Here is a 144,179-nt window from a genome sequence, read left to right on the forward strand (position 1 = left end):
CCAAGGCAAACTTTCCAGAACCTTCTTAGATTCTGAATCAGCTACCCATGTATGTGAACCAAGCTGCTCTCGAACAACTATTATAATGCTGATGCTAGAACATTCGTGTTCATATGAGCTATATGGACTTCTTACTCCCTTGCAGGCGCTGAAAACTTGTCTTCCAGTACCTCAGCCCAATGTACCTGCAGCACCTGGTATTTCAAGGTGGTCTCCCCTCCACAAACTAACCAGGCCCAACACTGCTTAGCTTCCAAAATCTAGTGAAATTGGGCCTATTCAGTGTGGTGTAGCCGTAGATTGCAAGGTGAAGTCATGGCTGGCCTTATGACTGCCCCACACAAAGACAATATGGTCTTATTCTTTTGACGGCAGAGGCCCTATAGATTTTTGCATTATCAATGACATGCATATCTATTTTGGGAGGCACTTCCCTATATTAAACAGTCCCTAGCTGGAAAAAGATATTGAATCCCATTTACTGGGCATTCCATTTTATTGGGTGTAACCCAAACCTTTTTCCTGAATTCTGCCCTCGTGAAGAGGCCCATTTGGGATGTTTAAACACAAGTGCCTTATTTTTTACCCCAGGCTCTGCTGCCTCTATTGACAGACTAGCCTTTTTTGCTCTCATTTATTCAGCTTATTTATTAAGCCAATATCTTTTACCTGTTCTTCGTATGCTGAAGTAGAGTATTTAGAGCTTTCATCATATGATGATTATGTGTAGCCTGTGAAGTCATGATTTATTTACATTCGGTTCATCAGCTTGTCTTATTGGAGACGCTGTTGGGGATATACCACAAGCAGTGAGCAGCATGTGTTAATAATGTAAGAATTAACATTTCAGCTAAACTGTACAAGGTCTTTGCAAACATCACCTCAATGGGTCTATCTATACCTGATGTAGATCAGGAATGTATTATGCTAAACCACAAATAATTTTTACACATAACCATCCTGTACCAGATCATAGAGGATAATACAGTTTTTGCCAAACAACACCATATGAGTGTTTGTCAGTGTATGCTGCTCTTATACATGATAAATACTCAGCACTTTCACAGTGTACTACACAATTTGTGACTGTAACCACTTTTTTCTAAAGTGATATGTGTGACCCTTCCCATGCACCTGCATTGAGGATCAGAAGATCAACCGACAATCATTTATATTAAGTCAGCAACACACTAGCAGTCAGTCACATATTATAGACATATATAACATATGAGCATATTATCAACTACAAACACATCTCAAGCATGTAGGAGTACATATTACTGAATTCTGTTCTATACAGATCTTTAACGTATTCAGACGCATTGCGAAGAAAACCACAGTAATGTACACAAAACTCCTATGCAATAGGCACTAAAGTTAACTATTCATACTAACAAAAGTAGATAGAATTTTAGTGCTGTATAACCCGTACTCCGTAGAGTGGGATACAGGGAGACTCACCTCACTTCCAAGATCGATCAATACGTTAGCAAACGCTGAGTGGATCCAGACGCTACTAGTGTACACTGCCGCCTCTGGGAATTTTTAGTGAACACAGACGCTCAGAGAACACACTGTGTATGCAGACGCACTGGTCTGCGACCCGGTCTCCTCGCGGTAAAGCTTAGTGTACACCGACGCAGAGGCCTATGCTGCGACAGAGACCCCTCGCGGTAGTGTCTGAGATGGAAGTGAGGCAACAGTTCATGGCGGGAGACGAACGGAAACTGGTAATGAACTGGGGGGGAGGGGCGACTAGAAGAGCGTCTGACTCCCCACTGCTGACATCAACCCCAGGGATCGCAGCCTCATACTAATCCTGGTGCCTTATGATCCCTAAGGTCTAGTGCTAGAGCACCCGTGGTGACAGCGCGGCAGCTACTGTTTGGTAGTCTCCTCCCAATACAGTGCAGCTGTGTCCGTATACCCCTTCTAAGTGGAACCAATGCCTTACCTTCTCCCCGTGCTCCGGCCACAGCCTGGTAACGTCTGCTGGACCTGCTAGTATATCCGACACAGACGCCCGTTGAGACAGCACTTGTACCGTGGGTAAGCGTTGTTGCGACCCGGCGGAGAGTTGTTGGAGCGACTCTTTCCAATATGCGTGTAAGACGATGTTAGGAAATATCACTCAGAAAACACAGTAAGACAATAAAAATAAATTAACAAAGCTTAGGGCTGCCAAGAACAGCAGCCCTGTGACCATGGTCCGGCTCCTGCTGCACCAAACAAAAAACTGATTTGCCCGAGTCAGTGGGCAGGAATATATGGACGAGCCCGTTGCATCCTGGGAGGACTGAAAGCTTGTGATCGTTTGGTGCCAATCCACTGTCGCTCCATCATATCCCCCCCAATGTTATCCTGTGGATAACCTGTGGACCCTGCCGGAGAAAGTGGGTGTAATCCATTTTGCAAAAAGCACTGATTGGGCACCTCAGATGATGTCATCACATGACATCAATAATGGAGATGTTTTCTCCAGACAGGGACTCCTCACTTAATGAACATGGCAGTTGAGCTGCTCACAGATACTTCTTCTGTTTGAAGCCTTCCGGAAACATGATTTTCCATACTGGTAATAGTTCTATAATTAGGCACCTACACCAATATTACTTAGTAGTCATTTGAGGAAAATGAAATCCACATGATAAAAGGCTTTATTTATTGATAAAAGTACGTTTGGTCTTAATGGTAGAAATATAAATGTTTCCAGCAGTTTTTTTTGTCATGCACTGCCAATTAGAACTAGCGATGCATATTAATCTCATTGAGCCATTTTAAAACCCACACAGTCTTTGTACGTATACCCCTTTATTTCTGATTTCCTTTCTCTCAAGTGAGCTATTGTTTAGACTGGAATAGCTCCCGTTACATCTAATAGGATACGTTCAGAGTCCGTGCTGGAATCCTACTCAGATATCCCCTGCCAATTTGGAGTTAAAAATACAGGAGAACCAAATTACCCCTTAATTACGCTGCAGGTTTATTTGAGAAAAAAAAAGGAACACACTGTTGCAAGATAAGTATAGAGTGAAACCTGGCAAAGACTGCACATCTCTGCAGGTTTCATCTGTGAATGTTGGAATAGAAATTATATTAATTATAATAAAAATTGAAAAAAATAAATAAAATCTTAAAAATATATAAAACAAGTCAATACAGAGGAGGTCACTGTGTGTATGGCATTCCAACAGTAATAGTGTAGCACAGAATATTTTAATGTATTAATACATCCAGGTCCTGCTATGATGTTAGAAAATATAGGATGATTCTCATGCAATTACTGCGCTAGTTATTGGTAAGGAAATTTGACAAATCTCAAAATGTTTAACTGTATATTATCATACATGATCATTTATTCTAGGAAACCACTAGCAGAAGAACGACACATAAAAGCAATGTATTAAAATAATACATTTATTAACTAATGAAACATTTTAGCAGGTTTTCAGTTTTATTCTGTATCTAATACCATATTTTAAGGCAGTGATGGCTAACCTTGACACTCCAGCTGTTGTTGAACTACACATCCCAGCATACCCTGCTACAGTTTTGTTATTTGGCCATGCTAAAACTGATGCAGGGCATGCTGGGATGTGTAGTTCAACAACAGCTGGAGTGTCAAGGTTAGCCATCACTGTTCTAAGGCATCTCTTGGTGATTCACAGGACAGATATAACTAAGCCCACACTGCCCAGAATCCAGTCTGCCCTCAAGTTCACCCACAGAAGGACTGTGTGATGTCATCAAGGGTCAGAAGTATAAGGGCCTGATTCAGAGATGGCCACTAGTTGCATCGCTGCTGCATATTTGTGCACTGCAGATCTGAGAAGATATGCAAATGTCGCAGGCACTGCTGTTTGTAGAGACACCCATCACCGACTCCTCAGATCCACCATTTGCATACAAAGGCACAGCATCAGAGGAACATCGTTTGTACCATATTATTGCTCAGAACGTCCCACAAGTAAGACACCAGAACCACTGCGCAAAGCGATGCCCCTGAAACGGCTGCGACACACACATTGCCTCCCACAAACGGTCGCTATCTGTTAATCACTCTGCGTCCTAATCCACATTGCGAGCGGTTGCAAGACCATTGCGTCACATGCGTAGTACAACTCTCACACACGCACAGTAATAAAAACGTCGGCTCCATAAGGGCTGCTATGACATCTCAATGGGGAATCACAGCCCATCAGGGACTTTTACTCAAACTCTGGCTTAGATTTCATTCTTTTATACATGTCTGCTGAGCAATGCTCTGATGCAGCAATTTCATTATTTTGATTTCTCAATTTACTTACCTGTAAAGTTACTTTACCCAAAACGATTTCTTTTGCAGTCTCAATATTATAGAAGCAATTTATCTATTTCCACATAAAGCCTTTATCAGCGGTCGCCAAACTTGGTCCACAAGACCCCTAACTAAGTAAGTTTTACTGAGCATCTGTGGCACAGGTGTATTCAATACAAACGTGAAGAGGTAACATGGACTGATTTTGGCCATCTGTGTCTCACTTTGTTTAAAATGTTATTTCAGTTAGCTGTGCTCTGTTAAATTATACACTATACAAGACAAGTATGGTTAAATGCTTTAATTACCATAACTACCCAGTATCTGCCAAATCTGAAAAAAATCATCTTGAATGGCAAAACACCCAGTGACATTTGTTAGACATTTTGTCAGTGACGGCATTCCACCTACAGCCATGTTTGTTGTTTTTTTACTAAAAAGTTCATGAGATTACTTATACATTGGCCCTCATTCCGAGTTGTTCGCTCGCTAGCTGCTTTTAGCAGCATTGCACCCGCTAGGCGCCGCCCTCTGGGAGTGTATCTTAGCTTAGCAGAATAGCGAACGAAAGATTTGCAGAACTGCTACTAAATATTTTCTTGTAGTTTCTGAGTAGCTCCAGACCTACTCCTAGATTGCGATCAGCTCAGTCCGTTTAGTTCCTGGTTTGGCGTCACAAACACGCCCTGCGTTTGGCCAGCCACTCCTCCGTTTCTCCAGCCACTCCCACGTTTTTCCCTGACACGCCTGCGTTTTTTAGCACACTCCCGGAAAACGCTCAGTTACCACCCAGAAAGGCCCCTTTCCTGTCAATCATTCACTGATCAGCAGTGCAACTGAAAAGCGCCGCACGAACACCAGCAAATCAACTAAGTTTTGTGTTAAATAACTTAGCGCATGCGCTCTGCGTACCATGCGCATGCAGCAACAAATCGCAGCATAGCGAAAATCGGCAACGAGCGAACTCTGAATGACCACCATTGTGCCTTGATGTATTTTCACCAACTGCTTTATTCCAGGGGTGAAATCAGAATGAATGGACGGAGAAATGAGCGATCTCACTAGATTTGGCATGCATCCATGCCAAATCTAGAGCCGGCGCTAGCGCCGCGCATCGCTGTCGCCAGCACCCTACACACAGAGAGATCCGTGCTCAATTTCTAAGCAATCCCGTCAGATTGCTTAGAATTTAAGCACTGATCTCTCCGTGTGTACCCCCCTTAAGTCAGTGATACAATAAATGGTGCAGAATCTTTAGATGAACACCAGGATCTAATGCATTCTTTGATAAAGCTCCCAGCTAGGAGTGAAACACATTAGAGAAAGGAATCCCCCTGCTGACTATCCCTCGGCTGTGCCAAACGGGTCTCTTGCACGGAGCCATATCTCAGCCAGGACAACGGAGGCTCTTGCAGTGATTACACAGCTCACATCCTCCCACAGTGGAGATGTCAGCCCATTGGCCGGGCAGGAAATACTACAATCTCCCACAGTCGAGAATAGGTAATATTTGCTTGATGTTGTGTCCTCCTACTTACTCGCATTTGAGTGTAATCATTGGGACAGCGCTAGATTTGTCTAGAGGATCTGTTATTACAAACACTTTTGAATCCTACCTGGAGTAAAGGGAAATAGGAGCATATTCACTCCATTTAACTCGGATATACAGTAGATGTGGACCAGCGAGACTGGTCATTACATGCACTTTACTTCTCAGGCTGCTTGAAGTTCCGAAAATGTATAGTTAATTATATAGCCACCTTTTCTAGAATTTCAGTCATTTGATACGCTAGGTGCACTATTGGTATATAAAGTTTAAAACAGGATCTTTTAATTTCATATGTTATATAGCAACCGCTTGCCAATGTGTAGTAAACTGTATATTGATTTATGTGTTGTCAATACTCTATTCCTTGCCAGAATTACTGCAGAATCTTAAAAGGTTATTAGGATCTAAAGCATGTCAGTAACAGAGCTGATTACACACCGTGATTTTAGATCAAAGACTAAGTGCAGGGTGTGTAGCGTACACCGACCCGAGTCATGGGGCATCCGTGTACCCGCTCAAATTTTGGCCGCCTTGTGCACATGCACCGTATTTTCAGGATGGAAGGCCAAAGCATATGCACACATGTTCAGGCCTTAAATGACCCTGATTGGCTGGTGTTAGTGAGGCATGATGCAGCACATCTCATCTTTGTGAGACTCTGGATTGCACTAGCTAAGCAAAAGGGTGTGATACAGGAGGCTGGCGGCCGGGACCAACACCGGCATCCCGACAATTAGAATGCTGACAGGGTCATTATATTACACCTCCCCCGCCCCCTACCCTAACCCGCCTGTGGTGGCGGCTAGGGCTAAGATAGTGGGGGAGGAGGCTACAGCTAACCCCCCCCTCTAGTGCCTAACCCAAATCCCCCCGGGCCCTAACCACCCCCATACTTCGGGATGTTGGCAGGCGTTGTTCTGGGATTTTGAGGTCGGTCAGACTGCCGGGATGCTCACTGCTTCCCAAGCAAAATGTGATAAAACCTGCAGAATCTGACAGGATCTTAGAACAACAGAACAGGAAAAGTAGAGACTACGCTCTGCTACATATCAATACTGCATACAAGTGATGTCATGAAAAACTTTTTCAGGTATATTTCAGAATGCTAGAAAAGGTCTTCAACTATTTGATGTACATGCATTTGGCAGCAAGGAGCCCTTTAAAAATGACCCAACTTACCATTAACTAATAATTATGTATAATAAAATAGCTTTCGTAACTAAATGTCCAGTGCATATTAATATTTTGAAACAAAATATAAAATTACAAGATGCCAACTGGAGGAGTTTCCTCACATTGTGATGTAGTCAATTAAAATGTAAAGTAAATCCATAGTAGGTAGACTTCTATGTTAAGGGATATATTTGTGAAATCACCCAGTGAAAAAGATCCATGCTGAAAGCGCAATGGAGAGCAGTGCTGCTGGGTTTACGTTTTCTTGAAGCCATGTAGAGTGGATGCCTACTGAGAGCCGTTACATCACACAGCCAATAGGAAGCAAGCAGGACCTGACTTCAGTGCCTCCGGATATTGTTCTATTTAATAGTGGAGAAGTTAGAGTGAAAGGCAGGTCACACTTCTGCTCAGGGGCATTATGTGTCCCATTCACCACTTACATATTCACTCTTCTCTTCATCTTCAGAGTCCGAGGATACCTTTTTCATTCTCTGCATGGCTGCCTTAATGCTCTGCTCCAGCTCACTTTCTTGCTCTTTCTTCACATGGTCTTTGCTGACTTTCCTCAGTTTTACTCCTTGTTTAATAGCAGTTAGGATGTTGTCTCTTATGTTGCCAACAGGCACCTGTGTTTGTACCACCTTATGTAGAAGATTTTCCCCTCGCTTCAATGAAGCCAACACTTCTTCCATGGAACCTAGAACAAAATACGACAAAGTAATTGTTATATATATCTTCCCATATATAAATTTTACCTAGAGGTGATATGTATTTACTATTACTATGGCTCCGGATCCACTCCTGTCCTGGTTGAACCGGTCTGAGAAGAAGTGTGGCTGTGCATCAGTGAGGATGGACAGAGAAGAAGCCACAGACAGTATAACGAGGTGCAGGGGGAGGGTTGGGCCCCACAACAACTGCACATACTGTAGCTACACCCTTACTCTGAAGTATATTAGTTCGACATACAAAATGGCTGTTGACTCGGTGTTTGGGTGATGGATGCTATTGTATGGTAAATCTAGTAAATCATACTATTACAGTTCCAAACAGAAGAAAAACATGTAATATACAGATATGGACAAATCTGTTGGTATACTTTCAGCTCACTGAAAACATGCTTCATTCCTCCTGAAAAGTTGATGGAATCTCATTTATACCTGCATGTCTATGCTACCATGTCACAGAAAAGCAAAGAAACTGCGAAGAGAGACAACATTTTGCTTATTCTCCAAATATATTCTAAAATAGCCTGGATAGTTGTGTTGGTACTCCTTAGAAAACATAATAAATAACAGGATTATACTGCTATTTTATACTAATTGCTTTCTTGAATTAGCTTCACATATCTTCTAATCAGTCATTCAGCCTATTTACATGGAGAGAAGGGCCGGATGTAATGACGATTTAGTTTGGCGGCTGTGCGGGATGCCAGAAGAACTCGGAAGTTTTTCTTAAAAGGGGCAATGCCCCTTTAAAAAAAAAACGCACAAATTCGTCCGGCATCCCGCACAGCCGCCAAACTCAGACGTCATTACATCCGGCTCGTGTAGTCAATCTGCTGTTTGGTATTACTGTGTGCACCACAATGAACATGGACCAGAAAAAGCAAAGGTGGAACTGCAATCATCCAGGAAGCAAATGGACAAGAGAAGCAGCATCTGATTAGATGCAACTGTGACTACTGAATGGAAAGTGCAGTTTCAGGGATAATAATGGGAAGGAGCAGGTAATGGTATTCAGTAGTAGCAGCTTGGTGTGGAGACATCCCATTTGATACAGTATTTTTTAGGACACACACTAAGACAGGTGGGGGTAGAGTTATTAACTTTAATAAAAAAGAGGATTTTGGTACTTACCAATAAATCAATTTCTCTGAATCCATTCGGTGACACTGGAGATCTTAAACAGCTGGGGGCGTGAATGATGCAGACCGGAGGTAGCACAATGTAAAAAATGTATGCACAGCTGGCTCCCCCTCCCCCTCATATCCCTCAAGTTTGAAAAATTGACGTTGAGAAGAGGGAATACGAAAGATAAAAGCCATACGGGAAGGAACCAACTGTACCAACACGTCAAACAGCAACCAAGAGCTAATAACACATTAACCAAACTGTTTGAACTAAATTTATAAGAACATGCAGGCTGATAGCACAGAGGCGGGCGTCCAGTATCCACGAGTGGATTCAGAGAAATGGATTTATCGGTAAGTACCAAAATCCTCTTTTCTCTTTCATCCACTAGGGAACACTGGAGATCTTAGACAACTGGAGACGTCCCAAAGATACTCCCACGGGCGGGAGTGCTGTCCGAAGCCTGAAGAACCAAATGTCCAAAATTTGCAAATGTATCAAAGTTGTAGAAGCGAGTGAACGTGTGTGCTGATGACCACGTTGCAGCTCTGCACAGTTGAGTAGTGGAAGCTCCTTTAGCCTCAGCCCATGAAGCCCCCACTGATCTGGTGGTATGAAAAAGGAACTCTTTTACCATGCGCAATATATGCCTATTTGATGGTTAACCGTATCCATCTGGCCAAGGTTTGCTTTGAAGCCGGCCAACCCGTCCTGGGGCCATTATACAATACAAACAAAGCGTCTGACTTCTTAATAGAAACAGTAGCCTGAACATACACCCGTAAGGCTCTGACCACATCCAAGGACATGTCCCCCTCAGGCAAACCTTGGAAAGAGACGACCACAATCGGCTGGTTTATGTGGAAACTTGAAACCACCTTAGGTAAAAACTCCACTTTTGTACGGAGCTCCGCTCTATCTTCATGAAAAACTAAGAAATGAATTTTACATGACAGGGCACCTAACTCGGAGACCCTTCTTGCTGATGCGAAGGCAAGTAACAGGACCGCCTTCCAACTCATATTTTAGATCCGCCTTTTCCATAGGCTCGAAAACGGACGATTTAAAAAATTCTAGGACCAAATTTAGATCCCATGGGGCCGTGGGTGGATGAAAAGGTGGTTGTATTCTCAACACACCCTGTAAAAATGTCTGGACTTCCTGCAAAGACGCCAAACATTTCTGGAAAAGGATAGAGGGGGTCGAGACCTGTACCTTCCACGATTCCAATCTAAAACTGCCATCCAAACCATGTTTGGAGAAACCTCAACAGTCTAGGAAGGCAGAATTCTCTGGGATTCCAACCCTTAGGTTGGCACCAGTCAATGTACTTCTTCCAGACTCTATAGTAATGTGCCGGAGTGACTGGCTTCCTTGCAGCTAACATGGTAGGAATAGCTGATCTCGGGATACCTCTGTCTCTTAATATCCTGGTCTCAATAACCACGCCGTCAAACGTAGACGGTTCAGATCCGGGTGAAGGAACGGGCCTTGTGACAACAGGTCCTCCCTCTGCGGCAGCCTCCAAGGATCTTCCGCCAGGAGGCCCCTCAGGTCAGAATACCAACTTCTGCGAGGCCAGTCTGGTACTATTAAAATCACCTATGCTCTTTCCCTTTACCTTTTTCAACACTCTTGGTAACAGGGTAAACGGCAGGAAGATGTACACCAGATCGTATGCCCAGGGAAACACTAGTCTGTCCACCTCTTCTGCCGCTGGATCCCGCGTCCTGACCACATATCTTGGCAGCTGATGGTTGTTCCGAGAGGCCAATAGGTCTATCTGCAGTATACCCCACAGTCGTACAACTGCCTTGAATACCTGAGGATGCAGACACCACTTCCCTGGATGCATATCCTGACGAGTGAGGTAGTTTGCTTCCCAATTTTCCACTCCTGGAATGAAGACCGATTATGTTGCGCTTCTCTGTCCAAGACAGAATCTTTGTGGCCTCTTTTAAAGCCAAGCGGCTTCTTGTTTCTCCCTGATGTATGCAGTCGCCGTCACATTGTCCGACTGCACTCTCACTTGCTGAGCCCATACCAAATCTTCAGCTAGAAGGAGTGCATTGTAAATGGCTCTTAATTCCAGTATATTTATTGGGAGACTGCTCTCCTGCGGTGACCATCTTCCCTGAAACTGATGGCTGCCCAGTACTGCTCCCTATCCTCTAGAGACTGGCATCTGTTGTCAGAATCTTCCAATCTCATATTCCAAACCTCTTTCCCGCCGCCAAGTTCCTGTGGACCGACCACCAAATCCACAAGGTCCTGGCCTGGGGCGACAAGCGAATCCTTCGGTGAAAAAGTAAATGCATGCCTGCCCCCAGAGCAATCAGATTCAGCTGAAAAGGTCTGGAATGTAGTCTGCCGTATTGGATTGCTTCGCAGGATGCTTTCATCTTTCCTAGAAGCCGGACACAAAGATGCAGGGAGACAGTCTGGTTCTGAAGAACCCAACGTAGCATTCCCTTGATGTCTCGAATCTTGTCGTCTGAGAGAAACACCTTCATTTGTGCCATATCTAAAATGAGACCCAGGAATTGAATCCTCTGCGTCGGTTGCAGAATGGATTTTTTGAAATTCACTATCCATCCATGTCAAATCAAACGGATGAGTGATCTGAGCAACCGCATCAACTGGTCCTGAGAGGGGGCCTTGATAAGAAGGTCGTCCGGATGCGGTATTGTTGTTACCCCTAATGATCTCAATTTTGCTCCCATGACTGCCATGATCTTTGTGAAGATTCTCGGGGCTGATGATAGGCCGAACGGAAAAGGGCTCTGAATTGGTAATGTGATTTGCCCACTGCAAACCTTACATAGGCTTGGTGTGGGGTCCGAATTGGGACATGGAGGTACGCATCCTTTATGTCCACTGACACCATGAACTCTCGTTGCTCCAGGCCCGCAATAATTGACTGATTGAATCTGTAAATCGTCAGGAATTGATTTAACACCTTTAAATTGAGGATTGGCCTGACAGACCCATCTGGTATTGGTACTACAAAAAGATTTGAGAAGTCGGGACAGGCATAATTACTTCCACCTGAAGTAACTTTTGAATAGCCGCGTGTAATGACCTCGTTTTCTGAGGGCACAGAGGATGGCCCGTCGTAAAGAACTGACTGTGCGGTTGGTTCAGAAATATTCTGCTAGCATCCTTTGTAGCTTGGCAAATGTATGTAGCCGACTCACGGATATGCTCCGCTAGCCTAACTATTTCTTCCTGGCTGTTATCCACCATTACTGCCTGAACAATTTGACAAGCCCATGCTACAATACCCTTGCTTACCCAAGCACCAATAATCGGAGGCCTTTGTGATGCTCCGGCAGCTACAAATATACGTTATGGTAAGAACTTACCGTTGATAACGGTATTTCTCCTATGTCCACAGGATAACATTGGGATATGATGGAGCGACAGCGGATTGGCACCAAACGATCACAAGCTTCCTGTCCTCCCAGGATGCAACGGGTTCGTCCATATAATCCCGCCCACCGACTCAGTTAAATCAGTTGTTTCCAAAGCATTTAGGCAGGGGCATTATGTAGAACCCTATTCAGGCTAGAAGAACACACATGCACACCCTTCCATGCAAGAGGGAATAGGTTAGTGAGTATAAAGATTCTCAAATCAGGTGTGTCAGGGTGGGATCCCTGTGGAAATAGGAGAAATACCGTTATCGAGGTTAAGGTCTTACCATAACATATATTTCTCTGGCAGGGTCCACAGGATAACATTGGGACTTCCCAAAGCAATTTTTAGTGGTGGGTACGCTCCTGATTAGACAGAACCTTTCGCCCGAATTCAGCGTAATGAGGCAAAGGTATCCAAGGCATAATGTCTAATGAAAGGGTTAATAGAAGACCATGTGGCTGCATTACATATCTGTTCTGCTGAAGCACCATGTTGTGCTGCCCATGAAGGACCTACCTTACGTATAGAGTGAGCAGAGACATTAGCCGGAACGGGGATATCAGCTTGAGAGTATGCTTCTGAAATAGTCATTCGAAGCCATCGTGCTAGCGTCTGTTTAGTAGCAGGACATCCTCTCTTGTGAAATCCGTAGAGAATGAAGAGAGAATCTGTCTTTCTGATGGCACTGGTACGATCTACGTAGATTCTTAATGCACGGACTACGTCCAGCGACGCTTCTCCCGCAGAAAGTCCCAATACCTGAAAAGCCGGGACTACAATTTCTTTGTTAAGGTGAAACTTAGATACCACCTTAGGAAGATAACCAGACCTAGTTCTGAGAACTGCTTTTTCTGGATAAAAAAAAAAATCAGAAAAGAAGATTTACATGACAGGGCTCCTAAATCGGACACTCTTCTAGCTGATGTCATAGTCAGTAGAAAGAATACTTTAGCTGTCAACCATTTAAGATCCACTTTCTTAAGTGGTTCAAACGAAGACCCTTAAAGGGCTTTGAGGACCAGACTTACATCCCAAAGGTGCTGCAGGAGGAACAAAAGGTGGTTGAATGCGCAGCATTCCCTGGACAAAAGTACGCACATCTTGTAAAGTAGCAATTTTCTTTTGAAACCTGTCAAAGTCGAAAAATATTGCAGTACATACATTACGTACAAACTACGCACAGATGGCCTCCGTGCGCGTACTTGCTCTGCCGTGCGTGCGCATATTCGCAATTTGCGTATGGTCGCTCCCGCGGACCTGCGTATTAGCACGTGGTATGAGTATTTACGGTAGAGTTTGTGAACGCATGGAAAAGCCATCAAAACACATTACATATTTAATCCAAAGAGTGCACATTTTACACATAGCCTCCCTGCACTACAGCAGCAAGTTACAGCAGTTTAAATGGTTTCAGAACAAAGGAATTCACCTTTACAGGATAGGAGGGGACAGAACAAGGTTATAAGGTGGTGTTTGGTATCCAGCTGTAGGGTATTTTAAGGGTAACATTCCGGTATTGGTTTGAGGAAGATCGCATGTTCCTGCGGATAGTTATGTGCAGGAGCAGAATATAGATATAAACTGTATTTACTGTACATTATGTATGCAGCAGGAATCCAGAGGAGACCACCCACAAGAGCAGTTTGAACAGACATCGCCCAACTATTCAAACCGACCTATGACCTCTCCTGTACTGTAAATGACCATCCCTGTGTCCAATGGACAAAGAGATTACAGTATCCATTGTGTTAAGTTTTGGATGAATTGTATAAAGAGAGCCTGCTGCAGGCCTGGTCAGACACAAAACTCACAAAGTTATCTATTAGATGACCGAGGACCGGACCGGGTAGCGCGGCGAATCCAATCACGTATGTACCATTGAATGTAGCCATTATTCTGTTGTATTGTATTGTTTGTATTGTAACCCCCTTTCAGCAATGGTATAGTATTGCATTGCTGTATAAGGTTTAAAGTGTATTCATTGGGTGTGTACGCGCTGTGTGTACTTTGTACCGTCAGCGCGGCGTTTGTACGCATAGTCCGTACGCAGTACGGGACTCTTTACACCAATAGCGTAAAAAGTACGTAGAGTGTGTATTAAGTATAGGCCGCAGCGGCTCCATGGTAAAGTGTATTTAAGGTGTGTTTAAGGTATAGCTTTCATTCCTGTATATAAATCAGCATTCTCAATTGGGGGCTCCGTCCGGTTTTCCACATACTCACAGCCTAAGAGGTCACAGCAGACTTAATCTGTCAGCAGGACAGAAAGTATCCTACGTATCCTTTTCCTGGTCGATGGATGCACTGAAAACCCTATTTATTTGCTGATTAGATGGCGTCTGCTCTGTATGGTTTGTAGAGATGCTGGGAGAACCCGTAAAGTAAACAGAAAATAAAGCTATTTAAAAAAATCTGTGAATTTTTTATTGGCGCCAAAAGCGTACACAGCACCCATACCCTCACATTGTTTCCATAACTTTCAGATTGCTAGATTCATTTAGATCTGTGTGAAACCGGTTACATTTGTTGCTATATAGTTAAAACTAAAATAAATATTTAAGGAAGTAAGCGTAAAACACAAACGCAGTCTGGCCTGGTTTTAAAGGTTTATACAGAAATAAACTGTGTTGTGTTTAGTGGGCAATAGTAGTTTTATTGCTCACATTTATAGAGTTGTATGATTTGTGCTATTGCGGACGTACGGTTTTGTACACGTGTCTCGGACAAAGTACGGAACTGCACACGCGGCGTAAGAGACACGCAAGGTCGCGTGTTTACGCAAATTGCGTAAGAGTACGGGCGCTAAGTACAAATTACACAATAGTTCGTTTAGTTTAAAGGTGGGACAGTAGCCATGCTACAATAGCACAAAACTGGAATACAATAGGGTGTGTCCGTGCGCTTCAGTGACTCCAATTACAGTGATAATATGTGAGTAATTGCCTTTACTAAAAAAACCAAGAGACTTGTCATATTCTATTCTTTTACTAGAAACAAATCACATTACACTTAGATGAATACATTTGTTAAAACATACAATAAAATGTATCCGCTCAATTGCTAGTATAATTCAACCGGAATGCATTCCTTAATTTAATAGAAATATAAGGCTGCTTTAGCTTAATTGATTGAACCTGTAAATCATCATCACCCGTTTTCAACCGCTGCATATGTGATTTGTCTCTGGCCGCTCCTACCGCTCCTGCCGTTCATGCTGTGCCGATTCCTGCCGCTCACCTTTGCCGCATCCTGTGTGCCATTTGGCGGCCGCTCAGTGTGCTGGTACATTGAGGACACCTGCCGCTCACAGTGTGCTGATACATTGAGGACACTTACACCTACGGCTCAATACCACTGTGGTTCCCTGAACGCTGCCGAGTGCAGCGCTGACAACTTGTTAAAATCTCCACCACCGCTGACTGTGTGCTTGTAAACGCTGCCCTACAGCCGGGAACTCCCAAAGGTATTTACCTAAAATAATCCTTGCACTTGTGCTATAGTGCTTAAACGGAGGACATTCCCAGGAAAGGGTAAATATAACCCCATCTAATTGGGCAAAACACATCAGGAAGGACTAATCCTGCACTGGGACGCCAGTGACAGGACAAGTGGAGACCTTTATACTATAATTTATTTATATATAAGCTGTCATATAGTGATGAGAAATAATGTGGCACTAACGGCAAATTCATACTAATTGGTTACCTTTGTAAGATTTACAGGTTCAATCAATTAAGCTAAAGCAGCCTTATATTTCTATTAAATTAAGGAATGCATTCCGGTTGAATTATACTAGCAATTGAGCTGATACATTTTATTGTATGTTTTAACAAATGTATTCATCTAAGTGTAATGTGATTTGTTTCTAGTAAAAGAATAGAATATGACAAGTCTCTTGGTTTTTTAGTAAAGGCAATTACTCACATATTATCACTGTAATTGGAGTCACTGAAGCGCACGGACACACCCTATTGTATTCCAGTGTGATTTCCAGGCTCTTGCAAAGCCTTAGTTTGTGCAGCTAGTGTGTACCCAATACAAGTGAATTAATTTAATTTAGTATTTTGCGCCTGGGATTTGGGTGTCCAGTACATCCACCTGTTGTTAATAGCACAAAACTGCCCGGTTTCTAAAGCAGATTAGTATAAAAAATTTTTTTTTTTTAAATTGCCTCTGGGGTAAAGCTGCCAACCTGAATGAATCCAAATTTTCTGTACAGAAAAACAAAGTATATTTGAGTGAGCGAATGTAAGAGTGAACGTATTGAACTCCGGAAATCGGGTCCCGTGGTACACCAAGTAAGTAGAGGCTTGGTGGCGTGAGGCGGATGACTCACGTTAATATAGATTGAAATACGCAAATCGTGAGGTGATATGCAAAGGAGCGTGATAGTGCATAAGTATTGCGAAGTATTGAAGTAAAAAGGTTTTTGTATTACGCTCCGGGCTGAGGGTCGCCGTTTGTACATCGACCCGTGGTTGTACGGCAGATAGGTAACAAGTACCTATACGCTGTACGATTGGACCGCGCGTTTGTGGGTGCGATATATACAGCGCAACTTGATACCCCTTTACGAGCTTTTGCGTAAAACCGCGGTATCAGTAGTGCTGTATAGAGCATACGCAAGTGTGATTTGTGTATAAGGTTATAGGGAGTTTTCGCTGGTCTCTCTCAGGAAAATCTCCAGCGGTGTATATTTACTAGAATAGGTAAGTCACTCCTAAACACTTCCAGTAAATAGAAACCAGATAGGGCCTCGCTGGGTTCGCGGTGTTCACTATTGCAGTGAGTCGTGGTACTCAGTGGAGAAGGAGCGAGTGAAAGCGCTAGGTGTCTTTCACCGTCTGTCTGCGATGTGCATTGGGGATTGCGTTTATTGGCAAAAAGTCCGCGATGGGATCCAATTGCACAAGCAGTGGGCGTTTAGTAGCTAGGGTTCAGGCTGAAGAAGTGGGACCGAAAAGGTCAGATTTGCGACCGAGAGGGTCAGCAAGGTTTATTATGTGTGAAAAGTATGGTTCACACACGGAGGCTTTTTGCAATGAATGGGTATGTATGACTAACAAAGATAGGGTACCATACCCTAGGGTGGGCAGCTTTGAACCAGAGGTACTGCAGAATGTAAGCAGTAAAATATGTCTTCTTAAATCCAGAAAACAAAGGATTAGACATAATGATTGTTTAATTTTATGGCAGCAAGAGGGGGATATGCAAAGGGAACAAATTCGCAAAACAGGTTCAAAACCTAGCGGGAATGAGAACACAAACACACCATTGCCGACACAGGTCGAAGGTGAAGAGATGGCTACAGTCAATGGTATATCGGTAAATGATAATAGTATGCAAAAACAATGTATTAACCCTAATTTTTGCAAGATGTATCCTGTTTTGAAGTCTTTTCAAGGTTATAGGTCACAAGAAGATGAAGGATCCAGCCAAAATGCAGCTCTCCTCCAAGCAGTCACCTTGCAGGGAACTCAGGTGGGGCCTGTCCAACCAGGTAGAGCAGTAACAATATTCCCCAATGAAAGAATTGGTGAGGTCACAGCTACCGGTAAGTGTGAGACAGTTCATTGCACAGAGACAACAACACCTCACAGTAAACAGATTAGGAACGGAATGGTAGAATTACACCCTGTCTTGGAAATAATAACTCCCAATGGGGGAACCGATAGTCAGGGAGTAGTCCTCACCAGGAATAATGCAATGTATTGCCTGTGGCCCAGAGATGAGCTGCGATCAATCATTTCAGAATTCCCCGACCCTCGGAAGCATTTAGCCAGATGTCAGAAATTTATCAGAGATCTGGGTAATGCATGTGAACCGACAAACAAACACTGGCGGATATTTTAGAAAGCGTGCCTACCCCCTAATATTGACACCCAAAAATTTCTCACTGATTGTAGGTTAGAGTCTGATAGTCTTATGACTGACAAACACAATCAGGAGAACTTAGAGCAAATTAACATGCAACTAGAGTTGTATTTCCCCACAACTGTTAAGTGGAGAAAAATTTTCTCCATAAAACAGAGGGGAAATGAAATGACATCTGAATATTTCCATCGGGCCCTGCAAATAATGGATAGATACATTGGGGTATCAGATACAGGGAACGATGCGAATTATAGGGAAGTGGCTGTCTCTGTGCTAATGGACGGACTCAATAAGACAGTAAGGGACAGGGTACAAACATTTTTTCCTGATTGGAGAGGGGCCACAGTAGCTTGTCTTAGAGAGTGCGCGATTGAACACCATAAGAATATTGCTAGGCGTAGAGAACTGCAGGAGGAGAGGCTAGGATTGAAAGAATACAGGCTCTTACACCAAAGTCTCATCAGCCTAAACCCCAAAACCCTGATAGTAAGAAAATACCTAGGATATGTTACACTTGTAGGAAGGAAGGGCATTTTGCCAGAGATTGTAGGTATAGTAGAGCACATAGTCAATATAGACCCCTAGACAGAGAAAACAAGCCATGTTATTAAACACATAGACGGGATCAAGGGACATATAGTAAGGAATCACGAGCCATATAGAAGACAGAGATTTGGTTAATGGGAAGAACAGAATAAATGCAACTTTACCCTTTTGACAGAACTTGCTGGGGTTAGGAGGAGGCCTCTAAACTTTTGCTTCTCTCTCTAGCAGAAGTGACCTCTAATTAACTCAACAGAAGTTTTGTTAGAGATGGTATACATATAGAATGCTCCCGCCCAGGAAGCACAAAGTATGTTGGATACCCACGAAGACAAATGTTGCATTTCACTGTTTTAAATGCATGTCCATCACAGGTAGAGGAAATTATCTCAAAGATACCGGGTTCCCTATGAACTTAGAATGGACAGGACACTGGATTGATGGCTAGGATAGTCCCAGTAGAGATATAACCACACATAATTTTTTCTTTAGGGGAACAGACCGAGTAGAGAATCATTCCCCCGTAGTGACCAATCCAGATGTCAAATTTTACTTATCTGTTACTAAATTCTATGAGATTTGTCTTCAAAGTTTCCTCTTCATCTCTTACGTTCACAGACAGGATTACAGTTCGAACGCCACATGCCTACTCGGTCTTTCAGAGCTCTGCCCAAAACCAGTATATCTCACCAGCATAAGGACACCAGTATTTATGCAGTGTGCCTGGTTATGCACAAAGGGTGGAGAATGAGAATATTGGTGAAGGGAGACTGTGCATAGACACCGATATGCATGATGGTGTGACAGCCTGATGGTGAACGCAAATCTGACAAATTTTCTTTTTATTATTTCCCCTCTCTTTTCGCTTTCCACAGACGGTTTACTTCACACAACTGATATTACACAACAGTTAAACGAATTGAAATGAAAGATTTGTGTTCTTTACAGGAAAAGGCAGTCTGGAGGTCAAAGGGGTATGGCCAGGAGTCCTCAGGACTTTGGACAGGTGGACACGGTAAGCCAGTAGCCCCCAGAGCATATCTTCCAAGCTTAGCTGAGGCGGCACACGGTCGACTCATCTGGGTAAAGAGGGTATGTGTAAGCTGGTGAGAGCCTACTGGTGTGCGCCAGGATTCTCTTCTCATGCAGGTAAGAGAGCAAAGACATGTTTTACTTGCTTGAGGAAGAATATTGGAAAGTCAATACCAACAGAGCCATCCATATCCCTCCAACAGACAGACCTTTTCAGGTACTACAAATCGATTTCATACAGTTACCACCCTGAAGGAATTTGAAATATGTGTTAGTTTGTATTGACGTATTTTCCAACTGGGTAGAAGCGTTCCCTGCTGCCACAAATACTGCTACGTTCACTGCAAAGAAATTGTGCAGGAATTTGTGTGTAGATATGGTATCCCTAGAATAATTGAAAGTGATAGGGGTACCCATTTTACAGGTGAAGGCTTTCAGGTCATGTGCAAGCTGATGGGAATTAATAGCAAGCTGCATACGCCGTACCGTCCACAGGCGAGTGCAAAGGTGGAGAGAGTGAATAGCACTATTAAGAACAAGCTGAGAAAATGAATGGCTGAAACTGGATTGTCGTAGCCAGAAGCTTTGCCACTAGTATTGTACAGCATCAGAACCACTCCCAGGTCTCCCCTTAACCTATCACCCTTTGAAATCCTTTTTGGTCGACAATCTCATGTAATGATAGACTCCCAGGATGATTTGAAATGTAATAATGAAGTGACTGTGAAATATTTGGTTGGGATGAGCCAGCAGCTGAGAAATCAACAAAGAAATTTAAAGCTGGTGATTCCTGACCTACCGAACAGTAATTGTCATGACATTGAACCTGGGGATTATGTGATGATTCTAAATTTCTTACGCTCAGGTTGCCTCATAGACAGATGGGAACAGCATTGAAGGTCGCCGAAAGAGAGACTTGGATCCACTCATCCCACTGCAAGAAGGTCGCTGACCCGGAGAGAACTCGTGACAAAGAGCAGAGTGTAGAGAATCTCGTATCACTGGAGTGTCTGTTCCGGGAAAGTTGAGAGGCAGGACTGTTGAAGGGCATCTGAGCACAGAGAGTAACAAGATATAGAACGGTTGTCGTACCACTTTCTTTTTTCACCTCCCCCTGCATTTTTCCTTTCTTTTCTCCTTCTTATTTTCCTCCTTTCCCCTAACAAAACGGATCCATCACAAGAGACTGCGTTTCGGGTTCTGTTAGTAATTCTGGTTTTGATAAGGACAGTGTGTTCTGGTGAGGGTCCCAGAGAGGTCGAGCAGGGATCTGGAATGGGTTCTGATGGCAAGTATAAATTTGTAGGATCTCAGGATCAGCGCATCACTTTAGTAAAGGCTGGCATCAGTAAGCGCTCTGGTAGTCAGGGAGCTCGGAGGCACTGTGAGGGGTTATTGTCTGATGAATATTGTATTTGTAGGAATTGTGAGAATATAGTTGAGGATGGGTGCATCCAGAGATGTCAGTCCAACCTTAATATCGACATGGACCGTCATCCATTGAGTGATTACCACTCACTAGTGGGTAAGGTCTTAAACCAGACAGAATGTGTTATGATTCCAGTACTCCTGACCGGAGGAGATCTAATGACAATGGCCAGAGTACTGGAAGGGGAATGCTGGTTACGGGAGCTAGAAAGACTAGTTGCCCCTGGCGCCCTAACTCTATTGTCTCACCCGTGCTATCGAAAATCCCTTGCGAGACTATGGTTTCTTGAGCCCCTGGCAGCCACGTTTGAAAGGCGGATTATGTCTGCCCAACTCCGGTGCCCCCCGGTCTTAGTGAGAGACAAAGGGAAATCCGAGGCAGGATGATGACAAGAGGACCTCTGACTGACAACAGGCCAGGGGCAACAAGCTAACTAACCAAACCAGAAGTATGCGCGGAAAAACCGCCAGATAAAAGGACAACCAAAATCCACTAGTCCGTTACTCCTACCCAGCACCGCTGGATACCAGAGTGGATCTGTGGGAGCGGAATCCTCCGCAAAAGCTCCGAAACACAAATAATAAATAATAAGTAATAAGGCGGCCAAGCCGCAACACACGGCTACGCCGTGACTCACGAACACCACTGGATGTTTAAAGGTGCTCAGTCAGGACTCCAGGAACAGATGACGACTTCCGAGTACAGGACAACTGAGGACAGGAACGACCGGGTACAGCAGGACTGGAAACACTCTCAGCAAACAGATACAGCATGCAGGAAGCTATTACCGGCGTCTGTGAGAAGCCCTGGAAGTGTACTTAACAGGGAGTCCTCCAATCAGCTGTTCAGAGGCTGATTGGATTAAATGCCGTGCAGCTGCCTTGCTGCACGGCCAGGAAACAGGTGCCCTATTAATTTAAATGGACCCAGCAACGGGGAACGCGGTCCGCCAGTGGCGTCCCCGTTGCTAGGGTCCGTGCGGCTCCGTGCGCCCGGCGTCTAGCGTTGCCAGGGAGCCGGCGGCTGTACGCGCACGGCGTCCCTGGTTGCTAGGCGCCGGGCCGCACCGACGAGCGGACCCCGGCGCCTAACAGTACCCCCCCTTGAGGAGGGGTCAAGGAACCCCTAAAGCCAGGTTTCCGAGGAAATTCCCGAAAAAATGCCCTCTTGAGCCTCGGGGCATGGAGATCCTTATCCAGGACCCAAGACCTTTCCTCTGGACCATAGCCCTTCCAGTGCACCAGAAAATAAAGCCAACCCCGGGACAATTTGGAATCGAGAACCTTCTCCACCAAGAACTCCTGATGTCCCTGTACATCTACTGGTGATTTCCCCTGAGAGATCTTCCGAGGAAATCTACTGGAAGAAACGTATGGTTTCAACAGGGAGCAATGGAACGTATTTCCGATTCGGAGAGCTCTTGGTAAACGTAACCGGAAAGCAACTGGATTGATTTTTTTAATAATATGAAATGGTCCAATAAATTTGGGGCCCAATCTAGCTGAGGTTTGTCGAAGTCTAATGTTACGAGTCGACAACCATACCCTGTCTCCCACCTTAAAAGTGCAAGGACGCCGGAGCCTGTCAGAAAACTTTTTCTCTCGAAATGCCGCTTTTCTGAGAGCAAGGTGCACTTTTTTCCAAATGACTCTGAGATGAGAGGTTAAGGTTAGCGAGGAAACAGAGGAATGTTGAAAAAAAGAATTAGCTCTGGGGTGAAAACCAAAAACTGAAAAGAATGGAGACACATTAGTGGAGGAATGACAAGAATTGTTGTAAGCAAACTCCGCCAAAGGAAGAAACTCGGACCAATCATTCTGGAGTTTGGCTGAGTACAAACGCAAATACTGTTTTAATGATTGATTAACTCGCTCGGTCTGCCCGTTGGATTGGGGATGATAGCCGGATGTTAAAGACAATTTCATCTTTAATGAGGCACAAAAAGACTTCCAGAATTGTGCAATGAATTGTGGACCCCGATCAGAAACGATATCAGTGGGCAACCCATGAAGTCTGAATACATGGCGGAGAAACAAAACAACCAATCCCTGGGCAGAAGGCAGTCGGGGAAGAGCAATGAAATGGGCCATCTTGCTAAAACGGTCCACTACCACCCATATGACTCGGAATCCGGCTGACAGAGGGAGGTCTACCACAAAATCCATGGAAATATGAGACCATGGCCTGAGAGGAACATTTAAGGGCATAAGTTGCCCGATAGGCAAGGAACGGGGAACCTTATGCTGTGCACAGACCTGACAAGAAAAAACAAACTCCTTAATGTCTTTAGAAAGACCAGGCCACCATACTGAGCGGGAGACTAATTCCAAAGTCTTAGAGATCCCCGGATGCCCGGCAACTTTGCTATCATGAAACTCAGTCAAAACAGTAGCTCTCAAAAACTCAGGGACGTAAAGACGACCAGCAGGAGTATTTCCAGGAGCTTGATGTTGAAGCTGCTTTAACTGGGTAAACAAATCTTGTGTGAGGCCTGCCCAAATGACTGAAGACGGAAGTATGGGAGTAACAGGACTGTTATTATGAACTGGAAGAAAACTGCGTGACAGGGCATCCGCCTTGGTATTCTTGGAACCTGGCCTAAAAGTGATAATAAACTTGAAACGAGTAAAAAATAAAGCCCAACGAGCCTGCCGGGCATTCAGCCGCTTAGCTGATTCGATGTACTGAAGATTTTTGTGGTCAGTCAATACTGAAATGGTATGTGTTGCTCCCTCAAGCCAATGCCTCCACTCCTCGAAAGCCCATTTAATAGCCAGTAACTCCCGGTTACCAACATCGTAGTTGGATTCAGCAGATGAGAATTTCCTGGACATAAAGGCACAAGGATGTAGTTCCAGAGAGTCCGGATCCTTCTGAGATAGGATAGCCCCCACTCCAACCTCCGAGGCATCAACCTCAACAATGAAGGGCAATTCTGGGTTGGGATGTCTGAGGACTGGAGCTGAGACAAAAGCTTGTTTCAAGGCCTGAAAGGATAACTCAGCTTCACGTGACCAGTTGGTAGGATCCGCTCCCTTCTTAGTCAGTGCCACAATGGGAGCAACCAGGTCGGAAAAAGAATGAATAAATCTTCTATAATTATTCGCAAACCCTAAAAAGCGCTGAATTGCTTTTAAGTTGGTGGGTTGCGCCCAACTAAGGATGGCTTGGAGCTTCTTAGGTTCCATATAGAATCCCCGAGGGGAAATAATGTACCCTAAAAAGGATACCTCCGTGACATGAAACTCACACTTCTCCAGCTTGGCAAATAGGTGATTTTCACGTAATTTTTGAAGAACCTGACGCACCTGGGTAACATGTTGTTCAATTGAGTCAGAATAGATCAGGATGTCGTCTAAGTAAACGACCACGAATCTTCCTAGAAAATCACGGAGCACATCGTTAATGAGATCCTGGAAAACTGCCGGAGCGTTAGACAAGCCAAACGGCATCACCAGATACTCGTAGTGACCCGACTGAGTACTGAAAGCCGTCTTCCACTCATCTCCCGACTTGATTCGGATGAGGTTATACGCTCCCCTCAGGTCAATTTTAGAAAAAAATCACAGCCGAACGCAGCTGATCAAAGAGGACAGAAATCAGCGGCAGAGGGTAAGTATTTTTAACTGAGATCTTATTCAGGGCTCTAAAGTCAATGCAAGGTCTGAGTGATACATCTTTTTTCTCCACAAAGAAGAAGCCTGCACTTAAAGGGGATTTAGATGGCCTGATAAATCCTTTCCCTAGGCTCTCCTTAACATACTCATTCATGGCCGCAGTTTCTGGCCCGGATAATGCATATAACCTTCCCTTTGGCAATGTGGCACCAGGAATTAGCTCAATAGCACAATCATAGGGCCGATGGGGAGGCAGAATGTCCGCATTGCGATTGGAAAACACATCAACAAGGTCCTGGTATTCCACGGGAATGAGTTCGGGAATGGCAGCAGCTATTCTGACGGGAAACGTAATACATTCCTTATTACAGATGGTACCCCATTGTGAAATCTCCCCCGACTGCCAATCAATGATGGGATTATGAAAGGCCAGCCAAGGGTGACCCAGAACCACTGGAACTGCTGGGCAATGGGTAAGGAAAAACTCGATCTTTTCGGAATGAAGAGCTCCTACCGTAAGTAGTATAGGGGGTGTACGGAGGGAAATAACCCCATTGGACAAGGGACTCCCATCTAAACCATGCATGGTGATACACCTACCCAAGGCTAACTGAGGAATACCTAAGGCTTTGGCCCACGTTAAGTCCATAAAGTTCCCTGCAGCTCCACTGTCAACAAAAGCCGACACCGAAGAACTGAGGCTGCCAAAGGAAACTTTAGCTGGGACTAAAAGGGAGTTATTCGAGGAGATAAGCTGCAGACCAAAGTGAACCCCCTCACAATTCACTTGGTCGAGGCGTTTCCCGACTTGTTCGGACAATTACGGGCAAAATGTCCCTTACCCCCACAGTACAAACAAAGACCAGAGTTTTGCCTTCTGGCTCTTTCTTCTGGAGACAGCCGGGAGAGACCCATCTGCATGGGCTCCTCTATGTCCTCAGGAATGGAAAATACACATGGAGTAGACCTGACAGGTGCTCCTTTTTCAGCCCTCCGCTCTCTGAGACGACGATCAATCTTAATAGAAAGCTCCATGAGTTTATCGAGAGTCTCAGGAGCGGGATACTGAAGGAGACTGTCTTTTATAGACTCAGACAAGCCGAGGCGAAACTGACTGCGCAGGGCTGGGTCATTCCAGCCACAGTCGTTCGACCAACGGCGAAACTCTGTACAATAAACCTCTGCAGGATTTCTACCCTGTCTGAGAGCGCGTAACTGACTCTCAGCGGATGCCTCTCTATCAGGGTCATCATACAAAAGCCCTAAAGACCCCAAAAAGGCGTCTACCGACAACAATGCCGGATCCTCTGCTTTTAAACCAAAAGCCCAGGTCTGAGGATCCCCCTGGAGCAAAGAAATAATTCCGACCCGCTGAGATTCAGTACCTGAGATCATCGGTCTTAAACGAAAATAAAGTTTACAGGATTCTTTAAAATTAAAAAACTCCTTCCTATCACCAGAAAAAAGGTCAGGCAAGTGCATTTTTGGTTCAGGGACTACCCTCGGGGAAGTTCGTAAAAGATCTTCCTGCGACTTCACCCGAAGGGAAAGATCCTGAACCATCTGAGTAAGTTCTTGAATCTGGCTGACTAGGAGCTGGCCAGGATTTGGCCCGAAACCTGTGGGATTCATGAGGCCGATAACTCTTACAAAACTGAATAAGGAAAAAATCAAACCCTGTTTAATTTTAAGTTTTGGTATGGCCGGTAATAATGTTATGATTCCAGTACTCCTGACCGGAGGAGATCTAATGACAATGGCCAGAGTACTGGAAGGGGAATGCTGGTTACGGGAGCTAGAAAGACTAGTTGCCCCTGGCGCCCTAACTCTATTGTCTCACCCGTGCTATCGAAAATCCCTTGCGAGACTATGGTTTCTTGAGCCCCTGGCAGCCACGTTTGAAAGGCGGATTATGTCTGCCCAACTCCGGTGCCCCCCGGTCTTAGTGAGAGACAAAGGGAAATCCGAGGCAGGATGATGACAAGAGGACCTCTGACTGACAACAGGCCAGGGGCAACAAGCTAACTAACCAAACCAGAAGTATGCGCGGAAAAACCGCCAGATAAAAGGACAACCAAAATCCACTAGTCCGTTACTCCTACCCAGCACCGCTGGATACCAGAGTGGATCTGTGGGAGCGGAATCCTCCGCAAAAGCTCCGAAACACAAATAATAAATAATAAGGCGGCCAAGCCGCAACACACGGCTACGCCGTGACTCACGAACACCACTGGATGTTTAAAGGTGCTCAGTCAGGACTCCAGGAACAGATGACGACTTCCGAGTACAGGACAACTGAGGACAGGAACGACCGGGTACAGCAGGACTGGAAACACTCTCAGCAAACAGATACAGCATGCAGGAAGCTATTACCGGCGTCTGTGAGAAGCCCTGGAAGTGTACTTAACAGGGAGTCCTCCAATCAGCTGTTCAGAGGCTGATTGGATTAAATGCCGTGCAGCTGCCTTGCTGCACGGCCAGGAAACAGGTGCCCTATTAATTTAAATGGACCCAGCAATGGGGAACGCGGTCCGCCAGTGGCGTCCCCGTTGCTAGGGTCCGTGCGGCTCCGTGCGCCCGGCGTCTAGCGTTGCCAGGGAGCCGGCGGCTGTACGCGCACGGCGTCCCTGGTTGCTAGGCGCCGGGCCGCACCGACGAGCGGACCCCGGCGCCTAACAGAATGCTGGGTGTGCTCACAGGTACCTCAAGGTCAGAGCAAGTCAGGATTAGTACCGTACCCTTTAGCAATAGATGAGGTACTCGAATTACGGGGTGGGAGACCGGTGGACAAGAAATTCAATATCTCTAGGCCCCCTAGTTTGAAGCTCCACCAGTTTCATGTAGACAGGTCCTTATTGTGTTTTAATCTTTCCAATTACCGAAAACAGGGAAATTGGGAAGTGACGTGGAATAACCAGACAATGACCTTTTCACACAGAGCTGATAGGATACCCATTGACTCTGAACTTGTACGCCAAATAGCCGACAGTGGGAGGTATTTTCGGTATAGGTATACTCGTGGAAGCAAGACCATGTGGGTTGGAGAAGTATCGCCAGGGTATTGTGCTCATATCATCCAGCCCGATACTTGTACTGAGCAGATGGGAGAACTAGGGATTGGTTTCTTTACTTGGAAAATTTGTAATATGGTGATGTTATATTTTGTCCCCTATGTTCTCCCAGATGATGCCTATTTCATATGTGGGAGGAAGGCGTACAAGTCGCTTGCCCCGAGCTCAGAGGGATTGTGTTATATTGGGAGAGTACTGCCAGAGGTCATGACCACAACCCATGATAAGATGCAAGACGTTCACCACAGTGTTCAGGCTCCTTATACTTATACTCACTATGAACACATCATCAAGAGACACCTCAAAGATAGGACAGAGCACGCAGCCTCTGATTTGATCCACGAATCCACCGGGATTCAATTCCTTCTCGCATTAGACATCACCCATACTGCCAGAAGCATGATAAATTATAGGTATATCCATGCGCTAGCGAACTTGATAGATAATGTCACTGAGATGTATGACGACACCTTCAGGTATACGGGAAGGGAGTTACAAGCAGGAACTGATTCAGCACAGGATGGTCCTTAATTATATCACAGCCGTGACAGGTGGGTACTGTGTTACACTGGCAACTCAATATGGTGTGAAGTGCTGTACGTATATTACGAACAGTACTGACGACCCCACGGAGATCATTGATCAAAAGATGGACGATATCTTGCAGTTGAAGTGGGAGTTCAGGAGGAAGCACAACCTTACCTTAGCAACTGTGAGTAATGAACTGACCAACTGGGTCTCATGGTTGAACCCACGAAATTGGTTCTCAGGTTTAGGAGAGTCAGCTCAAAATGTTATTATGAGTGTAGGGAAGTTTCTCCTTTGTATCCTGGGGGTCGTCATAATTATTGGTTCGATATTTAGGTGTTCGAATTCTGACGCGGCGCAAGCACGGCACAAAGTTGATGAGTCTAAGGAGCGAGGGTGCTGTTATAGCAGCAGATTTAATTTATGACCCATCCATAGAGACAGTGTTATGATAAGGATTGCAAATGAATTTCATGGCCTGTTTCTTTCACCCGTTTTTCTTTTGTTTCCCCCTCTGCCCAGATACATCCATCCGGAAAAGACATCAGCCCTACCCAAAATGTTTATGTGAATGTATTTTAGATATGTGTCTTATCTTCATCTCTGCAACCTCCAGTTAACAGCTCGACAGGCGATATCCACATATACTGGCACTCACATATGTTCCCCCTCCATGTATCATCAACTAAATGTGCACCCCATTTGTTGGAACAAGAAGCCGAAAAGAGCTCAGTAGTGTTTGTTGGCCCATTTACAGACCCATAGTACGGGATGAGAAGGATTTAATGTATACTTCGCAGTACCACAAAGCTTATTTAGAACATATACGGCACGATGATACATGCCCCTCAGACATGGATTCATACATACATGCTTTTTACTATCCCACTAGGTCATACATTTCCCACCTACAACTCTCCCCGATCATGAAAGCTTCTGTAGATATTGTATAGATATTTTCTGTTTAGTGATTAGATAGTGGCAGTTATTGGTGACTGCCAAAGGGTGGACTGTCAAAGTCAAAAAATATTGCAGTACATACATTACGTACAAACTACGCACAGATGGCCTCCGTGCGCGTACTTGCTCTGCCGTGCGTGCGCATATTCCCAATTTGCGTATGGTCGCTCCTGCGGACCTGCGTATTAGCGCATGGTATGAGTATTTACGGTAGAGTTTGTGAACGCATGGAAAAGCCATCAAAACACATTATACATTTAATCAAAATAGTGCACATTTTACACATAGCCTCCCTGCACTACAGCAGCAAGTTACAGCAGTTTAAATGGTTTCAGAACAAAGGGATTCACCTTTACAGGATAGGAGGGGACAGAACAAGGTTATAAGGTGGTGTTTGGTATCCAGCTGTAGGGTATTTTAAGGGTAACATTTCAGTGTTGGTTTGAGGAAGATCGTCTGTTCCTGCGGATAGTTATGTGCAGGAGCAGAATATAGATATAAACTGTATTTACTGTACATTATGTATGCAGGGGGAATCCAGAGGAGACCACCCAAAAGAGCAGTTGGAACAGACATTGCCCACCTATTCAAACCGACCTATGACCTCTCCTGTACTGTAAATGACCATCCCTGTGTCCAATGGACAAAGAGATTACAGTATCCATTGTGTTAAGTTTTGGATGAATTGTATAAAGAGAGCCTGCTGCAGGCCTGGTCAGACACAAGACTCACAAAGTTATCTATTAGATGACCGAGGACCGGACCGGGTAGCGTGGCGAATCCAATCACGTATGTACCATTGAATGTAGCCATTATTCTGTTGTATTGTATTGTTTGTATTGTAACCCCCTTTCAGAAATTATACGCTGTGGTGTCGGAACCCAGTGGTTTAACTACAGACTGGTGTCGTGTTTTTCTTTCCCTGCTAAGGTTTAAAGTGTTTTAGTATCGCATTGCATTGCTGAATAAGGTTTAAAGTGTATTCATTGGGTGTGTACGCGCTGTGTGTACTTTGTACTGTCAGCGCGGCGTTTGTACGCAGTCCGTACGCAGTACGGGACTCTTTACGCTAATAGCGTAAAAAGTACGTAGAGTGTGTATTAAGTATAGCGGCCGCAGCGGCTCCATGGTAAAGTGTATTTAAGGTGTGTTTAAGGTATAGCTTTCATTCCTGTATATAAATCAGCATTCTCAATTGGGGGCTCCGTCCGGTTTTCCACATACTCACAGCCTAACAGGTCACAGCAGACTTAATCTATCAGCAAAAGGGCGGACAGAAAGTATCCTACGTATCCTTTTCCTGGTCGATGGATGCACTGAAAACCCTATTTATTTGCTGATTAGATGGCGTCTGCTCTGTATGGTTTGTAGAGATGCTGGGAGAACCCGTAAAGTAAACAGAAAAAAAAAGCTATTTAAAAAAATCTGTGAATTTTTTATTGGCACCAAAAGCGTACACAGCACCCATACTCTTTGTATACCCTCACATTGTTGCCATAACACTCAGATTGCTAGATTCATTTAGATCTGTGTGAAACCGGTTACATTTGTTGCTATATAGTTAAAACTAAAATAAATATTTAAGAAAGTAAGCGTAAAACCCAAACACAGTCTGGCCTGGTTGTAAAGGTTTATACAGAAAGAAACTGTGTTGTGTTTAGTGGGCAATAGTAGTTTTATTGCTCACATTTATAGAGTTGTATGATTTGTGCTATTGCGGACGTACGGTTTTGTACACGTGTCTCGGACAAAGTACGGAACTGCACACGCGGCGTAAGAGACACGCAAGGTCGCGTGTTTACGCAAATTGCGTAAGAGTACGGGCGCTAAGTACAAATTACACAATAGTTCGTTTAGTTTAAAGGTGGGACAGTAGCCATGCTACAATAGCACAAATCTGCCCGGTTTCTAAAGCAGATTAGTATAAAAAAATTTTTTTTTTAAATTGCCTCTGGGGTAAAGCTGCCAACCTGAATGAATCCAAATTTTCTGTACAGAAAAACAAAGTATATTTGAGTGAGCGAATGTAAGAGTGAACGTATTGAACTCCGGAAATCGGGTCCCGTGGTACACCAAGTAAGTAGAGGCTTGGTGGCGTGAGGCGGCTGACTCACGTTAATATAGATTGAAATACGCAAATCGTGAGGTGATTTGCAAAGGAGCGTGATAGTGAATAAGTATTGCGAAGTATTGAAGTAAAAAGGTTTTTGTATTACGCTCCGGGCTGAGGGTCGCAGTTTGTACATCGACCCGTGGTTGTACGGCAGATAGGTAACAAGTACCTATACGCTGTACGATTGGACCGCGCGTTTGTGGGTGCGATATATACAGCGCAACTTGATACCGCGGTTTTACGTAAAATCTCGTAAAGGGGCATCAGTAGTGCTGTATAGAGCATACGCAAGTGTGATTTGTATATAAGGTTATAGGGAGTTTTCGCTGGTCTCTCTCAGGAAAATCTCCAGCGGTGTATATTTACTAGAATAGGTAAGTCACTCCTAAACACTTCCAGTAAATAGAAACCAGATAGGGCCTCGCTGGGTTCGCGGTGTTCACTATTGCAGTGAGTCGTGGTACTCAGTGGAGAAGGAACGAGTGAAAGCGCTAGGTGTCTTTCACCGTCTATCTGCGGTGTGCATTGGGGATTGCGTTTATTGGCAAAAAGTCCGCGATGGGATCCAATTGCACAAGCAGTGGGCGTTTAGTAGCTAGGGTTCAGGCTGAAGAAGTGGGACCGAAAAGGTCAGATTTGCAACCGAGAGGGCCAGCAAGGTTTATTATGTGTGAGAAGTATGGTTCACACACGGAGGCTTTTTGCAATGAATTTAAGAGTAAGAATGACTGGGTATGTATGACTAACAAAGACAGGGTACCATACCCTAGGGTGGGCAGCTTTGAACCAGAGGTACTGCAGAATGTAAGCAGTAAAATATGTCTTCTTAAATCCAGAAAACAAAGGATTAGACATAATGATTGTTTAATTTTATGGCAGCAAGAGGGGGATATGCAAAGGGAACAAATTCGCAAAACAGGTTCAAAACCTAGCGGGAATGAGAACACAAACACACCATTGCAGACACAGGTCGAAGGGGAAGAGATGGCTACAGTCAATGGTATATCGGTAAATGATAGTAGTATGCAAAAACAATGTATTAACCCTAATTTTTGCAAGATGTATCATGTTTTGAAGTCTTTTCAAGGTTATAGGTCACAAGAAGATGAAGGATGCAGCCAAATTGCAGCTCTCCTCCAAGCAATCACCTCGCAGGGAACTCAGGTGGGGCCTGTCCAACCAGGTAGAGCAGTAACAATATTCCCCAATGAAAGAATTGGCGAGGTCACAGCTACCGGTAAGTGTGAGACAGTTCATTGCACAGAGACAACAACACCTCACAGTAAACAGATTAGGAACGGAATGGTAGAATTACACCCTGTCTTGGAAATAGTGACTCCCAATGGGGGAACCGATAGTCATGGAGTAGTCCTCACCAGGAATAATGCAATGTATTGCCCGTGGCCCAGAGATGAGCTGCGATCAATCATTTCAGAATTCCCTGACTCTCGGAAGCATTTAGCCAGATGTCAGAAATTTATCAGAGATCTGGGTAATGCGTATGAACCGACAAACAAACACTGGCGGATATTTTTGAAAGCGTGCCTACCCCCTAATATTGACACCCAAAAATTTCTCACTGATTGTAGGTTAGAGTCGGATAGTCTTATGACTGACAAACACAATCAGGAGAACTTAGAGCAAATTAACATGCAACTAGAGTTGTATTTCCCCACAACTGTTAAGTGGAGAAAAATTTTCTCCATAAAACAGAGGGAAAATGAAATGACATCTGAATATTTCCATCGGGCCCTGCAAATAATGGATAGATACATTGGGGTATCAGATACAGGGAACGATGCGAATTATAGGGAAGTGGTTTAACTACAGACTGGTGTCGTGTCTTTCTTTCCCTGCTAAGGTTTAAAGTGCATTAGTATCGCATTGCATTGCTGTATAAGGTTTAAAGTGTATTCATTGGGTGTGTACGCGCTGTGTGTACTTTGTACCATCAGCGCGGCGTTTGTACGCAAAGTCCGTACGCAGTACGGGACTCTTTACGCTAATAGCGTAAAAAAATATGTAGAGTGTGTATTAAGTATAGCGGCCGCAGCGGCTCCATGGTAAAGTGTATTTAAGGTGTGTTTAAGGTATAGCTTTCATTCCTGTATATAAATCAGCATTCTCAAACCATACAGTCAATGCTGAAACTTGAACTCTCAAGGAAGCCACTTTCAAACCCTTATCCATTCCTGCCTGAAGGAAATCTGAGATTCTGGATACTCTAAAAGATTTTGGATCCATATTTCTTTCACTGCACCAATGACTATAGGCTTGCCATATTCGGTGATAAATGCGAGCAGAGGAGGCTTTCCTTGCTCTGAGCATTGTTTGAATTACCTGTTGTGAAAAACTTCTTGACTTCAGGATAGAGGTTTCAACAGCCACGCCGTCAAAGACAGCCGATCCAGATGACTGTGATAACAAGGACCCTGCATCAGTAGATCTGGACGTTGAGTGAGCAGCATCGGAGCATCCATCGACATCCTCTGCAGATCTATGTACCAATGCCTTCTGGGCCAAGCCGGAGCTATTAGAATCACGGCACCTTTTGATTGCTTTATTTTCCTCACTACCCTGGGTATCAGGAAGATTGGAGGAAACAGATATGCCAGATGAAATTCCCATTTCACTGACAGTGCGTCCACAAGGATCGCTCCGGGGTCTTTTGTTCTTGACCTGTATGCCGGAACTTTATTGTTCAGACGGGACGCCATGAGATCTCTCTCTGGCAACCCCCACTAGTCTACTAGAGTCTGAAATACTTCGGGGTGCAGAGCCCATTTGGTTGCTCGAATGGTGTGTCGACTGAGAAAGTCTGCTTCCCAGTTTAGGACTCCTGGAACGAACACTGCTGGAAGATGGAGTTCTGCCCACTTTAGTATGTGACTTACTTCCTTCATTGCTTTTTGGCTGCGAGTTCCTCCCTGATGGTTGAGGTACGCTACTGCTGTTGCATTGTCCGAGCGGATCTGGACTGGTTTTCCTTGCAGAATGTCCTATGCCTGAATAAGTGCCATGTATATGGCCGAATTTCTAACAGGTTTATTGGCAGGCAACTTTCTTCTATGGTCCATTGTCCCTGGAACCATATTTTTCCGGCCACTGCTCCCAAGCCCTGAAGACTAGCATCCGTTGTCAGGATCTCCCAATCTGATATCCAAAAGGGTCTTCCCTTGTCTAGATGGGATGTCTGTAGCCACCAGGCTAATGACCTTTTTACCTTTACTGGAAGTACCATAATTTGTTTCTTTATTGTCTGATGTACTCCATTCCATCTGTCCAGAATCAGATGTTGCAACGGTCTTGAGTGGAATTGTGCATATTCCACCACGTCGAAAGTTGACACCATCAACCCCATCACTCGCATTGCCGTGTGAACTGATATTGTTTGACTGTGCAACAATTCCTGAATCATCAACTGCACCTTGGATATCTTTTCCACAGGTAAAAATATTTTCTGCAGACTTGAATCCAATACAGCCCCTAAGTGAATCATCCGTTGTGACGGAATCAGAGACGACTTTGCCCAATTTATGAGCCATCCGTGTTTCTGTAGACAAGTTATTGTCTGTTGGAGATGGCTCAAGAGCAATTCCTGGGATTGTGCCAGGATTAAAAGATCGTCGAGGTATGGGAAAATCCTTATCCCCTGCTTGCGGAGATAAGCTGCCATAATAACCACCATGATCTTGGTAAATACTCTGGGGGCTGTGGCTAACGCAAAGGGTAATGCCTAGAATTGAAAATGTTGCTGGAGGATAGCGAACCTGAGGTAACACTGATGGGACAATGCTATAGGCACATGCAGGTAAGCAACCTGTATATCCAGATATACCATGTAATCCCCTGGTTCCGTGGCCAAAACTATGGAGCATAACATCTCCATGTGGAACCTTGGGACCCAAATGTATTTGTGTAACATTTTGAGATTGAGGATGGGCCGAAATGACCTATTTGGCTTCTGGACCAAATATAGGTTGGAGTAAAAACCCTGCCCCCGTTGTGCCGGGGGTACTGGAATAATTACCCCGGACTGAAGCAATTTCTGAACTGCTTCTTGCAGGCCTCTGGCTTTCGGCTCTATATGAGACGGGCTGGTGCAAAAAAACCTTCGAGGAGGCTGCTTCTTGAAAGGGAAAACATAACCCAGAGATACCACTTCTTGCACCCAAGCGTCTTGCCGACTGCTGCCATATGTGTGCAAACTGAAGAAGACGGCCCCCTACCTTGGAGTCCCCCAGGTGGAGGCCCGCACCATCAGGCTGATGGTTTCTGTTCTGGTTTGGAAGCTGGCCCTCTAGTGGCCCACTGCTTCTTTGCTTTACCAGACTTATTGTACTGGGTTTCCTTTGATTCATTTTTACCTTTTGTTTTACCTTGCCACCGAAATCCCGAGCCCTTAGGTTTAGGATTATAACTGCCAGGAAACCTGACCTTCTTGGATTCAGCTTCTGACTCCAGAATATCTGTCAGTTCCTTACCAAAAAGAATGTTCCCAACAAAAGGCAAAGCTTCCAGAACCTTTTTGGATTCTGAATCAGCTTTCCATGTATGTAGCCAAATTGCTCTGCGAGCAGCTACCGTTAAGGCTGATGCTCTAGAAGCAATCGTACCCATATCCATTGCTGCTTCTTCTAGGAATAGTGCAGCCTGTTTCATATGGGCTATATGGGACTCCTGCTCCCTAGTAGGTGCTGAGAGCCCATTTTCCAATTCTTCAGCCCATTCAACTACAGCTTTTGCCATCCAGGCTGAGGCCATAGCAGGCATTATGACTGCCCCTGACAGAGAAAATATGTTTTTCAAAAAACCATCAACTCTTCTGTCTGTGACATCATTTAATGACGTAGATGGCAAAGGTAAAATAGATTTTCACACTAGTCGAATGACGTGCGTATCTACCTTAGGAGGCACTTCTCTTTTTAAACAGTCCCCAGTTGGAAAAGGGTAGTGAGAATCCCATTTTTTTTGGAATTCTATATTTCCTATTGGGCGTAGCCCACGGTTCCCCCATAATTTCCATCAGTTCCTCTGACCCTGGAAACTAGACCCTAACTGTTTTGGGACGTTTAAACACAGGTGCTTTAGTTTTAATTATTGGCTCAGCTGAATCCTCTAGAGACAGAATAGCCTTCATTGCTCCAATTAACTCAGCTATATCTTCTGAGCTGAAACCCTCCATTTGTTCTTCATATGGTGAAGTAGAGTATATGGAGTCATCATCTGTTGTATCATCCGGTGTAGCATGTGAATTTGAGGATATATTTACCCTTGGTTTATCAGCTTGTTGACTTGTAGAAGCTGTAGGGGCTATACCATAAGATGGGAGCTGCATGTATGGGTTAATAGTGTACCCTATTCCTAAGGTTGAAGCTACAGGGACCAACCTGTCAGCTATACTGGATAAGGTTTGTGCAAACACGGCCCAAGGTGGATCTACTTGTCGTTGAACAGGGATCTGCCTTGCAATCTGCTGAAACGCAAAACAATTTGCACATAACCCATCGTGTGCCAGAGTTTGAGTTGATAACCCCACCTTGCAGGATAAACATGTTTTGAGTGTTGGTGTTACTGTTAATGTAACCTCGTCACCTTTGCCGCTCTTAAGGGAGGTACACACGGAGAGATCCGTGCTTAAAATCTAAGCAATCTTGCTAGATTGCTTAGATTTTAAGCACGGATCTGCCGTGTGTATGCCCTCCAGCGATAGCGAAGCGCGGCCCCGTGCATCGCTATCGCCGGTGCTAGATTGAGCCTGCATGCAGGCTCAATCTAGCGGGTCGCTCACTTCACCATTGTGTGAAGTGAGCGGCCCCCCGTCGGCTTTCCCCCTCGCTCAGCACATCGCGCTGTGCTGAGCGGGGTGAGAGATGTGTGCTGAGCGGTCTGTGTTAAGATCGCTCAGCACACATCTCTCCCGTGAGTACCCCCCTTTAGACATGATAAACAATCAGCTTTTCCACAGTATACTACACAGTTTGTGACTGAAAACACTTTATATGCATAAAAGTGATATCAATCTGACCCCAACCCAAGCACCAGCATTGAGGTTCAGAAGAAAACACTGACAAACATATATAAAGTCAGCAATCACACTAGCAGTCAGTCACGTTATATATTAGTCATATGAACATATTATCAACTACGAAGTATGTAGGAGTACATTTACTGTATTCCGTTCTATACAGTTATTTTAATGTATTCAGACGCAATTGCGGAGAAAACCACAGTATTGTACAAAACTCCTATGCAATAGGCACTAAACTTAACTATTCATACTAACAAAAGTAGATAGAAATTTAGTGCTGTATAACCCTTACTCCGTAGAGTGGGATACAGGGAGACTCACCCCACTTCTAGGATCGATCAATACGTTAGCAACCGATGAGTGGATCCAGACGCTACTAGAGTACACTGCCGCTCCGGTAATTTTTAGTGGACACAGATGCTCAGTGAACGCTAGTGCATGCAGACGCTCATGTCTGCGACCCAGTCTCTTAGCGGTAAACCTTAGTGTATACAGACGCAGCGGCCTATGCTGCGACCAAGTCCCCTCGTGGTAGTGTCTGAGACAGAAGTGAGGCAATCCGTTCATGGCGGGAGACGCAAGGTAACTGGTCATGAACTGGGGGGAGGGGCGACCAGGAGAGCATCTGACTCCCCACTGCTGACATCAACCCTAGGGATCGCAGCCTCAAACTAATCCTGGCGCCTTATGATCCCTAAAGCCTAGCGCTGGAGCACCCGTAGTGGCGGCGCGCCAGCTACTGTTTGGTAGTCTCCTCCCAAAACAGTGCGGCTGTGTCCGTATTCCCCTTCTAAGCGGAACCGATGCCTTACCTTCTCCCCATGCTCCGGCCACAGCCTGGTAACGTCTGCTGGACCTGCTAGTTACATCCGACACAGACGCCTGTCGAGACAGCACTTGTACAGTGGGTAAGCGTTGTTGCGACCCGGCGGAGAGTTGTTGGAGCGACTCTTTTCAATATGCGTGTAAGACGCGGTTAGGAAAGATCACTCAGAAAACATAGTAAGACTATAAAAATAAATCAAATAAAGCTTAGGGCTGCCAAACACAGCAGCCCTGTGACCATGGTCAGGCTCCTGCCGCACCAAACAAAAAACTGATTTGACTGAGTCGGTGGGCGGGATTATATGGACGAGCCCGTTGCATCCTGGGAGGCCAGAAAGCTTATGATCGTTTGGTGCCAATCCGCTGTCATTCCATCATATCCCAATGTTATCCTGTGGATAACCTGTGGACCCTGCCGAAGAAAGATAGATTTTAGTGCCGTATCCAACTTACGATCTGACACATCCTTTGGTGTAGGTACGTTTGGTATCGACAAGATTGTCTTTTTTGACAATCTAGCCAGGGAGGCATCCACAATTGGCGGAACCTCCCATTTAGACATGACACCCTTGGGCACCAAACGATCACAGGCTTTCTGGCCTCCCAGGATGCAACGGGCTCGTCCATGTAAAACAGCAGTTTTCCTGATTCCTCAGACTTTCCAGGGGTCAGATATGAGAGACTTGGAAGCAGCCAGATAGATGCTTCCAGATTCCCAAAAAGTTCACGGCTACTTACCCAATCCGCTGTCACGCCATCATATCCCAATGTTATCCTGTGGATAACCTGTGGACCCTGCCGGAGAAAGATAGATTTTAGTGCCGTATCCAACTTACGATCTGACACATCCTTTGGTCTAGGTACGTTTGGTATCGACAAGATTGTCTTTTTTGACAATCTAGCCAGGGAGGCATCCACAATTGGCGGAACCTCCCTGCTGTTTGAGGTTTTTGAGGCTCAAATAAATCAAAGACTTCCGGTACCTTAACCTCTTCTTCTTTGAAGTTGAGGACCAAGTTTTACTGCTTCAATAAGTGAATCTAACCCCCTGACTTCAGTATCTTCCTCCTGAGGGCTGACGTCAATTATCGCCTCGACAGACTCTCCCTCCTCCTCATCCTCCGATTCCTTGTGCAGGAGAGGGAGGGTTCTCTTTACCACTTTACGCAGTCTTTTCTACCTGTGTGGACGGAGTAACTCTAATCATGAATTCCTCCACAGTTTTGGAAAAACCCGCAGCCCATTCTAAATGTTGCTTGCGGGATTCCGCCATTTCCTTAAAAATATCTGCAGGGCACTTTCACATGACCCGGACGGACCACTGCTCCCACGTTGAGTGTCCATTCCCAAACATGTGTCGCACACCCCCGAGCTGCCAATGTTAGTGCTCCTTTTTCCACATTTTTAACATACATAACAGGTCTTTGTGGTTTTGGTTGGTGCTTTGGACATGTTAAACACACACACACACACACACACACACACACACACACACACACACACACACCAAACAGCAGTGCTTTCACCCTATTAGAATAGGAGGAGAAAGACTGTAGGGATGCAGGAGTAATGGAATATTGGGAGTCACACAGCTGGAAATATATATATATATATATATATATATATATATATATATATATATATATATATATAGTTACCAATTAGCAGTTTTTACACAGCCTGACGTTTACAACCCACACGCCACCAACTGTTGATACAGCTTGATTTGACCTGGTTGAGATTTATGGTGCTCCTCCTCTGCAGGACCTGTCAGCAGTGTCCTTTGGAACACAAAATATTTTAGATAAATTATAATCAGACAGATCTCAGCAGCAGAGTTCCCTAATATCCTTTTGCAAGCCAGCGCCAGTAATAATACAATGCTAACAGTACATATTAGTTCCATACATAAGAAGGTCTCTATTTTCCTTCTGAGATTGGACTCTGAAATGTCCGGCCCCCTCCATTAGCCAAAACCTGCTCTAACTGCGCGCCTACAAGATAAAAGCAAAATGACTGCAACTAATTTTTTTAGTCACCCCGCAGCCAGAGAACTGTACTCTCACATTTTAGCATGGAGACCAAGTCTCCTATCTAGAATTTAGCGCGCCCACCGGGAGCTCCCGTTTCCGCCCCCCCCCCTCAGCGGCTCTCTTAACCCTCGCGTACACCATTTCTCTCACTGTGCGCTCGGTGTGACCACCACTCCCGCCTGTCAGATCCCGCCGTGAACAGGCCCTCCCCCTGTACTAACTACCTGCGCCTCTGCCGCTGGGTCTCCGCTGCTTCAGCGGTTACCTCATTGGTTTCCATTACACTGCTGCCGGGGAGAAGACCTTCCTCCTGCGGTAGCTCAGGGGAAATGGCTGCGTAGCTGTGCCTGCTTAACTACTCACTGTTCTGCTCTGCCGATCTGAGAGATGCAGATCCCTTCCACCGGGATCTTTGTTTCTCTTCATCTGAAGTACAGTTGATGGAGCAGTCATCCTCCTTTAAGACAGGCTGGATCAGCTCACTTTTAAAATACAAATCTTCTTAAGGAGCAAGAGCTCCTTTCCTCTGCTGCTACCTCCAGCACAATTTTTCAAACTAGAGGAATGAGGGAGCGTGAAGGGGGAGGAGCCAGCTGTGCATACATTTTGTACATTGTGCTACCTCCAGTCTGCTTCCTTCACGCCCCCAGCTGTCTAAGATCTCCAGTACCCCCTAGTGGATGAAAGAGAAACACAAAAATGGGAAAAAGTCGTAGTATCTCCAATGTTAAACAGCTGGTATAGGTTATCCTAATTTGGTGAAATACGATCACAACAAAAAATAAAATGTTTTTTTGCCAAACCCAGTTTTACTCGTACTGATTAGTATAAAATGGGATGACTTACAAAAACACTCCATTGATTTATTTTTGAATTTGTAGCCTACAATTTATACTAAGACAGCAAACTATTGTTATACAGTATCAAGTAAAATGTCTCACAAGTAGTCAGCCAGAGAGTTACAATCTTTTTATCATTGAAACAATGTTGCAATTCCCTTACAACAGTGACCCCTTAGCAGGGTTGGCAACAGAAATCTTGGGGCCTGATACACTGATGTCTCTGGTATCCCCCTACCTAGACAGCACAAATTCCTTACCAGAATAATGTCCAGTACAGCCAGGAGGCAAGTTTAATATGATAATCTGTATGTATTATGGACAGTATTAATCTTAAAGAATAACAGTTTTCAAACAGCTGGCACCGCAGGCAACAATAAACAATGGATTATGTCATAACCCTATCATTATTTTCTACATTACCATGTTTGTAGTATAGGATTTGACTGAATTACTGTTACTAGTGAAGCAAGGGGTTGGTGATGGAAATGTAATAAACATACACTCGCATAGTAGCTCTGTTGGGAGCTCCTGCTGATGTGCTGTGCCAGCTACGAATCATCTAGTGGTGTAGCGGGACTTGCTAAGCTATTTCGAGGCAGCGGAATCCATTTTCAGAGAGGCAGGGACAGAAAAGAACGCCATCATGCCTTCGCCATGTAATTACGGATTATGCGCTCTTGTGATTCCTCCTGGGGGGGGGGGGGGTGTCTAACCAGGCGGCTTACTTTTAAGTTTAAGTCTTATTTACACGATTAGAAATTTAATTTGTCTACTAAATTTGTTAGCTAGAGAACCTTAATCATTTTGTGCCCATCCGAGACTCAGAACCCCTTGGTACCTCAGGGCCCAGTACAGGGGTCCCTTTTGTACCCCCTGTCACCAGGCTTTTCCTTGGAGCTGCAAAGTGGAGAATGCTAAATCCTGTTTTCAATAAGAAAGGGCAGATTCAATTAGGCTGATTCTACTTGTAGCCTATGGATGTGCAAACAATCAGCCTACAGAAGTGGGCACATAAATGTTCAATTCGCACTGCTGTAAGCAGTAAAATAATATAAAATGTTGCTTGTTCATAGATCAGGGATCACTGTGTAACACCCACAAAGATTCCACATTTTTGGGCAGCATTGCTGATATGCCGCAGTGAATGTCCTGTAGAAAGTATCTTGGTGCACTTCACTTCTGCAGTGCTATAGGCTGGATCTACATGGAATAAGGTAAAGATATTGCCAAAAGCAACAGCTCAAACTGCACAAAACAGAAGAGGCAGTCTTCTACTGCATACTCTAGGGTCTAAGCCATTCTGTATTGGTGTGCACACAGTATTGCTATCCCCTCAATCAAACACTTCAAGGAAGAGGCAGTCAGTTTAAATATTTTCTAATTCAGTTTAGAATTGGTGCTTTTATCAACCACCTGCTTTTGTTATTGCCAACATGTAATAATGCGAGTTTGGAAAATGATTCCTGTATTATTCAGAGCAGCCGTGCCCAATCTGTGGCTCGCCAGCTGTTGTGAAACTACACATCCCAGCATGCATGCCACAGTTTTAGCATTCCTTTAAGAGACTGTGGCAGCGCAAGCTTGAACTTGTAGTTTCACAATAGCTGGAAAACCACAAGATGGCCACACCTGATTTAGAGGATAAGAAAATTGACCTTTGTCCAAGGAGATATGAGAGAAGGATGAAAATCATTGTGTGAGGTCTTATAGACACACCTGTGGGTTTAAGTCCACTTTCAGTAGAACATTGATAGTTGAATAAATAATAAAAAAAAATGTACAATGTCAAACTAAATCTTAGTTGACATTCGATTATAATTGCATAGCATTTCTTACCTGAATGTTGGTTCAAGTGTGTTTTTGATATGGCTGGTTTGGTTTTATCTACCAACATTAGAGGTTCATTAGGTTTTAGAGTCTCTACTGCACGAGGTAGTGGAACAGAGCCTGCCAAAAGAGGAGTGAAGGGTGGTAAAGGTGGTGGTGGTGGTGGAGGAGGAAGAGGCGGAGCTGGTGGAGGAGGTGGTGGTGGTGGCACAGTAGGTGGTTGTGGAAAGTGACTGGCTGATGTGGAATCATCAGGAATTCCATGATCAAAATTTCCCTTCTGAACAAAGATCTGCACGGGGATATCTACTGGGTGACTTCTGTGCCCCTTTGCTATACAGGAGGGTTTTAAGTTCTCGTGAGAATTACTGGAAAAACGAGACTGTATTCGAGAGGTTTTCAATACGACATTCGATTCTTTTTTCTAGGAAAAAATAAAATAAAGAATTAATGCTCCATTAACTAATTCTCCCATTGCTTCAGTTCACATTTTTTCATTCTATTTCCACCAAACATGACTGTGCACAATGTGAACACTGCAATTTAACACTCACATCTTTAAAGCTTTTTAATCGCTGTAGTGTTTTTTGACGTTCCTGATCGACCCATTCTTTTTTCTTTCTCTCTTCTTCCTTTTTTTTGTCCTTTTTCTGTCATAACACAAGAAGCGCTGTTAAAACGTCTCCCACACACTGTTCTAAATGGTACAGAAGCCTCCACTAGAACTAAGGGTTGGCATGAAATCAGACAAGTGAAAGCAGACCATTCTTAGGCTCAGAACTCACCATCTGCGCGCAGTGATGCTGCTGGATCTGCTTCTGGGATTCTTGGTACTGTTTTTGTTTTAGCTCCTGTGCCTCTATGCACTGATCCTAAAGGCAGCAAAATGCACACAAGAATTAAACCATATTCCTTGTTCTACAGGATCACTGGATCTTCTAGTGTTTGCTCTAATTTACAAGGCCTGATTCAAAGGTGGATGCTGCGGTGTCTGCATTTGTGTTTATTTGTAGAGTTGCACCAGAGATAATATGCAAATGCTAGTTTCAGCTTCCTGCTGGTGCAGATGCCTGTGAGACCCGAGACACCCACTTTCTGCGCCCGTGTACAGTAACACAGTCGTTGGTTCCATATAGTCCTCCATAGGCGCACCATTGCATCTGGCAGACTCAAGCGTTTCCATCTTAACAAGGCCTCTGTGGAAGTGGCTCTGTGTCTGAGAACACAGGCCGATTGCACTGACAAGCCTGCAACACTTTCATTGCACGCACACAAGACCTTTTTTTGCGTTATCTTCGGGCCAAATCCCTGACTCAAAACAGGCACTTGTGCGTACAGTCAGGGTAACGCATGCACCACAGGAGTTTTCAGAATAATTTGCGCATGCAAGGTATCAAATAATCAGTCAACTGCGCAAACATGGGGCGACCACCTCTGAATCACACCTATAGTGCATAAAGTATTATGAAGTATAGCAAAAATAAGAATTTACTCACCGGTAATTCTATTTCTCGTAGTCCGTAGTGGATGCTGGGGACTCCGTAAGGATCATGGGGAATAGCGGCTCCGCAGGAGACTGGGCACAGCTAAGAAAGATTTAGGACTACCTGGTGTGCACTGGCTCCTCCCTCTATGCCCCTCCTCCAGACCTCAGTTAGGAAACTGTGCCCGGAAGAGCTGACACAATAAGGAAAGGATTTTAGAATCCCGGGTAAGACTCATACCAGCCACACCAATCACACCGTACAACTCGTGATACTATACCCAGTGAACAGTATGAATAACAACTGAGCCTCTCAAACAGATGGCTCCAAACAATAACCCTTTAGTTAGGCAATAACTATATACAAGTATTGCAGACAATCCGCACTTGGGATGGGCGCCCAGCATCCACTACGGACTACGAGAAATAGAATTATCGATGAGTAAATTCTTATTTTCTCTGACGTCCTAGTGGATGCTGGGGACTCCGTAAGGACCATGGGGATTATACCAAAGCCCCCAAACGGGCGGGAGAGTGCGGATGACTCTGCAGCACCGAATGAGCAAATTCAAGGTCCTCCTCAGCCAGGGTATCAAACTTGTAGAATTTAGCAAATGTGTTTGAACCCGACCAAGTAGCAGCTCGGCAAAGTTGTAAAGCCGAGACCCCTCGGGCAGCCGCCCAAGAAGAGCCCACTTTCCTCGTGGAATGGGCTTTTACAGATTTAGGATGCGGCAGTCCAGCCGCAGAATGTGCAAGTTGAATCGTACTACAGATCCAGCGAGCAATAGACTGCTTTGAAGCAGGAGCACCCAGCTTGTTGGGCGCATACAGGATAAATAGCGAGTCAGTTTTCCTGACTCCAGCCGTCCTGGAAACAAAGATTTTCAGGGCCCTGACTACGTCCAGTAACTTGGAATCCTCCAAGTCCTTAGTAGCCGCAGGCACCACAATAGGTTGGTTCAAATGAAAAGCTGATACCACCTTAGGAAGAAATTGGGGACGAGTCCTCAATTCCGCCCTATCCATATGGAAAATCAGATAAGGGCTTTTACATGACAAAGCCGCCAATTCTGACACACGCCTGGCCGAAGCCAAGGCCAACAGCATGACCACTTTCCACGTGAGATATTTTAGTTCCACGGTTTTAAGTGGCTCAAACCAATGTGACTTAAGGAAATTCAACACCACGTTGAGATCCCAAGGTGCCACTGGAGGCACAAAAGGGGGCTGAATATGCAGCACTTCTTTAACAAACGTCTGAACTTCAGGCAGTGAAGCCAGTTCTTTTTGGAAGAAAATCGACAGAGCCGAAATCTGGACCTTAATGGAACCCAATTTTAGGCCCAAAAACACCCTTGACTGTAGGAAGTGCAGAAATCAACCCAGCTGAAATTCCTCCATTGGGGCCCTTCTGGTCTCACACCACGCAACATATTTTCGCCATATGCGGTGATAATGGTTTGCGGTCACCTCCTTCCTAGCTTTAATCAGCGTAGGGATGACTTCCTCCGGAATGCCCTTTTCCTTCAGGATCCGGCGTTCAACCGCCATGCCGTCAAACGCAGCCGCGGTAAGTCTTGGAACAGACAGGGTCCCTGCAGCAGCAGGTCCTGTCTGAGCGGCAGAGGCCATGGGTCCTCTGAGATCATTTCTTGAAGTTCTGGGTACCAAGCTCTTCTTGGCCAATCCGGAACCACAAGTATAGTTCTTACTCCTCTCCTTCTTATTATTCTCAGTACCTTGGGTATGAGAGGCAGAGGAGGGAACACATAAACCGACTGGTACACCCACGGTGTCATTAGAGCGTCCACAGCTATCGCCTGACGGTCCCTTGACCTGGCGCAATATTTTTTTAGCTTTTTGTTGAGGCGGGACGCCATCATGTCCACCTGTGGCCGTTCCCAGCGATTTACAATCAGCTTGAAGACTTCTGGATGAAGTCCCCACTCTCCCGGGTGGAGGTCGTGCCTGCTGAGGAAGTCTGCTTCCCAGTTGTCCACTCCGGGAATGAACACTGCCGACAGTGCTATCACATGATTTTCCGCCCAGCGAAGAATCCTTGCAGCTTCTGCCATTGCCCTCCTGCTTCTTGTGCCACCCTGTCTGTTTACGTGGGTGACTGCCGTGATGTTGTCCGACTGGATCAACACCGGCTGACCTTGAAGCAGAGGTCTTGCTAAGCTTAGAGCTTTGTAAATGGCCATTAGCTTCAGGATATTTATGTGAAGTGATGTCTCCAGGCTTGACCATAAGCCCTGGATATTCCTTCCCTGTGTGACTGCTCCCCAGCCTCGCAGGCTGGCATCCGTGGTCACCAGGACCCAGTCCTGAATGCCGAATCTGCGGCCCTCTAGAAGATGAGCACTCTGCAACCACCACAGGAGGGACACCCTTGTCCTTGGTGACAGGGTTATCCGCTGATGCATCTGAAGATGCGACCCGGACCATTTGTCCAGCAGGTCCCACTGGAAAGTTCTTGCGTGGAATCTGCCGAATGGGATTGCTTCGTAGGAAGCCACCATTTTACCCAGAACCCTTGTGCATTGATGCACTGAGACTTGGCTCGGTTTTAGGAGGTTCCTGACTAGCTCGGATAACTCCCTGTCTTTCCCCTCCGGGAGAAACACCTTTTTCTGGACTGTGTCCAGGATCATCCCTAGGAACCGAAGACAAGTCGTCGGAACCAGCTGCGATTTTGGAATATTGAGAATCCAATCGTGCTGCCGCAACACTACCTGAGATAGTGCTACACCGACCTCCAACTGTTCCCTGGATCTTACCCTTATCAGGGAATCGTCCAAGTAAGGGATAACTAAAATTCCCTTCCTTCGAAGGAATATCATCATTTCGGCCATTACCTTGGTAAAGACCCGGGGTGCCGTGGACCATCCATACGGCAGCGTCTGAACTGATAGTGACAGTTCTGTACCATAAACCTGAGGTACCCTTGGTGAGAAGGGTAAATTTTGACATGAAGGTAAGCATCCTTGATGTCCCGAGACATCATGTAGTCCCCTTCTTCCAGGTTCGCAATCACTGCTCTGAGTGACTCAATCTTGAATTTGAACCTCTGTATGTAAGTGTTCAAAGATTTTAGATTTAGAATCGGTCTCACCGAGCCGTCCGGCTTCGGTACCACAACAGTGTGGAATAATACCCCGTTCCCTGTTGCAGGAGGGGTACCTTGATTATCACCTGCTGGGAATACAGCTTGTGAATGGCTTCCAAAACTGTCTCCCTGTCAGAAGGAGACATCGGTAAAGCCGACTTTAGGAAAACGGCGAGGGGGAGACGTCTCGAATTCTAATTTGTACCCCTGAGATATCACCTGAAGGATCCAGGGGTCTACTTGCGAGTGAGCCCACTGCGCGCTGAAATTCATTGAGACGGGCCCCCCACCGTGCCTGATTCTGCTTGTAAAGCCCCAGCGTCATACTGAGGGCTTGGCAGAGGCGGGAGAGGGTTTCTGTTCCTGGGAACTGGCTGATTTCTGCAGCCTTTTTCCTCTCCCTCTGTCACGGGGCAGAAATGAGGAACATTTTGCCCGCTTGTCCACGAAAAGACTGCGCCTGATAATACGGCGTCTTCTCATGTTGAGAGGCGACCTGGGGTACAAACGTGGATTTCCCAGCTGTTGCCGTGGCCACCAGGTCTGAAAGACCGACCCCAAATAACTCCTCCCCTTATTAAGGCAATACTTCCAAATGCCGTTTGGAATACGCATCACCTGACCACTGACGTGTCCATAACCCTCTACTGGTAGAAATGGACAACGCACTTAGACTTGATGCCAGTCGGCAAATATTCCGCTGTGCATCACGCATATATAGAAATGCATCTTTTAAATGCTCTATAGGCAAAAATATACTGTCCCTATCTAGGGTATCAATATTTTCAGTCAGGGAATCCGACCACGCCAACCCAGCACTGCACATCCAGGCTGAGGCGATTGCTGGTCGCAGTATAACACCAGTATGTGTGTAAATACATTTTAGGATACCCTCCTGCTTTCTATCAGCAGGATCCTTAAGGGCGGCCATCTCAGGAGAGGGTAGAGCCCTTACAAGCGTGTGAGCGCTTTATCCACCCTAGGGGGTGTTTCCCAACGCACCCTAACCTCTGGCGGGAAAGGATATAATGCCAATAACATTTTAGAAATTATCAGTTGTTATCGGGGGAAAACCACGCATCATCACACACCTCATTTAATTTCTCAGATTCAGGAAAACTACAGGTAGTTTTTCCTCACCGAACATAATACCCCTTTTTGGTGGTACTCGTATTATCAGAAATGTGTAAAACATTTTTCATTGCCTCAATCATGTAACGTGTGGCCCTACTGGAAGTCACATTTGTCTCTTCACCGTCGACACTGGAGTCAGTATCCGTGTCGGCGTCTATATCTGCCATCTGAGGTAACGGGCGCTTTAGAGCCCCTGACGGCCTATGAGACGTCTGGACAGGCACAAGCTGAGTAGCCGGCTGTCTCATGTCAACCACTGTCTTTTATACAGAGCTGACACTGTCACGTAATTCCTTCCAACATTTCATCCACTCAGGTGTCGACCCCCTAGGGGGTGACATCACTATTACAGGCAATCTGCTCCGTCTCCACATCATTTTTCTCCTCATACATGTCGACACAAACGTACCGACATACAGCACACACACAGGGAATGCTCTGATAGAGGACAGGACCCCACCAGCCCTTTGGGGAGACAGAGGGGGAGTTTGCCAGCACACACCAAAGCGCTATATATATATATATACAGGGATAACCTTATATAAGTGTTTTTCCCCTTATAGCTGCTGTATTGTTAATACTGCGCCTAATTAGTGCCCCCCTCTCTTTTTTAACCCTTTCTGTAGTGTAGTGACTGCAGGGGAGAGCCAGGGGAGCTTCCCTCCAACTGAGCTGTGAGGGAAAATGGCGCCAGTGTGCTGAGGAGATAGGCTCCGCCCCTTTTTCGCGGACTTTTCTCCTGCTTTTTTATGGATTCTGGCAGGGGTTAAAATTCATCCATATAGCCCTGGGGGCTATATGTGATGTATTTTCGCCAGCCAAGGTGTTTTTATTGCTGCTCAGGGCGCCCCCCCCTAGCGCCCTGCACCCTCAGTGACCGAAGTGTGCTGAGGAGCAATGGCGCACAGCTGCAGTGCTGTGCGCTACCTTGGTGAAGACAGGATGTCTTCTGCCGCCGATTTTCCGGACCTCTTCTGTCTTCTGGCTCTGTAAGGGGGCCGGCGGCGCGGCTCTGGGACCCATCCATGGCTGGGCCTGTGATCGTCCCTCTGGAGCTAATGTCCAGTAGCCTAAGAAGCCCAATCCACTCTGCACGCAGGTGAGTTCGCTTCTTCTCCCCTTAGTCCCTCGATGCAGTGAGCCTGTTGCCAGCAGGACTCACTGAAAATAAAAAACCTAAACTAAAACTTTCACTAAGAAGCTCAGGAGAGCCCCTAGTGTGCACCCTTCTCGTTCGGGCACAGAGATCTAACTGAGGCTTGGAGGAGGGTCATAGGGGGAGGAGCCAGTGCACACCAGATAGTCCTAAAGCTTTCTTTAGATGTGCCCAGTCTCCTGCGGAGCCGCTATTCCCCATGGTCCTTACGGAGTCCCCAGCATCCACTTAGGACGTTAGAGAAATTCAGGATCCAGCCGTGCTGTTGTAGCACTTCCCGAGCAAGTGCTACTCCGATCAACAACTGTTCCCTGGACCTCGCCTTTATAAAGGAGATCGTCCAAGTACGGGATAATTAAAACTCCCTTTTTTCGAAGGAGTATCATCATTTCGGCCATTACCTTGGTAAATACCCTCGGTGCCGTGGACAGACCAAACGGCAACGTCTGGAATTGGTAAGGACAGTCCTGTACCACAAATCTGAGGTACTCCTGGTGAGGAGGGTAAATGGGGACATGCAGGTAAGCATCCTTGATGTCCAGTGATACCATGTAATCCCCCTTGTCCAGGCTTGCAATCACCGCCCTGAGTGATTCCATCTTGAACTTGAACCTTCTTATATAAGTGTTCAAGGATTTTAAATTTAAAATGGGTCTCACCGAACCGTCCGGTTTCGGTACCACAAACATTGTGGAATAGTAACCCCGTCCTTGTTGAAGGAGGGGTACCTTGATTATCACCTGCTGAGAAAACAGCTTGTGAATCGCCTCCAGCACTGCCTCACTGTCCGGGGGAGCTGTCGGCAAGGCAGACTTGAGGAAACGGCGAGGGGGAGACGTCTCGAATTCCATCTTGTACCCCTGAGATACTACTTGTAGAATCCAGGGATCCACCCGTGAGCGAGCCCACTAGTCGCTGAATTTCTTGAGACGGGCCCCCACCGTACCTGGCTCCGCCTGTGGAGCCCCAGCGTCATGCGGTGGACTTAGAGGAAGCGGGGGAGGACTTTTGTTCCTGGGAACTGGCTGTATGTTGCAGCTTTTTCCCTCTACCTCTGCCTCTGGGCAGAAAGGACGCGCCTCTAACCCGCTTGCCTTTCTGGGGCCGAAAGGACTGTACCTGATAATACGGTGCTTTCTTTGGCTGTGAGGGAACATGGGGTAAAAATGCTGACTTCCCAGCCGTCGCTGTGGAAACGAGGTCCGAGAGACCATCCCCAAATAACTCCTCACCCTTGTAAGGCAAAACTTCCATGTGCCTTTTAGAATCTGCATCTCCTGTCCACTGCCGAGTCCACAATCCTCTCCTGGCAGAAATGGACATTGCGTTTATTTTAGATGCCAGCCGGCAAATATCCCTCTGTGCATCTCTCATGTATAAGACAGCGTCTTTAATATGCTCTACGGTTAGCAATATAGTGTCCCTATCTAGGGTATCAATGTTTTCCGACAGGGAATCTGACCACGCAGCTGCAGCACTGCACATCCATGCTGAAGCAATAGCCGGTCTCAGTATAATTCCTGAGTGTGTATATACAGACTTCAGGATAGCCTCCTGCTTTCTATCTGCAGGTTCCTTTAGGGCGGCCGTGTCAGGAGACGGTAGTGCCACCTTTTTAGACAGACGTGTGAGCGCTTTATCCACCCTAGGGGATGTCTCCCAACGTGACCTGTCCTCTGGCGGGAAAGGGTACGCCATTAGTAACTTTTTTAAAATGACCAGTTTCTTATCGGGGGAAGCCCACGCTTCTTCACATACTTCATTTAATTCATCAGATGGGGAAAACACCACTGGTAGCTTTTTCTCCCCAAACATAATACCCTTTTTTGTGGTACCTGGGGTTATATCAGAAATGTGCAACACATTTTTTATTGCCGTAATCATATAACGAATGGCTCTATTGGAATGTACACTAGTCTCATCGTCGTCGACACTGGAGTCAGTATCCGTGTCGACATCTGTGTCTGCCATCTGAGGTAGTGGGCGTTTTAGAGCCCCTGTTGGCTTTTGAGACGCCTGAGCAGGCACGGGCTGAGCAGCCGGCTGTCCCACATCTGCTATGTCGTCAAACCTTTTATGTAAGGAGTTGACACTGTCGCGTAATTCCTTCCACATGTCCATCCATTCAGGCGTCGACCCCGCAGGGGGTGACATCACATTTATCGGCACCTGCTCCGCCTCCACATAAGCCTCCTCATCAAACATGTCGACACAGCCGTACCGACACACCGCACACACACAGGGAATGCTCTGACTGAGGACAGGACCCCACAAAGTCCTTTGGGGAGACAGAGAGAGAGTATGCCAGCACACACCAGAGCGCTATATAATACAGCGATACACACTACACACAGTGATTTTTCCCCTATAGCTGCTATAATACACAAGTTTGCGCCTAAATTTAGTGCCCCCCCCTCTCTTTTTTACCCTATGGAGTCTGGAAACTGCAGGGGAGAGCCTGGGGAGCGTCCTTCCAGCGGAGCTGTGAGAGGAAATGGCGCCAGTGTGCTGAGGGAGATAGCCCCGCCCCCTTCACGGCGGACTTCTCCCGCTTTTTTCTGGATATTTTTGGCAGGGGATTTTACACATATATAGTCTTCCTGACTATATTATGTGTTTATTTGCCAAGCTAAGGTATTTATATTGCAGCCCAGGGCGCCCCCCCCCCCCAGCGCCCTGCACCCATCAGTGACCGGAGTGTGAGGTGTGCATGGGGAGCAATGGCGCACAGCTGCAGTGCTGTGCGCTACCTTAATGAAGACCGGAGTCTTCAGCCGCCGATTTTCTGGACGTTCTTCTTGCTTCTGGCTCTGCAAGGGGGACGGCGGCGCGGCTCCGGGACCGGACGACCGAGGCTGGGCCTGTGTTCGATCCCTCTGGAGCTAATGGTGTCCAGTAGCCTAAGAAGCCCAAGCTAGCTGCAAGCAGGTAGGTTCGCTTCTTCTCCCCTCAGTCCCTCGAAGCAGTGAGTCTGTTGCCAGCAGATCTCACTGAAAATAAAAAACCTAAATATACTTTCTTTCTAAGAGCTCAGGAGAGCCCCTAGTGTGCAACCAGCTCGGCCGGGCACAAAATTCTAACTGAGGTCTGGAGGAGGGGCATAGAGGGAGGAGCCAGTGCACACCAGGTAGTCCTAAATCTTTCTTAGTTGTGCCCAGTCTCCTGCGGAGCCGCTATTCCCCATGGTCCTTACGGAGTCCCCAGCATCCACTAGGATGTCAGAGAAAAATTACATATATAATATATAAACATTTTATAGTTTAACATCAGTTTTCTCATACTGAATTAACCTGAGCAACAAAACTGAAAAAAATAAAAAATAAAATAAAATATATTATATAAATCCAAATAAGGTCGCACTCGCACGTCAGCAGTTAAGCAACAACTGGGGTGACTCCCAAGAAATCCAGAGTACAAGTCCGGACATCCACATATAGAAAACCAAAAAGGGGGCACTCACCAGAAAAAAAGTTTTTTGCACTTAAGTATGAATTAAAATCAATGCTTTTTTATCAGAACTGGAAAAGATAATTCAATCATGATAGGCGTGTGGTGCATGCTCTGTAATGCGCTCCACATATGCTCTGTGGAGCTCATACGGGCGCCTGGTCTACCCGCGACCGGAAGTGACGCGGAGGTGACACGCGAGCTAGGAAGCCCATTGCGTTCCACCTGTATTGTGTGGAGTGCACGCCGACTGTGTATATGCTCGTGCACGTGGGCGCTGCTTGTCTGTGGTAGGTACCATCACGACAGGGCTGTTTTACCATCCTAATTCTATATACATCATTACTTTAGACATCCCATTCCTATTTTCTGTCCCTCTTATATTAATGGGTTGGTCTGGGCATTGTAATTGGTTCTTTTTGGTATTGCCGCCCTTTTAAAGTGTGCTGGAGGTATATTAGGGGGCCTGTTAGCATGTACCAGTGTCAAAACAGTCAATGCCCAACAGATGCACATTGTTGCAAAAGCTGTCTTTGCTGTATATCCTGATGATGATCCGGATGGATCGAAACGTCAGATTGAATTATCTTTTCCAGTTGTTCTGATAAGTATGAATTAAAATCAATGCTTTTTTAAGTGCAAAAAACTTTTTTTTGCTGGTGAGTGCCCCCTTATTTTGGCATATATGTGTGTGTGTGTGTATATATATATATATATATATATATATATATATATATACATATATATATACATATATATATACATATATATATACATATATATATATATATATATATACATATATATATATATATATATATATATATATATATATATATATATATATATATACACACACACACACACACACCAAAAAAAAAAAATTGTGTGTGTATTTATGCAATTACTACGATTGTAAATCGGTACTAGTAGTACTGCTCATCGTTGCTTAGAGAACAGCAGATTATGGGTACACAGTTACAGGTAGTGGACAGACAAACTATCTGCAGAATTCTGGCTACAATCTAAGACGTTCTGTACTCCTGCATTTCCCGGAGGCCGTCTGCATAGCTTGATGTAAAAGTTTAGAAGGGGGAGCTATGACGGTTAGAAAAGGCAAAGTATTATAAAACTAATGAATGAGAAAGTAGCTACTGATCATGCACTACATAAGGTAAGAGAAACATAGAATTTGATGGGAGGTAAGAACCACTTGGCCTATCGTGGTGGTATACGGATGATAAATCAACACCATGTGGTCGACAGGTAGAAAAGGTTGATATGGCAATGGTTTTTCCCGTTTTCTCAACAATTGCTAGATTTACACTGGACATCTATTGGGAATAGTAACCTGTGGCGAGTAAAGTGAGCCACCTTGCCCGAAGTGTGGCAAGCAAAGTGAGCCTGCAAGGGTACATGTTTGTAGTGATAACATAACATGGAATTCACATAACATGAAATATAGAAGATTTTGCCCAAAAAACGTGTCAACCATTGTCATGTCAGCCATAACATTACCAATCCATTGATCCACACCCCATTTAGTCTGCTCCTTTTTATTAAACCTTTTGGTAACCTCAACCCTATTTGATCATTAGTTCTTTGTTAGAGTATTCTTATGCCTATCCCAAGTATGTTTACTGTCTCAGCATTGGCCACCTATGATGGGAGGCTCTTCCACTTAACCACTAACCTTTCTGTGAAGTAATGTTTGGCTGAAAATGAACTTTGACCCTACCTCCGTCCAGTTTCAGTGCATGTCCTTGTGTTCTAATACTTGTCTTCCTTTGAACCTGTAGATATGGTACCCCCCCCCCCCCCCATACCCCCACCCCTCCTACCCCCCCAGAAATGTATTCACAAACCACACAACTGTAAATGGTTTACTGGTGAAAGCCTGCAATAGTACTGGCCCCAAGACAACTGCTATTGGACGTCATTGTTTATTTATAAGTTGCCTAAAAACTGTGCAGTCCTAATTATAAATCAGGGCTGTGCTAGAGATCTTTTATAGGTAACACAATGCTGTCTGTATCTATTTGTTTTGTCAGCCCAATTACTGCCCCTTTGTGCGTGTGACACTTCAGTATGGAAATGATCACATACTTTTTTGTTCCGCAGCAGAGCACGTCTTGCACAGATATCCACCCGTTTAGACTCCAGCTGCTGTGACTTCCCACGGAGCATCATGTACATTGAACTGTGATTGTTATGGGACTGCTCGAATGTTTGTAGTTCCTGGGGATCTTCACATGTGTCGTAGTAGACTACCTCCTCCTGCTTCTCTGTAACCACAAGATGCAGAATACATATTTACTGCTGTAAAAAGAGTCTTCTGGTTTCTCGAGAAATGTTATTCAGGCATACCTCTTCCACTGTCCTTTCATACTTCATCCGGACTATTGACGTATACACATACACTGGAATTTTCATTGCCTTTTGTACTTTGTTAGTGAGGCCACTGTGGCTTCAGGCAATCTGTAAAGGTGCTTCATATCCACAACCACTAAACTCCCTTGTTGCAATAAAGAGTGGGCATGAAGAAATACACGCATAGAGCAATATGTCAGCAATGACTACAGTCTCCGCACGTCCTGCAGGCTATTGCTCATGCTCTGACTGTCAGCTGGAAGCTAGGTCAATTTAAAAATAATCTCAAATTACAAGATGCACTGACAATTCCTATTTACTTTGCAAGCAGCAAATACAATATAATCAGCCTGTACATGCACAAATGTCCCTCTCACAAAGTGCTTGGGTGGCAGGCATGTCATTCAGATTAATAGAGATGCATGAGGATTGTGTAGAAAAGGTATTACACACACATGTGGCGCTCAAAGGACAAATTATTCCACCATGTATCAGAAATAGTACTGAAATAATAATCACCCTAGCGATTCCAGATGATATTGATCTACCGTTTCTGTATTAAACCTAGAAAATTGTGACCACCTCCACACAATGGTTATTGGCGGTTGGACACAAAAACAAAAAGAAGATATATAGTGCAGTAATCCTTTTTTCAAGTGATGGATTTAATAAACTGATGCACTTACAAACACAGGAATATATATCAGCTGTCACAACTGAGGGCTGGTGCTGACCAGGGGGAAGCCTCAGTTGTAGGGGCTGAGGTATATGTGTACCTGGGAGGCAGTACAGGGTTCTTGGACATGCAGGGAACCTTTAGAACAAATGCCCGAAGGCGTGACCACGACAACAAGGGAAAGTTCAAAGGTTTTATTAAACACAGTTCAGAGGAATACTGATGACTTGGTACTGGTAATAGTTAACACAGTTCAGAGAAATACTTGGGATCGATGACGGAACATCGATGGTGACTTGGAATCGATGACGGAACACCGATGGTTACTTTGGGATCGTTGGTAAGCTTTGAGTGAAGCTGGGGTTTGCAGATAGAAATGCACTATTGTACTTAGAAGCACAGGTGAAGCATGAAGTGATGCTGGGGATCGCTGGAGAAGAAGCTGGAGAATGGCTGCTGGGAAGCCGGAGTTCAGACACAGGTGAATCAGGGTAGACTGTAGAGCATGGGTCTTCAACCTGCGACCCTCCAGCTGCTGTGGAACTACACATCCCAGCATGCCCTGCCTCAGTTTTAGCATACCTTAATAGCAAAACTGTGGCAGGGCATGCTGGGATGTGTAGTTTCACAGCAGCTGGAGGGCCACAGGATGAAGACCCATGCTGTAGAGAGTTAATCACTGGAGTGTCGGGTCACACTGCAGAGTATAATCACCAGGGAGTCAGGCTGTACTGCAGAGAAAGTCCATGGGAGAACTGCACACTGGAATCACTGAAGACAATTGAAGCACTGACATCTTTCCACCCCAGGAACAGGATATTTATACCTGCTGGGAAGCAGGGATTGGCTGGCTGATTAACCAGAGACCAGAGTGCAGCTGCTGTGTAATCAGGCTGAGAGCAGAGCGCAGCTGATAGGCTGAAAGGTAACATGTGATTAGGAAAACATGGCTGCGCCCATGGTAGCTTTTGGAGGGAAAGATTGTTTGTAACTTGAATGTGAGCTTTAACCATGAAGCTGCCAGAATCACAGTAAAGAGATTTGAGACAATGAGATGCAGCGTGCTGCACACAGACAGTGCAGATGGAATCCAGGCTTGGAACACTGGGACAGTCTCAGGAGGCATTTGGAAGGTAAATACTGATAAGGAATTACCTAGATCGTGACATCAGCATTTCACAGATGATTCCACTGGTATGCAGACCAACACAAGATGATAACTTTCAGGTGAGTCTTGGCATGAAGAATACTTAGATCTGTAAGATAGAATGTGCTTGCCTCCACAATGTGTGTATAGGAGTGCAAGCACATAAATCGCAGAAAATATAGTGCAGTGATTCTTTGTAAAAAACACAAATTTAATAAAAGATGCACTTACAAACATAAAAGATTGAATAGCATGGTACAACAATCCAAATGAAGGCACAGCAGCTCAGCAAACAAACCCACGGGTCCCAAAAGGAGATCTCTGGATCAGGATACAGGAGATCAAAAGACCCTCAGAGCGGTTGCCGTGGAGCTGCCAGGTTCCCTTATGAGCAGAAGTTTGGAAGAACAAGCACTTAACGCGTTTCTGACTTAAAACGCGTTAAGTGCTTGTTCTTCCAAACTTCTGCTCATAAGGGAACCTGGCAGCTCCACGGCAACCGCTCTGAGGGTCTTTTGATCTCCTGTATCCGGATCCAGAGATCTCCTTTTGGGACCCGTGGGTTTGTTTGCTGAGCTGCTGTGCCTTCATTTGGATTGTTGTACCATGCTATTCAATCTTTTATGTTTGTAAGTGCATCTTTTATTAAATTTGTGTTTTTTACAAAGAATCACTGCACTATATTTTCTGCGATTTATGTGCTTGCACTCCTATACACACATTGTGGAGGCAAGCACATTCTCTCTTACAGATCTAAGTATTCTTCATGCCAAGACTCACCTGAAAGTTATCATCTTGTGTTGGTCTGCATACCAGTGGAATCATCTGTGAAATGCTGATATATATTCCTGTTTGTAAGTGCATCAGTTTATTAAATCCATCACTTGAAAAAAGGATTACTGCACTATATATCTTCTTTTTGTGTTTGTGTCCAACCGCCAATAACCATTGTGTGGAGGTGGTCACTATTTTCTAGGTTTAATACAGAAACGGTAGATCAATATCATCTGGAATCGCTAGGGTGATTATTATTTCAGTACTATTTCTGATACATGGTGGAATAATTTGTCCTTTGAGGGCCACATGTGTGTGTAACACCTTTTCTACACTATTTGATCTCAGTGTCTTGGATGTACACTTTTGTTATACTCATTTGGGCTGCATCTCTGGTCTTAATTGCGCACTGGAGTTCTCACTTTTTCTTCTATGCATGAGGATTGGTAAGAGGGAAGGGTAAATACTGTAGAACTAGGATTTTGGAAGACAGAAACTGGTTGTAGTACTGTAGGTTAATATGATGGATACAAATAAACTACAATAAACCATTTAAAATAAAATTATGTCCAAATAAGAAATGTTTGAGAATTATATGCATCTCACCCTCAAGCTTGCGGTGTGCACTCACATACTGGGGTGTGGCAGCCAGTTGTATAGGTATTCTATATACCACGAAAAGCATAACAGATTGTAGTCCTGAACGAGGGCTCACCGGAGAAACAGGCCAAAGTCTTTATCATAATGATAGCGTGACGCCAATTAGATACATTATGGATTTTATGCTGTGTAATATTGGAGAATGTTCCCCTTTAATACAGTGGCCTCCACATTTTAAATACATACACAGAGCTCTCAATAAATTCCCAACACATGCAGGCTGCTGGAATCATTCTTCCAGGTAAATTGTAAGGACACCTTTACTGGGGTCCGCTCTGTACAAGTGACAGCTGCTCAGTCTGATAAGAGCCAGATCTGATGTAAATGGACATGGAAATTTGTACCAACAACCTCATATCCACAGGCACTGAACTTGTGTGGTAATCACAGCATGTGAAACGTGATCATGTTTGGAAAGTGGTGTAGCTGACAGTAGTAGGTAATCAGCCTATACAGATAAAATAAACCAAGATGATAGTCCTGTAAGAAAACACAGTTTGTGTGATCACCAAAACAAAAAAAAGTTTTCCTGGCTTTGGAAATAAATGTGCAGTTTAATCAGCACGTAGGACAAATCCTAGAAGTTTACTGGCTAAGATCATATATTCTTACTACTGTTATGAAGAAGTAAAACACATTAACATTTGTACAAAATGTTTAAAAAAAATCCAGAATAAAGAAAAATAGCACAGAATTGTACTGGTTGGTTTAGGGGTTAATAGGAGGAAGATTAACTGGGATATTCAATTACCCGAAAACACACAGGTTTCACTGGACCTGTGCATTTCACTGGGGTTCACTACGATCTGCCGGCGGGCGGCCTCCCGGCGACAAGCATACCGGCGCCGGGAGGCCGGCTTACCGACAGTGTGGCGAGTGCAAATGAGCCCCTTGCGGGCTCGCTGCGCTCGCCACGCTACGGGCACGGTGGCGCGCTACACTATTTTATTCTCCCTCCAGGGGGGTCGTGGACCCCCACGAGGGAGAATAAGTGTCGGTATGCCGGCTATCGGGCTCCCGGCGCCGGTATGCTGGTCGCCGGGAGCCCGACCGCCGGCATACTGAAGACCACCCATTTCACTGAACATGTGTGTTTTCGGGTGAAAATGCACTTTTTAAAGGTCGATCAAATCAAATAGCCCGACCGCAAAACCCGAAGAAACATTGGGTTTTTTAACTCCCGATGTCTCTTCGGGACTAATTGAATACCAGCCTAAGTCTACCACTGTATATACGTATAACATTCCCCCTAATGCCAGCTACACACACATCCCTTCATATCTGCTGCACTCTCTTACGCTCCCCATGTTCTCTACCATTCTGGCCCCTTGGTTCCACAGCACTATATAGGTCAGATGTACTAAACCTTGGAGAGTGATAAAGTGGAGAGAGATAAACTACAAACCAATCAGCTCCGTCATTTTTCAATTGCAGCCTGTAACATGAGTTAGATGCTCATTGGCTGGTACTTTATCGCTCCCCACTTTATAACTCTCCAAGGCTTAGATATCTTCCTATATCCCTTGCGGAATCTATGGCCTGCCCCTACCTTCACATTCATAAACCTCACCCTGCATCTAGTTTACCCAATACTACACCTTCCCATTCATGCACACCCCGATTCTCTAATTTCTTATAAAACAGGTAAGAACTACTATTAGTAGCATCTTATGCTTCCAGTTCTTTGCTGTTCCTGGTGTCTGACCAGCAAAAGGGAGGTGTGTGTCAGACACCCTCTGGACCATTCTCCAACCTGTCACCTCTCATTAGCAGAGGTTCTAGTCAGGGCTAAATCTAGGCACCACACCAGTGATACCCACCCACCACCTATCTCTGCCAATATAATCAAGTGCTTCCGTTTTATGTTTCTACAAGACAAATTAGTCCCGAAAAATGAATATACATATGTGTAAAGAGGCAGTAATTGCATGTAATCTACTGTATACACAAATATGTCCAAAATATATTATGATCTATTTTACTGAAATACTAATATGGGATACACTATTTATAAATCAGCCATTCAGAAAATAAATAGAAATAAAATATTGCCATTTGAGGATTCGGTTATAAATGAGTGGCAAGTGTTACCAATTATAGTCATCATGATAAGCTCTGCTAATCTATAAATCGGGGTGTGATTCCAGGGGCAGAGCCAGAGAGGTTTGAAATATATTTTAGTAGATTTCAGATGGTCTTTTATCTACCTTACAGAAAAACAACTTTATCCAGAATGGCCCAAACCTTGAGCTTTCTTGAAAATAGACCCAATATACCCGTACCCACACATTAGAATTATCTGTTCCTTGTGGTTTCTCTTTGCCAGACAACACTCCTAGATCTCAGCACAGAGGTGAGCACAATGTGAAGACATTGATTACCCTTCATTTGTCTCCGCAGTGCATTCAGTTCTGCCAGAAGCAACATCTCTTCATGCTTCAGTATTTCAAACTGAACGTCATACAGTTCAAGTTGTGTCTCGTAGTACTGCAGCTCCAGCTCATCCACCAGTGCCATCGCCTCGTCAGTCTCACTCAGGTTTTTCATCTGCAGGTTCAAGTGATACAACCAATGTATGCAGAGCATGTATACAGTAACAAATATACAGTATAAGGTGGTGAAAGCAATAGCTGTAAATCACTTCGAAAGCAAATCATATAGAATTTAATGTTCTCGCAGCTAATTGCATTTGTACCATCAGTTATGAGAGCTGCGTCTTATAAAATATATGCAGTGACCAGTAAACATAGTACCTAGCCCTCCATAGGGATCACCTATAAAGTTAAGAGTTCTTGCTTTTGCAAAATTCCTAAATAAAATGGTGTAAAGATTTCTGAAAATTGTTGTGCCCCTATTTTGAGTTTCACAACACAATGTCTTACATATATACACCTAAGGATCAATCCCAAACTTTACTTTCAGCCCCCCAATGCAGCAATACTACCTAGGACCTCTATTGTTATGACTGCAACAGACGCCTTTTTAGAGCTGAGCAGCTTTTCCTAGGCAGTGTAGGTACTGGCATTTAAGGATCATAAAATAGAACACCTGATTGGATGCTGCATTCAATACACACATTGAGCGGCATTCAATTATTTTTGCCCCCTTCCGCACCCGTTCTGTTTCTGCTGATGGGCATGGTATAATCATTTCAACGCACTACACCGGGGGTAGCGACACGCCCAACCCTTTATGCAGCTAAACCTGATTACTACGGGCCCGATTTGTGCGATAATGGGGATCACTTTAGGAAGGCGATTGGGCATGATACATCATTTGAATACCGCCCACTGACTCTATGAGGTTTAGAATTCTTGCCCAGTCCCAGAACCAACAGATATTTGCTGCCTCTCCAGTGAAGAGCTGCACTTGCAATAAGGAAACTGTGGGGCTCCTAGGTGGTGAGACTTCACTCATGGTCTGCACTTGGGTGTATTTAATAAGGAGGGGTCTATCCTACCAAGATGTATAATCCCTTCAAAATGTCCTTTGTAATAAGCGGTAACCATTCACACACTTACAGGTGACTTCCCTCTTCTCCAGAAGATTCTGTCATATGTGTATTAAGGAACAAAATAAATACTTGAAACTATGTACCCTTATTAATTCCCACTGTCCTCCTACCTCCCAGGAAATGATATAACCTGTTCTGGCAGGGCACTACTGTCATCTTGAACAATACCATGTAGTGGCATAGACACTCCCGACTCGCCCCTTTATATAATGAGAATCTTATTTCAATTATGTTCTTTGTTCTACAAGTGTGTTAGCATACCGCTCTAGCTATTTAACCACACCTCCGTCCTTCATCATACACTGAAGGATGGCCCATCTCCTAACACACAGCGGGGGACATCAACTAGTGTTCCAGGAGAAGAGTAACAACCTGCAGGGTAGCAGCTCCATTATAATTATAACTTCAGTCACATACGCTACCAACACACGTTTTCTTATTATTCAGATTGTTGAATTCATCCACACAAACCACACACAGAGGTGTAGTGATTGGATCTACCTTTTTTTTTATTTTTTATTGTACTTCCAGGGATCTGGACATAGCCCTCAATATCCCCCACCTACAGGAGGTCAATTACTTGGGAACCACTTGTTGAACATAGCACCATACCCTTCCTACACTATTATTAGTTTCTTTTATACCTGTACTTCACTAAAATACAGACAAATAAAATGTCAAATTAAAAATTAATAGTTTTCTATTTATCTAACTGAATTTGAATTAATGTGGTCTTCATTTAGAGTTAGAAGCAGATCCAGCTAGAGGGCACAGATTGGAACCTAGACAAAACAGATAATTATTACTACTATTAATATCTGCTTTTGCATGTACTAAAAAAAATACTGGCTAGCTTTATTGTTACACTGCAATATAGGAGTTTTGCTAGGTTGTGCCCCCTTCCAGGCTCTAAATCGGTCAAAACATTTACATTTTAAAACTTAACCCAAAACCTCCGCCTCTTTGCAGTGCAAGCTAAGTTTTACCAAGGGGCAAGGTTGGGTGACAAGAACCTGCCAGCAGCTAGGATTGCCCTTGTATTCTCTCCAGTTCCATCTAATGAGCTGGCTTAAATTTACCTGAACCAGGGAACTGCAGCTTTCTAAAGGGAGGAAAAGCTACAAAATGCTCACTCAGCATAACATGGAAGTGAATGGGGAATACTGCTTCTCTTTCACACCACATCAGGTGTGCCATCAAAGCGTGTGGCGTATAAATATGGCATCTTGAGAATATATATATATATATATATATATATATATATATATATATAAAAATAAAAGCATTGATGCAGGTAGAGTAAAAAATACCCGCTGCTCCATTTCACCAACAATTATATGTGTTGCACTATATTTGAAAGTAACGCGAGTATCCGCTCATGTAGACGAGGCTTCATTGCAGGTTTAACTGTGAATATTTACACTGAAAGTTTACGCTATTTGGACAGCCTATTTAACGTGCACTGCTTGTGTTGTTATTATGCCTCGTAAGTGGCAGCTGTTCCAAAATGTTTTTAAGAATATATTCAACATTATTTTTTCGTTACATTATCATTAGGGCTGTTATGATGGGATGCATTCGGGAAAAAACATTTTTTATCATTATTTTGAAAAGGATTTCTATTTGTTTTATTACAATTATAAATAAACCTGTCACTGAATTAACAAGTTACAATTTAAAAATGTAATTTCAGAAGGTACCACGTACAATATCTTACAACCACTCTCAGGATAATCTTACATTCCGTTTGATATCAGCCCTCTTCTGGTTCAGGCACAGCTCCTTTGATCTCATATGCTGAAGAGATTCTTTTGCCAACATGGATTTTATCCTTTCCAGTCTGGGCAGCACAGATGACCAAGTGGTTTGTCCAAATCTCCTTCTATCCAGCTCCATTTGTTTTTGCATTGCTGTTAGAAAAATAAACGTCACTAACATTTATTGAGCACAAGCGCCTCAAACCATTTTTGGGATTTGTTTCTCAACCAGATAAAAAAACAAACAAACAAACAATCATTTTAACATTAAACTACTCAGAGCCAGAAAAATATTCTAGAGGCCGAGCAAATTTACTTACTTTTTTTTGGGCTACATCACTTGATGGGGATTGAATAGTTTGCCAAATAAATAGGATGTTGCAGTGGACTGTTATTATATGTTAAGAGTCAAGGATATGTGTCTGAGTATCACAACAATGGTAAAGATCTAATACGAACAAAGCCTCATAAAAGTTATTTTTCATTTAGGGGGTGAGTCAATGGTTTTTGCTGCTCGTGACAGTATTGTGAACCCGACAGCAGCTACTCAATTATTACTGGCAATTGGCATGATAGTATGATTTGTTCTGAGGTGCCGAGCAGAATGCGGGAAAAATCCTAGTTCTGGGCACCCAAACAGCAGCAACGTGGGTTTGGGGATAAATCCAGCGGCCCTTTATCACGGATTATGCTTCAGATGCCTCACATAATCCCCAATAAGTGTAGGCATCGGGGCTAATAGGATCGCCCCAGTCAATCCTACTAGTAGTGGTAAAGTACTTCTGCTAATAGGATACCACTCCATGCCAATATTTCCTAGCAATAGAAATATAAAACACTGGACAAACGTCAATTACCAGTAAACTAGGAAAAGTATATGGGCCTAAAGCCAGAAAAGGAATTGCTGATTTTTTTCCCTGGCCCCTGCGATATACACCCACTGGAGTGTTCATCAGTTCCCTAATACTAATGGAGCTCTTACACCTGAAAAAAGACTAAAGGGCCCTACACACTTGGCGATATCTTTGAAGGATATGAAAGCTATCGTTCAAAAAGTGAAAATAAATCATTCATAGCTTTCAGTGCATATGCTACAATGAGGAACGATAGCTTTCAGTGCATATGCTACAATGAGGAACGATAGCTTTCAGTGCATATGCTACAATGAGGAACGATGCGCAATCATTCATCATTTAAACATGCAACCAATTTGAACGATATCGATGTATGTAATGTCATATCGTCCAAATCGGTCATAGACATCGTTCAGTGTGTAAGTAAAAATAGGATTTTGGTACTTACCAGGTAAATCCTTTTCTTTGAATCCATAGGGGGCACTGGAGTACTCGTGGGATATGGACGGGCTTCCGTAGGAACAGCACTGAATATTTAAATTTAGAACACTCCACCCCTCCATATCCCCGAGTACCTCAGTGTTTTTTACTGAGCCGAACAGGAACTATAGAGAGGTTGACAATGGAGTATTACATATAACATAACGGACAATAACGAAGTTGACACATAACGTTACTGACAACTAAACAGTTGACACCCTAACCAGCACTTGTAATTTGAACCAGTCGGTGAAAGTGTGTTACCATAAGATCCTCAGAACTCACCACAACTAGGTAAAACTGCTCTGGGTGGGCGTCCAGTGCCCCCTATGGATTCAAAGAAAAGGATTTACCTGGTAAGTACCAAAATCCTATTTTCTTTATCATCCACTAGGGGTCACTGGAGTACTCTTGGGACGTACCAAAGCTTCCCCCGTGGGCGGGAGAGCTGTTTGGCACTTGTAACACTAGGCGGCCAAAGCTAGAAGCTGATGCCGCAAACGTATCAAACTTGTAAAAGCGCACAAACGTGTGCACTGAAGACCATGTAGCCGCACGGCAAAGCTGCGTCGTAGAAGCTCCCCGACCAGCTGCCCATGAAGTTCCCACAGAACGTGTGGAATGAGCGGTTACTGACGTAGGCGGTTGTAACCTAGCATGAAGGTAAGCCTGACGTATGGTCAGTTTTATCCATCTGGATAAAGTTTGTTTAGACGCTGGCCAACCCATCTTGGCAGCATCATAGAGAACAAACAACGTATCCGTCTTACGAACTGAAGACGTTCGGGATACATAAACGCGTAATGCGCGTACCACATCCAGAGTTCCAGAATGTGCCGTCAACACAGGAACTACTATTGGTTGATTGATGTGAAAAGATGACACTACCTTTGGTAAGAAAGCGGGATTCGTCCGAAGTTCCGCTCTGTCATCATGAAACACCAAATACGGTGACTTGCATGACAAGGCACTCAAATCCGAAACACGCCTTGCCGAAGCTAAGGCTAGAAGAAAAATTGTTTTCCAAGTGAGAAACTTTATATCCACTTGCTGTAAGGGTTCAAAATATGAAGACTGTAAGAACTCTAAAACCAGATTCAAGTCCCATGGCGCTGTAGGTGGAATGAATGGAGGCTGTACTCTGAGGACACCTTGGAGAAAAGTGCGTATAGACGGCAATAGAGCCAATCGTCTTTGAAAGTAAATTGACAAAGCAGATACCTGCACCTTTAGTGTAGATAAACGCAGTCCTTCATCTAACCCTGTTTGTAGAAACAACAAAAGGCGGTATAACTTGAAAGATGATGTCGGAAACTTCCGCGCCTCACACCAACCTATATAGGCACGCCATATTCTGTAATAATGAGCTGCCGTAACCGGCTTCCTAGCTCGTAACATGGTTGGTATAACCGAATCTGGAATGCCCTCTCTTCTTAAGAGGGCGGTCTCAACAGCCACCCCGTCAAACGCAGCCGCGCTAAATCGGGGTAAAGGAACGGACCCTGTTGTAACAGGTCTGGACGTAGTGGGAGCGGCCAAGGATCGTCTGCGAGTAGTCCTCGGAGATCCGAGAACCAAGCTCTCCGAGGCCAATGAGGCGCCACTAGTATGACTGTGACAGACTCTCTTTTGATCCGTTTTAGCACCAGAGGGAGCAACGGAAACGGTGGAAACAGATACACAAGACTGTACGGCCACGCGACAGTGAGAGCGTCCACCGCCACTGCCTTTGGATCTCTTGTTCTGGACACATACTGGAACGTTTGGTGATTGTGTCGAGACGCCATCAGGTCCACCTGAGGATAACCCCATCGCTGAACCAACATGTGAAACACTTCTGGATTTAATGCCCATTCGCCTGGATGAAAATCCCGACGACTGAGATAATCCGCTTCCCAGTTGTCCACTCCCGGAATGAACACGGCCGACAATATCACCTGGTGGCATTCCGCCCAATTGAGGATTCGAGCTACTTCCCGCATTGCCATGCGGCTTCTCGTTCCTCCTTGTTTGTTGATGTATGCGACCGCCGTCGCATTGTCTGACTGCACTTGGACAGGCTGAGAGCGAAGCATGTGCACCGCTTGTCGTAGCGCATTGTAAATTGCGCGGAGTTCCAGGACATTTATAGACAGCAATTTTTCGTGATCCGCCCAGAGACCCTGGAGCTGACAATTTTGAATTACCGCTCCCCAACCTCTGAGACTGGCGTCCGTAGTTAGAATTATCCAATTCCAGCCTCCGAACCGTCTTCCTGCGGTTAAATTGTGTTCCTTGAGCCACCAGAGCAGAGATACTCTTGCCCTTGGCAACAACCTCACTCTGTGGTGAATCTGCAGATGCGAGCCTGACCACTGGGCGAGCACATTCAGTTGAAAAGGACGCGAGTGAAATCTTCCGAACTGAAGCGCTTCGAAAGCTGCCACCATTGTGCCTAAGAGGCGAATGCACAAGTGTACCGACACTGTGCGTGGCTTGAGCACTAATTGTACTAGATGGCGTAGAATTTGTACTTTCTGCTGTGGTAGGTAAATTCTTTGATTGACCGTATCGAGAATCATACCTAGGAATTGAAGGCGTTGAGACGGAATTAGATGTGATTTCTTGAAGTTGACAATCCAACCGTGGTGAACCAGTACATCGTATGTTAGCAACGCATGTTGGAGAAGTATCTGTTGAGACGGAGCTTTGATGAGCAGATCGTCTAAATACAGAACTATTGTCACTCCCAGGGATCTGAGATGAGCTATCATCACAGACATCACTTTGGTGAATACCCGAGGCGCTGATGACAGGCCAAACGGTAGAGCCTGAAACTGGTAATGGTTCTGGCGTATTGCAAACCGTAAGAATTTCTGATGAGGCTGCCAAATTGGAATGTGTAAGTACGCATCCTTGAGATCTAGCGCAATCATAAATTCCTTTGGCTCTAAACCCGCAATCACCGAGCGCAGAGACTCCATTTTGAATCTGTAGTAAGTTACGTACTGATTGAGACCCTTTAAGTTCAATATTGGTCTGACTGAGCCATCCGGCTTTGGTACCACAAACAGACTTGAATAATAACCCAGACCCTGTTGGTGTACAGGGACCGGAATCAAAACTGCCGAATCCAGTAGGGACTGAATGGCAATTTGCAGAACCGTCCTCTTGTCGTCCGACAGAGGCAATCCTGTCTTGAAAAACCGCAGAGGCGGAATACAGTCGAACTCTATTTTGTAACCTTTTATCACTAAATTGCGGATCCACCCATCCGCGGATGTGTGGAACCACGCCAAATGGAACGTCTGAAGGCGTGCTCCCACAATCGGAGAACCGAGATGGGCTGGTAGCCCGTCATGCCACTGGCTTGTCGGTAACCTTAGCGTCCTGGCGAGTTGTGTTGGTTTGTTGGAAACCAGGTCCGCGACCACGTCTAGCAGGCGTGGCTGTTCCTCTGCCACGTCCTCGAAAGGGCTGAGGTCTAAAGGATTTGAACGAAGGTCCAGCGTACCTCCTTCTTGATACCGGTGGAGGCAATGGTAAGAAAACAGACTTACCTCCCGTAGCCTCAGCAATCCATGCGTCCAATTCAGGACCAAACAACTTCTTGCCATCGTAAGGCAACGCCTCTATACCTCGTTTGACCTCTGCCTCCGCATGATAAGCACGCAGCCAGAGTGCTCTTCGTGCCGTAACTAGCGACGATGAAATACGAGAAGTGAGCTGACAGACGTCAGTAGACGCTGTACAGAGATACTCTACAGACTCAATCATTTGATTTACAAGAAGTATCAGGTTTTCGTCATGTAAAGCAGATTTGAGTTCTGTAAGCCATATTATGAGCGCCTTAGTGACCCAAATGCCAACCAATCCAGGTCTCAGCATCACACCTGCTGCTACATACATGGATTTTAGCATAGTTTCTATCTTGCGATCTGAAGGATCTTTAAGCGTAGTAGCTGCTGGCACTGGTATGGTTAATTTCTTGGTAAGCTTTGACACTGAAGAATCAACTATTGGTGGATTCTCCCATGTACATGTTACCGAGTCTGGAAACGGGTAACTAGACTTAAATCTGCGAGGTATAGAAAACCGTTTATCTGGATTCTGTCGTGTTTCTACTAACATCTGATTAAGGGATTCCGACACAGGAAAACTTATTGGAGTTTTTTGTCGTTTAGTAAATACGACCTGATCATTTGTGAGAGGCTCCTCAGTTTCAGTAAACTTCAGAGACTGACGTACCGCTCTGATGAGATCATCAATGCCGGAACTGTTAAAATCCTCGCCATCTGACTCCACTTCGCCCTCCTCACCCTCATCTTGTTCCGTGAGGTCTGGCATGGAATCGTCAGAATGCAACATAGCCGAAACAGGTAAATCATAAGACATATGAAATTTATCCCGTTTACCCAAAATGGATTTGGACCTTACGCAAGGCTGAGACGCCTCCGGTAGTTCTGGCGGTCTCACCCTAGACTCAGATCTTGCCGTTTCCCGCTCCTGACGAGCGGCGGTCAATTCTGATTGTAATCTATCTAGTACATTTACTAACATACCCCGCGGAGGGTCCGGTGAGGACATTGGTTGTAAAACTGGAGCAGAAATGGTATTCTGAACCGAATCCACAAAACATACTGTACATGTGGTAGATCCATCCGGTAACACACTGCTACAGACTTTGCAATTATGCTTTTTAGTTTTTGCTGGTGCCTTACTCATTATGGCGACAGACAATACAATACACAAAAAACAGACACTTGCACGACTCAGTAAAATAGTAGTAAGGTGTCTCTGTATATATATATATCTGGCCAAGTGCAGTACACTTGGCCAGTACTATGAAATGTGATCCCAAATTCCCACTAACACCCCTGCGCCTCCGGTGGAGTAGAGATGTAGTACTGGAACGTTCTGGAATCACAGCAGGAAGACACAGGAAGCATGGTTAAAATGGCCCCCATGCTTATACATATAATCACAGTGTAGTTTCATACTGATATTATTAACAGCCTCCCTGCCAGTATAAACCTCATTATATAGCTATATAAATGTGTGCTATACTACCAACAGCCTGTTGCTGCTGTCCCTTCTCCCCCCCCTCGCATCTGCTCCATAGCGTGCAGTGCGGTCCGGGCAGCGGGCACCCCGGGACCTGGAAGACTGGGAGCGCATGTCAGCGCTATGAGACACGGGCAGCAGCGGATCAAGCGGCGGCCGGAGCAGCGGGAGAAGCGGCGGGCGGACCCGTTCAGAGACGCGGGTATTGTAAGAAGCACCGGAGCAGCGTTATGAGACCCGGCGGCCGGAGCAGCGAGAGAAGCTGCGGGCGGACCCGACTTCAGAGACGCGGGAGCAGTGTAAGACAGCGGGCGGCTATGTTACCCGGCGGCCGGTGTTACCCGGCGGCCGGAGCAGCTGCGGCGGGCGGCAGTCAACCGAAACACACCAGCGCCTTCTCCACACCTCGGGGCGGCAGCGGAAGCTGACCGCCCCATTCTCCCCCCTCACATACCTGCAATTGTTGCTTCTGTGATGAGGCTCCGACGGGGCTTCTTAGTAAGCACCGGCCAGCCTGCAGGAAGTGTGTGTGTGGCTGTGAGGGAGCTCTTTCAGAGAGGCCCGACACGCCCCTGCTGCTATCAGCAGCTGCACTATCCCTGACCCTGCCTTTTGGAAGGGGGAAAGGGATGTGTAAAATAGAAAAATATAAAAGAAAAAGAAAAAGAAAAATAATTCAAAGTAATTGTGGACTCAGCCACAGAGCTGTTACTACTTCGAGCACAGAAAAAACACTGAGGTACTCGGGGATATGGAGGGGTGGAGTGTTCTAAATTTAAATATTCAGTGCTGTTCCTACGGAAGCCCGTCCATATCCCAAGAGTACTCCAGTGACCCCTAGTGGATGATAAAGAAAAAACGTTCATAAAAAAAAATTGTTCACCTTTCAAATCGTTCATCTTGCATATTGCACAAATCAGTGTGTAGTGCCCATTATAAACAGACAAACATTATCCCTTCACTAAATGGTATATTTTGTCAACTAAAGAGACATGACATGATTGAGAAAATATCCCAATTTGAAAACAAAAGAATTGTGTTCAAGAGCTCTATCATTCAAATGTGTTGCTTATACCTCTTTTATACCGAGATCGCGGGTTGCAGCCGGGAGCCTGACACGGGTGCTACCCGGCTGTGACCCGCGTCAGCCTCCTTTCCCACTGCTTATTGCCGGGTTGGTGACGTAGCCGATGACGCGGCGGGGGCGGCGCTTGGAGATCACATGATCTCCAAGCACCGCCCGTACATTCTCTGTATACGGGAAGACGGGTTGATGCGACCATTTACACTGCACAGTTTGGCGGGTTGAACACGTGTTCAACCCCACAAACTACCCGAGTTGGAATACCGGGTCACTCGACCCGGATTATTCCAACTCTGCCCTTTTACATCGAGCAGCAACACGGGTTATGCACTTTCATGTGCAATAACCCATGTTATATGCTGGCGGTGTAAAAGGGGTATTAGTAAAAGAAGCACATGGGCTACCAGGTTACAAGATAGACTTGCGACATTCTTCCAGACTATTCTTAGGCTGTTTTATGGATCCTTGGCCAAGCAAATAATATGAACGCAAATTGGAAAATTACAAAATATTAAATAATCTATATCCATTAGCAAGGTATATTTTTCTTCCACCCACACTGCACTTTACAAGCTATAGTCCCACCTTATTTCTGATTGACCTAACTCTGCAAAAATACAAATGTATCGGTTTAAAGTCCCTAGAAATTCACATGCAACTAATAAATGAACCCACATTATCTAAAAGATTAGGGACAGTTAAGTGGCCTATGCATCAATCGGGGAATCCCCAGTACCCTGATGCCAATTCAATCTACCGATCAGAGTGGCCAATCACCAACGATTAGAGATTTCTCAGGTGATCTGAAAATACATGTTAAAATCCCAGACTTGCAAATTCCGATAATTTTTGGGTAGAAATATGATTTTCCAACATGCTGGAATTTGTGCAATGATTCTTTCAAAATCGGCAAAGCACAAATGTGCCAATTGATTGTTAGTGTATGGGCTACAAAAGTCGGGAGATGAGAACTTTTTCTTGAGCACCTGGCTATAAATCAGAGGAGGAACGGAAGCAAACGAACAGGCAGCTAAAACTTCATTTTTCATTGATAGAAAATAATCATTCCATTTGAAGTGTTTTTAATTATCTTGTAACACAAAAATGCAAAAAATAAGATTTTACTTACCGATAAATCTATTTCTCGTAGTCCGTAGTGGATGCTGGGGACTCCGTCAGGACCATGGGGATTAGCAGCTCCGCAGGAGACAGGGCACAAAAATAAAGCTTTAGGATCAGGTGGTGTGCACTGGCTCCTCCCCCTATGACCCTCCTCCAAGCCTCAGTTAGGATACTGTGCCCGGACGAGCGTACACAATAAGGAAGGATTTTGAATCCCGGGTAAGACTCATACCAGCCACACCAATCACACCGTACAACTTGTGATCTGAACCCAGTTAACAGTATGACAAACGTAGGAGCCTCTGAACAGACGGCTCACAACAATAACAACCCGATTTTTTTGTAACAATAACTATGTACAAGTATTGCAGACAATCCGCACTTGGGATGGGCGCCCAGCATCCACTACGGACTACGAGAAATAGATTTATCGGTAAGTAAAATCTTATTTTCTCTGACGTCCTAGTGGATGCTGGGGACTCCGTCAGGACCATGGGGATTATACCAAAGCTCCCAAACGGGCGGGAGAGTGCGGATGACTCTGCAGCACCGAATGAGAGAACTCCAGGTCCTCTTTAGCCAGGGTATCAAATTTGTAGAATTTTACAAACGTGTTCTCCCCCGACCACGTAGCTGCTCGGCAGAGTTGTAATGCCGAGACCCCTCGGGCAGCCGCCCAGGATGAGCCCACCTTCCTTGTGGAATGGGCCTTGACAGATTTAGGCTGTGGCAGGCCTGCCACAGAATGTGCAAGTTGAATTGTGCTACAAATCCAACGAGCAATCGTCTGCTTAGAAGCAGGAGCACCCAGCTTGTTGGGTGCATACAGTATAAACAGCGAGTCAGATTTTCTGACTCCAGCCGTCCTTGAAATATATATTTTCAATGCCCTGACAACGTCCAGCAACTTGGAATCCTCCAAATCGCTAGTAGCCGCAGGCACCACAATAGGCTGGTTCAGGTGAAACGCTGACACCACCTTAGGCAGAAACTGAGGACACGTCCGCAGTTCTGCCCTGTCCGAATGGAAAATCAGATATGGGCTTTTATACGATAAAGCCGCCAATTCTGACACTCTCCTGGCTGAAGCCAGGGCCAGTAGCATGGTTACTTTCCATGTAAGATATTTCAAATCCACCGATTTGAGTGGCTCAAACCAATGGGATTTGAGAAAATCCAAAACTACATTAAGGTCCCACGGAGCCACTGGGGGCACAACCGGGGGCTGTATATGTAGTACTCCTTTTACAAAAGTCTGGACTTCAGGAACTGAAGCCAATTCTTTCTGGAAGAAAATCGACAGGGCCGAAATTTGAACCTTAATGGACCCCAATTTGAGGCCCATAGACAATCCTGTTGTTTGCAGGAAATGTAGGAATCGACCCAATTGAAATTCCTCCGTGGGGGCCTTCCTGGCCTCACACCACGCAACATATTTTCTCCAAATGCGGTGATAATGTTGTGCAGTCACCTCCTTCCTGGCTTTTACCAGTGTAGGAATGACCTCTTCCAGAATGCCTTTTTCCCTTAGAATTCGGCGTTCAACCGCCATGCCGTCAAACGCAGCCGCGGTAAGTCTTGGAATAGACACGGTCCCTGCTGAAGCAGGTCCCGTCTTAGAGGTAGAGGCCACGGATCTTCCGTGAGCATCTCCTGAAGTTCCGGGTACCAAGTTCTTCTTGGCCAATCCGGAGCCACGAGTATCGTTCTTACTCCCCTTTGCCGTATAATTCTCAGTACTTTTGGTATGAGAGGCAGAGGAGGAAACACATACACTGACTGGAACACCCACGGTGTTACCAGAGCGTCCACAGCTATTGCCTGAGGGCCTCTTGACCTGGCGCAATACCTGTCCAGTTTTTTGTTGAGGCGAGACGCCATCATATCCACCTTTGGTTTTTCCCAACGGTTCACAATTATGTGGAAGACTTCTGGATGAAGTCCCCACTCTCACGGGTGGAGGTCGTGCCTGCTGAGGAAGTCTGCTTCCCAGTTGTCCACTCCCGGAATGAACACTGCTGACAGTGCTATCACATGATTTTTCGCCCAGCGAAGAATCCTTGCAGTTTCTGCCATTGCCCTCCTGCTTCTTGTGCCGCCCTGTCTGTTTACGTGGGCGACTGCCGTGATGTTGTCCCACTGGATCAATACCGGCTGACCTTGAAGCAGAGGTCTTGCTAAGCTTAGAACATTGTAAATTGCCCTTAGCTCCAGTATATTTATGTGGAGAGAAGTCTCCAGACTTGATCACACTCCCTGGAAATTTTTTCCCTGTGTGACTGCTCCCCAGCCTCTCAGGCTGGCATCCGTGGTCACCAGGACCCAGTCCTGAATGCCGAATCTGCGGCCCTTTAGTAGATGAGCACTCTGCAGCCACCGCAGAAGAAACACCCTTGTCCTTGGAGACAGGGTTATCCGCTGATGCATCTGAAGATGCGATCCGGACCATTTTTCCAGCAGATCCCACTGAAAAGTTCTTGCGTGAAATCTGCCGAATGGAATCGCTTCGTAAGAAGCCACCATTTTTCCCAGGACCCTTGTGCAATGATGCACTGACACTTTTCCTGGTTTTAGGAGGTTCCTGCCTAGCTCGGATAACTCCCTGGCTTTCTTCTCCGGGAGAAACACCTTTTTCTGGACTGTGTCCAGAATCATCCCTAGGAACAGCAGACGTGTCGTCGGAAACAGCTGCGGTTTTGGAATATTTAGAATCCACCCGTGCTGTCGTAGAACTACTTGAGATAGTGCTACTCCGACCTCCAACTGTTCTCTGGACCTTGCCCTTATCAGGAGATCGTCCAAGTAAGGGATAATTAATACGCCTCTTCTTCGCAGAAGAATCATCATTTCGGCCATTACCTTGGTAAAGACCTGAGGTGCCGTGGACAATCCCAACGGCAGCGTCTGAAACTGATAATGACAGTTTTGCACCACGAACCTGAGGTACCCTTGATGTGAAGGGCAAATTGGGACATGCAGGTAAGCATCTTTTATGTCCATGGACACCATAAAGTCCCCTTCTTCCAGATTCGCTATCACTGCTCTGAGTGATTCCATCTTGAACTTGAATTTTTGTATGTACAGGTTCAAAGATTTCAGATTTAGAATAGGTCTTACCGAGCCGTCCGGCTTCGGTACCACAAATAGCGTGGAGTAATACCCCTTTCCCTGTTGTAGGAGGGGTACCTTGACTATCACCTGCTGAGAAAACAGCTTGTGAATGGCTTCCAATACCGTCGCCCTGTCTGAGGGAGACGTTGGCAAAGCAGACTTTAGGAACCGGCGAGGGGGAGACTTCTCGAATTCCAACCTGTAACCCTGAGAATACTACCTGCAGGATCCAGGGGTCTACCTGTGAGCAAGCCCACTGCGCGCTGAAATTCTTGAGTCGACCCCCCACCGTTCCTGAGTCCGCTTGTAAAGCCCCAGCGTCATGCTGAGGGCTTTGCAGAACCCGCGGAGGGCTTCTGTTCCTGGGAAGGAGCTGCTTGCTGCCCTCTCTTACCCTTTCCTCTGCCTCGGGGCAGATTTGACTGTCGTTTTGCCCGCTTGTTCTTATAGGACCGAAAGGACTGCGGCTGAAAAGACGGTGTCTTTTTCTGTTGGGAGGGGGTCTGAGGTAAAAAGGTGGATTTCCCGGCAGTTGCCGTGGCCACCAGATCCGATAGACCGACGCCAAATAATTCCTCCCCTTTATACGGCAATACTTCCATATGCCGTTTGTAATCCGCATCACCTGACCACTGTCGTGTCCATAAACTTCTTCTGGCAGATATGGACATCGCACTTACTCTCGATGCCAGAGTGCAAATATCCCTCTGAGCATCTCGCATATAAAGAAAAGCATCCTTTAATTGCTCTAAAGTCTGTAAAATACTGTCCCTATCCAGGGTATCAATATTTTCAGTCAGGGAATCCGACCAGACCACCCCAGCACTGCACATCCAGGCTGAGGCGATGGCTGGTCGCAGTATAACACCAGTATGTGTGTATATACTTTTTAGGGTAGTTTCCAGCCACCTATCAGCTGGATCCTTGAGGGCGGCCGTATCAGGAGACGGTAACGCCACTTGTTTTGATAAGCGTGTGAGCGCCTTATCCACCTTAGGGGGTGTTTCCCAGCGCGCCCTAACCTCTGGCGGGAAAGGGTATAATGCCAATAACTTTTTTGAAATTGGCACTTTTCTATCTGGGTTAACCCACGCTTCATCACATACATCATTCAATTCCTCTGATTCAGGAAAAACTACAGGTAGTTTTTTCACCCCCCACATAATACCCCTTTTTGTGGTACTTGTAGTATCAGAGATATGCAAAGCCTCCTTCATTGCCGTGATCATATAACGTGTGGCCCTACTGGAAAATACGTTTGTTTCTTCACCGTCGACACTAGAATCAGTGTCCGTGTCTGGGTCTGTGTCGACCGACTGAGGTAAAGGGCGTTTTACAGCCCCTGACGGTGTCTGAGACGCCTGGGCAGGTACTAACTGGTTTGACGGCCGTCTCATGTCGTCAACTGATTTTTGTAATGTGCTGACATTATAATTCCATAAACAAAGCCATCCATTCCGGTGTCGACTCCCTGGGGGGTGACATCACCATTACCGGCAATTGCTCTGCCTCCACACCAACATCGTCCTCATACATGTCGACACACACGTACCGACACACAGCAGACACACAGGGAATGCTCTATTGAAGACAGGACCCCACTAGCCCTTTGGGGAGACAGAGGGAGAGTTTGCCAGCACACACCCAAGCGCTATAATATATATGGGAACAACCCTATATAAGTGTTGTATCCTTATAGCAGCTTAAATATAGTAATATCGCCAAAAAAAGTGCCCCCCCTCTCTGTTTTACCCTGTTTCTGTAGTGCAGTGCAGGGGAGAGTCCTGGGAGCCTTCCTCACAGCGGAGCTGAGCAGGAAAATGGCGCTGTGTGCTGAGGAGAATAAGCCCCGCCCCCTATTTCGGCAGGCTCTTCTCCGGAGTTTGTGAGATCTGGCAGGGGTTAAATACATCCATATAGCCTCAAGGGCTATATGTGATGTATTTTTTAGCCATAAAAAGGTATTATACATTGCTGCCCAGGGCGCCCCCCCAGCGCCCTGCACCCTCCGTGACCGCTGTGTGAAGTGTGCTGACAACAATGGCGCACACCTGCAGTGCTGTGCGCTACCTCAGGAAGACTGAAAAGTCTTCTGCCGCCTGCTTCTGGACCGCTTCCATCTTCGGCATCTGCAAGGGGGGTCGGCGGCGCGGCTCCGGGACGAACCCCAGGGTGAGACCTGTGTTCGAACTCCCTCTGGAGCTAATGGTGTCCAGTAGCCTAAGAAGCCAATCCATCCTGCACGCAGGTGAGTTCACTTCTCTCCCCTAAGTCCCTCGATGCAGTGAGCCTGTTGCCAGCAGGACTCACTGAAAATAAAAAACCTAAAAACTTTTTCTAAGCAGCTCTTTAGGAGAGCCACCTAGATTGCACCCTGCTCGGACGGGCACAAAAACCTAACTGAGGCTTGGAGGAGGGTCATAGGGGGAGGAGCCAGTGCACACCACCTGATCCTAAAGCTTTATTTTTGTGCCCTGTCTCCTGCGGAGCCGCTAATCCCCATGGTCCTGACGGAGTCCCCAGCATCCACTAGGACGTCAGAGAAAAGGAGAGATTTCGGGCATTATATACCTACAGTATATTTGTTTTCACTCTCTGCAAAACGTGCCACATTGGGAATAAGCCTGAGGGCATCTGGACTATATCTAAACAGTTTTTAACCACTACTGTTTTCCTACCAGCCAGGGCTTTTTCAGTCTCCTTGAAATAGTTCACAGTCACACTCTGTATAGAGCTCACAGCCTCTTTTGCTCTTGCGTTCCATTTATCAGCTTCCTTTTGCAATGCCTCAATGCGTTTTGGACCCAAATCATCCAATTCCAGGGATTTCTATTAACACAAAATAAAAAACATGATAACTTACAGAGTGTCCCCCTGCCTTAACAGTGTATGGCACATATTTGCAGTATGAACACAGATTCAGCAGTCGTGTCAGTGCAGCAACACCATTTCCATTTGGACTGATGGTGGGCGTTGCAGTCGGGATCCGGATTGAAAGTCGACAGTAACTAGGTCGACAATGTCTAGGTCGACCACTATTGGTCGACAGTAACTAGGTCGACAGGGTCAAAAGGTCGACATGTTCTAGGTAAAAGGTCGACATAAGTTTTTCACAATTTTTTTCTTTTTTTGAACCTTTTCATACTTAACAATCCACGTGGACTACGATTGGAACGGTAATCTGTGCCGAGCGAAGCGGCAGCGGAGCGAAGGCACCATGCCCGAAGCATGGCGAGCGAAGCGAGCCATGCGAGGGGACGCAGTGCACTAATTGGGGTTACTGGTCACTCTACGAAGAAAACGACACCAAAATAACATTAAAAACTCATGTCGACCTTTTGACCTGTCGACCTAGAACATGTCAACCTTTTGACCCTGTCGACCTTTTGACCCTGTCGACCTAGTTACTGTCGACCAATAGTGGTCGACCTAGACATTGTCGACCTAGTTACTGTCGACTTTCAATACCACACCCGTTGCAGTCACTCCATAACTCTCCAGCCATGATGTTTGTTAATGGCATGCATATGATTCTGCAATTTTCCAAAGTATTGTTCCTAATAAGGTTACAGTCTCATGCGAATGGATTCAACCCAAAATGACTCACCACTGAGTACAGGTGACATGTATGACGGGACTGCACATTGAGGTCCCACTTCAATTCCAATAGCAAGTAATGAGGAGATAAGCGGCCACCTGAACTAGCAGGGGTTATTAGACCCATTTTAAGGAGCTGTGTACCTATGGGGAAGAGTACTGTAGTACTAATGGGAGTATTCTAAGTAGACACCCAAGCTGCACAAGTATAACGCTGAAACCAATAAACTCCTAAGAAGGGAAGAGGGGAAAGGAAACAGACCGTAGCATGTTGGTTACAGAATTAAAAAATTAGCACTGAAGGCAAATAAAATATAGCAGATTATAATGCATGAGGATGGCAGACAAGATACTTGGGGGGTATTTATCAATCACTACATTTGCAAAGCGATCTGGGTGCGATGCTAGTGCCCAAGATTGCATTGCACAATGTGCATGTACACTGCTCAAAAAAATAAAGGGAACACTAAAATAACACATCCTAGATCTGAATGAATGAAATATTCTTATTAAATACTTTGTTCTTTACATAGTTGAATGTGCTGACAACAAAATCACACAAAAATTATCAATGGAAATCCAATTTATTAACCCATAGAGGTCTGGATTTGGAGTCGCACTCGAAATTAAAGTGGAAAAACACACTACAGGCTGATCCAACTTTGATGTAATGTCCTTAAAACAAGTCAAAATGAGACTCAGTAGTGTGTGTGGCCTCCACGTGCCTGTATGACCTCCCTTCAACGCCTGGGCATGCTCCTGATGAGGTGGCGGATGGTCTCCTGAGGGATCTCCTCCCAGACCTGGACTAAAGCATCCGCCAACTCCTGGACAGTCTGTGGTGAAACGTGGCGTTGGTGGATGGAGCGAGACGATGTCCCAGATGTGCTCAATTGGATTCAGGTCTGGGGAACGGGCGGGCCAGTCCATAGCATCAATGCCTTCGTCTTGCAGGAACTGCTGACACACTCCAGCCACATGAGGTCTAGCATTGTCTTGCATTAGGAGGAACCCAGGGCCAACCGCACCAGCATATGGTCTCACAAGGGGTCTGAGGATCTCATCTCGGTATGTAATGGCAGTCAGGCTACCTCTGGCGAGCACATGGAGGGCTGTGCGGCCCCCCAAAGAAATGCCACCCCACACCATTACTGACCCACTGCCAAACCGGTCATGCTGGAGGATGCTGCAGGCAGCAGAACGTTCTCCTTGGCGTCTCCAGACTCTGTCACATGTGCTCAGTGAGAACCTGCTTTCATCTGTGAAGAGCACAGGGCGCCAGTGGCGAATTTGCCAATCTTGTTGTTCTCTGGCAAATGCCAAACGTCCTGCACGGTGTTGGGCTGTAAGCACAACCCCCAGCTGTGGACGTCGGGCCCTCATACCACCCTCATGGAGTCTGTTTCTGATTGTTTGAGTAGACACATGCACATTTGTGGCTTGCTGGAGGTCATTTTGCAGGGCTCTGGCAGTGCTCCTCCTGTTCCTCCTTGCACAAAGGCGGAGGTAGCGGTCCTGCTGCTGGGTTGTTGCCCTCCTACGGCCTCCTCCACGTCTCCTGATGTACTGGCCTGTCTCCTGGTAGCGCCTCTATGCTCTGGACACTACACTGACAGACACAGCAAACCTTCTTGCCACAGCTCGCATTGATGTGCCATCCTGGATGAGCTGCACTACCTGAGCCACTTGTGTGGGTCGTAGACTCCGTCTCATGCTACCACTAGAGTGAACGCACCGCCAGCTTTCAAAAGTGACCAAATCATCAGCCAGAAAGCATAGGAGCTGAGAAGTGGTCTGTGGTCACTACCTGCAGAACAACTCCTTTATTGGTTGTGTCTTGCTAATTGCCTATAATTTTCACCTGTTGTCTATTCCATTTGCACAACAGCATGTGAAATTGATTGTCAATCAGTGTTGCTTCCTAAGTGGACAGTTTGATTTCACAGAAGTGTGATTGACTTGGAGTTACATTGTGTTGTTTAAGTGCTCCCTTTATTTTTTTGAGCAGTGTATTATCTAGATGTATTAATCGACAGGGACTTCGAAAGGTGTCAACCATGCAATAATGTGCTCTATTCACTGCCTTGTATCCAACTATGCACGGCGGCCATTGCCCGGGAGGGTTCCGGGGGAAACCCTCTGTCAACAAAATTTGCAATGTGTAGCTCCGTAAACTACAGCAAGCTACCGCCATATTGGTTGGTAAATCTGGCAGCATCGCATCCCCCATAGAAACCTATGGGCGTTGCGGCAGTCTGTGGGAACGGAGGGATCACAGCAGGCATCAGAGATATCTGCGGCAGCTTATCAGGGATAAATTTGGGGGATAATAAATATTTGCAGTTTTCAGGGATTAAGACGCAAATATTTAATGATAAATGGGGCCCCTTAGAATTAAAAGTCTGCAAACATGTCAAACAGTTCCCATGCCTGCCAGGATTAGGAAACAGAGATGTGTGCACTGTTCGAAGGCTACTGTCTAAGTGAATGGAAGAGGCGACAATTTAAAGTTAAGAACTTTTAACTGATGCTTTCCATTTACGTATGACAGTAAACTGCGGAAATTGTTCTAGTTAGAGTGAGAAAATAGGATTTTGGTTACCTGCCGGTAAATCTTTTTCTCGTAGTCCATAAGGGATACTGGGGTCACTTAGTATGATGGGGTATAGATGGGGTCCAAAGGAGCTGGTGCACTTTAAGTTTCTTTAACTGGGTGTGCTGGCTCCTCCCATCTATGCCCCCTCCTACAGCCAGTCTACGTAAAACTGTGCCCGAAGGAGAATGGACATACTTGAGAGAAGGAACATAACGAGTGGTGAGATTCACACACCAGCACACCACAACATAAACCGACCAGCAACGGCTGGTAACAAAACAGCCGAACAGGTAAACTTTTACAGAAGAAAAACCTGCAGAAAAGTCAACGCACGGAGGCAGGCGCCCAGTATCCCTTATGGACTACGGGAAAAGGATTTACCGGCAGGTAACCAAAATCCTATTTTCTCTAGCATCCATAAGGGATACTGTGGTCACTTTGTACGATGGGGACGTCCCAAAGCTTCCAGAATGGGCGGGAATGTGCAGAGACGTCTGCAGCACCGCCTGTCCAAACTGGGTATCCTCTATGGCCAGGGTATCAAACCTGTAAAACTTCACAAAGGTGTTCTTCCCCGACCAGGTAGCAGCTCGGCACAGTTGCAAAGGCGAGACTCCACTGGCAGCCGCCCAGGAAGACCCCACCGATCTTGTAGAGTGGGCCTTCAGAGACTGAGGAACAGGTAAGACTGCCGACAAATAGGCCTGTTGGATAGTAAGCCCAAGCCAACGATCAATGGACTGCTTAGAAGCAGGGCAACCCTTATTCTGCGCATCATAGAGCATCATCCGAGCTGTCCTCTTGACATACATCTTCAAGGATCGCACAGCATCCAATGACTCCGGAGGAGCAGAAGAGCCAGCACTAGACGGGACCACAATAGGTCGTTTCAAGTGGAATGCAGAGACAACTTTCGGCAGGAACTGCTGCCTAGTCCTCAACTCTGCTCTGTCTTCGTAAAAGACCAAGTATGGACTTTTACACGATAAGGTCCCCAATTCTGAGACACGCCAGGGCCAGCAACATTACAGTCTTCCACGTAAGGTACTTGTCTTCTACCGCCATCAAAGGTTCAAACCAGGAGGACTGTAGGAACGCTAAGACCACATTCAAATCTCAGGGTGCCGTTGGCAGCACAAAGGGAGGTTGTATGTGAAGTACCCGTTGCAAGAAAGTCTGAACTTCTGACAACATTGCCAACTTCTTCTGGAAGAAAATAGAGAGGGACAAAATCTGGACCTTGAGGGAGCCCAGACGTAGGCCCATATCCACTCCAGCCTGTAGGAAACGCAATAAGCGTCCCAAGTTTAAATCCACAGAAGGATACATGCGCTCCTCGCACCAAGAGACACATCTCCTACAGATATGATGGCAATGCTTTGATGTTACAGGCTTCCTCGCCTGAACCATGGTTGCAATAAGCTTTTTAGAAAGGCCTTCGCGAGCTAGGATGTTCCGCTCAACCACCATGCTATCAAACGAAGCCGCCGTAAGTCCGGGTAGAGAAACGTTCCTTGTTGCAGAAGATCTCTTCTAAGTGGCAGAGACCAAGGGTCTTTGGCGGACATGTCCAGAAGATCTGCGTACCATGCCCTCCGAGGCCAGTCTGGGGCAATTAGAATTCGCCTGGACTCTTTGATGCCAGATTCTCTTTAGCACCCTTGGGAACAACGGAATCGGCGGAAACAGGTAGACCAACCGATAAGGCCACGGCGGCGTCAGTGCATCCACTGCTATCACCTGAGGGTCTGAGGGTCCCTGGTTCTTGGACAATACCGGTGAAGCTTCTTGTTGAGCCGAGAAGCCATCAGGTCGATCTACGGGCAGCCCCACATGTCGGTGATCTGCCGAAACACCTGTGGGAGGAAGCCCCACTCTCCTGGGTGAAGGTTGTGACGACTTAGGAAGTCCGCTTCCCAGTTGTCCACCCCCGGAATAAAGATGGCCAACATTGCTCTTGCATTTCTTTCAGCCCAGAGGAGTATCCTTGAGACCTCTCACATGCAGGCTCTGCTCTTTGTTCCTCCCTGTTGATTGATGTATGCCACTGCCGTGGTGTTGTAAGACTGAACTTGCATGGCCCGATCCCAAAGCAGAGCGTTGTAGAAAGTTCCAGAATGTTGATCGGAAGTAGGGCTTCGTGCGAGGACCACCTGCCATGGAACTGAGCCCCTTGGCTGACAGCTCACAATCCCCGAGACTCGCGTCCGTTGTGAGGAGGATCCAATCCTGAATCCTGAGGACTGTAGCCACCACAGGAGGGAAACCCTGGCCTGAGGTGAAAGGCGTATGGATCAGATGCATCTGAAGATGTGATGTGGACCACTTGCTCAGGAAATCCAATTGAAATGTTCTGGCATGTAACCTTACGCACTGGATCGCCTCGTAAGAGGCTACCATCTTTCCCAACAACCATATGCAAAGATGGGTGGATATCTGATTCGGCCTTAGAACCGCTCTGACCATCTCCTGGAGCGTCCTTGCCTTGTCCTCTGGGAGGAATACCTTCTGAGCCACTGTATCCAGAAACATTCCCAGGAACAGGAGCCTCTGAATTGGCTCCAGGTGAGACTTCTGTAAATTTAGAATCCACCCATGATATGACAGAAGTTGAATAGTGCGGTTGATATTGAGCAACAGAAGCTCCCTGGATCTCGCCTTTATCAAGAGATCGTCCAGGTAAGGGACAATGTTGACCCCCTGGACTCGGAGCTGGAACATAATTTACGCCATCACCTTCGTGAAGACCCTCGGAGCCGTGGACAGGCCGAAGGGCAGAGCCTGGAACCGGTAGTGGTCGTTCAACAGAGCAAACCGCAGGTAAGCCTGGTGGGGCAGCCAAATCGGGATATGGCGATAAGCATCCTTTACATCCAGTGAAACCATGAACTCCTGTTCTTCCAGACCCGTAATCACTGCTCGCAGGGATTCCATCTTGAACTTGAAGACCTTTAGGTAAGGGTTCAAGGATTTTAGATTCAAAATGGGCCTTACTGAACCGTCCATAGTCGGTAGCACAATAGGTTGGATTAGTATCCCCTGTTTTCTATACGAGGCAGAACTGTGCATTGCTGCCCGGAGTTCGACAGGATTAGGTTTCAGAGTACTTCTCATTTACCGGCCCCCTGGAGATGGAAAGATATTTCTACAAGAAATTGCAGACACTGTTGCTGGCCTGGTTCTGGAACATCAAATATGGCTCATCCTCTGGGATTTCAATGCATGGGTGGATGATGAGCTCTCACGCCTTGGCCAAGACCTCCTGTGCACAATGAATGGTCTGGGCTTCACACAGGTCATTCCTTCTACCACACATAAAAGTGGTCACACTCTTGATCTTGTCTTTCAGATTGGATTAGAAGTCACTGACCTAAAAATAAACCCAGTCATCTGGTCAGACCACCACTCCCTTTGGTTCTCCGTTGCAACCCCTCAAATAAAATCTCTGCCCGTGGAGTTGACCAGGTATCGTCAAAGGAGGGGTACGACTTCCCAAGCTCTAACAGCAAATCTGGATCTCTCTATAGTGGGTGCCTGTGAAGATCCCTGTTCCCTAGTCCGTTATTATAATAGGGATGTTAAGGCTGCAATTGATATTAACGCCCCTGTGCGTATAAGACCTTGTGAACCACAACGTCGAGCTCCCTGTTTCGACAACAGTGTTAGTGAGCTCAAGAAAAGGGGGCATAGACTGGAAAGGCGATGGAAGAAGAAAGCATAACGAAAAATATCAATCAACAATCACCCGTAAGAAATCAGTTTGTCAAATGAAATCATGGCAGCAAACAATAGGCCAGCTCAACTTTTCCACAAGGTGGAGATGCTTTGCAAGCCAGCATGCCTGCAGACTGATGAAACCCTCTCCCAGGCAAGATGCAATGAGTTTGCAAACTTCTTTGCAGATAAAATATCCACCATTCGGGCTGGAATCTCCACAGTGCCATCAAAGTAGTGTCAAACTACAAAACCTGCTAATATAAGCCACCTGCCTTCATGGACCAGCTTTAACCCAGTGGATGTAAAGGACATTGCTGAAATTGCTCGGATTTTGCGTCCCACCATCTGTGAACTGGACCCTGCCTCAACCAAGCTTCTAATAGGTTGTATGGATATAATTGGTCCTGTCTTTGCAAAAATTGTTCAATGCTCTTTGCAGACAGGCATATTTACTGGACCCCTAAAGGAAGCAATTGTTAGACCACTTCTTAAGAAACCTAATTTAGATCCCGACTGCATGACCAACTACAGACCGGTATCAAACCTTCCTTTTCTAGGAAAGGTTATTGAGAAAGTGGTTACAAATCAACTGGAAACCCGCCTGACAACCCATGATATCTATGATCCATTCCAATCAGGATTCAGAAGAAGACATAGCACTGAAACAGCCCTGGTGTGTGTGTGTGTGTTAAATGATCTTCTGATGGCAAGAGACAGAGGTGACTGTTCAATATTAATCCTTCTGGATCTCTCTGCAGCATTTGATACCGTGGACCATGGGCTTCTGATTGAGCGACTGATACATTTTTGTGGACTGGATGGCACAGTCGTTACATGGTTTAAATCATTTCTCACAGGCAGGTCACAGAGAGTATCATTTGGATTATACTCATCACCACCAGTGCCATTGCCATGTGGTGTCCCACTAGGTTCTATACTATCCCCCATGCTTTTTGCAGTATACATGCTCCTGCTGGGTGAAATAATCAGGCGCCATGGGCTAGTCTACCACTGCTATGCAGATGATACACAACTGTACTTGTCCTTTGCTCCGGGCACTGATAACCCAATAGCAACCCTAAATGGCCGTCTAGCTGAACTCCAGGAGTGGATGAGTGCCAGTTGGCTGCGACTGAACCCGAATAAAACAGAGGTCCTTATGATAGGACCGCAACATCAAAGGACAAGACTGCAGCATAGCCAACCAACTGGACTTACACTCGGGGATTCAGAATTACAAACCACTGATCGTGTGCAGAATCTTGGCATTGTCCTGGATGGTGGCTTGACACTTAAATATCAGATATCGGCCACAATCAAATCCTCATTCTTTCACCTGAGGAACATAGCCAGACTCAAGCACTTAATTCCATCAGATGATCTGCCAAAAGTCATCCATGCATTTGTATCATCTCGATTAGACTACTGCACAGGTTCTCAAACTCGGTCCTCAGGACCCCACACAGTGCATGTTTTGCAGGTCTCCTCACAGAATCACTAGTTACATAATTAGCTCCACATGCGGACCTTTTCAAATGTGTCAGTGAGTAATTAATACACCTGTGCACCTGTTGGGTTACCTGCAAAACATGCACTGTGTGGGTTCCTGAGGACAGAGTTTGAGAACCTGCGGACTACTGTAATGCCCTCTACCTTGGTCTCCCAGTAAAAGAATTGCACCGCTTACAGCTGGTGCAAAACACAGCTGCCAGGCTGTTAACCGAGCAGCCCCGTTCTAGCCACATAACACCCATACTCTACTCCCTTCACTGGCTGCCTGTAAGATGGCAAATCATCTTCAAGATTGGCTTACTGAGTTTCAAAGCAGTACATGACCAGGGCCCAAGGTACCTGAAATAGCTACTGACCCCATACTGCCCCACTCGATTACTGCGATCTGTAGATGAAGGACTTTTAGCAGTACCTTGAATCTCCCGTAATTCATCTGGGGGTCGAGCTTTTAGTCATGCGGCTCCGACTCTATGGAACTCACTTCCCCGCACAGTGCGAGAGGCTCCAACTATAGAATCCTTCAAAAGTAGACTCAAGACTTTCCTTTTTACTCAAGCATTCCCATAAATGTCCCTTTAGTATCTCCATGCTTCTGTATTTTATGAAAAGCTGTTCTGTACTTCATTATTTTCTATACTATATTATGCTATGTATCTGTTAAGCACCTTGAGTCCTATTGGAGAAAGAGCGCTATATAAATAAAAATTATTATTATTATTATTAACTGGAACTATAGCTTGGGTCTGACCCAGTCTTAGTACAGCCTCTTATAATATCTCCCGCAATTCTTCGGAATGTGAAGAGGATTGAATTTAAACATACTCTTCATGCCAAGGTAAACAGATCTTTTACCCAGGGATCCTGGCAGGAGCTCTTTCTAAATATGCTGAAATATTTTAAACGGGCCTCTACCCTGGAATCCCTTAGGAGTGGAGGACCACCTTCATTCGGAAGTGTTTATGGAATAGACTTGGTGCTCAGTTTTTGTGATTCTGTAAAACAAATCTGTTTCTCCTCTGGTGCCTCTGTTGCATTGAGGCACCACTGGCACTGCCCCCAACACTTGCAACCTTAAGATGATGATCGCGGGTAAGCACATCTGGTGGGCGTAGCCACAACGGTAGGTACATGGACCAACCGGTAGTGATCCGTGAGATTCCTGAACCCAGCATTCGCTAACCACTGACATAATCATAAGCTCTATGAGCAGAGAATGTCCTAGTAGTACTGCAGTACCCGTTTAAAGCGCGGAGTGGACAGAACAAGCGCTTTACCCATCTCCCTGTTCTAAATTTTCATATAATATATGGCTCCCAGATAGGGGGCGTATCAGACATGAAACTAATAAGAACAGATACTACCCTTAATCTTTGCCAGAAGGCAGAGAGGCGATGCACATGCATTTATAATGCTTATTTTAAAAAAAAAATTTAACCACCTCGCATACTGTAGGAAGCTTTCAAACTCCTGCATATGCCGCATAAGCATCATAAAGCCAGCTGGCGATGCTTTCTTGTTTTAACCCTGCTAAAGGTTACCGGCCTATGTACCAATGGCCTGCGTAATCGAGCAGCCTACAGAGATGGGTCTCTAACCTTGTGGTTATGTATTAGACATCAGTTTTCCATCTCGCGGGAAAGCACAGCATACCTCCCAACTGACCCGATTTTCGTGGAACAGTCCCGTTTTTTTGGGACTGTCCCACCCACGGGCTGCAGTGTCCCGCAGTGGGGGAGGGCAGTTGGGAGGCTCCTGCACTCGCTGCTCTGCGCATGTGCACAGTGTCTATTCAGTGGAGACAGAAGAAGAGGCAACTCACAGAGCGCTGGGCATGCCCCCCCCCAGTGACGAAAATGGGGCATGCCCCTTTTCCATAGGCCACACCACTTTTGGGCACCCGCGCGCTACGCGCAGATGTCCCTCCTTGCTAGAGACAGAAGTTAGGAGGTATGGCACAGGAAGAACATACAAACTCCACACAGCCAGGGTCATGATGGGCACAGAACCCCCCTGTCAGGAATCTGCATTCTCCATCGCATCACTACTGTGGAACTACAGGTTCCAGCAGTTCAGTTCTGTTCCAGTTTTCAGTCTACTGCAGCCTGGAGTACAGTGCTTCAGCTAACCCACAGCTGATCTGAACACCTAATCCAGCAGGGTGTGTCCTCACAGATGCAACATCCAATCACCACAGACCAAGGGGTATAAACTCCAGTTCCTGGCTCAGTCTCATGGGCTTGGACAACACGTCACATTCTGTGAACAGGCGTCTCCTGTTTGCAGTCATCTATCTGCAGAGATACCCCTGTGTATTGGACCTGTGGAACTAGGTTCCAGTCTTCAATCCTTGTTTCCAGCAGTCTTCTATTTCTGGCATCTCCAAGTCATCTCCCTGTTCCAGTGTTCCTGTGGAACTACAAACTCCAGCCACAGCCAGCCACAATCCACCAGCAGTAAGAGACTCTCCTCAGGTGTTTTATCATTATCTACCTGTGCACTCATTTACCATCTGTGCATCTCAGCAGTTAATATCTATTTGCTTAGAGACTGTCTCCTGCTTAAGCCCGTTAGGCTATTTGGACTTGTGCTTCATAGAGTCTGTACAGTTATCAGAGTTCTGTTTTTCCAAAGTTATTTCATCCTGAGTTATACTGAGACTATGTGCTTTTTACAATTACCGGAGTTCTGTTTGTTTCAATCATAGTTACCAGTGACTTTTGAATATTTATTTCCTGTTATTTCTGGTTTTGCATTCCACTGCAATTGCATTCCACTGCACCTGTTATTCAATTGCTTTGTGATCCCTGTGACATAATAAATATCAGCGCCTATGCGCAGGACTATGCTTCGGTCTCCTCGTGTATTACGTCACACCAACCCTGACCCACTAGCGCCCCCTCCGGTGACAGACAAAGTTACAGAATCCGGACACCCGCGACCCCAGTGATGTGAGGCAGCAATCCCAATCTCTGATAGACGACCCTTTTTTGATATTGAGTTATCTATCCTCTGGATGGAAGGTAAGGCCGTATATTAATTTCTTAGTCACATGAATTATCATATTAGGCAGACTCCATGGTCCCCTGAATGAGTTACCAGTTAACTCCTTAATGGAGACTTTTCTGTGTACATAAATATCTGGTATATTTACACAGATCTTACAGCATACTAATTGCTCTATTCCTAAGGTAGAGAATTTCTATAACCTCTTAAGAAGCACTATCTTAAGTTTTCGCAGCAGCTAACAAGTTTACCCTTCAGACACAGGGGGTCATTCCGACTATCGCAGCGTGCTTTCGTTCGCACAGCTGCGACCGGGTCACTACTGGCAACGCGCGTCGTTGCCTGGTGACGGCCGTCGCCGGGCAATGACTGACTACGAAGAAAGCGGTCGTAGCCGCGACCGCAAGAAGATTGACTGCAGGAAGGCGTTCTAGGGCGGCAACTCTTGGAGCCATTTTCGGGGAGTGGTAAGGAACACGCAGGCGTGTCCAGGCGAACGGAGGGCGGATGTCTGACGTCAAAGCCATGCCCATCATCGCTGGATCCGTCGCACAGGGTAAGTATGTCCAGGGCTGGTCTTGTTTTGCAGGAAACTTTTTTAGCATAGCAGGGCTGCTATGCTAAAATACACTCCCCCATAGGCGGAAATTAGTTGATCGCACCAGCAGCAAAAAGTTGATTGGTGCGATAAACTCGGAATGAGGGCCACAGTACACAGGCACACGGTGGTCTATGTAATTATTCCCCTCCTCTGCCTATAGGCAACGTTGTATCCACATTAGGGTTTGGATGATGGCTGCTGAAAATCACAGCACACATAGCGGAAAACCAGTCTGAACTAGTTTTTACTCAGAATAGTATATGTAGGGAGACATACATGGGGAAACAAGCATGCTTTTCACAGTAGAGAGAGAGAGAGAGAGAGAGAGAGAGAGAGAGAGAGAACCAGCATACCAGGCTCCAGTTAAGCGGTGGGCTACATAATATATATATATATATATATATATATATATATATATATATATATATATATATTAATACTGTATATCTGTGCTAGGACCTTTTGTTTTTTAAAAGCTCCTGTAGTATCACTCCACTCTACAGTAAACCCCATTGCCATTTGTGGCGTTGGGGTGTCTCTGGAGGAGTTGATTTGTCCCATGCAGCGTTTGTGTAATCAGTGTGCAGTGAAATGGCGCCAGAAAACTGCTGGTCCCGCTCTGAGTTAGCTCCGCCCCTGTAATGGCGCCAGAGCTATGTATTTATTTATACTGGCAAGGTCTCCTATATGGTGTCAAAACGAGTTTTATGGTAAGAACTTACCTTTGTTAAAACTCTTTCTGCGAGGTACACTGGGCTCCACAAGGATTGGACAATGGGGTGTAGAGTAGGATCTTGATCCGAGGCACCAACAGGCTCATAGCTTTGACTGTTCCCAGAATGCACAGCGCCGCCTCCTATATCACCCCGCCTCCCAGCACAAGAGCTCAGTTTTTAGTTAACCAGCCCAATGCAGTAGCAGGAAAAGAGACGACCACAGTTAGTAGCCACATACACCACACTATCACGACAGGAGAAGTGTCAGCGGCTAATGCCATACCAACCCAAAGAGGCTAAGTGCATCAGGGTGGGCGCCTTGTGGAGCCCAGTGTACCTCGCAGAAAGAGTTTTAACAAAGGTAAGTTCTTACCATAAAACTCGTTTTCTGCTGCGGGGTACACTGGGCTCCACAAGGATTGGACAATGGGGATGTCCTAAAGCAGTTCCTTATTGGAGGAGACGCACTGTAGCGGGCACAAGAACCCGGCGTCCAAAGGAAGCATCCTGGGAAGCGGCAGTATCGAAGGCATAGAACCTTACGAACGTGTTCCCTGAGGACCACGTAGCCGCCTTGCACAATTGATCAAGGGTCGCACCACGTTGGGCCACCCAAGAAGGTCAAACAGACCGAGTAGAATGGGCCTTAATGTGATCAGGAGCCAAGAGACCGGCCTTCACATAAGCATGTGCAATCACCATTCTAATCCATCTGGCCAGAGTTTGCTTGTGAGCAGGCCAGCCACGTTTGTGAAATCCAAACAAAACAAAGAGAATCAGATTTTCGAATAGAAGCAGTTCTCTTCACATAGATACGGAGAGCCCGTACCACATCCAAAGACCGCTCTTTGGGAGACAAATCAGGAGAAACAAAGGCCGGAACCACAATCTCCTGGTGAAGGTGGAACGGAGAAACCACCTTAGGTAAATATCCGGGAGGCCAGACGCAGGCCTAAATCTAGGCCTTGCTGCAGAAAAGCCAAAAGTTTGGATGTACTAAACTTGGAAGCTTCATAATTGTTAGATGCGCACCAAACAAAGTAGGAATGCCAAACCCTATGATAAATCCGAGTAGAAGCCGGTTTCCGGGCCCGCAACATAGTTTTAATGACCCCTTCAGAAAACCCCTTAGCCCTCAAGACGGAAGCTTCAAGAGCCACGCCGTCAAAGATAGCCGGGCTAGGTCCTGGTAGACACAGCGGCCCTGAACGAGAAGGTCTGGGCATTGTGGAAGTAGAATTGGACGCTCTGACGATAGGCCCTGCAGGTCTGAGAACCAGTGCCGTCTGAGCCACGCTGGAGCTATGAGAAGCAAATTTCCTTTTTCTTGCTTGAACTTCCGAATTACCCTGGGCAGGAGTGACACCGGAGGGAACACATACGGCAGCCAAAACCTCCACATCACCGCCAGGGCATCCACGAATGTTGCTTGAGGATCCCTTGTCTTTGCTCTGAAGACCGGAACCTTGTGATTGTGTCGAGACACCATCAGATCCACGTCTGGAAGGCCCCACTTTTCCACTAGGAGTTGAAACACTTCTGGATGGAGGCCCCACTCGCCGGCATGCACGTCCTGACGACTGAGAAAGTCCGCTTCCCAATTCAAGACTCCCTGAATGAATATTGCCGATATGGCCGGTAGATGGTGTTCCAACGTAGAATCCGTGAGACTTCCTTCATTGCCAAACGGCTTAGAGTGCCGCCTTGATGATTTATATAAGCCACTGTGGTGGCGTTGTCCGACTGTACTTGAACAGGACGGTTCTGAATTAAATATTGGGCCAGGTTCAACGCATTGAAGACCGCCGCAATTCCAGAATGTTGATCGAGAGGAGAGATTCCTCCTTGGTCCACCGACCCTGAAGGGAGTGTTGCTCCAGCACCGCGCCCCAACCTCTTAAGGTGGGTACACACTAATAGATATATCTGCAGATCAATTGATCTGCAGATATATCTATGGACGGATCGAGCAGTGTGTTCAGCATACACACTGCCCAATCCGTCGGGGACTGACGTCATGAACTGGGCGGGTGTGTACACCCGCCCGCCCAGTTCAGCTGTCAATCACCGCCGGCTGCCGCAGCATGTGTACGGGCGGTCGGCCGACCGCCCGTACACACACAGCGATGAGCCAATATATCGGTGGATATATTGGCCGTCGGCTGTGCTGCAGGGCCGACGCGATACGTCTGTGAACGACGGAGTTCACAGACGTATCGGCCGTACACACTGGCCGACGATCCCGCGATATATCTGCCGTTCAAGAGAACGGCCGATATATCGACCAGTGTGTACGGGCCTTTAGACTGGCATCTGTCGTCAACAGGACCCAGTTGGATATCCAGAAGGGACGACCCCTGCACAATTGTTGGTCCCGGAGCCACCAGTGTAGCGACAGACGGACCTCCGGAGTCAAGAAGATCATTTGAGATCTGATCCGTTGAGGCAGGCCGTCCCCACTTGGCTAGAATCAGCCTCTGGAGGGGGCGAGAATGGAATTGAGCATACTCCACCATGTCGAATGCTGATACCATGAGGCCCAGCACCTGCATTGCCGAATGTATCGACACTTGCGGACGAGAAAGGAAGCAACGAATCCTGTCCTGAATCTTCAGGACTTTCTCCTGAGACAAGAACAACCTCTGGTTGTGAGTGTCCAACAACGCTCCCAGATGCACTATGCTCTGAGCAGGGACCAGGGAGGATTTCTTCCAGATGATGAGCCACCCGTGGGCTTGTAGAAACCGGACCGTCATATCCAGATGACACAGGAGAAGATCTGGGGAATTTGTCGTCCCGATACGGCAGAATCCTGACCCCTTGACGGCGGAGTACCACCGTCATCACCGCCATAACTTTGGTGAAGACTCGCGGAGCCGTTGTTAAACCAAAAGTTAACGCCCGAAACTGGTAATGTAGGTTGCCAATAGCGAACCTCAGGTATTGTTGATTTGACACTGCTATAGGAATATGCAGGTAAGCATCCTGTATGTCCAGGGAGACCATGTAGTCCCCAGGTTCCAAAGCCAGAACTATAGAGCGAAGGGTTTCCATACGGAACTTGGACACCTTCACAAACCTGTTCAATGCCTTGAGGTTGAGAAATGGCCGGGAGGACCCATTCTGTTTCGGGACTAGAAACAGCGGAGAATAATACCCCCGGCCCCTCTGAGCAAGAGGCACCTGTACGACGACTCCTGTATCCAGGAGGGTCTGTACCACAGAGTGTAGAGTTTTTGCCTTTTTCTGGTCCAAAGGGACGTCTGTCTGGCAAAATCGATGAGGGGGTCGGTATTTGAAGGCTATGGCGTAACCTCGTGTGACGACTTCCCTTACCCAGGCATCTGAAGTGGTCTTCAACCATTCCTGGGTATACCCTAGAAGCCGCCCCCCCCCCACCCTGGGATCCCCCAGGGGGATGCCCACCCCGTCATGCGGCAGGCTTATCGGTCTTGGCAGCTGGCTGACGGGCAGCCCAGGCTCTTTTGGGCTTCGGCTTACCAGGTTTGGAAGTGCGGGGCTGCTTATGGTACGCCTGACCTTTTGCTTTACCTGAAGGACGAAAGGGGCGAAAGGACGTACCTTTAGCCTTCGACACAGAAGGAGCGGTATTAGGCAGACAGGCAGTTTTGGCAGTAGCCAAGTAAGCCACAATCTTATTTAAGTCCTCCCCAAACAGAATATCTCCCTTGAAAGAGAGTACCTCCAGGGTTTTTCTAGAGTCCAGATCCACAGACCAGGATCTCAGCCACAATATCCAGCGAGCCAGGACTGACGTAGTACAGGCCTTGGCTGCTAGGATACCGGCATCAGAAGCCGCCTCTTTAATATAGCGAGAAGCTGTGACAATATATGACAAGCATTGTCTAGCATGGTCAGAAGAGATTTCAGCTTCTAACTCCAAGGCCCATGCTTCAATAGCCTCTGCAGCCCATGTAGCTGCAATAGTGGGCCTTTGTGCAGCACCCGTGAGGGTGTAAATCGCTTTCAGACAACCCTTCAGACAACCCTTTCAGACAACCCGTTTATCCGTAGGCTCTTTTAGAGACGTGACGGTAGTGACAGGTAGAGCTGAGGAAACCACCATCCTAGCCACATGTGAGTCTACTGGAGGAGGCGTTTCCCAAATTTTAGACAGCTCTGGCGCGAGGGGATAGCGAGCCAGCATCTTCTTTTGAGGCACAAACTTCGTACCCGAGTTTTCCCTGGGTTCCTGACGTATATCCACTAGGTGGTCAGAGTGAGGTAAAACTTGCTTAACCACCTTCGGACGCTTGAGCCTATCTGGTTTCTTAGGAGGGACGGATTGCTCTGGAACATCCGTAATCTGCAGAATTAACTTAATAGCCTCCAAAAGGTCAGGAACATCCACATGTGAACTACCCTCCCCATCAGCCGTATCTGAGTCAGAACCTGAGGGGTCAGTAAATGTGCCGTCTTCATCAGACGAGGTGTCAGTGACAGCAGTGGATTGTGAGGAGATAAGCGCTCGCTTAGAGGACCTCTTGGACTTAGGTGAGCGTTGGTCAGACTTTTTAGTAGTCAAGGACTGGTTCAACTTCTTTAGTTGAGCAGATAAATCGTCCGCCCACGGCGGGTTAGCTGCAGGGACCACATACGGTTGTACCGGCATTGGGGGTCCCATAGGGGGAGTTAGTTTATGAACTAGCGTATGCAGAAGCGTGGAAAAAGTGGCCCACGGTGGGTCAGTATGTGCCTCCGTTGCCATAGTCCCACTGGGGGGCAAGGAGCCCCCAGAACCAGAGCCCACAGCTGCTATATTCTCCTCAGCAACACCGGCAGTGTGTTCAGCCCCAGAACAGTTACCCTCAGAAGCAGACATGATATAACTTGCAGTATGAGGTTAACACAGTACAATTATCAGCAGCACTATACCTCTGAACCCAAACCCCTGCACAGTGTAGTCAGCACTAGGAGAGATAAAGGAGAGATATGGTGACTAAATCACAGAGAAAAATACGTAATAAAGTATATCTTTGTGAAAATCCTATATTAGATAACACCTGACGCACCAAGCCCCCTCAGGTTATGGAATATAGGGATAGCAGGTTGAGTGAAAGACACGAAATGGACACCACTCAGCTATCAAATGCACACACAAATAGTCACAGTTTGTACAATGCAGAGGTTATTGCTGACAAGAATACTGCACTGGACTAGCTTACACAGCTATATAACAATAGATATAACAGTACACAGTAAGAACTGGATGTATATCACAGGGTAATTGTACTATAAAACCCTGACTATGGGGGTAATTCCAAGATGATCGCAGCAGGAAATTTTTTAGCAGTTGGGCAAAACCATGTGCACTGCAGGGGAGGCAGATATAACATGTGCAGAGAGAGTTAGATTTGGGTGGGTTATTTTGTTTCTGTGCAGGGTAAATACTGGCTGCTTTATTTTTACACTGCAATTTAGATTGCAGATTGAACACACCACACCCAAATCTAACTCTCTCTGCACATGTTATATCTGCCTCCTCTGCAGTGCACATGGTTTTGCCCAACTGCTAAAAAATTTGAAGCTGCGATCAACTCAGAAAAAGGCCCTAAGTGCACTCTTTCTTAACTATCACTGTCTAAAAAGGCAGGTAGAATACTTAAGTGTCATGTACAGGCACAGCGCTGACAACCAGGCGGCTTTACATAGGAGGATTTGCCCAAGCAGTCCCAGGAACAGTGAGCTGAGGAATAAGGGCGCCGCAGACACTGACTGGGAGTGAGGAACAGACAGATATGCAGTTCCAGGGCAGAAACACTTGCTAGAAATGGCGCCCTGGGCTTGGGGGAGGGGCTTCAGGTCTAAGCCTTCTCCCCTCTGCTGGCAAAACCACCGGGTACTGTGGGCGATATAAGAATTGGTTTAGAGAGAAAACCTTACCTGCGCCCATGTCCTGGTGATCTAGTGGGATCGCCTGTATCCACAGTGTCCACCGCCAGCGCGCGCGGCCCGCCTCCCACTGACCGCGCCGGATCGCGATAAAGACCGGGTCCCGCAAGCGGGACCCACTTAACACCTCCCGAAGCGCGGCCACGCGATCCTGGAGAGCCCCAGCCGTGTGTGTCTAACGTGAAGAAAACCGGAGCCTCCGCTGTAGGTACCCGGCAACCAGGGCTCGGGAGTGTACAGCGCCGCTGGGGAGAGCTTGAGCTGCAGCAGTGAATGTCTCCTGACATTTACCACCGCTGCTGCCGTTGAAGTCTTCACTTTTCATAAAAAGCTTTTCTGAGGGCTGCTTGGAGCAGCCCCTCTGTTAAGTGCCTGCTTACTGCAGCACCAACTTACAAAACTGAGCTCCTGTGCTGGGAGGCGGGGTGAAATAGGAGGCGGCGCTGTGCATTCTGGGAACAGTCAAAGCTTTGAGCCTGTTGGTGCCTCGGATCAAGATCCTACTCTACACCCCATTGTCCAATCCTTGTGGAGCCCAGTGTACCCCGCAGCAGAAACAGAGTATAAATACTTGTTTCCACCCAACCGCTGGCCAGTTCACGTAGGGGGGGTATAGGATCCCCCCAGGAGGGGTCCGGATGCCGCCCCTGCGATCGCGCCGCACCAAGAACAGGGGCACCCTCCTAGCGGGGCCCCCGGTGTGTGCTCACCATTCTTCTCAACTACAGGCATATGTTAGGGGTGTGTGGCATGCTGCGATTGTGCTCGCTAAAGCGCTGTGCCCGCGGTAACATAACCTCTCAGGACAGTGGTCCTGCAGCAGGGAAGCGGCTCTGACGCCTTACAGAGGCCGGTGACTGAAACCCCCCCCCCTTTCCCCTAACTCCCACGGTGCAGGTATGCTGTTGCCCAAACAGCATACCGAAAATAACAAACAGAAACTAAACTGAAGAAAAACTCTCTGGAGCTCCAGAGTGTGCATCCTCTCCTGGGGGCACATTTTTCTAAATTGCCTGTGGGAGGGGGCATAGAGGGGAGGAGCCAGCACACCCAGTTGAAGAAATGTAAAGTGCACCAGCTCCTTTGGACCCCATTTATACCCATCATACTAAATGACCCCATTATCCCTTATGGATGGTAGAGAAAAGGTGCAGATGAAGCAAAGTGGCAGTGTTTTGGTAGAACAACATTTGGGAATCCTGGTTTGTCCAGTGTGACAAATCAGTACTTTTTAATACTTGGAACAGTCTAGGTATATACACCAGAGCATACAGTAGGTGTATCATGTGTAGTGCTATATCCTATTAGGTATATATTGCCCTTGCTATTACTGCAATATTGTATGTATTGGAGATATAAAGACCATTAGCATATTGTGTGAATATAGCAAGACAGCAGTGTGTGACAGGAGTGAGAGCCAGTCAGCTGTGCTGGCTAATTACAATTTGTATCAGATATGCAAGTCCATTATGTGAGGTGTGATATGTGTTGCTGGTAATGTAATCAGAACAATGACTAATACCCCTTTTACACTAGCACGCATTTACCCGTGTTTTTTGCAAGTTGAAAAGGGTCCCCCCGCATAAACCCGGATCAAGTAACCCGTGAATCCTACCCAGGTAGCTACCTGGGTAGGACACGGGAATGATCCGGGTAGGGTTGTAGTGTAAACGGAAGCCGTGTTGATGCGACATGGCTCCCGTTTACACTGTATGGAAGGGCGGCGCTGGGAGATCATGTGATCTCTTAGCACCGCCTCTGCCGCGTCACCAACCCAGCAATATGCCGGGTTGGTGAGTGCAGTGGGAAAGGGGGCTGAGCACGGCCCGCAGCAGGGTAGCACCCGTGTCAGGCTCCCGGCTGCGACCCGTGCTTAGTAGTGGAAAAGGGGTATGAGTGACTGGTAAAATAGCTAGCTGAAAGCCCAAGTTATTTATCTAAGTCGGGCATGTCCAAACTGCGGCCTTCCAGCTGTTGTGAAACTACATATACCAGCATGCCTTGACACAGTTTTGGTGTCATAGAATGCAAAAGCTGTGTCAGGGCATGCTGGGATGTGTAGTTTCTTAACAGCTGGAGGTCCGCAGTTTGGACAGGCCTGAGCTAGGTCATCAGGTCATCTGGGAGGTAATTAGGTTAGAACTCCCAGAGGATGTACAACAGCTCTCCACAGCACTATACTGGCTGAAATAGCCTTGGGATAACCTGACCCAGCCCTCCGAGTAGACTTTTTAGCACCAGATGGAATCTGCCAGTCAGGTATATAAGGAGAGCAGGTCTCAATGGAGGAGATTCCATTGTGGTGGATCCTGTGAAGCAGACATCAGCAGGAAACTGTCTGGGCTAGGCATCGCTGTGCCACCAGAGAAATCCCTACCAGGACTGGGTCAGTGTGAACCAGTACCCCAGGCTAGGGGACACAGGACTGTCTAGCAAATGGTAAGGATACAGATTATTGCTATTGCTACTTGTGGATGCTGACTGCAAGAGGCTGCTGGAGAATACATGCCAACAATTACCCTGTACCATGTGAACATGTGGTGTTGTGTGGTCATAATAATGACTTATTTTTTATATATTCCAATCATCCTGAGTGACTTGAATCCCTCCGAGGGTAACCACCGTCCCAGCTAAGCGTGGTTATATTCACATCCAGGTACAGTTACTTGCATTTTCCCTATATTACCACCTCAGAAGGGTTCAGTATGTTATCCCCTACCCTATCCCTCTGGAGGTGGTGGTTAGGGTTAACTCCAACCCTAAAAGTCTCCCCGATACTTACCTTTGGGATTTCGGCGGTCGACTTCTGCCGCCGGCATCTCATCCATCGAGATGCTGACCCCCCCCCCCCCCCCCCTTAGAATCGGTACCAAAATGCACTTTATAGATTTGAAATTCAATAAGCACAGGCTGCGTTTAGACTCATACAATTGCAAGTATGAATCACTTCGACTACAGTTGGTTTAAACTATTATGTAAACAAATCTCTTAAGGATTTCCAATAAGAAAGGCTTAAATATAGATACAAGAAGTAATTCCCTACCAGTATTTCCAGCTTGTATAATATTGCCAGCTCTCTCATATCCCTGAAAGGTTGCAGTAAGTACTGGTAGAATTGGGTTGCCACGGAAACCAGTTCCATAAATGCTTCATCTTCTTCTTCATAAACTTTAAGTAAACACATCATTTTCTCTGCATTTTTGTGCTGATGAAGTATCTAAAACAAAAATGAATACATTAAAATTAATGTCAATAGCATTGTTTCTAGTCTCATAAAAATTAAATCTAACACAATCCCCAAAGGCATGATGTAAGAAGAATTTTACTTGTACTGTCTATTTAGTAGGCCTATTTTATTTAACAATATGGACGGGATGTATGAAGCATCGCATTCGCAATGTGGTACATCTCGCCACTTACCACAGACATACTAATCGCATACGTACTAACATATGCAATTAGTATCGCAAGAGACAGGAATACTGATCGCAAAAGGACAGTAACACTGTCAAAGATTTAAAAAAAAAAAAAAAATTATATAATTGATCAAGTTGTGATTATTATGCAGTGCTGGTTTATCCAAAGTTAGGGAGGCTTGGATGATTGTTCTTTTCATCTTGAGGACATAAAAGTGTGGTGGGTTGGTGTAGACTTAAGGTGCATACACACAGGGCATTTTTGCCCAGCGTGTATGCACAGCAATGATGGCTGACATCGCTTGGCTGAAAATCGCTCAGTGCATACACACTGAGCACTTTTCCCACCTGTCCAGTGATGTCAGCGGGGGTGAACGGCTTTCCATAGCAGGACGCTATGAAAAGCCGTTCACCCCGCCATTCATCTACTGGTAATACCAGCAGATGAAGCGGGAGCACGCATCAGCGCTCATCGCCGGAGCATACACACTGGGCGGTTTTGAGCTGAAAGCAGTGAGCTGCTTTCAGCTCAAAATCGCCCAGTGTGTATGGGCCTTTAAGATGGCCACACATCTAAAGATGATCTTTCCAACCAGTTGGCTGGTTGGAAAGATAATCTTTAGATGTGTAGCCAGCTTTAAAGTCTACTCTACACCAACCCACCACACCTGATGAAAAGAACAAGGGATGGTAGTGGTGAGGGGAAAAAAAAAGGGATGGTGGCAAAAATGGGAGGGAGAGCAAGAGTGAATCCACTATGTATCTTCTTACTACGTCCATAGTTTCTGTACTGTATTATGGACCTAATTCAAGGTTGATTGCAAAACAACATTTTCCTCTAATGGGCAAAACCATGTGCACTTCAGGTGTTGCAGATATAACATGTGCAGAGAGTTAGATTTGGGTGGGTTATTTTGTTACCGTGCAGAGTAAATAATGGCTGCTTTATTTTTACACTGCAATTTAGATTTCAGTTCGAACACACCCCGCCCAAATCTAACTCTCTCTGCACATGTTATATCTGCCCCCCACCCCCAGCAGTGCACATGGTTTTGCCCATTAGAGGAAATTGTTGTTTTGCAATCCAACTTGAATTAGGCCCTGTGTTCTTACTATCTGTTAAGCGCCTTGAGTCCTATCTAAGAAAGAGTGCTATATAAATAAAATTATATATCATTAGTACTTAGCCTTTATTAGCAGTCTGTATTACAGTGGAGTTTTAATTATACCATGTCCCACACTTTGTAGATTTTCTTTATGGTCTTGTTTTGCAGACTGGTTATGTACCCATATTGGTAATAAACTAAACACGGTTTATAACTTCCTCATGCAGGGAATTATCTGCTATTTATTAGTAATCTAACTATTGTTACAAGTACATAGCCAAAACTTTCCATACCAAAAAAAAAAAAAAAAAAAAGAGAGGTTGGCATTTTCTGTGCACATACAGAGATAGAACAAACGGCGGCACTCAGGAGACGATGAAGTACTGAAAAAAGAGCGGTGCTTTATCTACGTTTCGGGGTACATAGCCCCGTCATCAGGACACACACTATGTACCCCCAAACGTAGATAAAGCACCACTCTTTTTTCACTACTTCATCGTCTCCTGAGTGCCGTCGTTTGTTATGTGTACCTGTCTGTGGCAGGTACACATTACATCTAGCAGGCAGATGATGCAGCAGTGTGGTAGTCAGGTTTTAAGACTCTGTGATAGTGTAGGACCTGCATGAAGGTGGGGTACCTTGAAAATCGGTATGCGGGCTTCCGTGCATTGGCCAATCCACCAACTAAACCCCCATCATTTATTTATTGAATTGTTGAGGATAAGTGAGTTTACTTTGGTGAGTGCTGGGTTCTCTGTTTGTATTTATTAGAGCGATGTGGTCATGGGCTACATGCACCCCGCCCTGTGAGTGGTAAGTACAGCTGTGTACCCCGCTTCTGTAGTGGAGAGTGCAGTGTTACATGCACCCCACCCTGTGAGTGGTAAGTGCATAGCTGTGCCCCGCTTCTGGTGCGGTGAGTGCTGTGGTTTTTCCTGTGTGTGTGTGTATGTGTATATATATATATATATATATATATATATATATATATATATATATATATATATATATATATATATATATATATATATATATATATATATATATATGTGGTTCATCAAATCGACAGTGTCTAGGTCGACAATGTTTAGGTCGACCACTATAGGTCGACATGGATGGAAGGTCGACAGGGTTTCTAGGTCGACAGGTCTAAAGGTCGACATGAGAATTTTTTTTTTTTTTTTGGGTGTCGTTTTCTTCGTAGAGTGACCGGGATCCCAAATTAGTGCACCGCGTCCCCTCGCATGGCTCGCCATGCTTCGGGCATGGTGCCTTCGCTCCGCTACCGCTTCGCTCGGCACACCTTACCGTTCCAATCGTAGTCCACGTGGATAGTTAAGTATGAAAAAATTCAAAAAAAAGAATTATTTTTTTTTAAAACTCATGTCGACCTTTAGACCTGTCGACCTAGCACATGTCGACCTAGCACATGTCGACCTATAGTGGTCGACCTAAACACTGTCGATCTTCAGATCGGATCCTCTCTCTCTCATATATATATATATATATATATATATATATATATATACACACATATATATATATATACACACATACAGTATATGCACATATATATTTGTTTAGTACAAGGCTCAACAAATACTGAGCACCAGGTCGCCATGGCAACTAGGATTTTAAGCTTGGCAAGTAGATTTTACAAAATCCAGGTACTGTTGAAAACTTGACAATAAAGCTAGTTGTCAAAAACAAATCTGTTACAAACCAATCCTAGTGGTAGTTACACAAGTGGGTGGGATGCCCTTTCACATGGAAGAATTTGCGCCATATTCAATTACCGTGGCTTCTACCTGGCTTCTCCCTGCAGCGCAGTCGGCAACAGAGAGGAGAGTGGCTAGGCCACGGTGAGGTATAATATGGTTATAAATTGTCGCCACTCCTGTGTGTGGCACACTATAAATAGGAGACACTCCTGTGTGTGGCACAATACAAAATATTTTGGCCAGGCACCTAAACTTTTCAACTGGCTCCTAGAGTTTACTAATATTTGTCGACCCTTGTTTTAGTCTGCGTCACAGACTAACCAACTGTTTCATGGAATTATTTCAATAAAAATTAGCACCTCCCCCCCACCCTTACCAGCTCCGCGCATGGTGCCACATCTACCACTTAAACTGATGATGGCAATAAATTTTGTTTTTGCTACTGCCCAGTTTTAACTTAACAGATCCAGTTAAAACAAAGTACAAGTTATGTCTACGAATTTCCATGAAAACCGGTTCATCAGTTTTTGCGCCAACTTTTTTATAATATTAATATAGATTTCATAGTGGGAGAAAGGGAAGTTGATGTTTGGTGCACTTAATAAAAAAAAAACAAAAAAAACAGAAGGGGGGTCTTATCTTCGGGGCTTTGATGAGACTAAGGGGGTATTCAATCCGTGCACAGTATTCTGACTGTCCGAAAACCGGCACTAATTTGACAGTTGACTATTCAATTGTGGGTGTTTGACAGGTTTTTGACATGCCTCTTCGGGGGGGAGGTGGGGGGTATTTGTGTTGAATCGGCATGGGTGAAAACAGGCAAAAAAAGTTTAAGAAACGTCAGCGAATTCGACAAAACACATGGATCGGCGGCAAATTCACTGATCCACATGGTTTTCGCCCGGCTGGATTTTTTCGACAAGTTGAAAAATCAGGCTGAGCTTTGATTAGGTCGAGCAATTTTTCGACTAATTTAATACCTCCCTATGCGGTCTATTCATTAAGCAACCAATCAGCATCTCCCTTACATTTTATAGACTGTACTTGATAAAGGCTTCCTTTTGACCCCTATGGGGTATAATTATCACAATCTGAATCTCAGATGCGGCTGGAATGTGATAAATCTGCCCAAATTCGCATTGCAATATTTTAATACATCACAAGGATGTATCAAATATTGCATGCAGGCACAAAGCTTGTGAAAAAGCTCTGTCCCTGCAAATCCTGTTACCGCACTTCTCAAGGTATTTTTCACAACCGCACATGACACCCATGGCTGATCACAGGGGCCAAATCCAAGCTCTACCTTTACTGCTAGCAGGCAGGGAAAGCAGAGCTAGAGTAGGGGAACTGGAGGGAAGGCTGGTAAATGCTTTTTCAGACCATATCTCCCAATGGGAAATGCGATCTGATTAAAAAAAATAATAATAATAATTTTATATCTAGGTTATACTAAAATAATGTGAAAAGGGTATGACAACACTTCCACATTATTTTAGCAATATAAATAGATTTATCAAAGCTTGGAGAGAGATAAAGTGAAAAAAGAAAGTACTAACCAATCAGCAGCTGTCCTTTTAAGCAGGCCTGTCCTTTTAAGCAGGCTGCGTTTGAAAAATGACAAGAGCTGATTGGTTGGTAGTTTATATCTCTCCCTAACTTATCATTCTCCATCGCTTAGCACATCTTCACTGAAGTCTTTCCAAGCAAGCTCTGATAAACCTAATCCTAATTATATGTCCAACTGCTTCTATACAAGGGTGTAGTATGGCTGACCGGCGGTCAGGAGACCGCCGGTCAGCTTACAGATGCCGGGATCCCGGCAGCATACAGACACCGGGATCCCGGCGGGGAGGGGCGAGTGCAGCAAGCCCCTTGCGGGCTCGCTGCGCCCGCCACGCTGCGGGCTCGGTGGCGACCGCGTGGACACCCACGAGTGGAAATAGTCCCTGTTGGTCGGCATGCCGACCATCGGGATAGTGAGGGGTCGGGATGGTGGAGGAGGTCATGTGACCGTCGGTCTCCCAACCGCCGGTCACATGAATACCACCCCTATACAAATATGTATGCGACTTATGGGACTAATTTATGCCTGAAAAAAAGCAGATGTTCAGCACAATTTGTACTGAGGAGGCAATTTTCTACTATGCACATACAGCAGTAACCACCTCCAGTGCATATTTTCATTGTTCACCATGGTGGATATTTGGAAATATAACAGAACCTCTTAGGGGTATTTTCAATTCCTGTAGGATTCTTTCCCACTGCCCAGTATTCAATGACACGGCCAAACCCTACAGGTTTGGCCCGTTCCCGTCAATGCCAATCCTACTTTTTTTAAAGTCGGATTTACATTGTCGGAAACGAGGCTAAAACCTGTCGGGTTCGGCCGCGCTTCCGACAGAACACGTGGATTCCAACAAGCCACGTGAAAACACAGCCGGCATTGAATAGGTAGGAACCACTTCCAACTTAAACCTGTCGGAAACGGACGTCTTTCCGACAAGAATTGAATGCCCCCATAGTGTTAACTTCCATTACATATGGACCATCTTAATGAATCTGAAATAATCCTTATTTTGCGCATAAAAACCCCCCAGCTAGTTTAACATCATCTTGTTTTATGTAAACCTAGGGCAATAAGTAGACAAATAGTTTGCACCATTTAATATTTATATTCTATGTAATTATCTTAATTGGTTAATGTGTGCATATAAATATATTTCCTATAAAACATGTCTAAAGCACACAACAACAACAAAAACCATCCCATTTAAAAGTAGCAAGCACAATTGCGGCTACCTCAGAAGTGGTGACACATTAGCCAGATTGGCGCAGCAGCATGGGTCTGGAGAACTACAAAACTGGGAATGCAAGAGATATAGGGGCCCAGTCCTCAAAAAATAAATGTGGCTATTTCCCCGAAAAAACCCGTTTTCAGGGTTTAGCTGAAAATATTATGTATCCCCTGAAAGTATATAGGAGGAACTGTAGCAGATATTTTCGATACCTACTGCGATGCCTCCATTCCCGCCAGCAGCTGCATTCCAATAGGTTTCTATAGGGGATACAATGCTGCCAGATCTATCAATTTCAGGAATGCAAAGCCCGTTACAGCCTATGGGCTACTCACCAGCATTTCCCCAGAACCCTCCTCGGAAATGGCCACTGTGCATGAATGATCAGCGGGATGGTGAATGCACAGCACACTGAGCACATCGCATGGACGGGTTCTCCATGTCCATGCGGCTGCACGGTAATATATTGGCCTGGTAAAACTGCATATTGCAATACGATCCTGGGCGCTAATATTGTGCCCAGATCACATTGAAAATGCAATTAATGAAAAATGAACCCCAGAAAGCTAATATATACACATATAAATACACCCATACATACTTAACTCCCTAGAGCTCATTAGAAGATCTAAATTGAGTAAAAGATGTAACTTTACTCAGAATAAAGCACATTATTGCCTAGGATTCTAAATGAAAGTGAAAATAACTGTGTTGCAGCATAAATAATACCCCTTTTACACCACCAGCATCTAATGGGCCCTACACACACGGCGATATGCCGCCGAGCTGCCCGACCGCCGATATGGCAGACGGGTGACCCGCCGGCGGGGGGGCAGTGACGGGGGGAGTGAAGTTTCTTCACTCCCCCCGTCACCCGGCTCCGTAGAAGTGCAGGCAAATATGGACGATCTCGTCCATATTGGCCTGCATGCACAGCCGACGGGGCACCAGCAATGAACGAGCGCGGGGCCGTTCATCGCTGGTGCCTCCACACTGACAGATATGAACGTTATCTCGTTCATTAATGAACAAGATCGTTCATATCTTGCAGCGATCGCCCAGTGTGTAGGGCGCATTACACGGGTTATTGCATGAGTGTGCATAACCCATGTTGCTGTGCGGTGTAAATGGGCCCAGTTGGAATAATCCGGGTCAAGTGGCCCGGTATCCCAACTCGGGTAGCTTGCAGGGTTCAAGCTGTGCTGTGTAAACGGGAAGCCGTGTGGCATCGACCCTGCTCCTATTCACAGTGTATGTACGGACGGTGCTTGGAGATCATGTGATCTCCAAGCCCCGCCTCCACAGCAACATCACCAACCTGGCAATATGCTGGGTTTGAATTTGCGGTGGGAAAGGGGCCTGAGGCAGGTAGCGCCTGGGAAGCTCCCTGGGCCTCAGTTCGTACAAAAGAGGTATTAGATTTGTGAGGCTTTCCTTAGGATAACAAGCACTGCAGCCTGTCCTGTATTTGTCTGGAATCATAACGAACATGTCTCGAGAACTACAGTAGTGCAATGCATCATACATAACTATTGCTGGCATGGGTTCAGGTTCAGAACATTGGACCTCCTGGATTGAACAACATTAAACTTGTTCATAACATTAAAAAGTGTACCCTCACGGGCTCGCTTCGCTATTCCCATTAGATGTCATGTGGATAGTGAAACTGACAGCACAGGGGACCCAGGTTCTGAACTTGAGCCAAAGTCATGGAATGTGCACCAGGAATTCCTACTCCATACACTTGCACTGGTAAAAGCTGGATACAACTTTATTCAGCACAGGCCCCTGCTACGGGACTGGCCCATATGTGCCCAGCAGGCTGCCCCCCAGGTCTGCGACCCCTGACAGTATGACTAGGCATTGCCCCCTGCATGCTCCCACCGTGCGCAGGTTCTCCTTGGCCCGGGCCACTTGCTCCTCCAGGCTCTTCCTGCGGAACTCGTGCATGTTCTCATAGTAGCGCTCCGCGTCCTGCGCGTCCTCCGGGAACAGCAGCTCCAGCACTATCCGGCGGCCGCACTGCTCTATGGCGTGGCCCAGGTAGACCTCCAGGGTCCGGCACACGGCGTCCAGCTCCTCCGTGCTGCCCTCCCAAGACGGGGCTCCGGGGAACAGCAGCGTCCACATGCTCCCGGCAGGCTGCGGGTCAGGCAGGCGGGGGAAGCAATGCTCCAGGGTGCTGCATACCGAGCTGAGCTGCCGGTGAATATGCTGCAGGTCCTGCACGGTGTAGAGCCCGGCCCAGCTGCTCTGCTCCCCGTCCTCCTCCTCCTCCCTCCGCCTCCTCCGCTGCAGGGTCCGGTTGTGACAGGTCACCGCGAACTTGCTCTCCACCTGGTTCCAGGCCACGATGAAGCCCAGTCTGTATGGCTCCGGCTCCTCGAACACGTTTGGGCGCACGGCCACCCAGCCGTCCAGGCTATCCATCCTCTCACACTCCATGTCCGGGCCTCCGAGGTACGGGGGACCCCGGCTCCTGTTCCGGCCTGGAAGCGCGTCACCGGCAGCAACAGCAGGCAGCCCTTACACCTGACATCATGTGACTTGTCCCTCCCCCGGGTGACACGGCGGCCTGTCCCGTGATGATAGCTGCAGCTTGGTGCCGATTCTCCCTGGCTCACAGATCACCGGGCGCCCCAACCTCCCGGACACCTCTCACATGTAACGTGACGTGAGCTGTGTACACAGCGAGAGGGGGAGCGGCCTGACAGAGGGGACTTTCCCTGCCCCCGGCCATTGGCTGCCCCTATACCCGGCCGCCCAGTGCAAGTGACGGCTGGCTGTAGTGAGCGGAATGTTATGTTGCTGCGTCATGTGACCGTGGTGCTGCTGTTGCTGTGATCGGGTGTACCTCATGACAGCCTGACGTGCATGGTTGCACCTGCCCTCTCCTCTCACCTGACCATACACTTCAGTGTCACACCTTCTCAGTGTGTCATACACCTTATCATTCTCATATACAGTACCATTTCAGTGTCATATACCCAGGGCTTCCATCAGAAATTGTGGGGTCCGGGACTGACAAAATAGGCAGTCCTCCCCCCAAAATAAATAAAGTAAATTATATGTATACAGCGGTGTAGCCAGAACTTTGTGGGCCCCACAGCAACGTTTTAAAGGGGCCCATGTTAATTTTGGGTGTGGTATGGAAGGTAGCTAGTAACTAGGTCGACAGTGTCTAGGTCTACCACTGTTGGCAGTGCCTCCACTGTCATTAATGAGTAAAAGAATACAAGGAAGATACTTATGACACATGTTCTGTGTCATAAGTATCTTCGTTATATTAATATAACAATTGTAACACATGGAAGTAGGTTAGGAGGCGCTGATAACAGTGCCTCCCGTTGTGAATGGGGCTGAGAATAAAGCGGGGGGCGCAGAGCCGGCCCTAACCAATATGATGCCCTAGGCAAGATTTGTCTGGTGCCCTCTAGCACCACCGCTATTTCTGCCTCTGACCCTGTACACCTTTTCCAGCACCATCACCCCTCACCCATAGCAGTCCTCATTTTGGTGTTCCTACCCCCTATATTTAAAATAGGAACAGTGCGCACATGCGGCGCACAGCCCAAAGAGGGGTGTGTTTTTGCTGGCAAGGGGCATGGGTACACAATAGTACCCTCAATTCAAATTATGCCACACAGTGGTGCAACTTTATTCATATTTTATTATGCAATAGTGTCCCTTATTCACGTTACATCACACAGTAGTACCACTTCACAATATGTACGTTACTCCTCACAGTAGTGCCCTTTATTCACATTACACCACACTGAATTGCTCCTTATTCACATTACACCACATCATATTGCTCTTTATTCACATTAGACCACACAGTAGTGCCCTTTCTATACATTATGCCACACAGAGCACTTTTTACACATAATGCCACACATTAGTAATGCATTTATACACATAATACCACACAGTAATGCCCCCTCACACATATGGCACACATTATTAATGTCCTTATTAACATAATGCACCTTACACATTCTGCCATCCTTTATTAATGCCCTTATACACATAATGTCCCTTACACATTTGCTGCACATTATTAATGCATTTATACACATGACACACATAATGCCTCTTATGCCGAACACTATTGCACAATCAACCTACCTGCACACAGCACTTACATGGCCACTAACACTGTGACCTCAGCCTCTGCTTGGATACAGATGTGTCCTCATACATCTTGCCTCAATACACCATGCAGCAGGAGATGCCTTGTGTGAGTCAGCTGGCAGCTCTTCTAACATCGGGCACCTTTTTTTTATGAAAATTCATCTTATTTGCATTTCTGTATGGCTAGGATGCACAAGCAGCTTCTGCTGAATAAACTGATATGCAGCATGCCTATATGCTGTGTGCGACTGTGGCTGTATCTGCATACGAAATGCTACACACAGAATATAGACTTGCCGCATATCATTTTAATCAGCAGAAGCTGCTGGTGCCCCTAGGCATGCCAAATGCCCTAGGTAGTTGCCTAGTTTGCCTATGCCTAGGGCCGGCTCTGGGGGGGGGGGGGGGGGGGGGGCGTGGCCAAGCACTGGGCTGTAAAAGCCCATTGACAATCGACCAGAAAGCGGCACTATTATAAGTACCTCGTCGATAGGGCAGATGTGATTGGACAGCGGATCCAGGGCTGGATCCGCTGCTCCAATCACCCATAGGCAGAAAGATTGAGTGCTCACATCCATCTCTGTGGCCGCTTACTGGTCAGCCACAGTCCCCCTCCTGCAGCATGTTCACCCTCCCTCTCTATCCGCGCCGGGTGCTGCTGAGAAGAGCCTCCAGTGTGTGTGTCTGCGCCGGGCGCTGCAGAGAAGAGCCGCTGTCAGAGCTGCTCCCTCCGCCGGCAAGAGCAGCTGGAGCCCGGTAAACGCTTCACCACTGCAGAGAAAAGCCGGTGTGAGAGCTGCTCCCTCCGCCCACACCTGCCGCATGATCCCCCTCCAGTGTGTGTGTGTGTGTGTGTGTGTCTGCGCCGGGCGCTGCAGAGAAGAGCCGCTGTCAGAGCTGCTCCCTCCGCCGGCAAGAGCAGCTGGAGTCCGGTAAATCAATCAATATCTCTCTCTCTCTCTCCTCCTGAATGCATACAGTTCTGTCCTTAGTGTGTAGGTAGGCAACTGTACCACAGAGCAAATTGTGTGCCCTCTCTCCTCTACAGGTATGGCCTATTGGATTCTACTAGAAAAGTGGACGTGACCGGCGTGGGATGTAGGTAAGTAATTTCTCTCTCATTTTTACAGGTACCCCTATTGGATTCTACTGGACAAGTGGACGTGACCGGCGTGGGATGTAGGTAAGTATGTGTGAGTGTGTAAGTGTGTTTTAATAAATTTTCTCATACGTCCTAGAGGATGCTGGGGTCCACTTCATGGCCATGGGGTATAGATGGTTTCGCAGGAGCCATGGGCACTCCCCAGACCTTTCAATGGGTGTGAACTGGCTCCTCCCTTCATGCCCCTCCTCCAGACCTCAGTTTTAGAATTGTGCCCAGGCAGACTGGATGCACTCTAGGGGAGATCTACTGAGCTTCTCTGAAAATACTTATGTTAGGTTTTTTGTTTTCATGGAGAACTGCTGGCAACAGTCTCCCTGCTTCGTGGGACTGAGGGGGCAGAAGTAGGAACCAACTTCCTGAAGAGTTTCATGGCTCTGCTTCTGGCTGACAGGACACCATTAGCTCCTGAAGGGTACTGAACCCTAGCCGTGTCTAGATGCTCACTCCCACAGCACGCTGTCACCCCCTCACAGAGCCAGAAGACAGGAGAGTAGAAGAAGACAGACCTTCTATCAAGAAAAGTGACGGCTGAGGTACAGCCCGGCTGGCGAGAACACAGCGCGCCATTGCTGCCCACACACACAGGCACTGCAGGGTGCGGGGGGGGGGGCGCCCTGGGCAGCAAAAACACCTCTATAAACTGGCAAAAAGGGGGCATAAGATGCCCAGGCACAGCCCTACCCCCGCCAGTATAAATATTATGAAAAGTTTCAGAGGTAAAAAGGGCGGAGCTTCTTCCTCAGGCAGACAGCACACTGCTCGGTGCCATTTTCTCTCTCCTCAGGCTGCAGAGACATCGCTGGTCCTCCTTCACTTCTGACTACAAGTCAGGGTGCAAAACAGGAGGGGGCACAAGCGAATTTGGTGCTTTACAAGTGTGTTTTACTGTGTAAACAGCGCTGCATGTCAGTGGGCATTCTGTGTTCACAGGCATTAGATACTGGCGCTGGGGTTGTGAACTGGCTGCTCCTAAACTGTGTCCCTCTGACAGATTTTACTGTGGGTCTGTCCCCTATAAGTCCCAGTGTGTCTGTGTGTGTGTTGTACACGTGTCTAAGACATGTCAGAGGCAGGGAGTTCCTCCCCAAAGGAAACCATTTTAGGGACACAGAAGTGTAATGTGGTGGCGCCTCCGGCACACCAAGAGCCTGCATGGGTGAAAGAAATACGTGATAGTATGCATCATATCATTAGGAGATTAGATAAGTCTGAATCTCATGCTGAGTGCTGGAGAAAATCTGTGGAGGATGTGATTTTTCAGGGCTCTGTACTTCCATCCGCAGGCGACCCCTCTGGGTCACATAAGAGACCATTTACGAATATTGTGAATATTGATACCGCACGGACACTTATTCTTGTGTCGATGATAGTGACTCCAGAGAAATAGATAATAAATTGGCAAAAAATATACAATATATGATTGTGGCTATAAGGGAAGTTCTGGAAGTCACGGAAGCCACTCCTGTACCTCAGGAGAAGGCTTATTTCTATAAAGAAAATAAATCTAAGGTCGCTTTCCCTCCTTCCCACGAGCTTAATACACTCTTTGAAGGGATGTGGGTGAATCCCGAAAATAAATTTTGTATTCCCAAGAGAATTCAGATAGCTTATCCTTTACCGGTGGAGGACAGGAAAAAATGGGAGTCACCCCCTGTGTTAGACAGTGCACTGTCCAGGTTGACAAAGAAGGTAATTCTCCCTGCACCTGGCACGGCTTCACTAAAAGAGCCGGCAGACCGAAAGATGGAAACTACATTGAAATCCATTTATGTTGCCAATGGTACGCTGCTCAGGACCACAATTGCTTGCGCGTGGGTGAGTCGCGCTATTGAAAAATGGTCAGAAAGCGTGTCATCAGAAATTGACATGATTGATAAAGATGAGATACTCCTTAAGTTTGGGAATATCAAAGACGCTGCCGCATACATGCTAGAAGCGATTAAAGATATTGGACTCTTGAGTTCACAAGCCGCTACCATGGCAATATCGGCTCAGCGGGTGTTGTGGATTTGCCAGTGGAACGCGGATGCAGATTCCAAAAGAAATATGGAGGCTCTCCCATATAAAGGTGAGGCCTTATTTGGCGATGGACTGGATGCGTTAGTCTCGGCGGCTACCGCAGGTAAGTCGACATTTTTGCCCTCTGCGCCTGCACTGGCAAAAAAGACATATCACCCGCACATGCAGTCCTTTCGGCCCAATGAATACAAAAAAGCGAGAGGTTCCCCCTTCTTTGCGGGTAGGGGAAAGGGAAAGAAGTCCGCAGCAGCTTCAGGTTCCCAGGAGCAGAAGTCTACCCCTACTTCTGCCAAATCTTCAGCATGACGCTGGGGCTCCTTTGCGGGAGTCTGCTCGGGTGGGGGCACGTCTCAAACTGTTCAGCCAAGGTTGGATTCTGTCTGGCCTGGATCCCTGTGTGTTGCAAATAGTGTCCCAGGGATACAAGCTGGAGTTTCAAGACGTTCCCCCCATGCCGATTTTTCAAATCAACCTTGCCAGCTTCTCTTCCAGAAAGGGAAGCAGTAACAGCGGCAATCCAAAAATTATGTCAGGATCAGGTCATACTCCTGGTACCTTTGTCACAACAAGGGGTGGGGTTTTATTCAAGCCTTTTTGTAGTTCCGAAGCCGGACGGCTCGGTCAGACCCTATCCTAAACCTGAAAAATCTGAATCTCTACTTGAAATGATTCAAGTTCAAAATGGAAACACTGAGGGCAGTGATTTCCAGTCTGGAGGAGGGGGACTACATGGTGTCTGTAGACATAAAAGATGCTTACCTGCATGTTCCCATTTATCCTCCTCACCAGGCTTATCTGAGATTCGCGGTTCAGGATTGCCATTACCAATTCCAGACGTTACCTTTTGGTCTCTCCACGGCTCCGAGGGTATTCACCAAGGTGATGGCGGAGATGATGGTTCTCCTGCGTCAAAAAGGAGTCAATATAATTCCTTATCTAGACGATCTCCTGATAAAGGCGAGATCCAGGGAGCAGTTGTTACAAAACATCACACTCTCCCTGTCAATACTCCAACAACACAGTTGGATCATAAATTATCCAAAGTCACAGTTGGAACCGACGACAAGATTGTCTTTTCTCGGTATGATTCTGGACACAGAAGTTCAGAGAGTATTTCTTCCGGTGGAAAAGGCTCTGGAAATCCAGAAAATGGTAAAACAGATATTGAAACCATCGAGTGTGTCGATCCATCAGTGCATTCGGTTGTTGGGGAAGATGGTGGCGGCCTACGAGGCCATACAGTTTGGCAGGTTCCATGCCAGGGTATTCCAGTGGGACCTGTTGGACAAGTGGTCGGGATCCCACCTACACATGCACCGGAAGATATTCCTGTCGTCAAAAGCCAGGATTTCGCTCCTGTGGTGGCTACACAGTTCTCACCTACTAGAGGGACGCAGGTTTGGGATTCACGACTGGGTCCTAATAACCACGGATGCAAGTCTCCGAGGCTGGGGAGCTGTCACACAGGGGGAAAGCTTCCAAGGAAAATGGTCAAGTCAGGAAGCCTGCCTTCACATAAACGTGCTGGAATTGAGAGCCATTTACAACGGCCTTCAACAAGCGGTAAATCTTTTTCAAGATAATTCCGTGCAGATCCAATCGGACAATGTAACAGCAGTCGCGTACATAAACAGGCAAGGCGGAGCGAAAAGCAGAGCGGCAATGGCAGAGGTGACGAAGATCCTCCTCTGGGCAGAAAGACATGTAAAGGCTCTGTCAGCAATTTTCATTCTGGGAGTAGACAACTGGGAAGCAGACTTCCTCAGCAGACACGATCTCCATCCAGGAGAGTGGGGCCTCCACCAAGAAGTCTTCGCAGAGGTGACGAGTCTTTGGGGAGTTCCTCAACTAGACATGATGGCATCTCGTCTCAACAAGAAGCTTCAGAAATATTGTTCCAGATCGAGAGACCCTCAAGCAATAGCAGTGGATGCGCTAGTGGCCCAGTGGGTGTTCTGGTCAGTGTATGTCTTCCTTCCACTTCCGCTGATCCCAAAGGAGAACAAGAGTTCGAGCAATCTTCATTGCCCCAGACTGGCCAAGGAGGGCTTGGTACCCAGATCTTCAGGAGTTGCTCATAGAAGATCATCGGCCTCTTCCTCTTCGCGAGGAACTGCTGCAACAGGGGCCGTGCGTGTATCAAGACTTACCGCGGCTATGTTTGACGGCATGGCTGTTGAGCGCCGGATCCAAGCCCGTAAGGGTATTCCCAAGGAAGTCATCCCCACTCTTATTCAGGCCAGGAAAGGAGTAACGTCTAAACATTACCACCGTATTTGGAGAAAAATATGTGTCTTGGTGTGAATCCAAGAAGGCTCCTACGGAAGAGTTTCAGTTGGGACGTTTTGTCCATTTTCGGCAGGCTGTTGTGGAGGCGGGCCTCCGATTGGGGTCAATCAAGGTCCAGATTTCGGCCTTGTCAGTGTTCTTCCAAAAACAATTGGCCTCTCTTCCAGAGGTTCAGACCTTCGTGAAAGGGGTTCTGCACATCCAGCCTCCATCTGTGCCTCCAGTGGCACCATGGGACCTTAATGTGGTGTTGCAGTTTCTTCAATCGGATTGGTTTGAGCCTCTACAAGAGATAGAGTTGAAGTTTCTCACTTGGAAAGTGGTGATGCTTTTGGCATTGGCATCCGAACGGCGGGAGTCTGAGTTGGGGGCCTTGTCTCACAAGAGCCCTTACCTGATCTTCCATGAAGATAGGGCAGAGTTGAGAACTCGTCAACATTTTCTTCCAAAGGTGGTTTCATATTTCCACATAAACCAACCCATTGTGGTGCCAGTAGTTACTGACATGTTCACTGAGTCAAAGTCTCTAGATGTGGTTAGAGCTTTGAAGATTTATGTCACTAGAACAGCTCGAATATAGAAAACAGAGTCTTTGTTTGTCCTGTATGCTCCCAACAAGATTGGTTGTCCTGCTTCCAAGCAGACTATTGTGCGTTGGATCAGAAATAGGATTCAGCACGCTCATTCTACGGCTGGATTGCCGTTACCGACGTCGGTAAAGGCCCATTCCACTAGGAAGGTGGGCTCATCCTGGGCGGCTGCCCGGGGGGTCTCGGCAATGCAACTTTGCCGAGCAGCTACTTGGTCGGGGTCAAACACATTTGCAAAATTCTACAAGTTTGACACCTTTGCTGATAAAGGCCTAAAGTTCAGTCAATCGGTGCTGCAGGGTCATCCGCACTCTCCCGCCCGTACTGGAGCTTTGGTATAAACCCCATGGTCATGAAGTGGACCCCAGCATCCTCTAAGACGTATGAGAAAACAGGATTTTGATACCTACCGGTAAATCCTTTTCTCCTAGTCCGTAGAGGATGCTTGGCGCCCGTCCCAGTGCGTACTTTACCTGCAGTTTTGTTTATTAGAGTGTGTTATGTTGAATGCCATGTTGTGCTGCATGGTTGAGGTGTGAGCTGGTATGTATCTCACCATTAGTATTAAAGTAAATCCTTTCATTGAAATGTCCGTCTCCCTGGGCACAGTTCCTATAACTGAGGTCTGGAGGAGGGGCATGGAGGGAGGAGCCAGTTCACACCCATTGAAAGGTCTTGGGAGTGCCCATGGCTCCTGCGGAACCGTCTATACCCCATGGTCATGAAGTGGACCCCAGCATCCTCTATGGACTAGGAGAAAAGGATTTACCGGTAGGTATCAAAATCCTGTTTTCACTTTCACGGTGTGTGTGTTTTTTTTTGTAGAACTACAGGTACCAGTGGGCCCGTTACTTCCCCGCATGCTGGTACTTGAGGTTCTCCAAGTACCAGCAAGTGGGGGAGGCTTGCTGGGCCTTGTAGTTCCACAACAAAAAACAATATTCTTTTTTTACACACATGGCTATCAGCCCGGCACCCACCGCCCAGGGGTGCTGGGGACAGCCTCGGGCTTCACCCCTGGCCCTTGGGTGCCTGGAGGGGGGGACCCCTTGATTAAAGGGGTCCCCACTCCTCCAGGGAACCCCGGCCAGGGGGGACTAGTTGGGGGGGTAATACCACAGCCACAGGGACCTACATAAATGTGTCCCCTGACTGTGGCATTATGTCCCTGGCTAGTGGAGCCCGCTGCTGGTTTTAAAAATACGGGGTACCCTTACATCTTTTGTCCCCCGTATTTTTGGAACCAGGACCGGACTAAGAGCCCGGTGCTGGTTGTCTAAATACGGGGAACCCCTGTCCAATTTTTCCCCAGTATTTAAACAACCAGGACCGGCTCAAAGAGCCCGAGGCTGGTTATGCTTAGGAGGGGGGACCCCACGCATTTCTTTTTTTAACTTTTCTCATACGTGCTAGAGGATTCTGGGGTCCACTTCAGTACCATGGGGTATAGACTGTTCCGCAGGAACCATGGGCACTTTAAGACTTTTCAAGGGTGTGAACTCGCTCCTCCCTCTATGCCCCTCCTCCAGACCTCAGTTTTATAAATGTGCCCAGGCAGACTGGATGCACTCCAGAGGAGCTCTACTGAGTTTCTCTGAAAAGACTCATGTTAGGTTTTTTATTTTCAGGGAGAACTGCTGGCAACAGTCTCCCTGCTTCGTGGGACTGAGGGGGCAGAAGTAGGAACCAACTTCCTAAAGAGTTTCATGGCTCTGCTTCTGGCTGACAGGACACCAGTAGCTCCTGAAGGGAACTTAGCGCTAGCCGTGCCTAGATGCTCACTCCCACAGCACGCCGTCACCCCACTCACAGAGCCAGAAGTCAGAAGACAGGTGAGTGTTAGAAGACAGATCTTCTATCAAGAAAGTGACAGCTAAAGGTACCGCGCGGCTGGCGGGAGCGCAGCGTGCCATGTTGCCCACACATACACAGGCACTGCAGGGTGCAGTGTGCGGGGGGGGGGCACCCTGGGCAGCATGAAACCTATTGAAACCGGCATAAATAAGGGCATAAGTTGCTGAGGCACAGTCCTACCCCCGCCAGTATAAAAGATGACCTCATAAAAGCTGAGGAGAAACGCACCATTGAAGAGTGGAGCTTCCTCCTCAGTCAGCCAGCACACTGCTCAGCGCCATTTTCTCTCTCTCCTCAGGCTGCAGAGACAACGCTGGTCCTCCTCCACTACTGAACAAGTATCAGGGTGCATGACAGGGGGGCCACAGTGAATTTGGTGCTATATAATTGTGTGATTAGCATTATAAAAGCGCTGCATGTCAGTGGGCATTTTGTGTTCACAGACATTGTGTTACTGGCGCTGGGTTGTGAACTGGCAAATCCTATCTGTGTCCCTCTGACAGATTTTACTGTGGGTCTGTCCCCTATAAGTCCCGGAGTGTCTGTGGTGTGGCTGTGCACGTGTGTGACATGTCTGTGGCAGGGAACTCTTAATCTGTGGGAGACATGTTAGAGACACAGAGGTGTAATATGAAACCAAGAGCCTGACTGGGTGAAAGGTTACATGATAGTGTGAATCATATTAGTAAGAGGTTGGACTGAACCTCATACAGAAAACTGAAAATAATCCGTTGAAGATGGGATTTTTAATAGTTCTGCCTAACATCCACAGGGACCCCTCTGGGTCACATACAAATTTGCACAAGTAGTACAAACTGATACCGACACGGACTCTGATTCCTGTGTCGACACTAGTGATTCCAGGGGAATAGGTCCTAAGTTAGCAAAAAAGCATTCAAAACATGTTTTAGCTATAAAGGAGGTGTTAGAAGTTATGAAGCCCCCTCTTTTACCACAAGGAGAGGGTTTACTTTAGTAAAGAAGTAATGTAATTTTCCCTCCACCTCAGGTCTGATTTAACCTGAAAAGAAATGTCAGATTCCCAAAAGGATATAAGGCAGCTTACCTTTTTCCAAAAAAGGTGGGAGTCACCCCGCATTTTAGACAGGGCCCTGTCATAAAAGAGAAAGGTGTTTCTCCTTGCGCCTGGAATGGCTTCACTTAAGAAGCCGACAGACCGTAAGTGAGTGAGGTGATTTATTGATGTGGCCAATGGGACACTACTCAGGCCTACCATTGTCTGTGAGTGGGTGAGTAGTGCTATTGAAAAGTGGTCAGAAAACTTGTCATTAGACATTGACACAATAGATGGAGACGCGATACTCCTAACGTTAGGTCATATCAAAGACGCTGCTGCGTACGTACTAGAATCCATGAAATATATTGGTTTCTTGGGATCAAGAACCGCTACCATGGCAGTATCGGCTCGGAGGGTGTTGTGGATTCGCCAGTTGAATGCTGATGCAGATTCCAAAAGAAATATGGAGGCTCTCCCGTATAAAGGTGAGGCCTTGTTTGGTGATGGGCTGGATGCGTTAGTCTCGGCGGCTACCGCAGGTAAGTCGACATTCTTGCCTTATGCTTCTACACCGGCGAAAAAGACACATCACTCTCACATACAGTCCTTTCGGCCCAACAAATATAAAAAGGCCAAAGGTCTCCCCTTTTTTTGCAGGTAGGGGAAGGGGAAAAGGAAAGAAATCCGCAGCGTCTCCCGTATCGCAGGAGCAGAAGTCCACCCCTCCTTCTGCCAAATCTGCAGCATAACGCTGGGGCTCCCTTGCGGGAGTCCGCTCGGGTGGGAGCTAGTGATGTGCGGGTTCGGTTCCTCGGAATCCGAACCCCCCGAACTTCACCCATTTTACACGGTTCCGAGGCAGACTCGGATCCTCCCGCCTTGCTCGGTTAACCCGAGCGCACCCGAACGTCATCATCCCGCTGTCGGATTCTCACGAGATTCATATTCTATATAAGGAGCCGCGCGTCGCCGCCATTTTCACTCGTGCATTGGAGATGATAGGGAGAGGACGTGCAGCGTTCTCTCAGTTTCTGTGTTCAGTGTGCTGCAAATATCTGTGCTCAGTGTGCTGCAAATATCTGTGCTCAGTGTGCTTGCAAATATCTGTGCTCAGTGTGCTGAAAATATCTACGTTTTCTGCCTGAAAAACGCTCCATATCTGTGCTGCATTGTAGTATATAGTAGGAGGACAGTGCAGAATTTTGCTGACCAGTGACCACTAGTATTATATCAGTACGGTACAGTAGTCCACTGCTCTACCTACCTCTGTGTCGTCAAGTATACTATCCATCCATACCTGTGGTGCATTTTAGTTGTGCGCAGTATATATAGTAGGAGGACAGTGCAGAATTTTGCTGACCACCAGTATATAATATATAGCAGTACGGTACAGTAGGCCATTGCTATTGATATATTACTGGCATATAATTCCACACATTAAAAAATGGAGAACAAAAATGTGGAGGGTAAAATAGGGAAAGATCCACTTCCACCTCGTGCTGAAGCTGCTGCCACTAGTCATGGCCGAGACGATGAAATGCCATCAACGTCATCTGCCAAGGCCGATGCCCAATGTCATAGTAGAGAGCATGTATAATCCAAAAAACAAAAGTTCAGTAAAATGACCCAAAAATCAAAATTAAAAGCGTCTGATGAGAAGCGTAAACTTGCCAATATGCCATTTACGACACGGAGTGGCAAGGAACGGCTGAGGCCCTGGCCTATGTTCATGGCTAGTGGTTCAGATTCACATGAGGATGGAAGCACTCATCCTCTCGCTAGAAAAATGAAAAGACTTAAGCTGGCAAAAGCACAGCAAAGAACTGTGCGTTCTTCTAAATCACAAATCCCCAAAGAGAGTCCAATTGTGTCGGTTGCGATGCCTGACCTTCCCAACACTGGACGGGAAGAGGTGGCGCCTTCCACCATTTGCACCCCCCCTGCAAGTGCTGGAAGGAGCACCCGCAGTCCAGTTCCTGATAGTCAAATTGAAGATGTCACTGTTGAAGTACACCAGGATGAGGATGTGGGTGTTGCTTGCGCTGAGGAGGAAATTGACAAGGAGGATTCTGATGGTGAGGTGGTTTGTTTAAGTCAGGCACCCGGGGAGACACCTGTTGTCCGTGGGACGAATATGGCCATTGACATGCCTGGTCAAATTACAAAAACAATCACCTCTTCGGTGTGGAATTATTTTAACAGAAATGCGGACAACAGGTGTCAAGCCGTGTGTTGCCTTTGTCAAGCTGTAATAAGTAGGGGTAAGGACGTTAACCACCTAGGAACATCCTCCCTTATACGTCACCTGGAGCGCATTCATCAGAAGTCATTGACAACTTCAAAAACTGTGGGTGACAGCGGAAGCAGTCCACTGACAACTAAATCCCTTCCTCTTGTAACCAAGCTCCTGCAAACCACACCACCAACTCCCTCAGTGTCAATTTCCTCCTTAGACAGGAAAGTCAATAGTCCTGCAGGCCATGTCACTGGCAAGTCTGACGAGTCCTCTTCTGCCTGGGATTCCTCCGATGCATCCTTGAGTGTAACGCCTACTGCTGCTGGCGCTGCTGTTGTTGCAGCTGGGAGTCGATCGTCATCCCAGAGGGGAAGTCGGAAGACCACTTGTACTACTTCCAGTAAGCAATTGACTGTGCAACAGTCCTTTGCGAGGAAGATGAAATATCACAGCAGTCATCCTGCTGCAAAGCGGATAACTCAGGCCATGGCAGCCTGGGCTGTGTTAAACGTGTTTCCGGTATCCACCGTTAATTCACAGGGAACTAGAGTATTGCATGAGGTACTGTGTCCCCGGTACCTGCCCTCTCCTCTCACCTGACCATACACTTCAGTGTCACACCTTCTCAGTGTGTCATACACCTTATCATTCTCATATACAGTACCATTTCAGTGTCATATACCCAGGGCTTCCATCAGAAATTGTGGGGTCCGGGACTGACAAAATAGGCAGTCCTCCCCCCAAAATAAATAAAGTAAATTATATGTATACAGCGGTGTAGCCAGAACTTTGTGGGCCCCACAGCAACGTTTTAAAGGGGCCCATGTTAATTTTGGGTGTGGTATGGAAGGTAGCTAGTAACTAGGTCGACAGTGTCTAGGTCTACCACTGTTGGCAGTGCCTCCACTGTCATTAATGAGTAAAAGAATACAAGGAAGATACTTATGACACATGTTCTGTGTCATAAGTATCTTCGTTATATTAATATAACAATTGTAACACATGGAAGTAGGTTAGGAGGCGCCGATAACAGTGCCTCCCGTTGTGAATGGGGCTGAGAATAAAGCGGGGGGCGCAGAGCCGGCCCTAACCAATATGATGCCCTAGGCAAGATTTGTCTGGTGCCCTCTAGCACCACCGCTATTTCTGCCTCTGACCCTGTACACCTTTTCCAGCACCATCACCCCTCACCCATAGCAGTCCTCATTTTGGTGTTCCTACCCCCTATATTTAAAATAGGAACAGTGCGCACATGCGGCGCACAGCCCAAAGAGGGGTGTGTTTTTGCTGGCAAGGGGCATGGGTACACAATAGTACCCTCAATTCAAATTATGCCACACAGTGGTGCAACTTTATTCATATTTTATTATGCAATAGTGTCCCTTATTCACGTTACATCACACAGTAGTACCACTTCACAATATGTACGTTACTCCTCACAGTAGTGCCCTTTATTCACATTACACCACACTGAATTGCTCCTTATTCACATTACACCACATCATATTGCTCTTTATTCACATTAGACCACACAGTAGTGCCCTTTCTATACATTATGCCACACAGAGCACTTTTTACACATAATGCCACACATTAGTAATGCATTTATACACATAATACCACACAGTAATGCCCCCTCACACATATGGCACACATTATTAATGTCCTTATTAACATAATGCACCTTACACATTCTGCCATCCTTTATTAATGCCCTTATACACATAATGTCCCTTACACATTTGCTGCACATTATTAATGCATTTATACACATGACACACATAATGCCTCTTATGCCGAACACTATTGCACAATCAACCTACCTGCACACAGCACTTACATGGCCACTAACACTGTGACCTCAGCCTCTGCTTGGATACAGATGTGTCCTCATACATCTTGCCTCAATACACCATGCAGCAGGAGATGCCTTGTGTGAGTCAGCTGGCAGCTCTCCTAACATCGGGCACCTTTTTTTTATGAAAATTCATCTTATTTGCATTTCTGTATGGCTAGGATGCACAAGCAGCTTCTGCTGAATAAACTGATATGCAGCATGCCTATATGCTGTGTGCGACTGTGGCTGTATCTGCATACGAAATACTACACACAGAATATAGACATGCCGCATATCATTTTAATCAGCAGAAGCTGCTGGTGCCCCTAGGCATGCCAAATGCCCTAGGCAGTTGCCTAGTTTGCCTATGCCTAGGACCGGCTCTGGGGGGGGGGGGGGGGGGCGTGGCCAAGCACTGGGCTGTAAAAGCCCATTGACAATCGACCAGAAAGCGGCACTATTATAAGTACCTCGTCGATAGGGCAGATGTGATTGGACAGCGGATCCAGGGCTGGATCCGCTGCTCCAATCACCCATAGGCAGAAAGATTGAGTGCTCACATCCATCTCCGTGGCCGCTTACTGGTCAGCCACTGTCCCCCTCCTGCAGCATGTTCACCCTCCCTCTCTGTCCGCGCCGGGTGCTGCTGAGAAGAGCCTCCAGTGTGTGTGTCTGCGCCGGGCGCTGCAGAGAAGAGCCGCTGTCAGAGCTGCTCCCTCCGCCGGCAAGAGCAGCTGGAGCCCGGTAAACGCTTCACCACTGCAGAGAAAAGCCGGTGTGAGACCTGCTCCCTCCGCCCATACCTGCCGCATGATCCCCCTCCAGTGTGTGTGTGTGTGTGTGTGTGTGTGTGTGTGTGTGTGTGTGTGTGTGTGTGCGCCGGGCGCTGCAGAGAAGAGCCGCTGTCAGAGCTGCTCCCTCCGCCGGCAAGAGCAGCTGGAGTCCGGTAAATCAATCAATATCTCTCTCTCTCTCCTCCTGAATGCATACAGTTCTGTCCTTAGTGTGTAGGTAGGCAACTGTACCACAGAGCAAATTGTGTGCCCTCTCTCCTCTACAGGTATGGCCTATTGGATTCTACTAGACAAGTGGACGTGACCGGCGTGGGATGTAGGTAAGTAATTTCTCTCTCATTTTTACAGGTACCCCTATTGGATTCTACTGGACAAGTGGACGTGACCGGCGTGGGATGTAGGTAAGTATGTGTGAGTGTGTAAGTGTGTTTTAATAAATTTTCTCATACGTCCTAGAGGATGCTGGGGTCCACTTCATGGCCATGGGGTATAGATGGTTTCGCAGGAGCCATGGGCACTCCCCAGACCTTTCAATGGGTGTGAACTGGCTCCTCCCTTCATGCCCCTCCTCCAGACCTCAGTTTTAGAATTGTGCCCAGGCAGACTGGATGCACTCTAGGGGAGATCTACTGAGCTTCTCTGAAAATACTTATGTTAGGTTTTTTGTTTTCATGGAGAACTGCTGGCAACAGTCTCCCTGCTTCGTGGGACTGAGGGGGCAGAAGTAGGAACCAACTTCCTGAAGAGTTTCATGGCTCTGCTTCTGGCTGACAGGACACCATTAGCTCCTGAAGGGTACTGAACCCTAGCCGTGTCTAGATGCTCACTCCCACAGCACGCTGTCACCCCCTCACAGAGCCAGAAGTCAGAAGACAGGAGAGTAGAAGAAGACAGACCTTCTATCAAGAAAAGTGACGGCTGAGGTACAGCCCGGCTGGCGAGAACACAGCGCGCCATTGCTGCCCACACACACAGGCACTGCAGGGTGCGGGGGGGGGGCACCCTGGGCAGCAAAAACACCTCTATAAACTGGCAAAAAGGGGGCATAAGATGCCCAGGCACAGCCCTACCCCCGCCAGTATAAATATTATGAAAAGTTTCAGAGGTAAAAAGGGCGGAGCTTCTTCCTCAGGCAGACAGCACACTGCTCGGTGCCATTTTCTCTCTCCTCAGGCTGCAGAGACATCGCTGGTCCTCCTTCACTTCTGACTACAAGTATCAGCAGGGCCGTTTCTTGGGGCAGGCGAGCAGTGCAACTAACTGTGGCTCACTGCTTCCCCCTCCTATTTTCCCTGAGTAACCCGCTCAGGGGGCGGAGTTTCACGGAATGACGCGGTTGCGTCGTTACGTCACGACGCAACCCCGTCACGACGCAAAACTCCCCCCCCCCCCCCCCTGAGCGGAGTACAGAGGGGGATCCAAGTTTGGAAGAGGGAAAGGCCGGCACGAGGAGCGACTGGTGAGGCGGGCCGAAGATCGGTAATCGCCTCTGTAAGTATTCACTCTCCCTCTCTCTGAATGTGTAAAATGGGGACACCTGCCGTAATGTGTGAAATGGGGACTTTTGCCTGCCGTAGTGTGGGGATTTAATGTATCAAGGGCATTGCGGTGTGTGGCATAATATGGTGTAGGGGGCATTACTGTGTGGGGCTTAATATGGTAGAATTTTTTTTTCCTGTGGTGGTCGTGATCTGTTGGAGCAGGGTCAAAAACTGGATTGTGAGGTAGTCTTTTCAGACGAGGCCATGCCCATTTAAATGTGTGTGTGTGGGGGGGGGGGCACATTTTTTTATGTCATGGGGGGGCGCATTTTTAAATCTCGCACTGGGAGCCAAATTGGCTAGAAACAGCCCTGAGTATCAGGGTGTAAAACAGGAGGGGGCACAAGCGAATTTGGTGCTTTACAAGTGTGTTTTACTGTGTAAACAGCGCTGCATGTCAGTGGGCATTCTGTGTTCACAGGCATTAGATACTGGCGCTGGGGTTGTGAACTGGCTGCTCCTAAACTGTGTCCCTCTGACAGATTTTACTGTGGGTCTGTCCCCTATAAGTCCCAGTGTGTCTGTGTGTGTTGTACACGTGTGTAAGACATGTCAGAGGCAGGGAGTTCCTCCCCAAAGGAAACCATTTTAGGGACACAGAAGTGTAATGTGGTGGCGCCTCCGGCACACCAAGAGCCTGCATGGGTGAAAGAAATACGTGATAGTATGCATCATATCATTAGGAGATTAGATAAGTCTGAATCTCATGCTGAGTGCTGGAGAAAATCTGTGGAGGATGTGATTTTTCAGGGCTCTGTACTTCCATCCGCAGGCGACCCCTCTGGGTCACATAAGAGACCATTTACGAATATTGTGAATATTGATACCGCACGGACACTGATTCTTGTGTCGATGATAGTGACTCCAGAGAAATAGATAATAAATTGGCAAAAAATATACAATATATGATGGTGGCTATAAGGGAAGTTCTGGAAGTCACGGAAGCCACTCCTGTACCTCAGGAGAAGGCTTATTTCTATAAAGAAAATAAATCTAAGGTCGCTTTCCCTCCTTCCCACGAGCTTAATACACTCTTTGAAGGGATGTGGGTGAATCCCGAAAATAAATTTTGTATTCCCAAGAGAATTCAGATAGCTTATCCTTTACCGGTGGAGGACAGGAAAAAATGGGAGTCACCCCCTGTGTTAGACAGTGCACTGTCCAGGTTGACAAAGAAGGTAATTCTCCCTGCACCTGGCACGGCTTCACTAAAAGAGCCGGCAGACCGAAAGATGGAAACTACATTGAAATCCATTTATGTTGCCAATGGTACGCTGCTCAGGACCACAATTGCTTGCGCGTGGGTGAGTCGCGCTATTGAAAAATGGTCAGAAAGCGTGTCATCAGAAATTGACATGATTGATAAAGATGAGATACTCCTTAAGTTTGGGAATATCAAAGACGCTGCCGCATACATGCTAGAAGCGATTAAAGATATTGGACTCTTGAGTTCACAAGCCGCTACCATGGCAGTATCGGCTCAGCGGGTGTTGTGGATTTGCCAGTGGAACGCGGATGCAGATTCCAAAAGAAATATGGAGGCTCTCCCATATAAAGGTGAGGCCTTATTTGGCGATGGACTGGATGCGTTAGTCTCGGCGGCTACCGCAGGTAAGTCGACATTTTTGCCCTCTGCGCCTGCACTGGCAAAAAAGACATATCACCCGCACATGCAGTCCTTTCGGCCCAATGAATACAAAAAAGCGAGAGGTTCCCCCTTCTTTGCGGGTAGGGGAAAGGGAAAGAAGTCCGCAGCAGCTTCAGGTTCCCAGGAGCAGAAGTCTACCCCTACTTCTGCCAAATCTTCAGCATGACGCTGGGGCTCCTTTGCGGGAGTCTGCTCGGGTGGGGGCACGTCTCAAACTGTTCAGCCAAGGTTGGATTCTGTCTGGCCTGGATCCCTGTGTGTTGCAAATAGTGTCCCAGGGATACAAGCTGGAGTTTCAAGACGTTCCCCCATGCCGATTTTTCAAATCAACCTTGCCAGCTTCTCTTCCAGAAAGGGAAGCAGTAACAGCGGCAATCCAAAAATTATGTCAGGATCAGGTCATACTCCTGGTACCTTTGTCACAACAAGGGGTGGGGTTTTATTCAAGCCTTTTTGTAGTTCCGAAGCCGGACGGCTCGGTCAGACCCTATCCTAAACCTGAAAAATCTGAATCTCTACTTGAAATGATTCAAGTTCAAAATGGAAACACTGAGGGCAGTGATTTCCAGTCTGGAGGAGGGGGACTACATGGTGTCTGTAGACATAAAAGATGCTTACCTGCGTGTTCCCATTTATCCTCCTCACCAGGCTTATCTGAGATTCGCGGTTCAGGATTGCCATTACCAATTCCAGACGTTACCTTTTGGTCTCTCCACGGCTCTGAGGGTATTCACCAAGGTGATGGCGGAGATGATGGTTCTCCTGCGTCAAAAAGGAGTCAATATAATTCCTTATCTAGACGATCTCCTGATAAAGGCGAGATCCAGGGAGCAGTTGTTACAAAACATCACACTCTCCCTGTCAATACTCCAACAACACAGTTGGATCATAAATTATCCAAAGTCACAGTTGGAACCGACGACAAGATTGTCTTTTCTCGGTATGATTCTGGACACAGAAGTTCAGAGAGTATTTCTTCCGGTGGAAAAGGCTCTGGAAATCCAGAAAATGGTAAAACAGATATTGAAACCATCGAGTGTGTCGATCCATCAGTGCATTCGGTTGTTGGGGAAGATGGTGGCGGCCTACGAGGCCATACAGTTTGGCAGGTTCCATGCCAGGGTATTCCAGTGGGACCTGTTGGACAAGTGGTCGGGATCCCACCTACACATGCACCGGAAGATATTCCTGTCGTCAAAAGCCAGGATTTCGCTCCTGTGGTGGCTACACAGTTCTCACCTACTAGAGGGACGCAGGTTTGGGATTCACGACTGGGTCCTAATAACCACGGATGCAAGTCTCCGAGGCTGGGGAGCTGTCACACAGGGGGAAAGCTTCCAAGGAAAATGGTCAAGTCAGGAAGCCTGCCTTCACATAAACGTGCTGGAATTGAGAGCCATTTACAACGGCCTTCAACAAGCGGTAAATCTTTTTCAAGATAATTCCGTGCAGATCCAATCGGACAATGTAACAGCAGTCGCGTACATAAACAGGCAAGGCGGAGCGAAAAGCAGAGCGGCAATGGCAGAGGTGACGAAGATCCTCCTCTGGGCAGAAAGACATGTAAAGGCTCTGTCAGCAATTTTCATTCTGGGAGTAGACAACTGGGAAGCAGACTTCCTCAGCAGACACGATCTCCATCCAGGAGAGTGGGGCCTCCACCAAGAAGTCTTCGCAGAGGTGACGAGTCTTTGGGGAGTTCCTCAACTAGACATGATGGCATCTCGTCTCAACAAGAAGCTTCAGAAATATTGTTCCAGATCGAAAGATCCTCAAGCAATAGCAGTGGATGCGCTAGTGGCCCAGTGGGTGTTCTGGTCAGTGTATGTCTTCCTTCCACTTCCGCTGATCCCAAAGGAGAACAAGAGTTCGAGCAATCTTCATTGCCCCAGACTGGCCAAGGAGGGCTTGGTACCCAGATCTTCAGGAGTTGCTCATAGAAGATCATCGGCCTCTTCCACTTCGCGAGGAACTGCTGCAACAGGGGCCGTGCGTGTATCAAGACTTACCGCGGCTATGTTTGACGGCATGGCTGTTGAGCGCCGGATCCAAGCCCGTAAGGGTATTCCCAAGGAAGTCATCCCCACTCTTATTCAGGCCAGGAAAGGAGTAACGTCTAAACATTACCACCGTATTTGGAGAAAAATATGTGTCTTGGTGTGAATCCAAGAAGGCTCCTACGGAAGAGTTTCAGTTGGGATGTTTTGTCCATTTTCGGCAGGCTGTTGTGGAGGCGGGCCTCCGATTGGGGTCAATCAAGGTCCAGATTTCGGCCTTGTCAGTGTTCTTCCAAAAACAATTGGCCTCTCTTCCAGAGGTTCAGACCTTCGTGAAAGGGGTTCTGCACATCCAGCCTCCATCTGTGCCTCCAGTGGCACCATGGGACCTTAATGTGGTGTTGCAGTTTCTTCAATCGGATTGGTTTGAGCCTCTACAAGAGATAGAGTTGAAGTTTCTCACTTGGAAAGTGGTGATGCTTTTGGCATTGGCATCCGAACGGCGGGAGTCTGAGTTGGGGGCCTTGTCTCACAAGAGCCCTTACCTGATCTTCCATGAAGATAGGGCAGAGTTGAGAACTCATCAACATTTTCTTCCAAAGGTGGTTTCATATTTCCACATAAACCAACCCATTGTGGTGCCAGTAGTTACTGACATGTTCACTGAGTCAAAGTCTCTAGATGTGGTTAGAGCTTTGAAGATTTATGTCACTAGAACAGCTCGAATATAGAAAACAGAGTCTTTGTTTGTCCTGTATGCTCCCAACAAGATTGGTTGTCCTGCTTCCAAGCAGACTATTGTGCGTTGGATCAGAAATAGGATTCAGCACGCTCATTCTACGGCTGGATTGCCGTTACCGACGTCGGTAAAGGCCCATTCCACTAGGAAGGTGGGCTCATCCTGGGCGGCTGCCCGGGGGGTCTCGGCAATGCAACTTTGCCGAGCAGCTACTTGGTCGGGGTCAAACACATTTGCAAAATTCTACAAGTTTGACACCTTTGCTGATAAAGACCTAAAGTTCAGTCAATCGGTGCTGCAGGGTCATCCGCACTCTCCCGTCCGTACTGGAGCTTTGGTATAAACCCCATGGTCATGAAGTGGACCCCAGCATCCTCTAGGACGTATGAGAAAACAGGATTTTGATACCTACCGGTAAATCCTTTTCTCCTAGTCCGTAGAGGATGCTTGGCGCCCGTCCCAGTGCGTACTTTACCTGCAGTTTTGTTTATTAGAGTGTGTTATGTTGAATGCCATGTTGTGCTGCATGGTTGAGGTGTGAGCTGGTATGTATCTCACCATTAGTATTAAAGTAAATCCTTTCCTTGAAATGTCCGTCTCCCTGGGCACAGTTCCTATAACTGAGGTCTGGAGGAGGGGCATGGAGGGAGGAGCCAGTTCACACCCATTGAAAGGTCTTGGGAGTGTCCATGGCTCCTGCGGAACCGTCTATACCCCATGGTCATGAAGTGGACCCCAGCATCCTCTATGGACTAGGAGAAAAGGATTTACCGGTAGGTATCAAAATCCTGTTTTCACTTTCACGGTGTGTGTGTTTTTTTTTGTAGAACTACAGGTACCAGTGGGCCCGTTACTTCCCGCATGCTGGTACTTAAGGTTCTCCAAGTACCAGCAAGCGGGGGAGGCTTGCTGGGCCTTGTAGTTCCACAACAAAAAACAATATTCTTTTTTTACACACATGGCTATCAGCCCGGCACCTACCGCCCAGGGGTGCTGGGGACAGCCTCGGGCTTCACCCCTGGCCCTTGGGTGCCTGGAGGGGGGGACCCCTTGATTAAAGGGGTCCCCACTCCTCCAGGGAACCCCGGCCAGGGGTGTCTAGTTGGGGGGGTAATACCACAGCCACAGGGACCTACATAAATGTGTCCCCTGGCTGTGGCATTATGTCCCTGGCTAGTGGAGCCCGCTGCTGGTTTTAAAAATACGGGGTACCCTTACATCTTTTGTCCCCCGTATTTTTGGAACCAGGACCGGACTAAGAGCCCGGTGCTGGTTGTCTAAATACGGGAAACCCCTGTCCAATTTTTCCCCAGTATTTAAACAACCAGGACCGGCTCAAAGAGCCCGAGGCTGGTTATGCTTAGGAGGGGGGACCCCACGCATTTCTTTTTTTAACTTTTCTCATACGTGCTAGAGGATGCTGGGGTCCACTTCAGTACCATGGGGTATAGACGGTTCCGCAGGAACCATGGGCACTTTAAGACTTTTCAAGGGTGTGAACTCGCTCCTCCCTCTATGCCCCTCCTCCAGACCTCAGTTTTATAAATGTGCCCAGGCAGACTGGATGCACTCCAGAGGAGCTCTACTGAGTTTCTCTGAAAAGACTCATGTTAGGTTTTTTATTTTCAGGGAGAACTGCTGGCAACAGTCTCCCTGCTTCGTGGGACTGAGGGGGCAGAAGTAGGAACCAACTTCCTAAAGAGTTTCATGGCTCTGCTTCTGGCTGACAGGACACCATTAGCTCCTGAAGGGAACTTAGCGCTAGCCGTGCCTAGATGCTCACTCCCACAGCACGCCGTCACCCCCCTCACAGAGCCAGAAGTCAGAAGACAGGTGAGTGTTAGAAGACAGATCTTCTATCAAGAAAGTGACAGCTAAAGGTACCGCGCGGCTGGCGGGAGCGCAGCGTGCCATGTTGCCCACACATACACAGGCACTGCAGGGTGCAGTGTGCGGGGGGGGGCACCCTGGGCAGCATGAAACCTATTGAAACCGGCATAAATAAGGGCATAAGTTGCTGAGGCACAGTCCTACCCCCGCCAGTATAAAAAATGACCTCATAAAAGCTGAGGAGAAACACACCATTGAAGAGTGGAGCTTCCTCCTCAGTCAGCCAGCACACTGCTCAGCGCCATTTTCTCTCTCTCCTCAGGCTGCAGAGACAACGCTGGTCCTCCTCCACTACTGAACAAGTATCAGGGTGCATGACAGGGGGGCCACAGTGAATTTGGTGCTATATAATTGTGTGATTAGCATTATAAAAGCGCTGCATGTCAGTGGGCATTTTGTGTTCACAGACATTGTGTTACTGGCGCTGGGTTGTGAACTGGCAAATCCTATCCGTGTCCCTCTGACAGATTTTACTGTGGGTCTGTCCCCTATAAGTCCCGGAGTGTCTGTGGTGTGGCTGTGCACGTGTGTGACATGTCTGTGGCAGGGAACTCTTAATCTGTGGGAGACATGTTAGAGACACAGAGGTGTAATATGAAACCAAGAGCCTGACTGGGTGAAAGGTTACATGATAGTGTGAATCATATTAGTAAGAGGTTGGACTGAACCTCATACAGAAAACTGAAAATAATCCGTTGAAGATGGGATTTTTAATAGTTCTGCCTAACATCCACAGGGACCCCTCTGGGTCACATACAAATTTGCACAAGTAGTACAAACTGATACCGACACGGACTCTGATTCCTGTGTCGACACTAGTGATTCCAGGGGAATAGGTCCTAAGTTAGCAAAAAAGCATTCAAAACATGTTTTAGCTATAAAGGAGGTGTTAGAAGTTATGAAGCCCCCTCTTTTACCACAAGGAGAGGGTTTACTTTAGTAAAGAAGTAATGTAATTTTCCCTCCACCTCAGGTCTGATTTAACCTGAAAAGAAATGTCAGATTCCCAAAAGGATATAAGGCAGCTTACCTTTTTCCAAAAAAGGTGGGAGTCACCCCGCATTTTAGACAGGGCCCTGTCATAAAAGAGAAAGGTGTTTCTCCTTGCGCCTGGAATGGCTTCACTTAAGAAGCCGACAGACCGTAAGTGAGTGAGGTGATTTATTGATGTGGCCAATGGGACACTACTCAGGCCTACCATTGTCTGTGAGTGGGTGAGTAGTGCTATTGAAAAGTGGTCAGAAAACTTGTCATTAGACATTGACACAATAGATGGAGACGCGATACTCCTAACGTTAGGTCATATCAAAGACGCTGCTGCGTACGTACTAGAATCCATGAAATATATTGGTTTCTTGGGATCAAGAACCGCTACCATGGCAGTATCGGCTCGGAGGGTGTTGTGGATTCGCCAGTTGAATGCTGATGCAGATTCCAAAAGAAATATGGAGGCTCTCCCGTATAAAGGTGAGGCCTTGTTTGGTGATGGGCTGGATGCGTTAGTCTCGGCGGCTACCGCAGGTAAGTCGACATTCTTGCCTTATGCTTCTACACCGGCGAAAAAGACACATCACTCTCACATACAGTCCTTTCGGCCCAACAAATATAAAAAGGCCAAAGGTCTCCCCTTTTTTTGCAGGTAGGGGAAGGGGAAAAGGAAAGAAATCCGCAGCGTCTCCCGTATCGCAGGAGCAGAAGTCCACCCCTCCTTCTGCCAAATCTGCAGCATAACGCTGGGGCTCCCTTGCGGGAGTCCGCTCGGGTGGGAGCTAGTGATGTGCGGGTTCGGTTCCTCGGAATCCGAACCCTCCGAACTTCACCCATTTTACACGGTTCCGAGGCAGACTCGGATCCTCCCGCCTTGCTCGGTTAACCCGAGCGCACCCGAACGTCATCATCCCGCTGTCGGATTCTCACGAGATTCATATTCTATATAAGGAGCCGCGCGTCGCCGCCATTTTCACTCGTGCATTGGAGATGATAGGGAGAGGACGTGCAGCGTTCTCTCAGTTTCTGTGTTCAGTGTGCTGCAAATATCTGTGCTCAGTGTGCTGCAAATATCTGTGCTCAGTGTGCTTGCAAATATCTGTGCTCAGTGTGCTTGCAAATATCTACGTTTTCTGCCTGAAAAACGCTCCATATCTGTGCTGCATTGTAGTATATAGTAGGAGGACAGTGCAGAATTTTGCTGACCAGTGACCACTAGTATTATATCAGTACGGTACAGTAGTCCACTGCTCTACCTACCTCTGTGTCGTCAAGTATACTATCCATCCATACCTGTGGTGCATTTTAGTTGTGCGCAGTATATATAGTAGGAGGACAGTGCAGAATTTTGCTGACCACCGGTATATAATATATAGCAGTACGGTACAGTAGGCCACTGCTCTACCTACCTCTGTGTCGTCAAGTATACTATCCATCCATACCTGTGGTGCATTTTAGTTGTGCGCAGTATATATAGTAGGAGGACAGTGCAGAATTTTGCTGACCACCAGTATATAATATATAGCAGTACGGTACAGTAGGCCATTGCTATTGATATATTACTGGCATATAATTCCACACATTAAAAAATGGAGAACAAAAATGTGGAGGGTAAAATAGGGAAAGATCAAGATCCACTTCCACCTCGTGCTGAAGCTGCTGCCACTAGTCATGGCCGAGACGATGAAATGCCATCAACGTCATCTGCCAAGGCCGATGCCCAATGTCATAGTAGAGAGCATGTATAATCCAAAAAACAAAAGTTCAGTAAAATGACCCAAAAATCAAAATTAAAAGCGTCTGATGAGAAGCGTAAACTTGCCAATATGCCATTTACGACACGGAGTGGCAAGGAACGGCTGAGGCCCTGGCCTATGTTCATGGCTAGTGGTTCAGATTCACATGAGGATGGAAGCACTCATCCTCTCGCTAGAAAAATGAAAAGACTTAAGCTGGCAAAAGCACAGCAAAGAACTGTGCGTTCTTCTAAATCACAAATCCCCAAGGAGAGTCCAATTGTGTCGGTTGCGATGCCTGACCTTCCCAACATTGGACGGGAAGAGGTGGCGCCTTCCACCATTTGCACCCCCCCTGCAAGTGCTGGAAGGAGCACCCGCAGTCCAGTTCCTGATAGTCAAATTGAAGATGTCACTGTTGAAGTACACCAGGATGAGGATGTGGGTGTTGCTTGCGCTGAGGAGGAAATTGACAAGGAGGATTCTGATGGTGAGGTGGTTTGTTTAAGTCAGGCACCCGGGGAGACACCTGTTGTCCGTGGGACGAATATGGCCATTGACATGCCTGGTCAAATTACAAAAACAATCACCTCTTCGGTGTGGAATTATTTTAACAGAAATGCGGACAACAGGTGTCAAGCCGTGTGTTGCCTTTGTCAAGCTGTAATAAGTAGGGGTAAGGACGTTAACCACCTAGGAACATCCTCCCTTATACGTCACCTGGAGCGCATTCATCAGAAGTCATTGACAACTTCAAAAACTGTGGGTGACAGCGGAAGCAGTCCACTGACAACTAAATCCCTTCCTCTTGTAACCAAGCTCCTGCAAACCACACCACCAACTCCCTCAGTGTCAATTTCCTCCTTAGACAGGAAAGTCAATAGTCCTGCAGGCCATGTCACTGGCAAGTCTGACGAGTCCTCTTCTGCCTGGGATTCCTCCGATGCATCCTTGAGTGTAACGCCTACTGCTGCTGGCGCTGCTGTTGTTGCAGCTGGGAGTCGATCGTCATCCCAGAGGGGAAGTCGGAAGACCACTTGTACTACTTCCAGTAAGCAATTGACTGTCCAACAGTCCTTTGCGAGGAAGATGAAATATCACAGCAGTCATCCTGCTGCAAAGCGGATAACTCAGGCCATGGCAGCCTGGGCTGTGTTAAACGTGTTTCCGGTATCCACCGTTAATTCACAGGGAACTAGAGTATTGCATGAGGTACTGTGTCCCCGGTACCAAATACCATCTAGGTTCCACTTCTCTAGGCAGGCGATACCGAGAATGTACACAGACGTCAGAAAAAGAGTCACCAGTGTCCTAAAAAATGCAGTTGTACCCAATGTCCACTTAACCACGGACATGTGGACAAGTGGAGCAGGGCAGACTCAGGACTATATGACTGTGACAGCCCACTGGGTAGATGTATTGCCTCCCGCAGCAAGAACAGCAGCGGCGGCACCAGTAGCAGCATCTCGCAAACACCAACTCGTTCCTAGGCAGGCTACGCTTTGTATCACCGCTTTTCAGAAGAGGCACACAGCTGACAACCTCTTACGGAAACTGAGGAACATCATCGCAGAATGGCTTACCCCAATTGGACTCCCCTGGGGATTTGTGACATCGGACAATGCCACCAATATTGTGCGTGCATTACATGTGGGCAAATTCCAGCACGTCCCATGTTTTGCACATACATTGAATTTGGTGGTGCAGAATTTTTAAAAAAATGATAGAATTGCAGGCCACTTTCGGCATTCAGCCACCGCGTGCTGAAGACTGGAGCACCAGCAAACACTCCTGAACCTGCCCTGCCATCATCTGAAGCAAGAGGTGGTAACGAGGTGGAATTCAACCCTCTATATGCTTCAGAGGATGGAGGAGCAGCAAAAGGCCATTCAAGCCTATACAGCTACCTACGATATAGGCAAAGGAGGGGGAATGCACCTGACTCAAGCGCAGTGGAGAATGATTTCAACGTTGTGCAAGGTTCTGCAACCCTTTGAACTTGCCACACATGAAGTCAGTTCAGACACTGCCAGCCTGAGTCAGGTCATTCTCCTCATCAGGCTTTTGCAGAAGAAGCTGGAGACATTGAAGGAGGAGCTAAAATGGAGCGATTCCGCTAGGCATGTGGGACTTGTGGATGGAGCCCTTAATTCGCTTAACCAGGATTCACGGGTGGTCAATCTGTTGAAATCAGAGCACTACATTTTGGCCACCGTGCTCGATCCAAGCCTACGTTGGATCTCTCTTTCCGGCAGACACAAGTCTGCAGAGGTTCAAAGACCTGCTGGTGAGACACTTGTCTAGTCAAGCGGAACGTGACCCGTCAACAGCTCCTCCTTCACATTCTCCTGCAACTGGGGCTGCGAGGAAAAGGCTAAGAATTCCGAGCCCACCCGCTGGCGGTGATGCAGGGCAGTCTGGAGCGAGTGCTGACATCTGGTCCGGACTGAAGGACCTGCCAACGATTACTGACATGTCGTCTACTATCACTACATATGATTCTGTCACCATTGAAAGAATGGTGGAGGATTATATGAGTGACGGCATCCAAGTAGGCACGTCAGACAGTCCGTACGTATACTGGCAGGAAAAAGAGGCAATTTGGAGGCCCTTGCAGTAACTAGAAATATGGATTTGCACCTGGCGCTGTCACTCACCAAAGTGAATGCAGCTGAACTCTGAGGGATGATCCCAACCCCTCCAAAAAGAATATGCAAACAGAATGAGACAGCGCTTCCCACTTTGGTTTTAACTTTTTTATATATATAAAGATAATCACAAAAATACAAATACAAACATAAAGATACCGGCCAGTATCACACTTATAAAATAATGATTAATATAGTTCAAAATGTTAGGTTCCTGGTGCTCAGAACAAGGGAGATGTTATGAAGTGAGTCCAGAGCACCAGGACGGAACGCTGGGAAAGGGGAATGGAAAGGGAATAGCCCCTGGCGCCCTATCTCCGTTGTCTCACCCGTGCTGTCAGTACACTCCTGCGAGACTATGGTTGCTTGAGCCCATGGCAGCCGCGTTTGAAGGGCGGATTACGTCTGCCCAACTTCGATGCCCCCTCAGGTCTTAATGAGAGACAAAGAGTGAACCGAGACAGGGTGATAACAAGGGGCCCTCTGACTATACAACAAGGCCAGGGGCTACTAACAAACCTAAAACCAAAGTATGTGCGGCTTGCCGCCAAAGGAAAAGAACAAAGGAAATGCTGACCACACGCCGACACAATACTTTTGTGTACCGGCGGTGACAGCATAAGCAGAACCCTCTGCAAAACACCAGTGACAGAAATAAGAAGGGAATACCACGGCCTAAGCCAACGGACGCGGCCGTGCCGCTACTCACGGAACCGGTACGAATACTGGCAAACGGACAGGAACTCCCAATGCTGCTGACACAGACTCTCAGAACTGGAGGACAGGCAGAATCCCAAACGACAGACCGGTGGACACCAAGAAGCCAGAAACTTGCACAGGCAAAGGTACTGGACCTCAGGACAGGAACGCCTCATGGCAGGACACGGGATCAGACATAGGAATCGACACAGGGACTGACACAGGAATCGACACAGGAAGCTCAGGAACTAGCAGGAACCAAGCTCAGAACTCAAGCAGACTGAAAACCCAGGAATATCACCAGCATCTGTGAATTGCAAACAGCCAGCATATAACAGAGAGGCCTAATTAATAATCCCATGCAGCTGCCTTGTTGCATGATTTCAAACTGACCAGATGCAATTAGCAGCCAGGTGAGGCTGAACACAAGGGAACAAGCTGCAATTACACAGACTCACCAGCGGCAGCAGACAAGAGTATTCTAAAACAGAGCAACAGGAAATCCTGGCATGCAAGACAACTTTATAAACATAAAATAGGAATGAACCACTACCTGTGGTTCATAACAGTATCCCCTCCTTAAGGGTGAGCTCCGAGCACCCCATGACACCTACGGGGAACATAAACAGAAGTAAAACATGAAATACAGAACAAAACTGCAAAACAGGAATGAGCCACAGCCGTGGCTCATAACATCACCCCCCCCTTGAGGAGGGGTCAAAAGACCCCAAAATTCAGACTATCCAGAACAAGGGATACAAAAAAAAAAAAACCTGACACACTGGTCTAACAGACAAGAAAACAAAAAAAACAAGTTGTAGCAACAACTTGTAACAGTGCCCTCCCCTTGATGGTGGCCACTGGACACAAGACAAGGAAAAAAAAATCTTTTTTTTTTTTTTTTAAATCAAGGCAAGAGTCAAAAAATTATTTCTTTTTCTTCTTCTTCTTTTTACAAAGCTCTTTAGGTCTGACCAAGGTAATTCCCCAAACATTGTCTGAGCTGATGGTACCACCCAGCAAGGCTGCGTTCAAATCAGAGACAGGTTTCTTACCCTTGGGAGCTGAACTTTCTGGCAAAGTACTATTATTAGAAGAAGAAGTCAGAAAAGCACATCCTGCAGTCAAAACAACGGGCTGAGACTCTTGTGCTGAGTTTGCAGTATTTGGTGGACTCTCAGCAGACAATACGGCTGACCTAGATGAACCTGAATCAATTTCTTTGGAACCATATCTTTTAATAATTGCATCACTGAATGCTGGGGGATCCTGAAGAATGGGATCTTCAGCTTTCATTAAGCTGGTCGCCCACTCAAAAGGCTCTCCTCTAAAAGAATAAATCAGATAGAGCACAAGGTTCTCTGGAGTGATGCCCAGAAATGGTCTAGACAACATAATAATGTAATAGTGTTTGTAAAGCGCCAGAAATTGGGCTAAGTCCCCATCAAAGATTATGGATGTTGAGATATCAGAGTCAGGATCTGTTTCCTTCTCATCTGACTGACTGGAGTGCTTTGCTAGGACCTGGTCACTATTGACCTTACTCGAGGCTGAGACTCTCTGAACCCCACCCGGGGCTGAGACTTTCTGAACCCCACCCGGGGCAGTGACTTTCTGAACCCCACCCGGGGCAGTGACTTTCTGAACCCCACCCGGGGCAGTGACTTTCTGAACCCCACCCGGGGCAGTGGCCTCCGGGAACCCCGCCGGGGCAGTGGCCTCCGGGAACCCCGCCGGGGCAGTGGCCTCCGGGAACCCCGCCGGGGCAGTGGCCTCCGGGAACCCCGCTGGGGCCAGCACCTCGGATTCTTTTACTGGGACCGGGCCGTTGGCGTCCCTGACTGGGATCGGGCCATCGGCCTCCCTCTCTGAGTCGATAATTATCGAAAGTTCTCCCGGGACTTTTGCTGAAGCAATAACTTTCAGATCCTCCACTAATGCTATGCTTCTTAAGTTCTTTCCTGGGGAAGCGACTTCTAGACCCTTCTTTGGGGCTGCGTCTCTCGAGACCCCACTTGGGGATATTACTTCAAAGATCCCTTCTGGGGTTTTGCTTCTCGAGTTCCCTTCAAGAACTATGGTTTTAGAGACCCTTTCTTGGGTTGCGCTTTTCAAGTCCCTACCTGGGGTGACAGCTTCTGAGACCCCTTCCGGTATGGACACCTGAACTATAATATTTGATGTCCCTCTATAAGCTAGGGCATCGGGTACCGCTCCAGCACTCTGGGCATCGGGTACCGCTCCAGCACTCTGGGCATCGGGTACCGCTCCAGCACTCTGGGCATCGGGTACCGCTCCAGCACTCTGGGCATCGGGTACCGCTCCAGCACTCTGGGCATCGGGTACCGCTCCAGCACTCTGGGCATCGGGTACCGCTCCAGCACTCTGGGCATCGGGTACCGCTCCAGCACTCTGGGCATCGGGCACCGCTCCAGCACTCTGGGCATCGGGTACCGCTCCAGCACTCTGGGCATCGGGCACCGCTCCAGCACTCTGGGCATCGGGCACCGCTCCAGCACTCTGGGCATCGGGCACCACTCCAGGACCCTGGGCATCGGGCACCACTCCAGGACCCTGGGCTACGGGCACCACTCCAGGACCCTGGGCTACGGGCACCACTCCAGGACCCTGGGCTACGGGCACCACTCCAGGACCCTGGGCATCGGGCACCACTCCAGGACCCTGGGCATCGGGCACCACTCCAGGACCCTGGGCATCGGGCACCACTCCAGGGGCTTGCAACTCCGCTTCCACAGGAACCTCAAGAGAGGAGAAAAACATTCTTTTTTGATTCCTGAATCTATAATGGGGCTCCCTTGCCCAAGGACCCCAATTATAGGACAGAGAGCTTTTTAGTGTGGGTTGTGTGACAAGTACCTCTGCCACAGTAGAGACAGGAGTAGGTCTTGTATCCTGACTCAACTTGGCCAGAGGGCAAGACTCGTCACCACACTTTGGCTTGCGCAACTCACAGGTCTGCAGATAGTGGCCTAAACCCCCACAATATAGGCATAAGTTTAAGTTTCTGCGACGCAGACGCTCCTCTTCTGAGAGCCTGGGCCGCAGAAAACTTTTAAACCTTTTCTCTTCAATTAAACCAGAGGATTCTCTTGTCACCATACTGTGAACAAGAGTCTCTTTAGAGATAGATGTACTCTCAACGACTTCTGGCAAAATGAGCAAGATTTTAGTCAGAAGGTTTTGCAGTTGCTTTAGGGATTGCTGCAAAACTTCTAGTCGCTCTGGTCTCAAAGCACTGAATACAGAGTTCAGGGCTGCGAGAGATGCCTGCAGGGCTTGCATAGTAGACATAGGAGGATTTAAAACTAGACAGGACAAGACAAGACAAAGCAAGGCAAGGCAAGGCTAAATTTTGCTAAACAAATCAAGACTTTTTTTTTTTTTTTTAAACACCGGACTGGATTCGGACTGGATTCTAAACACCGGACTGGATTCTAAACACCGGACTGGATTCTAAACACCGGACTGGATTCTAGACTAGACACTGGACTGGGCCAAAAAAGAAAAAAAAAGTTTTATTTCTTTTTTGTGGTATGGCTGGTGATAATGTTAGGTTCCTGGTGCTCAGAACAAGGGAGATGTTATGAAGCGAGTCCAGAGCACCAGGACGGAACGCTGGGAAAGGGGAATGGAAAGGGAATAGCCCCTGGCGCCCTATCTCCGTTGTCTCACCCATGCTGTCAGTACACTCCTGCGAGACTATGGTTGCTTGAGCCCATGGCAGCCGCGTTTGAAGGGCGGATTACGTCTGCCCAACTTCGATGCCCCCTCAGGTCTTAATGAGAGACAAAGAGTGAACCGAGACAGGGTGATAACAAGGGGCCCTCTGACTATACAACAAGGCCAGGGGCTACTAACAAACCTAAAACCAAAGTATGTGCGGCTTGCCGCCAAAGGAAAAGAACAACAAAGGAAATGCTGACCACACGCCGACACAATACTTTTGTGTACCGGCGGTGACAGCATAAGCAGAACCCTCTGCAAAACACCAGTGACAGAAATAAGAAGGGAATACCACGGCCTAAGCCAACGGACGCGGCCGTGCCGCTACTCACGGAACCGGTACGAATACTGGCAAACGGACAGGAACTCCCAATGCTGCTGACACAGACTCTCAGAACTGGAGGACAGGCAGAATCCCAAACGACAGACCGGTGGACACCAAGAAGCCAGAAACTTGCACAGGCAAAGGTACTGGACCTCAGGACAGGAACGCCTCACGGCAGGACACGGGATCAGACATAGGAATCGACACAGGGACTGACACAGGAATCAACACAGGAAGCTCAGGAACTAGCAGGAACCAAGCTCAGAACTAAAGCAGACTGAAAACCCAGGAATATCACCAGCATCTGTGAATTGCAAACAGCCAGCATATAACAGAGAGGCCTAATTAATAATCCCATGCAGCTGCCTTGTTGCATGATTTCAAACTGACCAGATGCAATTAGCAGCCAGGTGAGGCTGAACACAAGGGAACAAGCTGCAATTACACAGACTCACCAGCGGCAGCAGACAAGAGTATTCTAAAACAGAGCAACAGGAAATCCTGGCATGCAAGACAACTTTATAAACATAAAATAGGAATGAACCACTACCTGTGGTTCATAACAGTATCCCCTCCTTAAGGGTGAGCTCCGAGCACCCCATGACACCTACGGGGAACATAAACAGAAGTAAAACATGAAATACAGAACAAAACTGCAAAACAGGAATGAGCCACAGCCGTGGCTCATAACACAAATTTAATCATAAAATGTATATACCAACTGATTATAAATCTATCCTAAAAAGGCTTCCACTCAAATTGATATTATATCATATATTAATACTCGCATTAATATTGTACTAATAATAAAGCATGCATAGAAATGCCCTAACAATATAATAAGGAAGAATGTCCAGAATTATAGTAAAAAGTGCAAAAGATGGAAAGCACTGAGTTAAAAGTCCAGATAATTAGCACAATGGGTTAGTAGGCACCTGTAAGCAAGCATACATTCCTTTTAACCAAGCGGCCTTCCAATCATCCCTATTTGAGGGATATATAGCGGAGTTAGTATTGTTATATAGCCACACAAAGTTCTTTCAGCCCAAATGGATTAAGCAGAAATAATATGAATAATTTCCTGTAAGGCTGCAAAGACTGGCAGCCCAATTGCCAAAGAATGGAAGCAAAGTTAGTAAAATAGGTTACCCCACATCTTGCATTGATCCAGAATTAGAGCACATTTAGCCAAAGCACTCAGCATAGATTTTATCCTTTATGACTGCACAAGCTAGCAGCATATATTTCAAAGGGTAGCCAAAACTTTAAGACAACTCATTCCCCTGTGCACTGGGGTATGGATGAAACAGTTCACCGGCCGGTAAATGGAGGTTGTGAGCCACACACCCGATATTGCAATGGGTGAAAGATAATCTCCTAACTCACAACGCCTGTTGTTGTCCCTCACAAATGCGTTTCTCCGCCTCAGGGTCCGTTTTCAGCAGCTTCATCAGTGTCCGATGCGTCTGCCTGTCTCCTTAGAACTTTAAATACCGGACTTGCCGGTTCACGCATGCGCAATGCGCTTGCGGTTCAAGCCTCATTTCCAACTGTGCACACTGAGCATGTGCGGCCAACGTGTTTGTAATCCAAGCCTCCTTTTGATTTCCATTAATAAGGAACTCCTTATACAGAACCTAATGCGCTTT

At 46.7% G+C, this 144,179-nt stretch overlaps 1 protein-coding gene and 1 non-coding gene across 2 annotated transcripts; both read right to left on the bottom strand.

The window, feature by feature from the left end:
* Nucleotides 1-3,401: 3,401 nt before the first annotated feature.
* Nucleotides 3,402-109,437, bottom strand: WHAMM (WASP homolog associated with actin, golgi membranes and microtubules). The gene is made up of 10 exons (XM_063925973.1): nucleotides 108,525-109,437; nucleotides 100,643-100,816; nucleotides 78,623-78,773; nucleotides 64,234-64,403; nucleotides 61,361-61,526; nucleotides 55,459-55,637; nucleotides 43,806-43,892; nucleotides 43,575-43,670; nucleotides 43,030-43,444; nucleotides 3,402-7,719 (listed from the first exon to the last, which is right to left on the bottom strand). Exons 1-10 carry the CDS (start codon nucleotides 109,083-109,085, stop codon nucleotides 7,439-7,441), a joined length of 2,280 nt encoding a protein of 759 aa, XP_063782043.1. The 5' UTR covers nucleotides 109,086-109,437; the 3' UTR covers nucleotides 3,402-7,438.
* LOC134938159 (U2 spliceosomal RNA) lies at nucleotides 88,575-88,759 on the bottom strand. Its single transcript, XR_010180784.1, has one exon. It is a non-coding gene; the product is annotated as a U2 spliceosomal RNA (small nuclear RNA).
* Nucleotides 109,438-144,179: the final 34,742 nt, after the last annotated feature.

The sequence above is a fragment of the Pseudophryne corroboree genome, chromosome 6, assembly GCF_028390025.1.
Source record: "Pseudophryne corroboree isolate aPseCor3 chromosome 6, aPseCor3.hap2, whole genome shotgun sequence".
Classification (NCBI taxonomy): domain Eukaryota; kingdom Metazoa; phylum Chordata; class Amphibia; order Anura; family Myobatrachidae; genus Pseudophryne; species Pseudophryne corroboree.

Excerpts from the sequence above, each read along its gene's own strand:
- WHAMM (XM_063925973.1), bottom strand. The coding sequence starts at position 109,085 with ATGGAGTGTGAGAGGATGGATAGCCTGGACGGCTGGGTGGCCGTGCGC. Across the intron at positions 78,774-100,642 it reads TATACAAGCTGGAAATACTG|AAATCCCTGGAATTGGATGA; the intron begins GTAGGGAATTAC and ends TTGTGTTAATAG. Across the intron at positions 43,671-43,805 it reads AGCATCACTGCGCGCAGATG|AAAAAGGACAAAAAAAAGGA; the intron begins GTGAGTTCTGAG and ends GTGTTATGACAG.